The following is a 136,155-nucleotide window of genomic DNA, read 5'->3' as shown; positions in this document are numbered from 1 at the left end:
ATGAACTTTTGAAACAACCCTATCACCGAAAACTCAAGACCGGAGACAAGATTGCACGAATAAGGGCAAATAATTGTCCGGTAGAGACTTCGAACAGTTTTCCGGATACGCATACCCCTATCACCGAAGACTAAGACTGGAGACAAGTATTCCACTAATAAGGGCAAAGAATTGTCCGCTAGAGACTTCGAGCAGACTTCCGGATACAAAATTACAAATATCCCCATCACCGAAGACTAAGACGGGAGGATTGCGCTAATGAGGGCAAATAATTCTCTCGTTATCCGCGTGGAATTTTCAGCGAAGGGGGCCGTTGGCCGGTGGCACTCCTGGCCTCCCATGCTGATCTACCCTTGCCTTGTCATCCTGGTTGACCAACAAGGTTTTGGCTACCGAGTAGTGATTTTTTAACGGGGGACCGGTAAACGCGGTAACCACAAATTTACCGGATGGTTACATGACAAATTTAAATCAAATATTTGAATTCAAATTATTTGTAGGAATATGTTAAATCCGAAACACCTAGCAGACACATCCGCACTCTTATCTCAGTAGCAAGTCTCCCACCGAGTTACTCATATCGCCAGCCCGGATTCGACTCCCCTTGAGTTCATAATTTTTTTGTTAATATTTCAACTTTCGCGAAAGAAAAGCTCGATGGGGAATCGAACCCTCGTCACCTCCCGTGCAGACGGACGACCTTACGCATCACCATTTCGGTACACTATGTGACGCAGATTAATATATTTTTTATTTAGGCTCTTAAATTAAAAAAATTCAAACAAATCTGGTATTTTTTTGCAAGTAAGACCATTTACCGTGGGTAGGCGGTAAACGTGGTTACCGCCCGGTAACCAAAACCTTGGAGACCAACTGGTCATTTTCAATAGAGGCAACTTGTTCCAACCATGAGTTAACGGTCGAACACTACTTGTATTCCTCTGATTCTAAATTGTTGTCGAAATATTACATGTATCTAGACGCTCTTAAAAATAGATACATCCATATTTGGACAAATTTGAGTCAAGAATTTAGGATCAGAGCACACGTTTTGACCTTTCTTTACAAAACACACGTTTTGACCTTTCGGTCGAGAGCTCTCGTGTTGTTCTGTCCTAGACAACAAAGGGAGCAAGACTATAATACACTCCTGGTGGACCGGTGACGATCTGTTGATTTTGAAGAATTAGCATAGCGTGGAGCGTGGACATGGAGAGGGTTGCCAGCAGAGCTCGAGCTATGGTAGTCGCTGCTGTTGCCGTTACGGTGCTCATGCCGTTGCTCCCATCGTCCGGCGCCAGCCATGGCGAGGGATGCACGACCAGCTGCGGCAGCATCAGCATCCCTTACCCGTTCGGCGTGGAGCCCGGCTGCTACCTCCATGGTTTCAACCTCACCTGCAACAACTCGTACGGTCCGCCCAAGCTCTTCCTGGGCGACGGCACCGTGCAGGTGCTCGACATCTCCATCCCCAACTCTAAGGTGCGCATCAACAGCACCAAACTCCAGTTCGAGCTGGACACCGAAAAACGCGCGAACGGCAAATGGCATGCCGCCGGCCCGGGATACCACGGCGGGCCGTACTTTCTAGTGGTTGACCAGAACAACTTAGTAGCGCTCGGGTGTGACATCCAAGTCAACCTCCTGCGACAAAACAACACCCTTGTCAGCTCTTGCGCTAATTTCTGCCCAACCCAAGGCGACACTTATGTTGGTATAGCTGGCAATAAACGCTGAAACGGCGTCGGATGTTGCCAGTCAAGCATAGGTGGCGGTCTCGCGTCCTATGAGCTCCAGCTTCGCACACTTGATTTTGGTTATTCGGAAGGTTCTCCAATGGGGGGCATCCAAGTCTTCATAATGGACTCGGAATTAACTACTAGCATTAGTGTTATCATGGTAATGGATTGTTATTATACGATCCCTGCAGTGCTAGGCTGGAGGATCAGCAGCTCTGATTGTCCTAGCGATGGGTCTTCTTCGCCTTCCTGCCGCAGTAAACACAGCAGTTGTGCCGAGATTAACAATCCATCTGATGTTTATAATTCCCATGGGCATAACTGCTTGTGTTCTGATGGTTACCAAGGCAACCCATACATATCAGATGGCTGCTACGGTAATCCCCTGATCAAAATCATTCTTTGTATCCTATACAGCAGCAGTACTTTGACTATAAACACATTTGTTCTAGCTTCTTCTACAACTTCATATATTCAGAATATTGCCTATATCCTTTCATGTACAGTTGTATAAACTCCTTTGTTCTAGCTTCTTTGACAAAAGCAATAAGGTATTTCTACGGCGTACTGATTGGTTTATTCATATTACATGTGCCTTACTCAGACATTGACGAGTGTATCCACCCCGAAGTACACTCCTGCTATGGGGTCTGCATAAATACACAAGGAAGTTTCCATTGCCAGTGTGGTGATGGAACCAATGGGGACCCCTCGAAAAAAGGGGGTTGTGTCACACCCAAAAGTTCATTCTCAGGTGACAAGCTTCATTTACCTGATTTGTACACATACATAAAAATACCAAAGAAAATTTTATCCCAAAGACTACTCTCTTAAACCATTGCTGATAATCATTTACTGATTAATTCATTGTTCCCAATTAAATTTTGAAGGCTCAAAATTAGTGACTTTGTCTCTTCAAAAATGAACATTACATCTTCTGCAGGTTTAAGCAAAGGCCTGATCGTTAGTGGTGGATCAATTCTTTTGCTTCTAGCGCTTGCTGCTCCTTTCATAACACACAAAATCAAGCTACTGAGAGTGAACAAACTGAAAGAAAGATGTTTCAAGCAAAACCATGGCCTGTTGCTGCAACAATTAATATCACAAAATACAGATTTTGGTGAAAGGATGATCATTCCCTTGTTCGATCTAGAGAAGGCCACAAACAATTTTGATAGAACTCATGAGGCAGGCAGTGGAGGACATGGTCTTGTGTACAAAGGACTTCTGGACCTAAAAGTTGTCGCTATCAAGAAATCAAAGATTGTCGTACAAAGAGAAATTGATGACTTCATAAATGAAGTTGCAATTCTTTCTCAAATCAACCATAGAAATGTCGTGAAGCTAGTTGGATGTTGTCTTGAGACAGAAGTCCCATTGCTTGTTTATGAATTCATTTCAAACGGAACTCTTGATCGGCATCTTCATGTTGACGGACCGATATCATTATCATGGGATGATCGAATAAGGATTGCAGTTGAAGTTGCTAGAGCTATATCCTATCTACATTCAGCTGCTTCAATGCCAATATATCATAGGGATATTAAATCATCAAACATACTTCTTGATGATAATTTCACAGCAAAGGTATCAGATTTTGGTGCTTCGAGGTACATCCCAATCGATCAAACAGGAGTGACTACAGCCGTGCAAGGAACAATTGGTTATCTAGACCCCATGTATTATTACACCGGTCGCCTAACAGCAAGAGTGATGTTTTTAGCTTTGGTGTTCTTCTTGTAGAACTGCTAACTAGAAAGAAACCTTTTGTCTACCGCTGTGGTGGCAATGGTGTTGATCTTGTTTCACATTTCATTTCCTTACTCACAGAAGGAAAGCTAAATGAGATAATAGACCCTCAAGTCCTGGAAGAGGAAAATGGACAAATCCAGGAAGTAGCCACACTGGCAGCAGCATGCACTAAATTGATGGGAGAAGACCGTCCTACAATGAGGGAAGTGGAGATGAAACTTGAAGTTTTTAGAGTTAACAAGAGGCATGTTGCACCTGATACCTCATCAAGGAGATACAATGGGGATCATACTGGGGCTCAATACTTGTCAACTGAAGGAGTTACCAAGGAAGCAAGTAGACAATACACTATGGAAGAGGAAATATTGCTATCTGCAAGCTACCCTCGATGATCTTGCTCCTTCAGTAATAATGTTCTAATGTTCATTTCTGAAGCATCGGAAGCCAAGGGACAATAAAAGCTATTCACTTATTTGTCTTCTGAATTACTTCATAAATCTTTTGGCTACTGCAATTCTTTGACTCTCGATTTCGCATATCAGTTTGTAATGCTAAAACATTGATGTATAATAGAAGTATGATAATTATTGTGATGCAACGAACTGAAGCGAAATACTGGGTGTGCTTTTGTATTCTTTTGATTATGCAGCAATTTTTTCCTCCGGCCTTGTTTGTGTATGTGTTGATGCACAGGATGTAGTGTCTTTTGGAAACTCAAATGCACGCATCGATGTTCATAATGTATGATCAAGAAATAAATGCGGATTTCATAGATAATTAGGCACCCGCACACCTCGGGGGTTGAGAACAAACTGAGAAGGGAGGTAGACACAAGAATCAATCTTAGTTGCTCCTAGAATCATCCAAGAACCCAAACTGAATACTTATATGACGCAAGTAAAATCAAAACGAAGAAAATATTTACACTGTCAAAGATGGTTATCTTAAAAAAAAGACTCAACCTGCAATGGGTAAGCCACTCCCCAGGCATTTGCATTAAGAAGAAGACCTCACACAGGTCGAGAAACCCCCGAACCCCTGCCACACACCCCATACACAGCGGCACCGAAGCCCGTGTGAGACCGGGCAGGCCTTAGGGCTGTGCTTAAGGCGTGGGACGGACGTCGAGATTTTTTAACCACAGCCTGAAATTCGCTCCCACGGGGAGTCGAACTCAGAACCTGAGTGCTAGTAGATTTTTTTTTTGACCGGAAACTGTAGGGGAGGCCCTGACAGCAAGAGTGCTACTAGAGTTGTTCTCTTAACCATTATGCCAAGGGCTCGTTCGCAAGATGGTTCTCTAAGAGTGACTACCATTTATATTATCCCCTTCCTATTCCTCTAATGTGAAGAAACAATTTAAGATCTCGTAGAAAGCATCGATGGAACTAAGTGTTAACATCTTTCGAAGTTCGAACATATGGATATATGTGAACTTAGTGTAATTCGACCAGTCCTTCACTCTTTAACTGATTTGGCTGCAGCCATTTCGACAATTAAAGACCAAGGGGATAACGGAACCAAGAGTGTTGGTAAAGGAAACAACCACCAGGCTTCATCATATCATATCATCATATACCTCAAGGTGCAAGTTAGCTCAAGTCACAACACGGATTATCGATGATGCCAAGCCACAGAACAAGTGTTTTTTTATTGGATTGCATTTTTATAGCTTACCACATTTGCCACGTGGTAAGCCACAAAACAAGTGTAATGTTGAACTGAGTGCAAGAATGCAAAGCACACATTTTGTTTTTGGTAGGGTCCTACAATTTCCATTAGTTTTTTACGAGTCCAAAGAGTTGAGACGACATAATGAATTAGGTATACTTACCGGGGTTCATCAAAATTCTGATGGTTGGGACACCATCTTTCCGCCACAGGAGCCAGTCCTCGCACATGGCAGCACCTGCATCAACATAAACTTTGTGTTGAAGTGTTGAGTTGATGAATCAGTGAAGTAGTAGATAACTTGATCAGAAGATCGGCCGCTAAGATATTTTCTGAACCACTATAATGAACTATTGTGCAGAGATGGGAGAAATATCAGCTGCGTGTAAGATGTTATTACCTCATGAAGAACCCTTGGCTAACACTTGCACATCCCTCTTATCTAAAGTTCTTCATGTGTCGTACTGCTCATCGACAAAGTGATTGGGACATATAGTGAAATTAAAAAAATAATTATTCTGGAAGATAAAGAACTTTAGTAGTCAGACCCAGCCCCAATCAAACACGTTGCAAGTTGCAAATAATAATGCTTATCCTCCAGAGGTTTGTTTTTTCCAAACGTATGCATCATACCAAGTACCAACAAGAGAAAATTGCAAGAGGCCATTTTCCTGGATGTTGGTTACTTGCAGGTGGTAGACACAATGTGAAGTAGTGGCTCCAGATGCAATGGCCACTATATACAACTAGAAACCATAATGGCCCTTTCTTTTAAAGGCCGGGAGGAGTGTAGGATGGATATTCAGCATTGATCTTGGATATGCCTGATCTAGATCAACATTTTAAGCTTAAGTAACCAGCAAGCAGAATCAGTTAAGACCTAAATATGTGCCATGGAATACCTGAGAGGCACGCTTGTTGTAGAGGACATGAGTACATTTGGCGGCACAGAGTAAAAAATAAACTCGTATACATTGGGTTCACACAGAGATCAATGGAGGAACTTAATTATGGATCATCTAATGGGTAAGAAATGCCTGATAGCTTTGCCCAGGAGATTAAAACACAAGAACACAATGTGTTCGCAGAGGCTTTGCAGCACCACACAAACTTGTACCTTTTCTCTTGTTCACTTCTTCACCATGTGTACAAGTATAAATAGCCAGCAAAGGCAGCAACTTACTCCACGCTAAGCTAGCTACCAACTTCAATGATAAAGTTTTTGCTCATGCATACCATACTTAGACGCTACAAGAGAAACATATCGCACTTGTAATAAGAGTTTAAGTAATTTCTGCTCACTGGCAGGTAAAGGAAGGCAATTATCAATAAAAACGCACAAGCTATGTCTATGCATTTCAAGAATAATGATTGTTATATACTCTGCAAAATGGTGAAAAATTTCTCTGCAAAATGAGCATAAAACAACAAATTGAAAACCATGGCCCTGAGACGAATCAACCTCAGAACGTTCGAGAGCTCAGCCATGGACACCCCATCTGCCGCCGATTTCGACTTCGTGTAAACACAATCACCACTATGCTATTGCACCTCGCATATTTGGCTCCACGGCACATCTCAGCGCAAACAGCTGCAGGAAGCAATCAATTACCATCACCTAGCTTATCCATGACATGATGAGCATTGAGCACAAGTGCACAACCACATACCCGTCCACCTTTCCATCCAGAGCGTCGTCCTGGATCGACCGGAAGTTCAAGCCACCTTTGGACACGAACATCGCGGGTCTCTTCCTCCTGACCCCGAAGTACGTGGCGAAGTCCCCAGTGCCAGGCTGCCAGCACCGCTATCAATCACTGCAGCTGCCGGCGCCTAAAGGCTTGCACTCGGATGGAACAGCAACCTCGTGCAGACGACAGCGTGGCCAGGAAGCCCATTTGCCCGCTTCGTCTCTGCTGCTTCGGTGCAGGGTTACGGCCCCGCTCGTAACATAAGACCTCCAGGAGCTCGCGGAGGTAGAGGCCAGAGGTTACCGGCGTAGGAGCTGGCTGAGGGGGTGAGCTCGGTTCCGACCCAGGAGGCCAGGAGAAATTTCTGGAGAAGGCTTGTATCGGCCTGAGACCGCGGCGGCAGATGGAGCGCGCGGCCTGCGCAGGCGATGGCGGCGGCGGAAGCATCGTTTGTGGCGATTGCGCGTAAGGCCTGCTTCGAAGGAGCGAGGATGGATTCATCCGTGCAGCGGCGCAGTTGGCGGCGGGGCGTTGGGCTCAGGTGTGCGGCGGCGGTGATCCCCGGAGGTGGAGGCTGCTGATAAAGGTCCGTTTGGCTAAAAATAAAATAGAACCCCAAGAACAGTAAATGGGCTTTTCTGTTGTACAAGGGCCTCAAGGTGTCGGCCTGTAAGTGGGGAGGCAACGGCCCAACCAGAACGACGTCAGAAGCCCGTCACCGACTGAGAACCTAGCGATTGTTCTGTAGGTCTGGACTCTAGAGACACATTCTGAATCAATGAAGCATGGCACCGACCAAATTTCTGCTGAACCACGTCTTCCACGGGAGCCTCTTCGCGTTGATGAAGCTGTGGACGAAATTCACAAGCGAAGAATAGAAGTCTTGTCATGAGATGCTGTGTGCAAATTGTACCAGCATGAACCATAATCCATCTACGTACATGTGCACCTACACTATGAATCTGATTTATCCTTGGTCAGTTATTGTGGTCAGGTATTCATTCAAAATCTCGATGCTTAATCATTATTTTCCATGGTCGAATTATTCTCAAGTCCTAACAGGCAACAACCGGAACTCTCCGCTCCTTGACCGACGGGGTTAGGAGTTGGGAGATTATATCGATCGAGATAGCTAGACAATGGTTTAACTATACGGGAAATGTAATGAGCAAACGTCCTCGATCTCTGATTAGAATGTGGCATGGTGTTTTGCACTTGTGATTAGAATGCTAGTACATCGAAATATATCTTGGAGAAACATAAATAATTAAGAAGTTTCCACTAAAAAAATCGGGACATTCATTTTTTAACCTAAAAAGTCTTAAAATGAATCTAATAAGTAATTAAAGTTGCAGAATCTACGGTCTAGATTTTGTGAAAGTTATCGTAAGGTCCAGATTTATCGATCTATTATATAATTAAAACAATTATTATTGGAGAGAATTTCATATTTGTCACTGAGAATTTGCTCATATGCCAAAATACCACTGAGAATTTACCTGTTCCAAATATGCCAGTCAAATTTTACATGAGGTACAAATGTGCCACTGCCGTTAGCTGACCGTTAAGTCAATTTCATATTGACTGAAATACCCCTGGTCCACAGGTCAGAAAAAAAAAGAAACAAGAAAACTGAAATACCCTCTCGGTCTCTCTCTCCCTCTCTCTCTCTCCACAAATTATGATGAGTTCTAGTCTATTAATTTGCCGAATCTATTATGACTTTTGTGATGTTAATTAAAATCAAGAGAAGTGCTGTTGAAATTTTCCATTTTTCATGCTAAAATCATTATTGCTGAAACTTACTCCAAAATGGTATTACGGGCATCTTAAAAACCTTGAAAGCTAAGTTTTCTAAAATGAGTAATTTGTTGTAAACGGAACATCAACATACTACATAGGGACAAAATTGTCTTTTCCTCTTCTACTTAACGGTCAACTAGCGGTCAACTAACGGTAGTGGCATATTTATACCCCGTGCAAAATTTGAGTGGCATATTTGGAACAGGAAAATTCTCAGTAGCATTTGGGCATACGGGCAAATTCTCAATGGCAAATATGAAATTCTCTCTTATTATTGACATCAACATACTACATAGGGGCAAAATTGTCTTTTCCTCTTCTACTTAAAGGTCAACTAGCGGTCAACTAACGGTAGTGGCATATTTGTATCCCGTGCAAAATTTGAGTGGCATATTTGGAACAGGAAAATTCTCAGTGGCATTTGAACATGCAGGCAAATATGCATGAGATATACGTACTTACAGAGACTTCAATCGAGCAGACTTCCGGATACACATACGGCATACCCCTATCAACGAGGACTCGAGACTGGTGACAGGACCATTGCCGTAATAATAGAAAAGAATTCTCTCGTTATCCGCGTGGAATTTTCAGCGAAGGGGGCCGGTGGCACTCTTCAGGCCTCCCATGGCCACGTCTGCCCTTGCCGGCCTGGGAGAGCAGCTGGCCATTTACATTTACAGTAGGCAACTTGTTGAAACCATGAGTTAATGGTCGAGCACTACTTGTGACGTAACTAATACGTTTTGACCTTTGGGTCGAGAGCCCTCGTGTTGTTCTGTCCTACACAACAAAGGAAAGGGAAAAGGACTATAATACGCTCCTGGTGGACAGTGGACTGGCTATGATATGTTGATTTGAAGAATTAGCATAGCGTGGAAGTATGGACATGGAGAGGGTAGCCAGGAGAGCTCGAGCTATGATACTGGCTGCTGTTGCCGTTACCGCGCTCATGCCGTTGCTCCCACCGTCGTCTGGCGCCAGCCATGGTGAGGGATGCACGACCACCTGCGGCAACATCAGCATCCCTTACCCGTTCGGCGTGGAGCCCGGCTGCTACCACGAAGGCGGCTTCAAGCTCACCTGCGACCACTCGTACGACCTGCCCAGGCTGTTCCTCGGCGACGGCACCGTGCAAGTGCTCGACATCTCCATCCTCAACGGCACGGTACGCATCAATAGTAACAGCGTCGAATTATTCCGCCTGGGTACCGGAGGTGCAAACGGTACTTGGCGAGCCGGCGGCCTCGGATACGCCGGGCCGTACTTTCTATCAGAAGCACAGAACAAGTTACTAGCCGTCGGATGCGACGTCCAAGTCATCCTCCGGGGAGAGAACAACACCCTTGGAAGCTCCTGCTCTCCGTTCTGCCTGGAAGCAGATGGTGCGGCAAGCATCGATGCGTCCTCCGGCATCGGCCGCTGCCAGGCAACCATACTAAAGGGTGGCGCGTCCTATGGAATCCAGCTTCATCAGCTTGGCTTCGCTTCTTCCGAAGAGACATACACCGGCGTGTTCATAATGGAATGGGACTATTCCTTTAACATTGCAGAATATATCTTTGGCTATCAAACGGTCCCTGCCGTGCTTGGCTGGACGATCAACGACTCGAACTGTCATAGCAATGGGTCTTCGCCTTCCTGCCGCAGTAACCACAGCTTTTGTGAGAACTATGATTCTCACTTTGATTTTCATCCAAGTCATCGTGGGCATAACTGCTGGTGCTCTGATGGTTACCAAGGCAATCCATACATCCCCGATGGCTGCTATGGTAATACAATGCTACTCACAGTAATTCCTTTTGGATCTTAATGCTCAAAGTACTTTTTTATTGAAATCTGAAAGAACTTTATCTACACACATTTTTTTAAACAGATATAAGTAGTGCTCCCTCCGTTCTTTAAATTAGAGTGTATATTGTTTCCTTTGACAGAACGACCAATAATTAGTCTATTACTCCCTCCGATGCTAAATTCTTGTCTCAAATTTGTCCAAATATGGATGTATCTATTCTTAAAAAGCGTCTAGATACATGTAATATTTCGACAACAATTTAGGATCGGAGGGAGTAATATATATTTTTTGTAAAATAAATTTGATATCATTGCATTCGTATTCAAAAGTATTTGTTTATGGTTATGATTTGTATCACATAAGTCACACGTTGATGAATTAATCCTTGATCAAAGACTCGGTCAAATAAAACAAGAGTAAAATACACCACTAGTACATGAACTCGGCAGAAATGAACACTTTTGTCCACGAACTGGGAAAACGCACGCATAAACCCCTAAACTGGGATTACTGCAACACTTTAGTCAAAAACAGAGATTTTGCTGCCGGCCATGTCAACGGAGAGCGGCGGTGACAACTATAGGGGGTAAGGGCACAGCAGGGACGCGCGAGGGAAAGAGAGGGCACGGGCGCCGCGGCAGAGAGAGAAAACTAGGGTTAGGGATTGGTCAGATTTGGGGATATTGCCGCCGATTTGGGGAACTCAGGATGGATTTTAATTAGCCCGGTCATTTTGCAAGAATCGAGTACCATCCCACGGTCCTGACCGAAACTGACGTGGCGTGTTTTAGTTCTGCCGAACCATTTTTGGACTAAAGTGTTACAGTAATCCTAGTTTAGGGGTTTATGTGTGTGTTTTCCCAGTTCATGTATTAAAGTGTTCATTTCTGCTGGGTTCATGGATCAGTGGTGTATTTTACTCATAAAACAATATAGGACTTGATTTAAGTAACGGAATGAGTACAGGCAAAGCAATGGGTGGTGTGCAAAGTTGCATCATGGAGAACAAAATCTTTTTTTTAAGGGTTTGCAGGGAAGCCACAGATGGAGAGAACAGAATCTTCTGCCAGTAGAATCCAAAGCATTCACGCGAAAAAAAGAAGAAAAGAATCCAAAACATTAACATTTTGCTGCTAGGGATCAGCACACAATTTTGTAGTTCTACTATTTTACCGATTGTCTGACTACCTTCCTAGCATTGAGCATATTTGTTCTTATTTTTCTATGGCTTCCTTAGACATTGACGAGTGTGAACACCCAGAAGAACATCAATGTTATGGAATCTGCACAAATATGCCCGGAACTTTTCATTGCCGCTGTCCTGGTGGAACCTACGGGGATTCACAGATAAAACAGGGATGTGTCGCAACAAAAAACTCGTGTACAGGTGACAATATCACCTTTTGTTAATCATAATTAATTCATTGTTCTCTTCTCTTCGTATATGATGGCCTGTCTCACTATTTTACAGGTTTAAGAGTAGGCCTAGGGGTCGGCGGTATTGTGCTTCTGGCACTTTCTGCTCCCTATATAAGAAGCAAAATCAAGTCAAGTAGAGAAAACGAACTGAAACAAAAGTTCTTCAAGCAAAATCATGGGTTACTGTTGCAACAAATCGTATCACAGAAGACCGACTTTGGTGAAAGAATGATCACTCCCTTGTTGGATCTAGAGAAGGCCACAAATTTTTTTGATAGAACTCATGAGGCTGGCGGCGGAGGACATGGTATTGTTTATAAAGGACTTCTAGGGATACATGTTGTGGCCATAAAAAAGTCGAAGATTGTTGTACAAAGAGAAATTGATGACTTCATAAACGAGGTTGCAATTCTTTCTCAGATCAATCATAGGAATGTCGTGAAGCTAATCGGATGTTGCCTTGAGACAGAAGTCCCGTTGCTGGTTTATGAGTTCATTTCAAATGGAACTCTTGATAGCCATCTTCATGTTGAAGGGACAACATCAGTTTCATGGAATGATCGAATCAGGATTGCGCTTGAAGTTGCTAGAGCTATTTCCTATTTACATTCGGCTGCTTCAATGCCAATATATCATAGGGATATTAAATCCTCAAATATACTTCTTGATGATAATTTCACAGCCAAGGTATCTGATTTTGGAGCTTCAAGGTACATCCCAATCGATCAAACAGGAGTGTCTACAGCCGTACAAGGAACAATTGGCTACCTAGATCCCATATACTATTATACTGGTCGTCTAACAGACAAAAGTGATGTTTTCAGTTTTGGTGTTCTTCTTATAGAACTGCTAACTAAGAAGAAACCATGTGTTTTTCGTGGTGGCGATGGTGTTGGTCTGGTTTCACATTTTGTTTCGTTGCTCACGGAAGGAAAGCTGAATGGGATAATAGATCCTCAAGTGATGGAAGAGGAAGATGGAGAAGTCCAGGAACTGGCCACGCTAGCAGCGATGTGCACTAAACTGAAGGGAGAAGATCGTCCTACAATGAGGGAAGTTGAGATGAAGCTTGAAAATTTGAGACCTACTAAGAGGCATGCTGCACCTGATACTGCATCAAGTAGTTCCACTAGGGATCATTTTAGGGCTTCATACATGTCGGTTGAAGTTGTTAGCAAGGAAGCAAGCAGACAATACACCATGGAAGAAGAAGTATTGATGTCTGCAAGGTATCCTCGATGATCTTGCTGTATGTCCTTAACAACTCAATTTTATACATTTATTTCCATAGAATCACAAGCGACACAATGATACAAGCTGTCAGCTCTTTGCCTCCAAAATAATTCACATTTGTTTGACTTCCAATTTTGAATATTCAGATTGTAATAGTTCTGATGCAGGAAGTAAAGCATCATCTTGAATGTATTTCTGTATTGTTGAGATCACACGGCTGATTTATTCTCTGGTGTTGTTTGTATATGTGACCATGTAATGTATAGGATGTATTGTAGTTCGAACACTAAGAATTGATGCCCACAATCTGAATTGGGGCCTAAAACAAGAATCATATTGCTTGAAGAATTAGAACGAGGAACAGAAGCACAAGAAAGCCGACAGTCTCGAGTTGGAAGCCATTGCAAGGGCATTATGTCCTGATGTAAGTGTCAGTCTACTAAGAGGATAACACATGAGTTCTCATCACTCATGGTCTACTAAGAGGTGTAAACGTGTAATCTAGAGTCGTTTGAGCCTGGTCCTTGCATCGCTCCTGCTTCTACTGAAGGGAGAAGACCGTCCTACAATGAGGGAAGTGGAGATGAAACTTGAAATTTTAAGAGTTAACAAGAGGCATGTTGCACCTGATACCTCATCAAGGAGATACAATAGGGATCACACTGGGCCTCAATACTTGTCAACTGAAGGAGTTGCCAAGGAAGCAAGTAGGCAATACACTATGGAAGAGGAAATATTGCTATCTGCAAGGTACCCTCGATGATCTTGCTCCTTAAGAACACAAAGTTCTGACGTTCATTTCTAAAGCATCGCAAGCCAAGGGACAATAAAAGCTATTCACTTCTTTGTCTTCTGAGTTACTCCATAAATCTTTAGGCAACTGCAATTGTTTGGCTCTCAATTTCGCATATCAGTTTGTAATGCTAAAACATTGATATACAATAGAAGTATGTTAATTGATGTGATGCAAGGAACTGGAGTGAAATACTGTGTGTGCTTCTGTATTCTTTAGATCATGCAACTAATTTTTCATCTGGTCTTGTTTGGTGTGTACGTGACGATGCACAGGATGTAGTGTCTTTTGGAAACTCAAATGCATGCACCAATGATCATAATGTGTGCTCAAGAAATACATGCAGATTTCATGGATGATTCCATACCCGCGCATCTTCCTCAGGGATTTAAAACAAACTGAGAAGGGAGGTAGACACAAGAAACAATCTTAGTTGCTCTAAGAGTGGCTACCATTCACATCATCCCCTTCCTATCCCTCTGATGTGAAGAAACAATATAACATCTCATATAAAGCACCGATGGAACCAAGTATTAACATCTTTCAAACATATGGGTACATGGGAACTAAGTGTAATCCGGCCAATCCTTTCCTCTTTAACTGATTGGCTGCAGCCATTTCGACAACTAAAGACCAAGGGAATAACGGAACCCAGAGTGTTGGTAAAGGCAACAACCGGTTGGCTTCATCAAATCATAACATCATACCTGGTAGCAGAGATGTTATTTACTTCAATCAGTAAGCGTTACCTCCATTCCTTGCAGAAAATTGGCAGGGTCCTACAATTTTCATTAGTTTTTAGGATTCCAAAGAGTTGAGACAACATAATGAATTAGGTATACTCACCGGGGTTCATCAAACTTTTGATGGTTGGGACACTATCTTCCTGCCACAGGATCCGGTGCTCGCACAAGGCAGCACATGCATCAACATAAACTTGGTGTTGCAGAAGTGTTAAGTTGATAAATAAGTAAAGTAGTAGAATACATTATTGTGCAGAGATGGAAAAAATATCAGCTGCGTGTAAGATGTTACTACCTCATGAAGAACCCTTGGCTAACGCTTACGCATGCAGAACCTCTTATCTAAAGTTCTTCATGTGTCGTACTGCTCATTGACAAAGTGATTGACAAATATAGTGAAATTAGACAAATATTATTCTGGAATGGGAACACCCTCCTTTACGGAAAAGAAAAAGTAACTTTTGTAGTCAGACGACCCACCCCCAACCAAACAATTTACTTCATTACAGGTTGCAAATAGTAATGCTTATCCTCCAGAGATTTTATTCCCAAAGGTATGCACAATTTTCTCAAATTGCAAGATGCCATTTTCCTGGATGGTGGTTATTTGTAGGTGGTACACACAATGTGAAGTACTGGCGCCAGATGTAATGACCGCTTTATACACCTGCAAACCATGATAGCCCTTCCTTCCAATGGCCTGGAGGAGTGTAGGATGGATATTCAGTATCAATCTTGGATACGCCTGAACTAGATCAACATTTTAAGCAGCAAGTAGAATGAGTTGCGACCTAAATATTGTCATGGGTGGTGGACAAGCATCATCCTTGCCCATGGTCATCGGAAGAAGGCCATCGCATCGCTGGCCATGCTCGTCGCTTGGGAGCTTTGGAAAGAAAGAAACGAGAGAGTTTCCAAAATGTGGCAACCATGCCAACGATTATCATAGACAAAATCAAAATTGAAGCAACAAATTGGACGAGTGCGGGCGCTCATCATTTGGGTAGCGTAATGCTTGGAGATTAGACTCTTATGATAGTGTTGCCGCTTTGCGGCTTTGTAAATACAAATTTCTGTAAAAGTTTCCCTTAATTAATGAGATGAGGCAAAGCTTTTGCCTCCGTTTCAAAAAAAAAAGAATATTGTCATGGAATACAATCTTAACACCTGAGTGTAGAGGTCATCGGTACAATTGGTGGCACAAAGTAAAAAAATAAACTCGTAGTCTCGTATATATTGGGTTCACTCGGAGATCAACGGAGGAACTTAATTGTGTATCATCTAATGGGGAACAAATGGCTCCCCATTTGGAGATCCACTATTTTGAGCCATCCAAACGTCATAGCAATATTTACCACGTAGAGTTTTTGCTCATGCATACAATACTTAGATGCTAGTACAAGACAAACATATCACATTTGTAAGAGTTTTAAGTAACTTTTGCTCACCGGCAGATTCGGATCACGTAAAGGAAGACAATTATCAATAATAACTCACAAGCTATGTCTATGCATTATAATAATAAAGATGGTTTTCTCTGCAAAAAACATAAAACTACAAATTGAAAACCATGGCTCTGAGATGAATCAACAGAACCAACCTCAGAACATTCGAGAGCTCAGCCATAGACACCCCCCTAGGCCGATTTCGACGTCAGAAACACAATCACCGTTATGTCGTTGGACCTCGCATATTCCACTCCGCCGCACATCCCAGTCCAAACAGCTACAGGAAGCAATCAATTATCATCACCTGGCTTATCCGTGATGAGCACAGCCACATCCCCGTTCACCTCCACCCAGAGCATCCTCCTGGATCGACCGGAAGTTCGAGCCCCATCTAGACACGAACACCGCGAGCCTCTTCCTCCTGAGTCCTGACCCCGAAGTCCCCGGTGCCAGCGCCGCTATTAATGACTGCCGGCGCATAAAGGTGAGCACTCGGATGGAATAGCAATCGCGTGCAGACGACGGCGTGGTCAGGAAGCCCATTAGCCCGCTTCGTCTCTGCTGCTTCGGCGCGGGGTTAAGGCCCCTCTTGTAACATAAGACCTCCAGGAGCTCGCGGAGGTAGAGGCCAGAGGTTACCGGCGTAGGAGCTGGCTGAGGGGGTGAGCTTGATTCCGACCCAGGAGAAATTTCTGGAGAAGGCTGGTATCGGCCTGAGAGCGCGGCGGTACATGGAGCGCGCGGCGTGCGCAGGCGGCGGCGGCGGATGCAGCGCTTGTCGCGATTGCCCGTGCAACCTGCTTCGAAGGATAGAGAAGAGAGTCGTCCGGGCAGCGGCGCCGTTGGCGTCGGGCGGCGTAGATTGGGCGCAGGTGTGCGGCGGCGGTGATCCCCGGAGCCCGGAGGTGGAGGCCGCGGCGGCAGCACCGACTCCTCCCTAATTGTTTTTTTCGTCAGGGAATCGTTGCTAGTAATATGGGCCTTGTACACTATCAAAAAGAAGATGTGGGCCTTCTGTGGCGCAAACTTTGCCCAGGCTTCCATCCAATTTTCCTCCTGCGTAGATTCTTGAGGCCCAATATGAGTATTCCTAAGTTATTTGAACCCGTTCGGTTTGTCGAAATAACTAGACGATGACCCGCACGTTGTTGCGGAAATTTTTAGTAAACATAGTAAGTGAAAATCGAGTAGAACGTTAGAGTATTCAAAATTAAAAGCATATAGTGAAATTGTAGATCTTTCACTTAGTGGGGATAGCTTGATGGAAACTAACATGCATGCATGTGCAAAAAATATGAGTTTTTCACTAAATAGTTGTGAACAAATTAACTATTGATGATGTGGCATGTTTGCATGTTGAGAGAAATCATGTAGTGGGTTTCTCCTACTTAGATAGAAGATTCTGTCTCTTTCAACTAGGTGCCGTCGCTGGACTGGTTTTGATGTATCACTCCGTTCCTAAACTTTTGTCGTGGTTTTAGTTTAAATCCCTCAGTTCCTAAAATCTCTTCGCTCCTTGATCGACGGGGTTAGGTCTTAAGGCGTTATATCGAGATATATAGTCGATGTGGCAGGATGTTTTACACTTGGGATTAGAACGAAATATATCTTGAAGAAATATAAATAATTAAGACGTTGCCCACTTATTTATTCAGGACATTGATTTTAACAAGCAAGATATAAAATCCAAAAAATGAATTAAACATACGGTTTTTGTTATTGAGAAGTCGCTTGATTTTTAGTTAGATATCGGCCGACGTGCTTGACCGTACAGATCTTAATCCAACGATGACATATGAGAGATGGGAGTGTGAAAATGATGACTCTCAGATCTTAATCCAACGGTCATGATGTATCAACTGGGATTTAATACTATTTGCTTAAAAATCAGCCGACTGAGAGATAGGCACACCTTTAAACATATGCAGCATAAGAAGAAAAAACATTGTAAAGAACATAAAAAAAGATGCGGCTAAAAAAATGGCTTGTAGAAACAGCCCCATGCAGAACGCTTACTTCGGGGGTATTTCGATTTTGGAAGCCTGCATGGGGCTTGGCCCACACCCGAGCTGCAATTTTCGGTATGATTGGATTCCTGCACCGCATCCGCGCGTTGAAGCCCAGCTGCAAAAAACGATCTTTCGGCCTGCACGCGAGAAGATAAAAATATGATTTTTTGGACCATATCTCGATCTATTACTCAAGAAAACGGTCAAAACTGAGATTCTTTTAACTGGCCTAAAACAGTCTGAAACCCGTGTATCATGAATCACGGTATCAGAAAACGGTGATTTTTTGAGCCGAGCCATATCGAAAAATTGCCTGAACATAAACATGAAAAATTGCCTGAACGGACAATACGATGATATTTCAGACCAGCCCAAAACAGACCAAATATGTGCACGTGGGGTCAGATATTAGAAATTGATCGAAAATCCAAAAATCACGAAAACAATCAAAATAGTGATTTTTTACAAGCCTAAAACAACCTGAAATAGTGTACCGAGGGGTCATAATATGGGAAAAACGGTGATATTTTGGACCGGCCTAAAATTGCGTACCTTGGTTCACGATATCGAAAAATCTTAAAAAAAACAAAAACCGCTGTAGCCCACAAAAACGACAAAAACTGTGATTCTTTTGGACCGGTCCAAAATGGCACTGTTTACCTTGGGTCATGATATCGTAAATCAGCCAAAAATTTAAAAACGTGGACTATAGCATATGAAAACAATTAAAAGAACCAAAACCAAAACAAAAATATCGTCACAAAACCAAAAAATCGTGGACTAGGAACACAAGTGACGTGGTAGCACTTTTTTTTAGGCATCGGCCCTGTGTGGAACATGAACTTTTGAAACAACCTCTTCATAAATAATATTTGAAGCTCCCTTTATCAAAAAAAAAAATTTAGTGATGATGACTGATGTGTATCGATCGATGCAGGAACATGAGGGTACCTCCATCTCTTGTAGAAGAAACCCCCTCCGTCCAATTTTAGGGGGCTACAAAATTTATACCATTTGCATTCATATGAAAAGAATGTATGCGGGGGGTTAATTGGCACACAAAGAGTGAATGAGACTGTTGGGTTATTCAGATCAGCATGCATGGTTTCCTCCAAAATTAATATTCAAGCCATGTTTGCGCTGGGATAAAGGTGCTTGCAGCTTGCTCCTGGTTGCATGGATCGATGGTTTGCATCGGTTTGGTAAAGTGGCCTTGCATTTTGATGCTCCGCCAGAGACTTCGATCGAGCAGACTTCCGGATACACATACCCCTATCAACAAAGACTTAAGACTGGTGACAGGACCATTTTGCCGTAATAATAAGGGAAAGGAATTCTCTCCTTATCCGCGTGGAATTTTCAGCGAAGGGGGCCGGTGGCACTCTTCAGGCCTCCCATGGCCATGCTGCATGCATGGTCGTCTGCCCTTGCCGTCCTGGGAGAGCAACTGGCCATTTACACTTACAATAGGCAACTTATTGAAACCATGAGTTAATGGTCGAACACTACTTGTGAGTTGTGACGTAGTCCCTCCGTTTCTTAATTCTTGTCGAAATCTTACATGTATTTAGACACTTTTTAGAAATAGATACATCCATTTTTGGACAAATTTGAGACAAGAATTATTATGTAACGGAGGGAGTAACTAATACGCTTTGACCTTTGGGTCGAGAGCCCTCGTGTTGTTCTGTCCTACACAAGAAAGGAAAGGGAAAAGGACTATAATACGCTCCTGGTGGACAGTGGACTGGTTATGATATGTTGATTTGAAGAATTAGCATAGCGTGGAGTGTGGACATGGAGAGGGTAGCCAGGAGAGCTCGAGCTATGACAATCGCTGCTGTTGCCGTTACCGCGCTCATGCCGTTGCTCCCGTCATCTGGCACCAGCCATGGTGAGGGATGCACGACCAGCTGCGGCAACATCAGCATCCTGTACCCGTTCGGCGTGGAGTCCGGCTGCTACCACGAAGACGGCTTCAACCTCACCTGCAACAAATCCTACAACCCGCCCAAGCTGTTTCTCGGCGATGGCACCGTGCAAGTGCTCGACATCTCCATCCCCAACGCCACCCTGCGCATCAACACCACCAGACTCCACTTCAAGCTCGATACCAAGAAACGCGCCAACGGAACATGGCATGCCGCCGGCCCGGGATACTACGGGGACGGGGGGGCATACTTTCTCGCGGAAAACAAGAACAACTTAGTAGCGGTCGGGTGTGGCATCCAAGTCAACCTCCTGCAAAATAACACCCTTGTCAGCTCTTGCGCTAATTTCTGCCCAGAGGTAGGCGGCGTTATTGAAATTGGCAATGAGCGCTGCAACGGCATCGGCTGTTGCCAGTCAAGCATAGGTGCCGGTCTCGCGTCGTCCTACGAGCTGCAGCTTCGCACGTTGGAGTTTGATTCTTATGGAAATCATGACTTTGACATCGAAGTGTTCATAATGGACTCGGAATTTACTACTAGCATTACAGCTAGCACGTTTCTAGATGATTCTTTTCTATGGCCTGGAGATAACCATACGATCCCTGCGGTGCTAGGCTGGAGGATCAGCAGCTCTGTATGTCCCAGCGATGCGTCTTCGCCTTCCTGCCGCAGTAACCATAGCAGGTGTGCTGATATTCACAAACCACTTGGTCGTGATATTTCTAGTCAAGGGCATAACTGCTTGTGTTCTGTTGGTTACGAAGGCAACCCATACATATCCGATGGCTGCTACGGTAATCCCCTGATCAAAATCATTCTTGCATCCTATGCTCAACGTACTTTGACTATAACCCTTTCCAAGAAAAAAAATTATAGCCACCTGATTTTTTTTGAAATGAAATAAAATTAGTACATCTGTTCTGAAAGATACTTTGATAGTACTACTATCAATCTACTAGGTCTATAAATATAGTAGGCAAATGGACGTGTAAAGCTGCACTGTGGAGAACAAAAACTTCTCCAAGTATTAAAATATATTATGACATTTCACTGCTACATACAAATATGATTCTACTTGTTTTCTTTCATTACGTACATTTCACTGCTACATACAAGTCTCTGCTTGCGCTGGGATAAAGGTGTAAACGTGTAAGCTAGAGTCGTTTGAGCCTGGCCCCTGCATTGCTCCTGCTTGTATTGTTGCATCGGTTTGGTAAAGTGGCCTTGCATTTTGATGCCCCGGCAGAGACTTCGAGCAGACTTCCGGAGTCCGGACACACATGCCCCTATCACGGAAGACTCAAGACTGGTGACAAGACCATAGCAGAAATAAGGGCAACAAGGAATTTTCTCGTTATCCGCGTGGAACTTTCAGCGAAGGGGGCCGGTGGCACTCTTCAGGCCTCCGATGGTGATTTGTCCTGATGCCGTCCTGGGAGAGCAACTACAACTTGTTGAAACCCTGAGTTAATGGTCCAACACGTTTTGACCTTTGGGTCGAGAGCCGTCGTGTTGTTCTGTCCTACACAGCAAAGGAATGGGAGTAGGACTACAATACCCTCCTGGTTATGATATGTTGATTTGAAGAAGAATTAGCATAGCGTGGAGTAGTGCGCACATGGAGAGGGTAGCAAGGAGAGCTCGAGCGATGATACTCGCTGCTGTTGCCGTTACTGCTGCGCTCATGCCGTTGCTCCCATCGTCCGGCGCCAGCCATGGCGAGGGCTGCACGACGAGCTGCGGCAACATCAGCATCCCTTGCCCGTTCGGCGTGGAGCCCGGCTGCTACCACGACGGCGGCTTCAACCTCACCTGCAACAAATCCTACAACCCGCCCAGGCTCTTCCTCGGCGATGGCACCGTGCAGGTGCTCGACATCTCCATCCCCAACGGCCCAACGGCACCCTGCGCATCAACAACCGCAAGGTCGGCTTCGATGTGGGTAACCACGCAGACGCAAACGGCACATGGCATGCCGGCGGCTGGGTGGGATATGCCACACACGGATCAGGGCCATACTATGTAGCGGGGGAAGGGCGGAACAACTTAATCGCGATCGGCTGCAGCGTCCAAGTCGCCGTCCTGGGAGAGGACGGCTTACTTATCAGCTCTTGCGCTCCTTTCTGCCCGGGATTAGTTCGTGCCATTGAAGTCCTAGGCTGCTTCGGTATCTTCTGTTGCCAGGCACCAGTACTTGAGGGTCACGAGTCCTACATATTAAACATTCGCCAGCTCAATTTCGGTCCTCACAGAGACGGGCGGGTCAGTGTGTACATAGCGGATTCGGGATACAGTTTTGACACTACAGCCTCTGCTAGTAACTGTGATCAAACAGTCCCTGCCGTGCTAGGCTGGATGATCAATAGCTCGGCATGTGATAGCGAAGGGTCTTCGCCTTCCTGCCGCAGTAACCATAGCTTTTGTCAGAACTATAACCCTTACTATGATTTCCATCGAACTGTTTATGGCCATAACTGCTTGTGTTCTGATGGTTACCAAGGCAACCCATATATCTTCAATGGCTGCTATGGTAATATACTGCTCAAGCTACTTTTAACTTCACCTACCTAGATTGTTTTTTTAATGATCCTATAAAAATAATATAAGCAGATTCGTTCTGAAAGATAATTTCATAGTACAATGAATATACAAAGTTATACAATTATATGCAAAGCAATTGTGTCCAAAGTAGAATTTTTGAAGCAGAGATCTGTTGATAGTATCCAAAGTGTAAATGTTTTTACTTCTACATATAAATTTATATATACTTATTTTCTTCCATTGTGTGCATTGACAAAAACTAATATTGTGGTATTTCTAGATATCAATGAATGCAATGCCCCAGACATCTACCCTTGTTACAGTGATTGCAATAACACACAAGGAGGATATCACTGCCAGTGCCCTCCTGGCTTCACAGGGAATGCCTCTATGCAAAATGGATGCAAAGGTACAAAGTAAAAATCAGGTCGATTGCAAATCAGTAACTACAGCTTCATAGATTCAGATTGCATATCCATTCAATTTCAGTATAATTGTATACCCCATATGTTCTAGCTTCTTCCACACAGGTAATAAGGTATTCCTATTGCATACTGATTAGTTCATACCTGGTTTGCTCAGACATTGACGAGTGTATCCACCCTGAAGAACACTCCTGCTATGGACTCTGCATAAATATGCAAGGAACTTTCCGTTGCCTGTGCCGTGATGGAACCTATGGAGACCCATCGAAAAAAGGGGGATGTGTCACACCAAAAAGTTCAATTTCAGGTGACAAGCCTCGATTACCTATTTTATGCACATACATAAAAAATACCAAACAAGATTTTATATTACAGTACTATAAACTCTTAAAACTTTCTTGATAATCATTTACTCAATCATTATTTCCAATTAAATTCTGTAGGCTGAAAATTAATGATTTCGTCTCTTTAAATATGAAAAGAACCTATCTGCTGCAGGTGTAACCATAGGCCTAGTAGTCAGCGGTGGCTCAATTCTTTTGCTTCTGGCGCTTGCTGCTCCGTTCATAACACGCAGAATCAACCTATTGAGAGTAAACAAATTGAAAGAAAGATGTTTCAAGCAAAACCATGGCCTGTTGCTGCAACAATTATATCACAAAATACAGATTTTGGTGAACGGATGATCATTCCCTTGTTCGATCTAGAGAAGGCCACAAACAATTTTGATAGAACTCATGAGGCTGGCGGCGGAGGACATGGTGTTGTGTACAAAGGACTTCTAGACCTACAGGTTGTCGCCATCAAGAAATCAAAGATTGTTGTACAAAGAGAAATTGATGACTTCATAAATGAGGTTGCAATCCTTTCTCAAATCAACCATAGGAATGTCGTGAAGCTAGTCGGATGTTGTCTTGAGACAGAAGTCCCATTGCTTGTTTATGAATTCATTTCAAACGGAACTCTTGATCACCATCTTCATGTTGAAGGACCGATATCATTATCATGGGATGATCGAATAAGGATTGCGCTTGAAGTTGCTAGAGCTATATCCTATCTACATTCAGCTGCTTCAATGCCAATATATCATAGGGATATTAAATCATCCAACATACTTCTTGATGATTTTTCACAGCGAAGGTACCAGATTTTGGTGCTTCAAGGTACATCCCAGTCGATCAAACAGCAGTGACTACGGCCGTCCAAGGAACAATTGGTTATCTAGACCCCATGTATTATTACACTGGTCGCCTAACAGAAAAGAGTGATGTTTTTAGCTTTGGTGTTCTTCTTGTAGAACTGCTAACTAGAAAGAAACCGTTTGTCTACCGCACTGGCGGTGATGGCGTTGGCCTTGTTTCCCATTTTGTTTCGTTACTCACAGAAGGAAATCTAAATGAGATAATAGATCCTCAAGTCATGGAAGAGGGAAATGGGGAGGTCCAGGAAGTAGCCACACTAGCAGCAGCATGCAGTAAATTGATGGGAGAAGACCGTCCTGCAATGAGGGAAGTGGAGATGAAACTTGAAATTTTGAGAGTTAACAAGAGGCATGTTGCACCTGATACCTAACCAAGGAGATACAATAGGGATCAAATTGGGGCTCAATACTTGTCAACTGAAGGAGTTACCAAGGAAGCAAGTAGGCAATACACTATGGAAGAGGAAATATTGCTATCTGCAAGGCACCCTCGATGAACTTGCTCGTTAAGAACACAAAGTTCTAACGTTCATTTCTAAAGCATCGCAAGCCAAGGGACAATAAAAGCTATTCACTTCTTTTTCTTCTGAATCACTCCATTATCTTTTTGGCAACTGCAATTGTTTGACTCTCAATGCAGCATATTACTAGTTTGTAATGCGAAAACATTGATGTATATAGAAGTATGTTAATTGCTGTGATGTAAGGAACTGAAGTGAAATACTGGGTGTGTTTCTGTGTTCTTTAGATCATGCAACTATTTTTTCCTCTGGTCGTGTTTGTTTATGTGATGATGAATAGGATGTAGTGTCGTTTGGAAACTCAAATGCAAGCATCAATGATGATAATGTGCGATCAAGAAACAAATGCAGATTTCATGGATGATTCGGCACCCATTCATCTTCCTTGGGGATTTAAAACAAACTGAGAAGGGAGGTAGACACGAGAATCAATCTTAGTTGCTCAAAGAATCATCTAAGAACCCAAACTGAATACTTATATGTCACAAGTAAAATCAAAATGAATGAAATATTTTACACTGTCCGAGATGGTTCTCTAAGAGTGGCTACCATTCACATCATCCCCTTCCTATCCCTCTGATGTTAAGAAAGAGAAACAATTTAATATCTCATAGAAAGTACCAATGGAACTAAGTGTTAACATCTTTCAAATATATGGATATATGGGAACTAAGTGTAATCCGACCAGTCCTTCCCTCTTTAACTGATTTGTCTGCAGATATTTCGACATCTAAAGACCAAGGGAATAATGAAACCCAGAGTGTTGGTAAAGGCAACAACCGGAAGGCTTCATCAAATCATAACATCATACCTCAAGGTGCAAGTTATGATGTTATGATTTGATGAACTTGAGGTAACTTGCCCTGAAGAAAATTGGCGAGTCCTACAATTTTCATTACTTTTTAGAAGTCCAAACAGTTGAGACAACATAATGAATTAGGTATACTCACCGGGGTTCATCAATGGATATTCAGTACCAATCTTGGATATGCCTGAACTAGATCAACATTTTTATGCTTCATGTAACCAGCAAGTAAACTCCGCCTATGTTGCCTCAACATAGCCGGTCCCAAGCCCGAGTAAAGGAGGAGGGTTGTGATAGGCTTGGCGAGCCAACGTAAAAAACCCAGCCACTCTTATGGAGATGAAACCCAAAAGAATTTCGTTGGGGCGTAACCCTCTTAGCGACGCGCCATACCGGAACCCGGGTGTGGTGTCAAATGGGCAAGGGCCGGGCCGTCACCCCCTAGGTGGCGCGCCGTATCTTGATCTGGATACGGTGACAAGTGAGCAAGGATCGGGTCGTCGCATCCTTAGTGGCGCGCTACATCGATGCCCGGATGTAGTGGAAAATGAGCAAGGGTCTTCGCATTTGACTCGACGAGTGCGAAGGGTAAGGAAGCTAGCCGAGCCTAGGAGGATCCGCTTAGGTAGCTAGAACGTAGGGTCCTTGACAGGTAAGCTTCGGGAGCTAGTTGATACAGCGGTGAGGAGAGGTGTGGATATCCTTTGCGTCCAAGAAACCAAATGGAGGGGACAGAAGGCGAAGGAGGTGGAGGATACTGGCTTCAAGCTATGGTATACGGGGACGGCTACAAACAAAAATGGGGTAGGCATCTTGATCAACAAGAGCCTCAAGTCTGGAGTGGTAAACGTCAAGAGGTGTGGGGACCGGATTATCCTGGTTAAGCTGGTATTTGGGGACTTAGTTCTCAATGTTATCAGTGCATATGCCCCGCAAGTAGGCCACAATGAGAACACCAAGAGGGAGTTCCGGGAAGGCCTCGAGGACTTGGTTAGGAGTGTACCGAGTGGCGAGAAGCTCTTCATAGGAGGAGACCTCAATGGCCACGTGGGTACATCTAACACAGGTTTTGAGGGGGTGCATGGCGGCTTTGGCTATGGCATTACGAACCAAGAAGGAGAAGATGTCTTAAGCTTTGCTCTAGCCTACGACATGATCGTAGCTAACACCCTCTTTAAAAAGAGAGAATCACATCTAGTGACTTTTAGTAGTGGTCAACACTGTAGCCAGATTGATTTCATCCTCTCGAGAAGAGAAGACAGAGGTGCGTGCCTAGATTGCAAGGTGATACCTGGGGAGAGTGTTGTCCATCAGCATAAGCTTGTGGTGGCTGATTTCCGCTTTCGGATTCGTGTCCAGCGGGATAAGCGTGCCAAAGTCGCTAGAACAAAGTGGTGGAAGCTCAATGGGGAGGTTGCTCAGGCGTTTAAGGAGAGGGTTATTAAGGAGGGCCCTTGGGAGGAAGAGGGTGACGCGGACAGTATGTGGATGAAGATGGCGACTTGCATTCGTAAGGTGGCCTCAGAGGAGTTTGGAGTGTCAAGGGGAAGTAGAAGAGAAGTTAAAGACACCTGGTGGTGGAATGATGATGTCCAAAAGGCTATTAAAGAGAAGAAAGATTGTTTCCGACGCCTATACTTGAATAGGAGTGCAGACAACATAGAGAAGTACAGGATGGCGAAGAAGGCCGCAAAGCGAGCTGTGAGTGAAGCAAGGGGTCGGGCGTATGAGGACCTCTACCAACGTTTAGACACGAAGGAAGGCGAAAGGGACATCTATAAGATGGCCAAGATTCGAGAGAGGAAGACGAGGGATGTTGACCAAGTCAAATGCATCAAGGACGGAGCCGGCCAACTCCTGGTGAAGGACGAGGCGATCAAGCATAGATGGCGGGAGTACTTCGACAAGCTATTCAATGGGGAGACAGAGAGCTCTACCATTGAACTCGACGACTCCTTTGATGATGCCAGTAGGCGTTTTGTGCGGCGAATCCAAGAGTCTGAGGTCAAGGAAGCTTTAAAAAGGATGAAAGGAGGAAAGGCAATGGGCTCTGATTGCATCCCCATTGAGGTGTGGAGAGACCTCGGAGACATAGCGATAGTATGGCTAACTAAGCTTTTCAACCTCATTTTTCGGGCAAACAAGATGCCAGAAGAATGGAGACGGAGTATATTAGTACCAATCTTCAAGAACAAGGGGGATGTTCAGAGTTGTACTAATTACCATGGAATTAAGCTGATGAGCCATACAATGAAGCTATGGGAGAGAATCATTGAGCACCGCTTAAGACGAATGACAAGCGTGACCAAAAATCAGTTTGGTTTCATGCCTGGGAGGTCGACCATGGAAGCCATTTTCTTGGTACGACAGCTTATGGAGAGATACAAGGAGCAAAAGAAGGACCTACATATGGTGTTCATTGACTTGGAGAAGGCCTACGATAAGATACCGCGAAATGTCATGTGGTGGGCCTTAGAGAAACACAAAGTCCCAGCAAAGTACATTACCCTCATCAAGGACATGTACGATAATGTTGTGACAAGTGTTCGAACAAGTGATGGCGACACTGATGACTTCCCGATTAAAATAGGACTGCACCAGGGGTCAGCTTTGAGCCCTTATCTTTTTGATTTGGTGATGGATGAGGTCACAAGGGATATACAAGGAGATATCCCATGGTGTATGCTCTTTGCGGATGATGTGGTGCTAGTCGATGATAGTCGGACGGGGGTCAATAGGAAGTTAGAGCTTTGGAGACAAACCTTGGAATCCAAAAGTTTTAGACTTAGTAGAACTAAAACCGAGTACATGAAGTGCGGTTTCAGTACTACTACGCCCGAGGAGGAGGAGGAGGAGGTTAGCCTTGATGGGCAGGTAGTGCCTCAGAAGGACACCTTTCGATATTTGGGGTCCATGCTGCAAAAGGATGGGGACATCGATGAAGATGTGAACCACCGAATCAAAGCCGGATGGATGAAGTCGCGCCAAGCTTCTGGCATTCTTTGTGACAAAAGAGTGCCACAAAAGCTAAAAGGCAAGTTCTATAGGACGGCGATTCGACCCGCAATATTGTATGGCGCTGAGTGTTGGCCGACTAAAAGGCGACATGTTCAACAGTTAGGTGTGGCGGAGATGCGCATGTTGAGGTGGATGTGTGGCCACACAAGGAGGGACCGCGTCCAGAATGATGATATTCGAGACAGAGTTGGGGTAGCACCGATTGCAGAGAAGCTTGTTCAGCATCGTTTAAGATGGTTTGGGCATATCCAGCGCAGGCCTCTAGATGCTCCAGTGCATAGCGGACGGCTAAAGCGTGCTGGAAATGTCAAGAGAGGTCGGGGTAGACCAAACTTGACATGGGAGGAGTCCGTAAAGAGAGATCTGAAGGGCTGGAATATCACCAAAGAACTAGCCATGAACAGGGCTGCATGGAAGCTTGCTATCCATGTGCCAGAACCATGAGTTGGTTGCGAGTTTTTATGGGTTTCACTTCTAGCCTACCCCAACTTGTTTGGGACTAAAGGCTTTGTTGTTGTTGTTGTTGTTGTTGTTGTTGTTGTTGTTGTTGTTGTTGTTGTATGTAACCAGCAAGTAGAATGAGTCAAGGCCTCAATATGTGCCATGGAATAAAATCTTAACACCTGAGAGGCAAGCTTGTTGTAGAGGACATGGGTACATTTGGCGGCAGGAAGTAAAAATAAACTCGTATACATTGGGTTCACTCAGAGATGAGGAACTTAATTATGCATCTAATAATGGGTCCCCCTTTGGCGATCCACCATTTTCAGCCATCCAAACGTCCTAGCAATTTTTACCAAGTTTAAAGATAGAGTTTGTGCTCATGCATACCACACTTAGATACTACAAAACAAACACATCACATTTGTAAGAGTTTTAAGTAATTTCTGCTGACTGACAGATAGATCATTATGTGTGATGTAGAGGAAGGCAATTATCAATAAAAACTCACAAGCTATGTCTGTACATTAATGATTGTTTTCTCTGCAAAATGATGAAATTTGTCTCTGCAAAATGAACATAAAACTACAAAATGAACACCATGGCCTTGAGATGAATCATCAGAACCAACCTCAGAACATTTCGAGAGCTCAGCCATGGACACCCCCTCTGACGCTGATTTCGACTTCGGAAAAACAATCACCGTTGTGTCGTTGCACCTTGCTATTCCGCTCCACCGCACATCCCAGTCCAAACAGCTGCATGAAGCAATCATATATGATCACCTGGCTTATCCGTGATGAGCACAACCACATCCCCATTCACCTTTCCACCCAGAGCATCCTCCTGGATCGACCGGAAGTTCAACCCCCCTCTGGACATGAACACCGCGAGTCTCTTCCTCCTGACCCCGAAATCCCCAGTACCAGCGCCGCTATCAATCACTGCAGCTGCCAGCGCATGAAGGCGAGTACTCGGATGGAACAGCAATCGCGTGCAGACGACAGCGTGGTCAGGAAGCCCACCAGCCCGCTTCGTCTGTGCTGCTTCGGTGCGGGGTTAAGGCCCCGCTCGTCACATAAGACCTCTAGGTCTCTAGGAGCTCACGGAGGTTACCGGCGTAGCCGCGTAGGAGCTGGCTGAGGGGGTGAGCTTGATTCCGACCCAGGAGAAATTTCTGGAGAAGGCTTGTATCGGCCTGACAGTGGGGCGGTACATGGAGCGCGCGGCCTGCGCTTGTCGCGATTGCGCGTGAGGCCTGCTTCGAAGGAGCGAGGATGGAGCCTTTCGGGCAGCGGCGCCGTTAGCGGCGGGGCGGCGTAGAATGGGCGCAGGTGTGCGGCGGCGGTGATCCCCGGAGGTGTAGGCGGCCGCGGCGGCAGCACCGATTCCTCCCTAGATTTTTTTTTTGAGAGGACCCTAGATTTTTGTTTTAAGGAAAAATCATCGCTAGTAATACGGGCCTTTTTGGCTAAAAAAACTCTATCAAAGACAGTACATGGGCCTTCTGTTGTAGGAGTAAGTGGGCCTCAAGAACTCGGCCTGTTTGGCTGCACAATTTTTTCTGAGCCTATTCTCAAAAAAGAAAAATCTGAGCTCCTTCTTAAATATAAGTGAGAAGTCATATCATCTTTGTCATAAATTTCTCTCATTTTTTTCTAATTAAAATATTAAAATTTGATCAACTTTATACAAAAATATACCAATACCTTGAATCGTAGATGTTGATAGATTTTTTATAAACTTGATCAAAATTACGAAGATTTTGTATTAGAAACGGAGAGAGTACTAACCAATGAAGCCGATGCTCACCCGGTCTGAGAATAGTCGCAAACTCTGCCGGGTTATTGGATGGGGTACTCTAATAGTAGATCTCCAAAGGAGTAGTAGATATTATATTAAAAATAAGAAAAAGAAATGATCAGTGTATTTGACCCATCCAATTTAAACCCAATGGCTATTTAAAACACGGTAATTGTCTCACCCAATGTTTGAAAACCTGTCTGGGAACCCACTAACAACATGAGAGACCCAGATGTAATCTGAATCTATAGTTCTAAGGAGAATCTCGATGCAAGAATCACATTTTACATTACTAGAATAAACAGAAAAATGGTACAGTTTGCATTAACTTATAATTTTACATGCCTACAAGAGTTTACACGTAGGCCATATTCACATGCCTGCCCTATACACAGATGTACTGATCAAAACTTTTTAGGCAGTACTACTGTACTGGACACTGTACTAGTATACATAACAGCTCGTTTGGCAACCAAGAATTCATTTCATTTGATCAAAATGAAATGAAATTCAATTTTTGATAGGATTTTATTTGGTTGAATTTGAATTCCGGGTTGAAAAATCATGTTTGTCTACCACATGGAATTGAAGAGTGAGAGACAATTCCAGAGAAATGATGGCTTTTAGAGAGGAATTGAGGCTAATTATAGTGTGATTTCATGAAATTTGAGATTGAATTCATGTGGCTAATTCCGTACCAACCGAACAAGTTGTTTTTTGAAATTCAAAATGAATCCTACAATTCTATACCCAAATGATGGGTACCAAACGAGCCGGAAGTGATCGGACAGGAGCTGGACACGGATCAATCTGCTGCCATCCCCAAAATGATATTTTTCATTTTCACCAGATAAAGTAGTAGGCTCGCTTTGTATCATCCATGTTGGGGAATCACGAGTGCTGGCTCTCTTTTCTAGTAAGCTACAGTATATTTTTTATCCCGGCCGCCGCCTCACACCTGCAACCATGTCATAGAAGTTTGAAGATGACGTATGGTTCGACGAATCCTCCATTGGACAAAATTGATGTATGCATCTATTGTATTATTAAACCATGCTAACTCGATTAATAAGTGCTTAAGGTTTCAGAGCCAGTGTTGGCATTCCACATCAGTGGAAACGGTGGCGTTTTTTATGCTACATCCTAAGCCCTGGATCCGAGCTACAGTTACCGCATTGTTCCTAGATCAGTTTAAGCTCCAAATGTTCCAGTGCATCATCTTTCACATCTGCAGACGGAGGAGTACAGAGTATAATAGCAGTAGGCAGATACTACAATTCAGCAAGAACTCGGAGTACTTACGAGGTTTGCAGCCGCAGACGAGCAGGGCGACGCAGGCCATGATGATGTAGAGCTTCCCCTTCTGCTGCTCCACCGCTCTCTGCATTTTCTCCATCCTCTTCCCCATTGGAGACAGAGCTCAGCTTCTGCTGCCTCACTGACGAGTTCCGGACACCCAGGAGGTCAGTTCTGAACAAGACAGAGAGCAATAGCCAGATACCAGTTATATATATAACCAAGAGAATTTTAGGTACCTCCATCAGATTCATGGAGTGAGAAACGTTTTTCCATCAGTAGTACCACAGTCCACGGCCTTGCACTTTCCAGGGGCTAGAAGGAATGAGTACAACCTGATCTCGATCAAACGACAGTGGAGCTGCTTGTCGGTTGCAGCGAGACGCAGGGGCAGAGCGAGAGGCTGCTCCCGCGTCGACGTTGCGCGCCCAGGGACCGTAGGCGACACAGGAAACGCCGACGTTGCGCGGTTCAGGGCCATACGCCCATACACCAGCACAGGAATCGCCAGTTTTTGCTCTGCACCTGAGACCCCATTGCAGCCGTGTCGATTTTGACGAAACGGACCTCGAACCAAAACTATTTTACAAAATGAACTAGACGCAAAACTATTTCACGGATCTAAACTTTTTGTTCAGCGCCCGACAGCATGGCGTTATCCTCCATAACTCAGCGTCTCTCCGCAAGGCCAACTCAGGGCCCACACACGGTTGTGTAGCGGCTGAGGCTCGGACGCTATACCCACGGGCCTAGCGCTTAGGAGCTGGGAGCTATGGTCATGTTCCATACACTGGCTTTTTTCATCTCTGTCTAGGAAAATTTCACCTAGCGTTCCACGGCACAAAGAAGATCTTGCATCCATGTGTATATCCATACATACTCCCTCCTCCGCACAAAGAAGATCTTGCATGCATGTGTATATCCATACATACTCCCTCCTGCTAAGCATAGGAGCTACGCCGAGTAGCAGCAGAGGCTGCAGGAGCCGCAGCAATGGAATCGTCCAGCTAAACCATCATAGCTAATCAGACCTCTTGTCATGGCGAGTCATGTGTGGAGAGCTCCACACCCTAGCATCATATTAATTATCAAGAGCACACTGTCATGCTAAAAACATGCCTAATCCGTGGATGCTAAACCACACTATTGAAGTTGACTGAATGACTCACTAATATTTTTGGACATAAACGGCTCTATCAATGATTGGCCGATGAGCAGTATCAATGATCGTCCAAATTTATTATCCATATTCAAGTCTTTGATCAATCCATAAAAATACTGTAATTCTACTAAGACATAATATCTCCTTTCAAAATACATCTAGATAGATACAGTTCCGTACGTGTAGACTTGAAGCGTCAAGACGGCAATAGCCAATAGATACAACCACAGTCTGCCTGTCGTTTGGAAAATCTATAATGCTGGCTATTGATTCTATCTACGATCAAACTTCATTAATGCCTACGCTATGGTGGTAAAAAGATGTAATCCTCACCTTGGTATATCGTAGTAACAAAGTACAATGATTTGAGATCTGTATTCCGCGTTACTTACGTAGGTGCTCCGGTTAGTCAGAACAACGTCAGCATCGCTTCAAAGAAGCATCCAAATCGACCGAGGTGGCGGCAGGTGCGGCCTGTACCCGCGGCTGTGGCGGCGGCTTCGGTTAGAGCGGAGTAGAGGCTGAACAGAAAGAGAGAAACCCATGGACTTAGAAAATTTGCTTGCTCTCTCAGGCGAAACGGAAATCCGCCTCAAATTTTAAATAGCATAGCTCCCATATCTCATGCGCGAAGCCTTTGAGTATAGCGCCCGTGCCTTAGGCGCTACACAACTATGTGTGGGCCTGGATTGGCCAGGCTGGCCAGGAGATAGCGCCTCGCGTAGAGGCGATGAGCTATGAAGGATAGCGCCGTGATCTCGGGCGCTGAGCAAATGGGTTAGATTTATGAAATAATTTTGTGCCGAGTTCATCTTGTGAAATAGTTTGGTCTCGAGGTCTGTTTTGTCGAAATAGACTGGAGCCGCAAGCTTTGCTCGCTTGTGTCGTCTTTTCCAGAATTGTGCGTCCTGTTTGCCTATTTGGTCGCGTGCATCTTGAGGCCCACTTACTCCTAGAACAGAAGGCCCACGTACTGTCTTTGATAGAGTTTTATTTTAATCCAAAAGGCCCGGTACGAGTACTCCCTCCGTTTCTTTACATAGGGCGTATATTATTTAGCACTAATATTAACGCGGACTTAACAATCGATCTGAGGAGCGCACGCGCCATCTCGCGGATGGAAACTGCCCAGTTTTATTTTACCTGGCGAGGATTCTAAAAAAAAAAAAGACAAATCTAGGAATCGTCGCCAGCTCCTACGCCTGTAACGGTGTAACCTCTGGCCTCTACTGCCCAGAGAGGAACGAATCGCCAATCCAGGGTTCCAGGGGCACCATGGACACCAACTGGCGTCCCATCCAGGGATCCGACCCGGCCGGCGGCGGCGGCGTAGACCTGAACGCGCCCGGCCCCGCCGGAGGCGACTGGCGCACCCAGCTCCGGCCCCAGGCGCGCACCAGGGTGGTCAATAAGATGTACAAACTCTACTCCGTATTTGATTGTATTTGCTTTCCCCTCCCTCCAATCAGATGAATTCCATCCTTCTTTCCCCCCCTTTGCGGTCTCACGTAGAGAAGATGAATTTCCTCCGTGTTTTAGGGTCATTTTTTTTTCATTGATCCATCTAATGACTTTGATACAGGGTTTAGGGTTTTTAGCGTCTAGGGTTAAGGTCAAAATTTCCTACAGGGTGTTTCACTAATCGATCCCCTTTGCATCTACTTTGAATTCAGCCTAATTTACATCATTTATTTAGTTACAGTTTTACCAGAATAATTTAACGCTAGTCTATTGAAGAGGAGCAAGTCTTTCGTGGAACACACCAACCCAATCAAGAGTATAACACAGATGTCACTGTTTGATCACATAGGGAAAACCACAGTATTAGTAGTGCTCCATAAGACGTGATTCTGTTTTGAAACTGGTGAAGCGATATTCCTCACATGATTACAAGTCTTGACTAGATCAAATATATGATGGAGAATTGGAGATCTACCTCAATATATCGCTGTGCCTACCTGTTCCACCTTAGACCTCAAATGCCGCATATTTTGGTGCAGACAAGCGTTCAAAGATATGCATCTCCCAATTTATTCACATTTTGCACTATACGTGTAGAGCGAAGGTTCTGAAGAAGCATCTGCCAGTACCAGTGCCTGAGGATCTGACCAAAATTCAAAACATCGCTGTGAGATTTGAAGAGAAGGTCTATGCCACAGCGACCAACCAGGTTCATTTAACCTATGTTTGCCACCTTCCGGAGCAGAACGTGAACTGTTAGTTATGGGGGTCAAACAGAGCTTATGGGTTAATTATACATAACTGCTCCCAAATGCTGTAAAAGATTTTTATGTTTGATGTTTAAGTACCCGTAGAATTTTTCATATTTTTTTTGTGAGACCTCTGTTGATTGTTTTCCGCCCTGCTCAAGCTGCCTTTTCTGTTACCTGGTATTGGGAGCATATCTTGATTTTTTTTTCATAATTGGCAACGAATAGCAATTTTTGTGTGGTGCCAGGACTCGAACTGGGGATATGGGTGTTTCAATGCCATCAATCAACCACTTTGAATTTAGTAGTGTTGTACCTCGAGTTGCTCTGTTGTGGACTACCAGAAGGGAATCCAAACATGCAAAGGTCAGGAGTCTTTTAGGAAATAGCACTGTTTTAGTGTTTTAGGAAGTTTAAGGTTGGAAGTATAATACGTTAGTAGTTCTTATTGCATTAGAAAATGTCAAGGACCTAAGCATCCACTACATAAAGATTGCTAGACGGCATGGTTGCTTACTCTGCTGGTTACGGTTTGTATAAGTCAGCCATTTGTCCATGCGTCCAAAATTTCTATAGATGAAATGATACAATCTTCTGTTAAAATTATATCATTTGCCCAAGTCCATGAAATACACGGCATACACAATCTTTCTTTTGAATGGAAAGCAGCAGGCGAGACCGTCATGACACCATTTTATGAGTTATATAAAAAAAAAAGTATTTGTACAGGAAATATATTCAGATCAAACATCAAACATAACTTTGCTCCCTCCCCTTTGTGTTTGAATTTTGAAAGGATTCACCTTATTGCACCCACTCATTCTGATGCATTTTCATATGGATTTATTTGGTTGTTGTAAACTGGTAATATGTGCCACTGTTTCCATTTGGATTCTTGTTTGTCTGGCTTATTTATGGAAAACCACTTACCTTTTGTGTTGGAACGGTCTTCATCATATTGGCCGACTCCACGTTGGTGAATATTTTCATGATTTATTTGGTCCAGGCACAGTAACTCTTTTTATCCGGACCTTTTGTTGGTGTCGCTTATTTGTGCTAAGTGTTTTTGCTGCCTATATGGGCATTTCTCTATGACTGAATGATTCAAATGTTACAAGAGGAAGCTGTTCGTTGTCAGCTGTGCTAACTGCTAATCACACCAAAACTGTCTTGCTGCAAGCCAATATTAGTAATATGAGATAAAACTTAACATGTTTTTTTTTATTACTCAGTCTGATTATCGGCGGAAGATTGCTCTGAAATTGTGCGTTGTGGATGAGAAGATACCACAGGTGCCTGAAAATGCTCAAATCAAGCCCGGTCCAGGTATCGTATGCAAACGAAGTGTTACACATTTTATATGCTATCATCGTCGCCTTTTGGTTATGCGTTACTACATTAGATGTGCAAACCTTGTGGTTCATGGATGATGACTTTTTTATTGCATTTACTAAATTTGCTTAGTAAATGACTCTGGAGGTTGGAAAATTTAGGATGGCATGTGGCAGAATCTCCTCAGAACTAACTATGAAAATCGAAGTATTAATCAATAATCAGTGTGGACAGAGTGCTAGTGATTCTCGTTTCTGGGTTGGGCCGATGCAAGTAAATAACATATTAGCTTCCTAGTAGATTTGCTTCCGAAGAAGGGTATGTCTGTTTCAAGTTTAGGAAATATTTGTGGGAAGGCACTCTATCTATGTTTCCGGAATGCAACAGTCTTGTAGTGAGCTGTATTTGAATGAGGGACCAAAAGATTTTTGTATTCAGCTTTGGTGACTGCTGTTTCCTCTTAGGCATTTTTTGAACTAAAGTTGCCTTTGAAGATTAAGGTATTCATGTGGGTAGTGGGCAGAAATAGCATTCTAACCAGGGATAATTCGATACATAAAGGATGGAATGGATCTAAAGATTTTGTTTCATGTGGTTTAATTGGACGAAACTAGTGGTCACTAGTCATCAGCAAATATACCCAGTTTGATGCAAAAGATGTGCGACTAGATTGATAGTTTCCCTTTCAGTAATAGAAAGTTAATTGCAATCCGTGTAGCAGATTCGTTTTGGATGACCTGGGAAACGAGGAATCTTGCTTGTTTTCAAAGTATCTAAATGGTACATCTAACTTGGTGTTTTCTTATGTGCTACTGGGTGGTATATTGGGCTGGACTCCAGAAGGTTGATGTGAAGGACAGGGTCTACATTGCTGCAATTGGTCGCACGCAGCTGAGTTGCCTCGAACAAAAGACATGGCTGGGGTAGAATGGCTGATACCCTGTTTTCCTGAACTGTCGAAGTTTGGTGGTTTCAGTTGTGTTCTGTTGTTAGTATGGATCTCCCTTTGTCTCTACTTTCATTTGCGATTGACCTCTGAGACTTTGGGCTTGTAAAACTTGATACTAATGAAACCAGGGGTAATGATCCGGAGTTGCATTGATGGGAACGATTAGTCCTGAGCAAAAGACGTGACTCCACACAATCTAGTGCGGCACACCCAGATAATGCTCTTTGGAAAGCTCGATGTGATTTCTCAGGAAAAATCATGATTCCGCACTCACTAGTGCCGGCAAACCTCTATAATATTCGATGGACTACCAACCAGTAATTAACTACTCTGTGCTAATTCATCTGTCTCTGTGACAGACGTCATGACCACTAAGCAGTATAGGAATCATATCTATGCATGTTGCATATGCCTGAGCTGGGGACACACTAACATTAGGGAAAGGTAAAAGAGTGCTTCCTGCTTCCCCTCGCCAAAGAAGTGGCATGGTATACTATAATAACCATCCTTGAGTAATTTACACGTACAAATTTTATATGATTCGTGGATTAGACTGGACATTCCGTTGCTATATATCAGTATTGCTTTAGTAGATGGAGGTGGTAGCAAGGAGGAGGAGGGCTAGATCTGCGATACTCACTATTACTGCTGTTGCTGTTACGGCACTCCAGCCGCTGCTGCTCCCACCGTCCGGCGCCAGCCTGGCAAGGGCTGCACAACCAGCTGCGGCAACATCAGCATCCCTTACCCCTCCGGCGTGGAGCCCGTCCGCTACCACCCGCCCAGGCTCTTCCTCGGCGACGGCACCGTGCAGGTGCTCGACATCTCCATCCCCAACGCCACCATGCGCACCAAAAGCAGAAGCGTCAACTTCGAGCTGGGCCTCCACAAAGGCGCCAACGGCACGAGGCGGGCCCGCGGCCTAGGATTCTCCGCCGACGATGATGGGCCATACTTCCTTGCGGCAGACAGGCAGAACAACCTGGTAGCGCGTCCAGGGTCTCTTGCCGTCTTGCGGGAGAACGACAGCCTGGACTCCTGGTCAGCTCCTGCTCTGCTTTCTGCCTGGACAGAGTCATCAGCGAAATCTGCTCTGGCATCCACTGCTGCCTGGCAGCCATCGTCGATGGCCGCGCCTCCTACACGTTCAGCCGTCACAAGCTCAACTACTTCGACCCTGCTGGGGTCATCTACGACTAACGTGTTCATAGTCGATGCAGACGATTTCTTCATACATAAAGTGTGTACATTGAACAGCCGAAAATTCGATTGGAACGTGGCCCGTGTGATGAAAATCATGATTCTGCACTAACTATTCCGACGCCTAGATAAGATCCCCTCGTGATAATCATGTTCTCTAAAGTCTAAACGATGCTCCGGATAGCTTATATTATATAGAAAGTTATTATTATTAGACCTATGCATTATTGAAGGAAGAGCAAGTCCAGCACTCCCCCCATCCCATCCCCTATATTCAAATTTGAGGTTTTTGATGGAAAAAAAAAGGCCCGTGAGAACTCCTAAATTGAGGAGCCAGATGGGGAATCCCCATCCCAACTATTGCATTGAAATCTTTCTCTCCCCTCCAAAAGATGAAAGAGATGGATAAAATAAAGATGAATAAATTATAAAAGGTGTGATTTAGAAAGTCTGCTGGAGATAAAACAAATTTGAGGAGAAAATCTTTATAAGGACTCCTCGTACAAGGATTTGGGGGCTCAAATTTAAGGGCTCTCTTGGACTTGCTCTAACAAGCTGAGGTTCATCCTGCTTCCCCTAACCTTGCCAAAAAAAAAAGAGACGCGCATGGTAGTGGTTGATTAACAATATCTTCCTACTTACTTTGCATATATTATTCGTGGATTAGACCTTTCAGGCTTCAGTTACTATATATCATTTCTGTTTTGTAGATGGAGAGGGTAGTGAGGCCAACTAGAGTTGCTGCCATACTCGCTGCTGTTGCTGTTCCAGTGCTCCTCCTGATCGATGCCGCGGCAGCGTCGGCGCCAGCCATTGCCAAGAGTTGCACTAGCAGCTGCGGCAACATCAGCATCCAGTACCCGTTCGGCGTGGAGCCCGGATGCTACCACGGCGGCGGTTTCAACCTCACCTGCAACCAATCATACCACCCGCCCAGGCTCTTCCTCGGCGACGGCACCGTGCAGGTGCTCGACATCTCCATCCCCAACGGCACGGTACGTATCAACGGCAGCAGCGTCCACTTGTGGACGGGTACCACCAAAGTCGCAAACGGCGCATGGCGCGCCGGCGGCCCAGGACACACCGCGGCCGCCGGGCCATACTTCCTAGCGGAAATGACGAACGACTTGCTAGCAATCGGCTGCGACGTCCAAGTCGTCCTCCTGCGGGACAATGACACCCTTGCAAGCTCTTGCGGTACTTTCTGCCCAAAAGAGGATGGTACAGTAGGTGGTAATGGCACTATAGTTGCAACCGGGAGCTGCTCCGGCATCGGCTGCTGCCAGTCAACCATACTGGAGGCACGTCCTACGGACTCCCGGTTCACAAGCTTGATAATGATCCCGGTCATTCAGAAGATAGATTCGCCGACGTCTTCATAATGGAATCAGACTATTCTTTTAAAAGGATGGAATTCGATCCTGATGGTCAAACGGTCCCTGCGGTGCTAGGCTGGAGGATCAGCAGCTCTGCATGTCATAGCAATGGGTCTTCGCCTTCCTGCCGCAGTAACCACAGCTATTGTCAGCACTACGACACCATGTTTGGTCCTCAGCAAAGTCATAGTGGGCATAACTGCTACTGTTCTAAAGGTTACCAAGGCAACCCATACATCCCTGATGGCTGCTACGGTAATACACTGCTCAAAGTAATTATTTTTAAATCTTAATGCTCAAAATACTTTGACAGAAGAGGTTCAACTTGAATGACCATACGAAAATAATGTAAGTAGATTTTAATTTGTTAGTGTAGATAATTTTATAGTACAATGCAATTGCGATGTTATAAAAGTATACATGGAAAAGCAATGGGTGTGGAAAGTTGCATTTTGGAGAAGAGAACCTTCTGCCAGTACCCAAACCCAAAACTTTCACATTTTTCCGCTATCTCTCTGAATCTGCCTTTTTTTCCCCATTCCTTACCTGCATGAACCTGCAATTGATTACTTACACTCAGTTTGTCCTGATGTTGCGGTATTACAAGATATCAATGAATGTGATTATCCGGATATCTATCCATGTTACGGCGATTGCAAGAACAAACAAGGAGGATATGACTGTCAATGCCCTCTTGACTTCAAGGGCAATGCTTCTGAACAAAATGGATGTGAAGGTACCAGAATAAAGATCAGATTCATTAGCTTTGTAGAGTTCCATTGCTAACTTCTTCCTTTATAATGTTGTCACTTTTCCGGGATCAGCTGGAAATTTTTGTGGTGGTTCTCATGCTTACAATTAGTCTGACTACATTTTTAAATAGCATATGGCTTGTTCATATTTATATGCGGGCTTGCTCAGACATTGACGAGTGTAAACACCCGGAAGCATATCCATGTTATGGAATCTGCATAAATATGCCAGGAAGTTTCCATTGCCACTGTCCAGATGGAACTTACGGGGATCCATTGATAAAACAGGGATGCGTCACAACAAAGAAGTTGTTTACAGGTAACAGTAACACCTTTTTGGTGATGATCATTAATTTGGTTTTTCTGAAGAATTTTACTCCTCCAAAATGGTTACCTCTTCTTTCATACATGATATCCTATTTTACAGGTTTGAACATAGGCCTAATGATCAGCGGTGGCGCAATTATTTTGTTTCTAGCACTTGTTAGTCCCCTTATAAAACGCAAAATCAAGTCAAGTAGGGCAAACAAACAGAAAGAAAGATTGTTCAAGCAAAATCATGGGCTGTTGTTGCGACAGCTAATATCGCACAAGAGAGATTTTGGTGAAAGGATGATCATTACCCTGCTGGATCTACAGAAGGCCACAAACAACGTGGCGTTGTGTATAAAGGACTTCTAGACCTACAGGTTGTTGCCATCAAGAAATCAAAGATTGTCGTACAAAGAGAAATCAGTGACTTCCTAAATGAGGTTGCAATTCTTTCCCAAATTAACCATAGGAATGTCGTGAAGCTAATTGGATGTTGTCTAGAGACAGAAGTCCCATTACTCGTTTATGAGTTCATTTCAAATGGAACTCTTGATCACCATCTTCATGCTGAAGGACCAACTTCACTTTCCTGGGATGATCGAATAAGGATTGCGCTTGAAGTCGCCAGAGCTATATCCTACCTACATTCGGCTGCTTCAATGCCAGTATATCATAGGGATATTAAATCTGCCAACATACTTCTTGATGATAATTTCACAGCAAAGGTATCAGATTTTGGAGCTTCAAGGCATATCCCAACCGATCAAACAGGAGTCACTACAGCTGTGCAAGGAACAATTGGCTACCTAGACCCCATGTACTATTATACCGGTCGTTTAACAGACAAGAGTGATGTTTTCAGTTTTGGAGTTCTTCTTATAGAACTGCTAACTAAGAAGAAACCATCTGTGTTTCGTTGTGGCGGCGGTGTCAGTCTTGTTTCACACTTCATCTCACTACGCACAGAAGGCAACCTTGATGAGATAATAGATCCTCAAGTCATGGAAGAGCAAGATGGAGAGGTCCAAGAAGTAGCCACACTAGCGACAATGTGCACTAAATTGATGGGGGAAGACAGTCCTACGATGAGGGAAGTGGAGATGACACTTGAATATTTGAGAGCTACCAAGAGGCATGCTCCACATGATAGTGCATCGAAGAGACACGATCAGGATCAAATTGAGACTTGCTATATGTCAATGGAAGGAGTTACTAAGGAAGCAAGTAGACAGTACACTATGGAGGAAGAAATATTGACGTCTGCAAGGTATCCTCGATGATCTTGATGCTTAAAACACAATGTTCTAAGTTTATTTCTACGGATCGCAAGCCAAGGGGCAATAAAAGCAGTTCACTTCTTTTTCTGTTGGCATCTGCAATTGTTTGACTCTCAATTTGGCATTTCAGTATGCAGTGCTAAAAAAATGATGTAAAAAGTTGTATGTTAATTCTTGTGATGTACTACTAAAGCAGAATTTTGGATGCGGATGTGCTTCCGTATTCTTTAGATATGGCAACTGATTTGGCCTCCGATCTTGTTTCTGCATGTGCCATCATAGGATGTAGTGTGGTTTGAAACTCGTGAATGTAGGCATCCATGACTACAATCTGTGATTAGGAGTAACACAGATTGAATGGACGGTTAGCCATTGACCCATCTTCCCCAGGACTTAAAACAAATTGAGAAGGAGGTAGACACAAGAAGCAACCTTACTTGCTCCAAGAATCATCTAACAACCCAAACTCAATACTTAAATGGAGTAACGAAAATCAAAATGAGGAAGACACGGCAAGACCTTGCTATCCGAGAGGGTTCTCTAAGAGTGGCTGCCATTTAAACCATTCCCTTCCTCTGTCCCTCTCGTGTGAAGAAATAATTTAACATCTCAAAGAAAAACATCAACTGAACTAAGTGTTAGCATCTTTAGAACATATGGATATATGGGAGCTCAGAGATCAGATACACATTGAAGGTTGTGTAATCCGACAACTCCTTCCCTCTTTAACTGATTTGGCTGCAGGCTGAAGCCATTGCGGTAAATCAGGACCAAGGGAATAAGCTGCAGGCTGTAGCAATTTTGGTAAATCAAGCCCAAGGGAATAATGGAACCCAGAATCGTGATAGAGTCAGCAACCGGCAGGCTTCATCAAATCATAACATCAAAGTGCAAGTTATATAAAATTAAGACACCAACTAACGTTGAAGTCAAGGCACAGAACAATCGTAAAGTTGAACACTATGAAAAAGATTGCAAGGCACACATTTATTTTGGCTGCAGACATGTTATTTATCCAATCAGTAAGAGTTACCTCCATGCCTTGGAGAAAATTGTCAGGGGTCCTACAAACTTCATTCGTTTTCGGGGAATCCCTGAGAGTTGAGGCAGCCATAATGAATTAGGTATACTCATCGGGGTTTCTCCGGCTTCTGATGATTGGGACACCGTCTTCCCGCCACACGATTCGATTCTCGCAGAAGGCAGCAACTGCATCAACATAAACTTGGTGTTCCTGAAGTTTTGGATTAATAAATCAGCAAAATAATAGATAGCCTGAATGGATGGTTAGTAGCTAAGATTTTTGAAACACTAGGATAAAGTACCGTGTAGCAATGGAACAAATATCAGCTATGTGTAGGATGTTACCTCATGAAGAACCCTTGCTGCCAATTTCTCCGGAGTATCATTGGCTAAAACAGGCACAGCCCGCTGAGCTAAAGTTTTTCCTGTGTCGTACTGCTCATCGACAAAGTGCACAGTTGGCCCTGAGTACCTGTAAGTGATTAGGAAATATAGTGAAATAAAACAAATAAGTTTTCTGGAAGGTGAAGAACTTCAGTAATTTAGGACCCAGTGCCCTCACTAAACAAATAACATTAGTACTGGTTGCAAACAACAATGCCTGTCCCCCGAGGGTTTTCCTTATGTATGCATGACACCAAGTAAAAAAATGAGGAAATTGAAAGATGTCATTTTCCAGGGTAGTGTTTAATTGTTGTAGGTGGTAGACAAACTTTGAAGTACCTGGCTCCAGATGCAATGACCGCTTTATGCACCTTCAAACCGTAGTAACCCTTGCCTCCAAAGGCCGGGAGGAGTGAAGGATGGATATTCAGTATCGATCTTGGATATGCCTGAACTAGCTCAACAGGTATAAGCTTCATGTAACCAGCAAGTAGAATGAGGTCTACCTTGAGATTCCTGATCAACAGTAGACATAAGCATAAGTTAAGACCTAATGTGTGCGATGTGAAATACAATCCTGAGTTCTAGACTCTTGAGAGGCACACATGTGGCCACTTTTGGCAGCACAGAGTAAAAAAATCGGTGTACATTAGGTTTCCTTGAGAGATCAGCAAAGAAACTTAATCATGTATCGCTAGTGGATAGGAAAAACTTCCAGCCATCCAAATGAGATAGCAATATTAACAAAGTTTACAGACAATACAAACAGACATGGCACATTTGTAAGAATTTCAAGTAATGTCAGTCCACTGAATGAATCAAACCATGATATGTGAGGTACAGAAAGGGAATTATCAATAAATAATAAAAAAAATCTCTGCAACATTATTATATGTTTTCTCTGTAAAATGAGCATGAAACTACAAACTGAGAACCATGGCCCAGAGAAGAATCAACAGAACCAACCTAAGAGCATTCAAGAGTTCAGTAAGTGACACCCCCTCAGGTGATGATTTCGACTTCGGAAAAAGGATCACCGGTATGCCATTGCACCTCGCATGCTCTGCACCGCCACAGCCTGCAATAATAAATTCCCCTGCATCAGAACCACCAATCGCCAGCAGAGCACTTCAACTCAAAGAACCAAAGTAGCGCGGAAGCAAGCACATCACCTGGCTTATCAGTGACGAGCGCAACCACAACGCCATTCACCCGTCCACCCAGAGCGGCCTCGTGGATCGACCGGAAGTTCGAGCCCCCGCCAGACACAAACACTGCGAGCCTCTTCCTCCTGACACGGGAATCCCCAGGGCCGTTATCCATCACCGCCGATTTCGATGCCGATGCCGCGACGTAAACGCGAGAGCTCGGACGGAGCAGCAACCCCCTGCAGTTCACGGCACAGGGCGGCCGCTTGGTCGAGAAGCCCACCCGCGCGCTCCGCCTCTCCTGCTTCGGCGCGGGGTTGAGCGAGCAACGCAGTTCGTAGCCGGAGGAGGCGACGGCGGGAGCGGCAGCCGCCTCCATTGGGGGATTCATTCCGCTGCCTCTGCAGAAACACGGGAAGAGAAGTATACCGGGGAAGTGAGCATCCGGAAAGACGGACTGAAATCAGCGGGGAGACCGCGAGATGCTCACGGGTCAAGTGGCGGCGGCGAACCCTAGCGCCGGCTGCCGCCGTCGAGTAGTCGAGCGGGAGAATCTGGTCCTGCTACGCGCAGCGCGGGCGCGACGGCCAGTGGACGTCGTGTCGGCTGCAGAGGGAAGAGTTGGGCCGGTACTGGAATACAACAAGCCCAGCAGGCCAGCATGTTTACTGCCCGCGATGAGGCTATGGCCGCAGGCTTCCAGCCCAAGACACAGGAGGATACCGCTGCCTTCCAGCCCAAGACACAGGAGGATACCGCTGCCTTCCAAAACAGAGAGAGATGCCGGCTTCCTTTCTTCACTACTACTCTTTAAGCTCCCCTCAAAAAGAAAACCTACTCTTTAAACCACACTTACGTGCGTGCGTGCGTCCCTCATACGTCCTCCAACCCCTTGGAGGGACAGGCAAACTCCATCGAATTACGATCGATGCCACCGCATCCGCACGTCTCTTCCCCACCTCCGAAGAAAAAAAAATCTCAGACCCGATACAAACTCATCCTCCTCACCGAGCCGCCGCCGCCCCTCTCAGCCTCCTCCCCCCCTCCTCCGCGTCTTGCCGCCGCCGCCCCTCGTGGAAGCTCGGCCTCCTCTCCCCCTCTTCCGCATCTTGCCGCCGCCCCTCTCTCCCTCTCCACATCCTCCAGCGTCGCCGCCTCTCCCATCCTCCTCGCGCCCCTCTCCGCGGTCCTGGCCGAGCTCGCGGCCACCCACCGCCGCGACGTCATGGAGGCCGAGCCTCCTCCCCCTCTCCTCCGGCGGCTTCTCGGCCGCGACGTGTGCTGAACCCTCTGATCGTGGCCTCCTCTACTTAGACCACGTATGCCTCTTCCCCAATGACGGCCTCCTGCAACCGGCGACCTGCGACCTCTCTGCCGACGCCTCCTCTCCTCCAGCGGCGAGGAGCGCGTGCGAGGGCAGTTCCGCCAACTCGCACGTTGGTCGTGGGAGTTCCTCAGTCTCCGTGGATGGCAACTGCCGAAGATGTTTGAGCGGCTAACTCCTCTTCAAAAAGGCCCAGGTACGAGCACTACTTCTCTTTTCTCGCCGCCTGCTTTTTCCCCTTCCTCTTCTCCTATGCATTGGATGTGTGTTTGATGAAATGGGCAGGTGGTGAATACGGTACGATAATCTAGGGCTATAATATGATTCATAGATAAAATTCTGTTTCAATACTCTGTTTTATTTGGTAAAGGCTGCAGCATACACAATACCTTGTGTTTCATGTTCATGGTTATGTCAGTAAACATTGGTATGCAAGTGTCCAGATATAAACAAGAATTGTTGCATCTTCGCATGCAGGCTATTGGGGTCGGACAATGGGCAGAAGATGCTATCTTTGCAGTCACTATGTGGGCTGACGAGATGCGGGTGCTGCCGGTTGAGCCGCCCTCATCTTTGCAGTCACATTTTTGAAGAAATAAAATAAATACAAGGCACGGTTTTTTAACGAAGACTGGCCTCTTTTAGCGTAGAAATGCACTCTTGGAGAATTCTGTGGCTTCGTTACATTATCCCAATGGTCTTTTTTTTTTACTTTACTATAAGCCAAACTCATTCAAAGTCCTTATAAAAATCATTCTATCCAAAGAAGACAGGATCAAACACATGGATTTATAGGAACTTGAGGAGAGAAGATATATGCAAGACACAAAAACTCATACGGAAACCGACATTTTGCTAGAAAACCTCTGAAGATTTGATGTAGAAATACACTATGAGAGAATTTTGTGGCCCCTTTCCTTTCATTCAAATGGTGAAAAAAAAGCACCCTGAACCAAATTATCTCAAAAAATATTTTGAAACTCCATCCGGAGAAGGCCCGATCATTGAGTCCTTTTTAAATCTCGCAATCATGGAGACCTTAATTCTACGAACTTGCTCTGAACTCCAGAAGGTTCCAAAACTAAAGAAACCCGAAGGCGTCGACTGGGCACCTAACCTAGCCAACTGACATGTGGACCACATGAACCCGAGGAGTTGGGCCCGACGACTAGTCAACTCGACCCCAACCTCTCGCATGGTCGCGCTCTTCCAGCGCCTGGTAGAACGTTCGAGAACCCATCTTCCCAGTATAAATGCGCTCCCCGAGCCCCCGATCTCCCCACCTAGCCTCATTAACGCCGCCAGAAGAGTACCCGCTCGAAAACCCAAACCCTAGCCGTCGTCTTCTCCCCACTGCCCCCGCGTCTTCCAGGGTTCGGGCGCCATGGCCTCGGAGACCGAGACCTTCGCCTTCCAGGCGGAGATCAACCAGCTGCTCTCGCTCATCATCAACACCTTCTACTCCAACAAGGAGATCTTCCTCCGCGAGCTCATCTCCAACTCCTCCGATGTAAGCCCTCTCCACGCGCCCATGTAATTTTGCCTTTGCTGCTCTAGATCCGTGTGCGCTATGTCCCCTTGTCGCATCAAAAATAGATCCGTTTGTTTCATCTGATTCTGACATGTTTTCTCGCTGATTAGTGAAAGGGCGTCTTAATCTGTATAGATGAATGTACAGTTCTGTGCATAAACATAGCGATGATTTTTTTATCTATATGGCCTCTCGCTTGTGAAACTAGCCGTGTTTAGAGAGCTGATTGGAGTCCTGTACTAGCTCTCGAAACAATTACTCTCTGTTGCAAGCAGTTCTGTGCATAAAACATAGCGATGATTTTTTTTTATCAATGTGGCCTCTCGCTTGTGAAACTAGCCGTGTTTAGAGAGCTGATTTGAGTCCTGTACTAGCTCTCGAAACAATTACTCTCTGTTGCAAGCTCAATCATGCCTTGTGTGCTAGGTTTTGATCATAGAAGCTTAAACGTTCACATGACTATTGCCTTTGTGCTGATTATGTTGAATCTATGTTTGATTTAAGATTTTAATAGATTCTGAGAATGATTTGTTTCTTCGCCTTTAAATTTCCAAGGTAGATTTGAATGTTTGGAGTTGGCCATTATCTTTTAAAACTAAACTCAGACCATGAGTTGCTATTATAGGATTGTAATTCAAGAATTAATGTAAATAGGATCTGTAATCTACTTGTGATTTCTAAAGAAAACAGTCCATCAATATAGTACAGAGCAGTTACTTTACGTTGTTGACTCACTGGATGGTGGATGCTGTTTATGAAGTTTTACTAAATTAAATTGGATTCTCTAATCTGCAGGCGTTGGACAAGATCAGATTCGAGAGCCTGACTGACAAAAGCAAGCTGGATGCCCAGCCAGAGCTATTCATCCACATTGTCCCTGACAAGGCCACGAACACACTCACGCTCATCGACAGTGGTATCGGTATGACAAAGTCAGATTTGGTGAACAACCTTGGTACAATTGCAAGGTCTGGGACGAAGGAGTTCATGGAGGCACTGGCTGCTGGTGCTGATGTGTCCATGATTGGTCAGTTTGGTGTTGGCTTCTACTCTGCTTACCTTGTTGCGGAGAGGGTCGTTGTGACTACCAAGCACAACGACGATGAGCAGTATGTGTGGGAGTCTCAGGCGGGTGGGTCCTTCACAGTCACCCGTGATGATGGAGAGCCCCTTGGAAGGGGTACCAAGATCACCCTCTACCTCAAGGATGATCAGGTAAAACAAAATATAGCTCACCGAATAATAATTTACTACCTGTACCTGCTACCTGGGTAATGTTAGGAGAAAATAAATATTTGCTTGCACTAGCTACCTGGCCAATAGCTAAAGTGCTTGCACAATTTACCTGAGCCATGTCCTGTTTGCAGCTTAGTTTGATTTGGATAGTGCTGATTGTTTGTGTGGCTAATTAGAACTTCTCATGAGATATCCTTATCGTGTGCTGCTCATTTCCCTCCCTTGTTGTATTACTGTTGTTGTAATGACCAAATGGTCCCTGGCTTTGTTAGTGATACTCAATTCAATGCTGAAAATGTGAGGGTTAATTGAAGTTGGATGTTCAAATTTGGGTACAAGAATTTCCTGCTTCTTCATATGCTCAATTCACTGTTGGAATGTGAGCTTTAATGGAAGTTGAATGTTGAATTTGGGTTTAAGAATTTCCTGTTGGTTCAGTCCCCTGTTGGTACCTGCTATGGTCTATGTTTTGAATTTATGGCCATCTGTTTGCAATGAAATGGAATATACTTGCTAAGTTAATTTATTGTTTGGCCTTTGGAATGAAATTAATCAGCATTATTGTTTGTTGTTGTATTGAATTGCGATGCAAATGTGATCCTGTTTCGTTCAATTCTTGAATTTCATTTCCCATTCAAATTTCGAATAGGAGATTTGACGATTGAACTAGTAGTGGGCCTTTGCAGGGTCCCGTTTGCATCCCTAGTTTGAAACGGAATTATTTCCTGTTGCTTTGTTGTTGCTGTGAAGTTTTTTTTTTGGAGAATGTTGTTGCTTTCAAGTTGGCTTCACTATTACTATGTAGAATCAGTAAAATTAATCAAAATAATTCATCGAGCAAGTTTTTTCTCAACTTAAGTATCACTGCACATAGGTCAGACTGCAGCAGATTCTTCTTTACTCATATTGTTACTGATAACTTGTGGCGTGTTAATTGTCCCTAACAATTTGCTTCTACTGTGCAGTTGGAGTACCTCGAGGAGCGGCGCCTTAAGGATCTGGTGAAGAAACACTCTGAGTTTATCAGCTACCCTATCTCTCTGTGGACTGAGAAGACAACTGAGAAGGAAATTTCCGATGATGAGGATGAGGAAGAGAAAAAGGATAGTGAGGAGGGCAAGGTTGAGGAAATTGATGAAGAAAAGGAGGAAAAAGAAAAGAAGAAGAAGAAGATCAAGGAGGTTTCTCATGAGTGGTCCCTGATCAACAAGCAGAAGCCTATCTGGATGAGGAAGCCTGAAGAGATCACTAAGGAGGAGTACGCTGCATTCTACAAGAGCTTGACAAACGACTGGGAGGAGCATCTAGCTGTCAAGCACTTCTCTGTGGAAGGGCAGCTTGAGTTCAAGGCTGTTCTCTTTGTCCCCAAGAGGGCCCCCTTCGACCTCTTTGACACCAGGAAGAAGGCCAACAACATCAAGCTCTATGTGCGCCGTGTCTTCATCATGGACAACTGTGAGGAGCTGATTCCTGAGTGGCTGAGCTTTGTCAAGGGAATTGTTGACTCTGAGGACCTTCCCCTCAACATCTCTAGAGAGACGCTCCAGCAGAACAAGATCCTCAAGGTCATCCGGAAGAACCTTGTTAAGAAGTCCATTGAGCTGTTCTTTGAGATTGCTGAGAACAAGGAGGACTACAACAAGTTCTATGAGGCATTCTCCAAGAACCTCAAGCTTGGCGTCCATGAGGACTCCACCAACAGGACCAAGCTTTCTGAGCTCCTGAGGTACCACTCCACCAAGAGTGGTGATGAGCTGACCAGCCTCAAGGACTACGTGACCAGGATGAAGGAGGGCCAGAACGACATCTACTACATCACCGGCGAGAGCAAGAAGGCTGTGGAGAATTCTCCCTTCTTGGAGAGGCTAAAGAAGAAGGGCTATGAAGTCCTGTTCATGGTTGATGCCATTGATGAGTACGCCATTGGCCAGCTCAAGGAGTTCGAGGGAAAGAAGCTTGTGTCTGCCACCAAGGAAGGCCTGAAGCTTGAGGACAGTGAGGATGAGAAGAAGAGGAAGGAGGAGCTCAAGGAGAAGTTTGAGGGCCTCTGCAAGGTGATCAAGGATGTGCTCGGTGACAGGGTGGAGAAGGTCATTGTCTCTGACCGCGTCGTTGACTCGCCGTGCTGTCTTGTCACTGGTGAGTATGGCTGGACTGCCAACATGGAGCGGATCATGAAGGCCCAGGCTCTGAGGGACTCGAGCATGGGAGGCTACATGTCAAGCAAGAAGACAATGGAGATCAACCCGGAGAACGCCATCATGGAGGAGCTGCGCAAGCGGGCGGATGATGACAAGAATGACAAGTCTGTCAAGGACTTGGTGATGCTGCTGTTCGAGACCTCCCTGCTCACCTCTGGCTTCAGCCTGGACGACCCCAACACCTTCGGCACCAGGATCCACCGTATGCTCAAGCTTGGCCTGAGCATCGATGAGGATGAGGCCGCCGATGCTGATGACACCGACATGCCAGCACTGGAGGATGACGCTGGCGAGAGCAAGATGGAGGAGGTCGACTAGGTGTCTGCATTCATTTTTTTTTTCATCAAGTGTTAGGAAGCTTGCCTTGGATTTGCTGTGTTCTGTGGTCGGTTCGGTTTTTTGTGTTACTGTGCTAGCCTACAGGAAGTAGATGGGGATAAGGATATCATATTGTCACTATGGTGGCGGTCTTGAGTTTCGAACTGCGTATGGTAATCGTCTCCTATATATATGTAGTATATCTTAGTATCATCCTGTTAACTTTGCCATTTCACCTGCTGTAGTTTTTTTTTTCTTGCATGCTGTACTTTGATCAGCATTGGCTTAACTTAATCTCTTCTGATCAGAGATTTCTAGAGAAAAGAAAATGAAATAATTATATATATCACATATTTTACGGGTCAGTAGAGTATAAAGACTTGCATTAGTTTGTATAATAATAATTATGAAAAGAAACTGAACAATGTCTATGCATTCTATTTAGTATCCAGGGAAAGAAACCTTAGATGTCTTCTTTGGTGAGTATGGATGGTCATGTTAATCGGTATTTATGCATTTTGCTACTAAAATGTCCAGTTTGGGTCTTTTGGATAGAGTATGTCGAATATTTTGTGTGCATCACCTAGGAGCAATTGAGGATAGTCTAACCCCAATAACCAAAGAATCTCTTTTCGGGCATTATTTGTAACCAGCATATCATGCAGACAATATTTTGTGAATTGTCTTCATGGAAGTCTAGTTTCTGAGGGCTACACAATGGCGATATGGTGGATTTTGTTTACGTAGATGAGGTACAGGATCTGACCATGACACAAATAGCACTTGTTAAGTATGTCCGTAGAAATTTTGAGGAGGGCTTCCATTTTGCCGGTGACACTGAGCATACTATAGCAAGGGGGATTTGAAGATATTCGATCACTTTAAGCATGCATGCAAGGAAATAAACATGGAAAACAAGCTACGCCATCTCTCCGATATGTTCCAAAATTTTCGCATGCATTGTGGAATTCTTTGTATGGCCCAAAGTATCATTTACCTCTTGTGCTTTTTCCCATCAAGTGTGTTGACAAGCTAATCCAGAGACTGGTCCGGTATATGGAGAACTTCCTGTGCTGCTGGAGTCCTGGAAACGGGTAATGACAAAAATGCAACTGTGAATATTTTTGGAGAAAACAAATGTAAACATGGTAACCTGCATGGCTTTGGTGCTGAGCAAATCATATTAGTTGGTGATGATGCTACCGAAAAATAAATTGTTCATCTTATTGGTAAACAGGCTCTTGTGTCCACTATTGTTGAATGTAAGCCTTGAATTCCAGGTATGGGCCTACCCGTTCACCTCATTTGTATTCGTTGTGCAGAATCTTTTATTTGCATAATGAGTTGTTTTTATTTGCGGAACGACTTGTTTCAACGCTACTTTGAGGAAGCTTACTTGTCTTAGAAAAGTACTGTGTAGGACGTGCTGTCATACAATCTTTTCAGTTCGTCGTCTTTAAGTAACAAATGCAGAGTTGTGTATGGCTATATGAAAAATGAAGTTATTTTATGATCATCTGAGGCAGCCTAGATTTGTATGTCCAAAAGAAGGCACACCAGCCCAACACCTATATGTCAGTCTGCAGCACCATACTATTATATTATCAGTCGCTTAAACCAAGGCCATCATCCACTTCAAAACCACCATCGCCTCCTCCTCCAGCTTCACCTTCACTCGCCTTTTGATCTTGGGCTTGAATGCTTGATCATCTTCACTTGTTGAATAATCTGCAAGCTCATCTTTAGTTATTGCTCTTTCACCTGCATGCTTCAATGACTAGCAGAGATTGCATGTGTTTCTGCATCACCATTGTGATTGACATTTACCTTACATCAGGATATTTAAGAATGAGAATTACCTTGCTTTATACTTGAATTGTTTTTGCGATGCGCCTAATTGGTTGTTGTATGATGTATTGAGCAGATACCATTGTGCTATATTCCTGAGCCAGTTTGCAAGATGGCGAGTGATTGGATCAATCAGAGATTTCCCAATGCCCTGGGGGAATTCGTTTTGTGGTGTATGGATAAAATCATTTCTGAGTTGTCAGGTTAAGCAGTGGGACCGGAAAATTCGGAGAAGGTTGTCCAACGAACTCCAAAGCCCAGGTAGCATTCAATCCATGATGACTTTACCTATCACCTGTTCATCATATGTATCGTAGGTTCATGAAGGAAAACACAAACTATATTTTAATCGCAAATGTTATGTTTCAATACTGGACCCTTGTCAACCGATTCTAGCACCATTTTGGTTGCAATGAAGTGCTGATTCAGGTAGAAAGACCTGGTTCTCGAACAACCATCATTCATTTAATAGGTAGGTTCTGCAAATTGTATATTTTATTTGCTGACATTCTGCATTGCATAGAGATCTTGGATATGATAAAATATAGATTGGTAATCGAGTAAATTCTATTTTAAACCTTGTCTTTGTAGAAATGTAGATGGAATCCTGACTTGCAAATCCCTAAAGTTGGCACCCTAAACTTCCAAATCCCGGTCTAAAGATGCTAAAACGGGTTTTCCAAACAGGGGTCCATAAAGTGGCGCCAGCAGCTTATTTTCAGTCCCAGTTTGTGCTTCCGGTCAACATGTGGTCTCTTTGGAATGATTGAACGCTGGATTGATCGGGTCTGTTTTTTCTTCCTGTCAACATGTGCTGTCATAATGTTCAGAAAACTGTGATCTTTTCTTTGCATTATTCAGTTCAGTTTCTGCTGTCAAAATATACAGAAAAGTGTTGTAAAAATACATAGGAAATACACAAGTATGTGCTGTCAAAATTCACATGGAATCTGCCGTTCTTTCACAGCAAAGGCACATACAGATGACTGATTAATTCCTGCCATTCTTCCAGAAATTCCATACACCAATACAACTCAATGCTGAATTCCTGCCACTAAACCAGCAAGAAAAAACAGGACTGCATACACAACAAGTTCATACATCTTCCTGTCCCCTGTCTCATTTCTAGCCCTAATAGCTTCAATCTCTGCATTCTTCTCAACAAGCTCCTGTCTTAGTGCAGCAACAGCCACATTTCTTGCTCTTTGTGCTTCAATTGGCTCCACATTAACTTGAACATCACAAGCCCATACTGTATTGTATTGCATAGATCGAGTAGCAATTGCCGAAGAAACGGCATCATCGGGCCATCATGCCACTCCATATATCCACAACAACCGTGTTGTTCAGAATGAACAGTTAACAACCATGAGACAGAGAAGAGGAGAATTTGCTACGAGTCGCAACCAAATTGAGATGAATGGACACAACTTGAGAGGAAACTGAGCTCAACAGAAGTCAAGATTCCCGGGTTTGGCTCTGCCACGTCAGCGATCCCGGCTTCTAAACGCATTTAAAGCAATTTTAGACCGGGATTAGGGAGGTGAGGGTGGCAACTTCGGGGATTTGCACGTTCAGGGTTTGATTTAGCCAACCTCTACAAAGACAAGGTTCAAAATAGATTTTACTCTTGTATTTTGACCATTAAAAGTCTCTAACTCTTGATTATTGAGCATGTAATTACAATAATGCATGACGTCAGTTTCTTGTTGGTGTTGATGTTTGACTGTCAGTTTGTGACTGAACATTGCTTTTGTCAGGTTGCAATCTTCGTTGTGCTTGCCTTGACTTTAAGAAGGAAGCCAAAGGTGCTACTCCGTAATACACCTTACCGCCCAAATAGTGGGAAACAGTAAATATCTTTTACAGGAAAAGCTTCTGATCTTTGCCTGGGTTATTGCTCAGGTATTATTTTTGTTGACGCCTTCTTGCTTGCCTGAATGATGGTAATTACTTTCAAGGCTGAAATCTGAGTGGTTCCTTATTTCCTTATACATTTTTTAGTGTTATAACTTATATCATAGGCATCTAAAGGTGACTTAGTTTCGGGAATGTTTTGCTGGGCTCATTCCTATTTCCCACAATATGTGGAAGTCAAGTGTGAATCCTCAGTCAAGAGATATAGTTTTACTGTAAACCAATATTGCTTTGTTTTATGTTAGAGAGCATTTTCTGATTATATCTTACAGTTCATAGATGTCATGTGCAGATTTTATTCTCCAACCAAAGCTCAGTTTATCTTATTGAATGGCGCTATTATAAAGGGTCAGCGCCTGATTCTACCAGGTTTCCCCTTCACTTGTTTTTATGTGCAGAAAGTAGATGGGGTCAGTTCATAGATGTCATGTGCAGAAAGTAGATGGGGTTAAGGGTGTCATATGGTGGTGGGGGTCTATGAGTTTCGAACTGCGTATGGTAATCATCTCCTGTATACGTAGTACTAGCAAAAGAACCGTACGTTGGTCCGGAACAACGGAAAATTGAGTACATATGTATATATCGCTTATGATATATTTATTTTCGTGGGCTATACACTAGTTTCTTTTTTTTTTCCACATGTCTTCTACATTTCTCCTTGTGCTCTACTATTACTTCTACTCCGTATTTTATTTCTCAAATATCTTCTCTCAATTTCTCGCTCTCTCTGACTATCCTCTCCATTCACACTGAGTGCAAACTCCTCCTCTCCCCGTCCCGATTCATCCTGCCACCGAACATCACGTCGCCATGCACGGCCGTCCGCTTGTGCGCCCCGCCTCCACCCGTAGATTCCCGCTGCCCGTCCACTCCCATGCGCCGTTTGCTCCCACTTGCCGCCTGTGCGCCGTCCGCCTGCGCCCTCTCGCAGCCTTGTCCGCCCGTTCGCCGCGCCCGCGCGCCGCCACACATCGCGTCCGGCCACTAGTTGCCGCGTGCCACTGCCCGTGCAGAGGGCCACCGATGGCTCGCGCCGACGCAGTCCTTGCTGCCTTGTGCGAAGCGACCGCCATCCCGGCCTCAGGCTCGTCTCATCGCCGTCCAAGTCCCGCGGGGAGCCACCGGCGCGCAAGAGCCGGTGGAGGCGGCGGTTGGAGCACGTGACGGAGCCGCCTTCCGCACACGAACGCCGCCGACACGCACGAGCCGGTGGAGGCAACCAAGAGCGGCGGCGAGATCCGGATCGGGCAGGGGGTGGGGGTGAGATTCGTAGGAGAGGAGGAGGAGGCGCGATGAGGGCTCTGTTAGTTTGTATTTTTTTTTGTGGTACGTGTTTTTTCTGCGCTTGAGGACTGCGGGAGCCGGGATTAAAAGACACGTGGGACAGCGATGGCAGATTCGTAATTTTGGTGAAGTGATGCACCGCGACACTCGTACCATCACCACATACTCCAATTTAATATATTGGTATAGATATCTTAGTATCTTTCTGTTAATTTTTGTTTTTTTTTCCGATAAAGGGAGCTTTATTGAACTGAGAAGTGAAGTGAGAAGTCGCATCACCTGCTGTTACTACCTTAATTTGACCAATTTTGTTGCGGAATTGCTCCCGAAGCACTTCAACCTTTTCATGAACTTCGTTGTATTCTCTGAAACCTGTTCAATACTGCAACTGAACCCACTTTATCCGGAGTCCACCATTCCAAGCGGCCAAGCTCCTATACGCCCTGTTCGTTTTAAGCCAATTGATGTTGTACAACCCTGTTAAAATACTAATGTATGTACTATGTTCAATGTTACCTCCATGCCTAAACCTCGGGTCCGATGTTTCTGTATCGAGTCCTTTTACACAGTCCTCAAATAAATATAAAATGGTTTATAGAAAAGAAAACAAAGCTTTACACTGTCCTCGGATCAATATAAAATGGTCTATAGAAGAAAAGAAACAAAGTTTTCATCCAATCAAGGTGCCGGCATTGTGATTTCCTGTGAACACAACCTGTCTTCAAATCAATATAAAATGGTTTATAGAAAAAGAAAACAAAGCTTTACATCACAATTCGATAATTGTGTCTTCATGCTTTTTATTTGTGCTTAAATTTATTGTTCATGTCTTAAAGCAAGTTTCCCGTTTTCAAGAAATGCTCCTGACGGCAGGGGCGGAGACCGCGGCCCAGGGCGTAGAAGCTTTTTCCTTTGGTAATTTTGATGATTTCACGATTTGGTCTGGGTCTTACTTGCTAATTCTAGCGATTGGGAGCAACTGTCCTGGTCTTGACAAAATCCTGGCTCCGCCACTGACTGATGGTAGCTACTGTGCAGTGATTTTTGTAAATTACTCGTGTATTGAACCTCATGTTGTTAATATTGTTGATCATCACGGCAATCTTCTTCATTCCAAATCGCATAGGATTATTTGGCATATAGTACATCATGATAGTTCAGCTGTGTATTTGATTAGTAAGTGATCCGCATTTCATCCGATCTGGAAAGTCTTTAAGAAGGTTCTTGCTGTTTGTATGTATTTGTGTTGTGATAAACTATTAATGTCAAGCAGTTAGTCAGATGCAACTCATATAAATACCTTTGTGGAAAAACGCGTCCCTCGCGTCGTCCTCCCGAGAGCGACTCGGGGGCGACTAGGTTTCCCTCCGAGCGCCGCCTCCCTCCACCTGCTTCCCCTCGTCGCCATCAGAGTTGGTCGCCGGAAATCGCGCAGCGGACGAGGATGGTGGCGGCGGGGCTGCTGCTGCCGCTTGTCCCATGCGAGCGCCCTGCTCTGCGAGGCTGCGGCCCTAGGTGCTTTCCGGGCCTCGTCCCCCTGCCTGCGGTGGCCGGATTCGGCGAGCAGCGTGCCCGTCCAGATCCGGAATGCTGCGCCGCGGGTCCTCATCTGCGCCGCCCATCACCACCCCTCGCCTCGCCATCGACCCCATCTCCCGTGCAAGGGCCTGCTCTGTGTGGTGCTTTCCTGATCCAGAGCGTTGCGCCGCAGGTTCACGTTCGCACCGCCCCTCATCGTCGTCTCGCCATCGTCCTCAGCCAAGGCCACGTCCGCGCGCCTCCGACTAGCCTAGCTCCCTCGTAGCCTATGCTCGTCGTCGCCGTGATAAAGGTAGATCCGGCGGGCGCGGGCCAGATCCGGCGGACTGCTGACTCGCTGCTCCCTCCTGCCGCTCCTGCCCACCTCGCTGTCGACGGTACCCACCTCCTCCCCTCCCGAGATGGCTTGTCTGACGGCAAGATCAGGCGTCTGCTCGGCCGAGCGCCCGCTGACATCGCCGTCTGGGGCTCCACACCGGCCCAGGTCTCGCCTCCCGCGGGCCGCTCGGCCTAGTCCTGGCCCGTCGCCTCCGCCCGCGTCCCAGGATCCGAAGCTGCCCTCCACGGCTCCTCCAACTCCGATTTTCGCCTCCTCATCGGCCATCTTCAGTGCTGGTATCGCCCCCTTCATTCATTGCTCCCCACTCCACCAACCCGCTGCCACCTCAGATTGCAAATTTTTCCGGATGTTCACCTTGATTAGAGTGATGCTGCTCCTCGTCCCTCCCTCCGTTGCCTGTGGCACTGCCATGCCCTCGGTAACCATGGTTTGCAGGTGGCAGCTGTGGTGGCGGCACCAATAGTTTAACGCCTGGTGTCGTGGCTTATACTTGGAGGTCTCTATACCAACTTGATTGCTGTGCTTCCAAGATCCATGGTTTCGCAGATGGCTGCCATGGAGACGGCTTCCTCCTGCCGGAGATGCCGTGATAGAGTGCGTTGTGCTAACTTTGGTCGATCTGATATCCATCCGCCACCCCATTTCATCCAACTCCATTTAGCTTCTCCAAATCTCGAAACTTCTGTCAGGATTGCCCTTGTTGTCATCATATGTCGTCGTATATGCCCTCCTTTTACACTCCTCAATTGGGTAACTCACCCCCCCTTTGGGGAGACATTTTTACACTAGTGGCACTCTTCGAGAGCATGTCACCACCATATTACTACTTTTCCTTCTCTCGGACAACCCACCCTCCGGTGAAGACTTTGTGCAATCTCTTCATGCTTAATGAGCCAGCGTCATCTTTTGTCATGAGATGACATTGGTGCGTCTTCTTAATGATGATGCTTGTGGTTTCTCTTGCCAGTAGTTTTCATGTTTTGTTTGAGCTATCTGGTTTGATCCTCACTGCACTCTGGTGCTGTCTTGTGGCGTTCTGGCTGCCCATGACAGTCCTCCTTCTGTTGATCGTGTTCCCCAGTTCGGTGGTTACATCATGACCTATGCTGCATCCCTTAGCTTCTACCTAGAAGGTTATTTTGCTCCGGCAAGTGTATTGCCCCTCGGGCCTCCTTTGGGAGAACTCTCAAAAAAACTACCTTTGTGCTTCCGAATTCGTGGATGGTTGTTGTAAACTAAGCTGTTTTCTCAAGCGACATTTTGGGGTCCGAGAGGTGACGTTTGGGATCAGCTCCTCTCAAGTTTATGTCAATGAGCTTATATGTAATTATCGGATAGATTCTATCAAAATAAAATAATTTGACATATTCTTTATAGCTATGTTAAACAGCACTAATTGCTGAACATCCATGTCTTGTTTTCTTCTCGATGGCTAGAACCAAAAGTACGTACGTGTCGTACGAAGATCAGAAGCGGGCAGTGGACGCAATGAGCGCCACACGGTCCATCTCATATCCGCAAACGTTCCTCCACCCATGGCATTCGACGCCGCCGGCAAGCTTCTCCAGCGACCTCGTGGCGATATTCAACAGGAAGGCGCCGCTGGTGGCGTCGTCTCCGTCTTGCTGTCTCAAGGTGAAGAGCACGGTGCCGCTCTTCTCGTTGAACCACCGCAGCTTAACCGCGGTCGTCGCATGGCTCACCTGGACCTGGGGCAGTTTGATCCATTCGCGCGTCTCCCACTGACCCGCCTGCGGCTCTAGGGTCTCGACAAAGATGCTGAGTCCATTGAGAGTCGCGTAGACGAAGCTGAGGCTCCCATCCGGTGACACGCCCAGCACGCGGTAGTCCGGGAAATAGTACAGGCTGGAGGTGCTGTAGGGCACGAAGCTCACGTCCATGGTGGCGCTACTGGACGACTCCGCGGACGGCCACGGCGCGCGGGGCCTACCCGGCGCAGCCTGGCGGCATTCATCTTGGGCCCCGGCTTCCGGCCTTCCGGGCCCCACATGCCGGTGTCCGACGAGAAGGCCAGCAGCGCCGTGAAGCCGCTGCGGCGCCGGCCGTTGTAGACGAGGAGCACCCGGAAGAAGAAGCCCGCGGGCGCCGGTGGTTCGATCGGCGAGGTCGTCGCTCGTGAGCAGGGCGCACACGTAGCACTGCCCCGGGCAGTCGTCGCCCGAGAGCGCGGGGAGCACGGACACGTCCCCGGTCATGGGGTTCAACACGCTGAGCGTCAGCCCGTCGCCGCAGCGCCAGCACGACGCGCCCGTTCCGGGACGCGACCGGGCGGGCGTAGTCGAACAGGCCTGGTGGGCCTGGACCTGGATCGAGATGATGAGAGCCCGGGCCCAGGAGGAGGCGCGAGGCGGACGCTGTGGGCACAAAGCGGGGCTGCGCGGTCGTCGTCCGGCGGCTGGGGAAGACGGCGCGGACGCGTTCGTGTTGCTGGTGGAAGAAACCGAGGGCAAGGCGGGTGTGGTATCGAGAGGGCGGCGGCAGATGAGCGCGGCGTGCGTGTCCGCCACGTCAGCGGCGCCCGACGACGCGCGCGCCAGGATCAGCGAGAGGACGTCGGCCGGCAGGGCCGCGGTCGGACCACGGTGCTCGCTGCTGCCGTTCCGGCCGTGGAGGCGGCGTTTTGACGACGACAGCCAGCCGTTGGGGTATGGGCATGGCCTCGCCGCCGAACGGTGACGTCGAAGCGCCGGCCGGGGGCCGGTTCGAGAGCCTTCGATTTCGGTTTTGATTTCGATCGAGGGCAGGCATGGCAACGGCATATTTGTACCCCGGGCGCCATGCATCACGCGGGGATCAATTTGACTCCGAGTCCGACCAATACACCAACTGCAGCTTCAGTTGATTCCGGTCCGTGCAGAGCTGCAGTTACTGCCATGCCACAGCTAGCACAAGGTTCATAAACAAGGTGTGCGGGAAGTTTTAAATTAGGCTGTAGTCGAGTAGACCACATGACCGACCGAGTAATCCAATAAGTTCACTTAACCCACCGAGTAATCCAATAAGTACTAGGTCGAGAACCAAGCATAGTTTAGGTGGTCAGCTAGCCAGGTATGCTGACAGCCCACCAGAGTTCGATCTTCGAAGGTCGTACTTTGGTGTCTCATTTTGTAGAATTATATATATCTATATACTGTCGGACTGCAATCGCGCAACCCTTACAGTTTAACTTCAAAAATAAATAAGTACTCGGTCGGTTTGAACTTATTATATTACTCGGTCGGTTATTTGGTCTACACGATTACGGTCTACTTTATCATCCCTTTGTGGCAACTGAGCGTAAAATGGATTTCAAATGGTCTCTAATTTATAGTCCATGACCATTCTTGTTGTTGCATTTGTTGAAAATTTGAAATCATAATTAATTACATCCTTAGCCAGAATGCATGATGGATCCTCACTCAAGTTCTTACGACGGGAGTGCATGGAAGATCGAAGATCCAATCCTTGGTACTCCCTCCGTTTCATAATTCCGGTCTCAAATTTATCCAAAAATAAATATATTTATTTTAAAAAATAACTAAATACATGTAATATTTCGACCAGAATTATGAGAGGGGGGAAGTACCATATTTTATTCGAAGGTAGCTCAGCATAACTACATGCAAAACCAATAATAATCCTCTACTAATAGCTAGCATCCATGTCAGCCAGCTGCCTGAAGCTGACAGGAGCCGTGAACTGGGCCGGGCCGTCATAGAAAGCTTCGGCACTGAGCTGGCCGGCCCGCTGGGAAGGGTGGCCGCGGTCCCAGAACACAAACCTATCATGGTCGCCGCACAGCGTGGAATTCGGCAGGCAGTCGCTCTCCGCCCCCAGCCTTCCGCTCCCGCAGCAGGCGCTGTCGACGCTCACGTACCCGGACGCCTGCGGGTTCGCGAAGGTCTCCGTCGACAGGCCGTGGTAGTCGGCGAGGGAGTACGACAGGCCCGGCAGCCCGGCGGCCAGGCTCGCGAGGAGCCGGCCCAGCGCGGCGTCGAAGCCCGAGGCGAGGTCGTTCAGCCCGCCGATGCACGAGCCCGTTGGGCTCAGCGCCCGCGCCATTGGCACGCAGCCCACCAGGCCCACGTTTATCACCGCGAACTTCCTCGCCCCCATCTCGTATAAATCCTGTATGTATATACGTAAATAGTCTAAGAATGCATCTGGTATTGTACGAGTCTGCGTGGATGGATGGATGCTTACGGTAATGGCGGCCGAGTAGTTGGAGACGAGGCTGGCGTAGAACGCGGCCACGTCACCGGCCGCCGGCTGGGTCGCGGCGAAGACGGATACGTCGTTGCTGCCGGTGCCGAGGAGGAAGAAGGAGCCGGACAGCAGGCGGCGCACGGCGCGGGCGCCCACCGTGGCCTCCATCTTGCGCTTCGTGGAAGCCAAGTGGCTCACCTGCTTCGACAGCGGGATGTTGTTCCCAGCGTTCTGCACATGGTGACATAGATGCATCAACCATCGTGATTAACATTGACAACAGTGCTTATAGGCTGAGAAGCAATTAAGCTCGCTTGATTACAGTGGAGTCCAGTATGCCGGATCCAGCCGACGCGTAGCTGACGCCTTCGCTGAGCGCGGCGAGGACCAGACGGATGCTGCTTCGTGGCGCGAGCGACAGATAAGCCGGAGGGCTCTCCTTCAGTCCCAGCGTCCTCGCTGCAAAAATATGTACAGTATGCTGTAATATATAAGTCTCTCACGCCTCATGCGTACGTGCGCATATAAATACAGGATACATATGTACAGTTATACACATGTATATATATGTACGCACCGATAGAGTCGGCGATGTTGTAGCCATTGCTGAACCGTCCGGTGGGCTTGGAGCCTCTGAAATCCACGCCGTACGGTGGCATGTTGGCCCTGGGGACATCGTTACCCGGCAAGTAGTTGTTGTTGCCGACGTCCAGCGTCGAATCCCCGAACACGTACATCGCCGGCACCTGCCGCACGACCTTGCTCAGCCTGCCGTCGTCGTCGCCGGCGACCAGTTGGATGGATATCACGAAAAGGGAAATACCAAGAAAAATCTTCGTGACCATGGCTAAGCAACTATTATTAGCTTGGTCCGGTGATCCAGTACCTCTCTGATGACTTTGCTTCTCTGCAGCCTGGACGGAACCTATATACAGTATGTAGATATCTCATGGCCGGCCCTGGCAAGGAAAAATCTTCTGAAAATTAATGGAAGAGGAATGAACACGTTATGCATCTGTGGGATTTTGCTATAAGACAAAGGGGGGAAAGGCAATCGTGTAGTACTATTGCGCGTGTGATCCAGGATGCATGCATGGGGGGCCTTCAATTTGACGTGCACACCTAACAAACAAATCATGTGCTTGAATAACACTGCAGTGCACGCGTGATTTGATAGGTGTCGGCAGGCATCGATCCGCCAGCGTGTTGCGTTAACGAACAAATCTTGTACGGAGTACTGATTGAACAGCAGTGCATACACGTGATTGGTGTTGTTCTCGATGATCCGCCAAGTTGAGTTTCTGTCTGATCGAAACAAGAGGAAGTATCTGCAGAACGAAAATCGACGACCAAGCCGACGACTTGGACGCCTCCATTCGAAACAATCCACTTTTACATGAATTAAGATCGTTCTGGAAGGAAGGAAGCTGCAATCTGTTCGAGTCAAGAACACTGCGGCTGGAAAAACAGAAGGCAGCTCGATGGCATCGTGTAGTAGTGTTTTTCCGGGAATTTCCTGGTACTGATGCCGCACTTGTGCAGAACACACACCTCGCTTCACCAACAGGGCAACCAGAATGCTGTGCTCTCGACTCGTGCATGCCGCTCATCAGCCACGCCAACTATTTCGAGCGCAAGCAAAATCAAACCAAAACTCAAGAGAAATCCAGAGAAGGTGTGCCGGTATTCCTGGATGCAGGCGCATCAAACGTTTCTGACACGCACGAATTTCCGTAGTTTCTTTGGATCATATAAGTTTTCACTACAGTATTCAACCAAAAATCCATCTTTGCATTGGAATCACAGTCTTGTAATGTTCCTTACAACACCCTTCTGTGTCGCCACTTTGGACAGACATACACTGCCTTGCTCCACTTTGTACAACTCAAAAAAGGATCGTTGGTCCAGTGGTCCTAGTAATGGCCAGAGCGATTCGCTCTGAGCGATGATGTAGATCGCGATCCTGTGAGTCTCCAGTCCATCGTACCTCAGTCTTTCTTTTTATCTGACACTCATTGTACCTCAGTCTTACCTAAGCTTGAGTATTCCCTTCTGGTCCGACTCCCTCTGAATGCAAAGCATGATCTAATGAGTTGTTAGGCCTGGAGACCTGTAAACTCCTGAGATTGACTGAAGAGTTCTTCTTTTGTTGAAAGCTTTATTTCAAGGGAGTTTTTTTTGTTGTTGTTGTTGTTGCTGAAAGCTTTATTTCAAGGGAGTCCCACAAACGATACCTCCCTTGTCTTTTTTTTTTTTTGAAACGGAACGATACCTCCCTTATCAAAGAGTTCTCTGCAAAGAAGCTCTTGTAATTGTGTCTTCTTCTAGTCTTTACAGTTGGAGTTGGATGTACAACCAATCTGGTCCCGGATTCTACTACCCTGCGAAGCAAGGTATCATTCTTTTGCCCTTTTCCTCTTTTGTTTGACTGTATCTCCGTCTGCTGCATGCACGTTCAGAGATAAGTACCGCTCGAAGTCGAAATTTCTTGCTGGTTTTCGTTTACCCTTACCAGCTGTAGTTGCCCGTGTCTTGTTTCCATGGGCCTGGTTGGAGCTTGGAAATGGACCACTGGATTGAATTGAACGCATCTGGAGTACGCATCCGGGTCGTTGGGAGTTTTCGCTGACGAGATGCTCCGCGTCCTCTGAGCCTCCCCTTCTTCCAGAAACTTCTTTGCACGTTTTTTTTTTCTAAATTGGAGGATGCTTCAAATCTTCGAACATGAACAAAAAAACAGAACAAGATATGACAGAGAGGCACAAAAGCTAACGGGAGCATGTGCTCGAGAGATGAACATCAAAGATTATACAATAGTTCAAAGATTTTTTTTTAAGTTACAAATGTAAATGATCGTGTATTCAACACGAGCCTGTTCTATCCTCAATGTATTAAAATAAAAAAGCGTTTTGTACCATGGACATGATAATGAATTGCAGTGCTCTAAATGTGCTAAAACCTAAAGCAATGGACTTGTATTTTAGCTAGGTCACAAAAAAAAGTTTTTTCCATTAAATTTTACAACAATTTCTGAACTTTTTGAGAAACAACATTTTGATTTTTTTACATTTGACAAAAAAAACTCATACTTCCTCCGTCCAACAAAAGATGTCTCAACTTTGACTAAATTTGAATGCATCTATACACTAAGGGTTCGTTTGGTTCCCAGGCAAAAGCTCAATTAGCCTAGCCCAGCAAGGCCCAACGTTTGGATCTGTCAATTTATCCTGACTTTTGGAGGCAAGCTAGCTCAAACGGGCCAGAAATTCCTTGCCCGCAAGGGAGAGCCAGATCGGCTCGCCTCCGACGACAAGAAGCGGTCCCAAGAAGAAAAACTGCCTGATCCTCACGGAAACCACAATCTGGTCAACTCAAAAGCAAACAACCAAATGGCAAGACACAGGAAAACTAGCAATGCCCAGCCATGATAGGTGAGCTAGCTCAGCAACGGGCCAACTGAGCGAAGAAACCAAACGCTCCCTAAGTCATGTCTAGATACATCCAAATTTTGATAAACTTGAGACATCTTTTGTTGTACGGAGGGAGTAGAAGATTTGAAATTCTCAAAAACTATGACCTAACTATAAGAAAAAAAACATGGAGAAAATGAGTTGGTGTTGGTAACCGGGGCGGTTAAGGAGAGGGAGAAAGTGCCATACCAAAGTAGGCTTTCAACATGTTAGGCATTGACTAGCCATGTCACCCCAACAGCAACAGGTGGTACAACATGTCAAAAACCAGGCAAATTGGTTAGATGGGTAAAAACGGACTCATATTTACAAATAGAGGATAAAAATATAGCACAAAATTAAATAACGGGGTAAACATTTGACAATTACCAAACATGGGGCAAAATTTGAATTCGCTCGTTAAAATTTGACCAACGCTATAAAAATACACCAATATCTAAAATATCAAATAAGTATATAAAGATTTATAGGGAATTTAATAACATTAACTTAGAGTTGTAGACATCGGTAGTTTTATATAAATTTGAAGAAGTTTGATTTAAGACAAAATTATAAAATCTTATAGTTTGAACAACGGTAGTACTCCCTCCGATCCTAAATTATTGGCATTGATTTAGCGCAATTTTGAACTTAAACAACATTCTCAATGAATTGTCTCGTAGTATGTTACATGAGAGAGATTTAAATCACGTTGGTTTGCTAAATTGTGAAAATTGTGCATAAGAAATGAATTCATTCCCATTTCATCGTTGACTCATTCATAGACAAAACGTAGAAGCTTCTGGAGAGCAACTTAGACTATCTAACTGACATGTGGGCCACAGGAACTCGGGCCCAACGACTAGTCAACTTGACCCTGACCTCGCGCGTCGTCTCCCCATTGCATCGCGTGGCATAGAACGTTCCAGAACCCCTCCCCTCACTATAAATCCGCTCCCCCACGCATCCCCTCTCTGACCTAGCCTTACAGCAACCCTGGTACCCGCTCAAAAACCCTAGCCGCCGTCTTCTTCCCCTCGGGTTCCGGCGCCATGGCCTCGGAGACGGAGACCTTTGCCTTCCAGGCGGAGATCAACCAGTTGCTCTCGCTCATCATCAACACCTTCTACTCCAACAAGGAGATCTTCCTCCGCGAGCTCATCTCCAACTCCTCCGATGTAAGCTCCCTACCCCGCGGCCCCTGTACCTTTGTTTTTGTTTGCCCTTGCCGCTCTAGATCTGTGGACGTTATGATGCATAAAAAATAGATCGGTGTGATTTTCAATCATACTGTGAATCTGCGATATGTGTACCGTTCTGTGCATAAGGCGTATCATTAAATTATTTTGATCTCTGGACTCCGTGGTATGTCAAATATGAAACTCCCGTGGTTAGTGAGCTGATTTGCCCATTAAACTAGCGTTCAAAACAATTACTCTCTGTTGAAAGCTCAATCGAGCGTATGTGCTATGCTTTAAATCCTTCAATCATATAAGCTTAAATATTAAGACGACTAGATTGCGTTTGTGCTGATTATTAAGATTTATTAATTTCTTAGAATCATTGGTCTCCCACCTTCAAATCTCTAAGGTAGATTTGCATGTAGATAGAATTACTCTTGATTTTGTTCAGTTAAATTCACTACTCCCACAACATTGGAATCCCAAGTAGCCTAGTTTGAGCAAAATTGCGAAAATAGGCTGTATGCTCATTCTAAACAAGCATTGTTTTCTTAGTTTTTGTAAAGCATCAGTCTCCGGTTAATATCCTAGTTGTTTTACATTGTTGATTGGATGCCGTTTGTGAAATTTTCACTAAATTGGATGCTCTGTTCTGCAGGCATTGGATAAGATCAGGTTCGAGAGCCTGACTGACAAGAGCAAGCTTGATGCTCAGCCAGAGCTGTTCATCCACATTGTCCCTGACAAGGCCACAAACACGCTCACGCTTATTGATAGTGGTATTGGTATGACCAAGTCAGATCTGGTGAACAACCTTGGTACGATTGCAAGGTCCGGGACCAAGGAGTTCATGGAGGCATTGGCTGCTGGTGCTGATGTGTCCATGATTGGTCAGTTTGGTGTTGGCTTCTACTCTGCTTACCTTGTTGCTGATAGAGTCGTCGTGACCACCAAGCACAACGATGATGAGCAGTATGTTTGGGAGTCTCAGGCTGGTGGGTCCTTCACTGTTACCCGTGATACTGGAGAGTCCCTCGGAAGGGGTACGAAGATGACTCTCTATCTCAAGGAAGATCAGGTACAACAAAACATAGCCCTCCAAATGATAATATACATGCACTTGCCTGGTGCGCTATTTTAGAAGAATAATATTATTTACATGCACTGGCTGCCTGTGCTACGTTCTGTTTGCAGCTTAGTTTGGTATGTTAGTCTTGATAGTTTGTGTGGCTGGTTTGATCTTTTCATGACACATTCTTGTTGTGTGCTGTTCATGCTCTGTTGCTATTAAAATGAATGAAAGGTGCTGGTTTTGTTATTGGTGATCATTTATTGTTGAACTGGGAGTGTTAACTGAAGTTGGAATTTGGGTATGCAAGTGAATAAGAGTTGTTGATAATTGCTATGGTCTATTAATGAATTTATTGTTGTCTGTTGCAATGAAATTGAGGTACACTTGCTAGTGTTAAGCATTGGATTTATTGTTTTGCACTCCTCCAAATCGTGTCAGTATTACTGTGGGTTGTTGCTATGAAACTAGATCAGTATAGTTGTTGCAACATTGAATTGAATGAATTGGATTTATGTTTGATGCTGCTATGGTATTGAGCCAGCACTATTGTTTGCTATTGTTTTGATATTGTGTGTGCTATTGCTTGAAGTTGAATCAGTAAAGTAATCCAAACAAATGAATTTGGTCATACGGTCTGTTCTTAACTTATCCACACATGTCAAGGTCTATAAATGTTCACTATAATGATATGTTAGTAATGCAATTCTGACTGTTTGCACCATTGCGTAGTTACTTTTAATATGTTCAGACTGCAGCAATTCTTTCCGCTATGCTCAAATTATTGCTGAAATTTGCCATCCTACTCTGCAGTTGGAGTACCTCGAGGAGCGCCGCCTTAAGGATCTGGTGAAGAAACACTCTGAGTTCATCAGCTACCCTATCTCTCTGTGGACTGAGAAGACCACCGAGAAGGAGATCTCTGATGATGAAGACGAGGAAGAAAAGAAGGACACAGAGGAGGGAAAGGTTGAGGAAATTGATGAAGAGAAGGAAGAGAAAGAGAAGAAAAAGAAGACGATCAAGGAGGTTTCTCATGAATGGTCCTTGATCAACAAGCAGAAACCTATCTGGATGAGGAAGCCTGAGGAGATCACCAAGGAGGAGTATGCTGCTTTCTATAAAAGCTTGACAAATGACTGGGAAGAGCATCTGGCTGTCAAGCACTTCTCTGTAGAGGGGCAGCTTGAGTTCAAGGCTGTCCTTTTTGTCCCCAAGAGGGCCCCCTTTGACCTCTTCGACACCAGGAAGAAGGCCAACAACATCAAGCTCTATGTGCGCCGTGTCTTCATCATGGACAACTGTGAGGAGCTGATCCCAGAGTGGCTGGGCTTTGTCAAGGGAATTGTTGACTCCGAGGACCTTCCCCTCAACATCTCCAGAGAGACACTCCAGCAGAACAAGATCCTCAAGGTCATCCGGAAGAACCTTGTTAAGAAGTCCATTGAGCTTTTCTTTGAGATCGCCGAGAACAAGGAGGACTACAACAAGTTCTATGAGTCCTTCTCCAAGAACCTGAAGCTTGGCATCCATGAGGACTCTGCCAACAGGACCAAGATTGCTGAGCTCCTGAGGTACCACTCCACGAAGAGCGGTGATGAGCTGACCAGCCTCAAGGACTATGTGACCAGGATGAAGGAGGGCCAGAATGACATCTACTACATCACTGGCGAGAGCAAGAAGGCTGTGGAGAACTCTCCCTTCCTGGAGAGGCTGAAGAAGAAGGGCTACGAGGTAATATATATGGTTGATGCAATTGATGAGTATGCCATTGGCCAGCTCAAGGAGTTTGAGGGCAAGAAGCTTGTGTCTGCCACTAAGGAAGGCCTGAAGCTTGAGGACAGTGAGGATGAAAAGAAGAAGAAAGAGGAGCTCAAGGAGAAATTTGAGGGCCTCTGCAAGGTGATCAAGGATGTGCTCGGTGACAGGGTGGAGAAGGTCATTGTCTCTGACCGCGTCGTTGACTCGCCGTGCTGTCTTGTCACTGGTGAGTATGGCTGGACTGCCAACATGGAGCGGATCATGAAGGCCCAGGCTCTGAGGGACTCGAGCATGGGAGGCTACATGTCAAGCAAGAAGACAATGGAGATCAACCCGGAGAACGCCATCATGGAGGAGCTGCGCAAGCGGGCGGATGCTGACAAGAATGACAAGTCTGTCAAGGACTTGGTGATGCTGCTATTCGAGACCTCCCTGCTCACCTCTGGCTTCAGCCTGGACGACCCCAACACCTTCGGCACCAGGATCCACCGCATGCTCAAGCTTGGCCTGAGCATTGACGAAGACGAGACCGCCGAGGCCGACGACACTGACATGCCAGCACTGGAGGACGATGCCGGGGAGAGCAAGATGGAAGAGGTCGACTAGTTTTTTTTTAATCAAAGTTTATGTTTAGAGCGAGCCTGTATTGGGTTACTGTGTCCTACTATGTGACTAGAACTGCCTGTCGTTGCCATATTATTATATTATTATTGTAGTATCTTTCGGTTAATCGTGCAATTTTACCTGCTGTTACTTCTATTTGACTTGTGTACAACGTTTACACAAGATACAGCTTTGGAATTTCTGAAACCTCTCAAAAATGGTGAGAAACGCTACTTTTACGTGGACGAAGGTACGGGTTCTTGCTACAATTTCTTTTGAATATATATTTACCTTGCATTTTTCCTCATGTATCTGTAGCTAATGTTCCAAAGCCCCTTACTAATAGTACAGAGGCCCATTTAGAAAATAATCAGTGATTTTCTAACCAAATGTGCGAATTCCTCAAAACTGTGAAAGTTTTCTTCAGCTTCAATCCTGAGAGTCAGCTTGTCATGTTGGCCTTAAATCCTTTTTAGCGTCTTAGACTTAAAGCATTCCAGATGCGTACCTGTTTCTCTAGTTCTGTTGTGCTCTTCAGCCTCTCAATCCTGAGAGTCAGCTTGTCATGTTGGCCCTAAATCCTTTTTAGTGCCTTCGACTTAAAACGTTTCAGATGTCATGTTGGCCCTAAATCCCTTTTAGCGCCTTCGGCTTAAAAATGTTCCAGATGCGTACCTGTTTCTTTAGTTCTGTTGTGCTTGTGCAGGCCTGTCGCCATGAAGTGTATTGCCAAGATCAGGAGTAGATATTCCAGCGCAGAATTCGGAATTGGCATTCCCTTCCTTAAATTCGGTTGTTTGGATGATATGAGAATTAAGTCCTGGAATTGCTCCTCAATTCCGGTCTGATGCCTTCCCCCGATTCCGAAGTCCGAACCATCCCGCTCCATTTGCTCCAGTATTGCTGGAGTTGTGATGGGCGATAAACTCTCTCTACAGATAGCTTAAGATCTCTCCAACTTGCTGCAAGTCTGTAATACCATCTTAATACATGACAGGTCTTTTCAGCAGTACTGTTTCCTTTGAGCCACAGCCTAAGCAGATCATTTGTCTGCACCCAGAAATTTGAAAAACTAATACATTATTATATGCGTTCCGAAGAATCAAAATTTGCCATTGTAAGTTTTATGAAATTCGTGGACAAATTGTGAAGAAAAACACAGCCAAGTTGACAGTTTTATGAAATCGTGCACTAATTGCCCAGGACAACATAAGCAAGTCAACAAAAGCTCTATCAGTGAATTTCGACAACTCTAAGCAAGTGTAGATCAGAGAATTGATTATCTCATGAGGAGAAATACACGTTTTGATTTCCAATTCAGTCCAGAAGGACAACGAGTAGTTGAGCACTCTTTTCAACATAATTTTTAACTGATCTACTCCCATTCTCAATAACTTGTATTCATAAACCACAAAGCACAACATTTTTGCTAAAGAATGTAATCTAGTATGACATTGCCTACGCTTCTGTAAAGAAACTCAAAACCTATTGCATCGATCTGGATGATCCGCGCAACTTACTGATGCCAAACTTCTGCAGAACACCCCTCGCATATAGAGCATCAGCCCATTTGCCAGCAGCAGCGTAAATGTCAGATATCAAAACATGGCAACCAGATTGCTGTGTACTGAGGCCAAGTATTTCATTCTGAACTCGTGCGGCCACATCAACTCTTTTGTGCATCCGACAGGCGCCTAGTAGTGCGCCCAAAATCATTACATCCGGGACCATCGGCATGCTCCGGATCAGCTCCTCTGCCTCTTCAAGAAGCCCTGCCCGGCCTAACATGTCAACCATGCAGCCATAGTGCTTCGCTTCTGGCTGCACTCCACAAGTAGATGCCATGCTCTGAAAGCACCGCCGGCCCTCATCCACCAGCCCACCGTGGGCACAAGCGGTCAGCACACCAACGAATGTTATGCCATTCGGTTTTTCTCCTGACCTTCTCATCTGTTCAAACACATCAATGGAACTCCGAACATCACCATTTACTGCCAACCCAGTGATGAGTGCATTCCAGGCAGAGACATTCTTCTGGTCCAAGGAGTGGAAAATTTTGACGGCCAAGTCGGTTCTCCCACATTTTGAGTACATGTCTATGAGAGCAGCGCCAAGATTGAACTCACTGTCGAGCACCATCTTGTGCTTGTCAATGAAGGCGTGAGCCCACCTCCCTTCTTCCAGAGCTGTTAAATGTGCGCACGCAGACAGCACACTCACCATGGTCACCTCATTAGGAAGGACATTGCTCTCGCTCTGCATTGCCCTGAACAGCTCAAGGGTTTCCGTGTAGCATCTAGCCTGCGCGTACCCGGATATCATGCATGTCCAAGAAACGACATCCTTCTCCGGCATCCTATCAAACAGCTCCCTCGCATCATTCATTTCACCGTTCACTGCATACCCCCGGACCATCGTGTTCCATGATACCAGATTCCTGACCGGCATCTCATCGAACATCTTCCTGGCCAGCGGCAGCAGCCCATGCCGCGCAAATCCCGTTATCATCGAGTTCCAACTCACAACGTTCCTCCCAATGGCCGGCATCTCATCAAACATCTCCCTCGCCACATCCAGCTCCCCTGCACCCGCGTATGCCCCCACCATCGCGCTCCAGGACACCCCATTCCTCTGGGGCATTTGCTCGAACACCCTCCTGGCCTCCCCTATCTCCCCACACTTCACGTAGCCACCGAGCATCGTGTTCCAGGTAACCAGGTCGGCGACCCCCGCGCACGAATCGAACACCTCCCGCATCGACCGAGTGTCCCGGAACGCGGCGTACATGGCAAGGAGCGTGTTGACCACAAAGACGTCGACCAAGAGCCCGCGCCGGACGGCCTGCGCGTGCACCTGCGCGCCCGTGCGCGGGAATGAGGCGAGCCTGGAGGCCGACTTGAGGAGGGAAGGGAAGGTGAACCGATCCGGGGTGTCGCCGGAGCGGAGGATGGAGGAGAATGCCGCGAAGGCGAGGCGAGGGGAAGGGGAGGTCGCGGAGGCGCGGATGAGAAGGTTGTGGAGGAAAGTGCATGATGAGGGGAAGAGCGGGAAGTAGAGGCTGGAGAGTGCGGCGGCGAGGTGGGGGTGGGAGGGGAGGAGGGGCACGAGGCGGCGGAGGTGCGCGGGGCTGCTGCGGAGGTCGCCGGAGACGAGGAGACGGCCGAGGAGGAGCGGCAGCAGGTGAGGCGGAGCCATTCCATTTCTATCACCGGTTTCGCCGCGGAGGGGAGTATTTTGTTCGGAATTTTGAAGCTTCTGATACGTTTGACCGTTCGATAGGCATCGAACGGCCGAGAGAGGGTTTGGATTGGTAGGGAAAACAACGTCCGATGCGGTCGTCCCTGGTTGACACTGGAAACCAAACGAATTTCAAATTCTGAACACCTCTCTCTCTCAAAAAAAAGTTCAGAATTCTGAACGCAAATCAATATACGAAGATTGCTGCAAAAATAATACTCCCACCGTCTCATATTAATTGCCGAAATTGGAGTCATCGGGACCACCGAGGCCGTGAACATCCAATGCCCGTTCTGCAAAACGTAGGATGACAAAATACCCTACGAATTGCCTCTTTGGGGATTGCCTTCACATTCTATCTGCCATCACAAATTTGACGAACAAAAGGGAAGCTGACAAACAACACACACTGTTTGATGCTCTCATTCTCATTATACAATTTGAGCAAATTTCCATTCAGGAAACTCACACTGAAACCAGTTACTATAGGGAATGAAAAACCATGATATACAGGTATACAATCAACAGGGTATACAGATGGAACTATAGATGGAAGTTATCAAGCCATGGATACTTCGAGAGAGGATTTTACAAGCCACAGCAATCCAGGATCGTTCCTTTTCAGTACCAAGTAAGCCTCTGCACGACCAATCTCATCCGAGACGACATCCTCGCAGAAGCCAATCAACTCAAGGACCTCCATCGCAGCTGAGGTTGAGGGGTAAGGAAAGTGACAGTCAGTGTACAGCAGATTATCATTACTAAAGGGGTAGTTAGTTTGCAGAGGTAAGAGATGTACCTTTATAATTCGCCACACTCCTTTGGAAATGCGGATTGGACTACAAGTTCAAAAAAGATGAGCATTAGTAAGAATCTGTTTTAGTAGATCAAGGGCATAGAATGGCATAAAAAAAACCAATCATACCTTACGCAATCTCCGATATCGAATGTCATTTGGGTTTTCTATCACATTCTTGATAATCTTAAAGAGTGTCTGAAGTACTGTAGCTGCCTCTGGAGGTGTTGCTTGCAACCGAAGCATTTCAATAGCCTTTTGGAGACGAGAAAAGAGAGCGGTAACTGGCTCTTCGATCCTTTGCAGCTCATTGCTGCTTAAATCGACAGCATGATCATCAGGATCTGGTTCAGACTTCAAAATTAAGGAGTTACTCGGTCTAATCTCCACTTCGATGTTATTTCCAGATTTCATAACAGCTCCACAGGTACTAGCATCAGGATCAGGTTCTCTCATGTGCTTGTCGCCAATGCTCACCTTCTTGTTCAGAATAGCATTTGAGGAATCATCAGGATCAGGTTCAGACTTCAAAACTGACGTGTTACCTCTCGGCTCCCTCTCCACTTCCATCTTGTTTCCCGAATCCAGGACAAATTCACCAGCACCATCATCAGGATCAGGTTCTTTGCAATGCTTCACATCAATCTTCATCTCCTTGTTAAGAATGCCAACAACAGGGGAATCATCAGGATCAGGTTCTAGGCTACTTAAAGAGTTTTTCTCGCCAGCATCATCAGGATCAGGCTCGGAATAACCTGATGTCCCTGATGTCACAATTGCTACATCCACATGCATGGCATCATTGTCATCTGGGTCAGGCTCCACCTTCACAATTCCGTTAACTAAATCTTTGCCATTGTCATCTGGGTCAGGTTCAACTTGTGTGCCTTGCATATTACCTGATGGCCCTGATGTCACAATTGCTATATCTACATGCATGGCATCATTGTCATCTGGGTCAGGCTCGACCTTCACAATTTCCTGAACTAAATCTTGGTCATCATCATCTGGGTCAGGTTCAACTTGTGTGCCTTGCATATTACCTCTCTTTGTGGCTGTAACAACTCTATTATGGGAACTCCCTAAATCAGTTGAAGCTGCATTCAAGAGACGCTGATAAGCAGCAGCCCCCGACAACACACCAGCACTTGCTGACGAACTTGATCCTCCCCCAAGCTTATGACCAACAACATCAGCATCCGGTTCCAGAACAAACTCATCTTCATAGGAGTCGAAGATTTTGCGACCACTCAGCACATGACCACTTGACTTGGTCCAATCCAAGGAAGCAGCTTCCTCATTCAACTGAATAAATAATAATTACAGCTTCAGGATCGGATTAAAATCTAAGTAAAGAGATGACAACCAAAGACATCAGGGGTATCTAGAAAAATAACCTGCTTATTAAGAGCAAAAAAGTTGGCATCATGCTCAGAGTGCACCATATGTGCCTGAAATAAGAAAATACAAGTACAAAAATATTAAACCCCATAATTATAGCAAAACCGATTTACTGCATAAGAACCAAAAAACCTTACAAGTTCATGAAGTAGAGTCTTCTTGATACTTTCATATTTTCTAAATCCTTTCAAGTCATCAGTTCTTAGACGAAGGGATATCTCCTCTCCCATGTTCTATATGAATAATGCAACACAAAGGTATATTCTCAGAAATCAGAAATTGCTGTATCGTAAATATCTATACACGCACTGCAGGGAAAACAGCTTTTCACCTTATTGAAACCTAAAATGCACTTTGGACTAACACCTACATAGCCTACTGGTGCCATTTCAGTCATGATTCCCACTCGCCATCTATGCTGAAAAAAATAACTGTGTAAGTATGTGTTTGAGAAAAAAAAACTCTGTAAATATGAAAACGCAATGAAAGACTACCTTGTTCATGATCGCAATTATGCCAGGATCACATGCAAGCATGTGCATTCTTTTCAGAGCTTCTGAAGGTGGTGGATTCAGCTGGTACCCAAGAAAAGGTAAATAAGCACAACACAATTTAAGCTGCCATGATTGTCTTATCCATGGATACCACAAACCAGAAAGAAATTTGCTAGTACAAGCATCCATTTATCTAACAGGAAGGGGTAGGAAAGAAGCTAGTGTATCACAGGTAACACCTGATATGATCTAGGAACCAATCATATTTTATGATTTTCATCGCCATAGCAGATTATTGTCATGAAATGCAAAAGGTTTCACGGTTGTTATTTTCGACTGGAGAAATTAGCACACGATATTGTTTAACTTTTGGGTCTTCCTTACACTTGCGAACAGCTATTTGTGCAAAATAAAAAATCTATTTCTTTCATATTATGGAAGCCAATCCTCTATTACTAAATAGTTGCCTCCCACTAAGTAATTTTCCTGCTCCCTTGACGAGCCACATCAGCAGCAATAATTACATCTGATGTCACTAATCATGCATGGCTGGTCCTTCGCACTTTGCAGCTTGAAAAAAGAAAAATGGCCGAGCAGCTTAGGCCCATTCAAGCAACTAATGTTCGCCTTCTTCCAAGCAGCACTTGCCTCACCCTTAACTTTCTATCTGTTACTCTATAAAAAATTTCTCTATTTGTTCCTTTCTCTTCCTCCTCTGTTTTATCAGTAAAATTCTGGAAAGTGCTGAGAGCATCATATCCAACGAGGCAAGCACAAGAGAACTTCAATGAGGAGTCTCCAGCACCAACCAATTCACTCTCATCTTCGTTCTACTCAGGGGCTGCTCTTGCATTCCTCCTGGTCACACAACAAGGGCTCATGGCTGGATGAGATGCAGCGCGGGTAGCCGGGTAGCAGCCGGTGTGAAGGCAAATCAGTGGAGTCCCCCAGCCCCATTGCCCTGTTATCGTCTGTCTCAAAATCCGCCATGTCAGGCAGATGCAGATCAGGTTTATTGCAGCCAAATAATCACCCTGAGCTACCATTTTATCCCATTGTTTCCTCCCCTCATGCATCTGCTAGCCCTGTCCTCACAGGTCCACAAAGTGTTCGGCATGAATCAAACGGTTATCGCTCAATTTGTAGGTACTTTGCTCGAAACTATTAGGGTACAAAAAACTGCTGCCGGTTGACCAGCCTGAATAAGTTTTTGGTTTGTTTCGGCAAGTGGAGTGGCATATCCAACGTTCTATTGCCTCACATATTGACTATTTTACCACCAATTGAAGGGCGGAGATAGTGTTCACATGTTTATTCTACCAGCTCTGGTACCTATCTTTTCATATTGATGCATTGCCTATTAATCCCATCCGCACATCTTTCTAGCAGGTGGATCATTCACTACAAGTTGGAAATACGGACATAGGTGAACTGGCACACAAAGTATTCGCTCAGTAATCCAAACTGCAAGGATCTGTTAGTAGTTGCAAAAGTTGAGACAGAGGTGAAAATTAGCTGATCGGTGTGAGAACTACGCAATTATGCCGTAGCACTTCAATCATTTTATTTTGCTTCCAAATTAACATTATGCTTAATTACATCTCTAGGTGCAATTTTAAGACTTTTGCAGCTTCACATATTTTCATACTTTCTCAAATATTGGACTATGTTGTCTTGCAATAGGTGCTTTTCACAGGTTCTTACGTTTATCAATATCCATCTTTAAAATTTTCCCTAATTGGATTCGCTAGACATATAAAAAGTTCTCCATTTTCTAATCTTCCTTTGATTTTGTATATACTGAAACAGAGAGACATGGAGCGGTGTGGTATGACAATGTCACACATACTTAATGCAAAATTTCCAAGTTGTTGCCAGCTGACACAATTTCATTTTGAATATATTGATGAACTATTCTGCCAAATGACCAATATTTCCTTTTTCTGCTGTTTTTCTTTTGCTGTGCAAGTGATTTCATGTCAGATGATCCATGATACACAAGCTATCACTGAGGTCAATTACACTAAGCTATCACTGATTTCTTATCATTGTCCTTTGATTTTCACGAAAGTGAAGTAATGATATTTGCTCAAAAGAAATCCTTGGCAAGCAATTTTAGCTATATTCACCATGTCGTTCAATTCTAAGTAGTCATCTAGGCTACTAAGATATGTTGAGTTCCAAATCTTTTGTTCTTGTCTTTACAGATCTCAGAGCTACAAGATATCATTCATCTCTAATCTTAAATATATACCGGTCGAATCAGAAAAATGGACTTTACCATGACTTATTAGCTTGCTTGGACGTAGTTATCCCTGATGCTACATTGCATCCACCCATGCTACAAAGCACACTCTAGTCTAAGCAAACTCCAGCAGAAACACGTGGGGTATCATCTGGTATCTATGACACACACTGCCCAAATGCCCCAATGGAAAGTGTGTACACTTGATTCAAGCAGGAAAACCAGTAGCATAAAGGTACAACGGAACATGTGCAGACGCAAGATTTATGATGCCTTGACATATACAAGGTCAGAAAGAAATGACTGATATCAAAGGGTCTGTTTCTTATAAACTAAAAAAAACTTATGAGAGCAGGGTTTGACTGACCTCGATCCCAGGTAAGTGAAGTGTCCGAAAATCACAGAAGATGTATTGCCCCTGTGGAAGTTTGAGTGAAAACTTGGGCCTGCCTGATGATCGTTGCCTCAGCCGTTGTTCTTCCTCATCAAAACCAATTATCCGCATATCAGGTCTTTTGCCATTGTCTGAAACTTCCTCAATTTCATCGTCAAAGACACCCATCATTCTAATAGGCTTACCCTGTTGCAAGAAAACGGAAGAGGTGCATGCCAATGATGTTATTCACCATTGCATTATGAACTAACCTAACAACATTTTGAATTCTTGATTAGTATGTGCAATGCTTGTGCATCTTACCTCACTAACAGCAGCTTCTTTCAGCGTTAAGCCTGAATGGGAATCCGAAAATGGCATGATCAGCTTGGAGCCTTTAGTTGTAGATTGTGGAACTATGAGCTTCAACGTCTCTGGTTTTACGTTAGTCAAATCTTGGAGCAGCTGGCCGAATTCTTTCACGGTACAGTTTGGATCCGCGTCAACATCAAGTTGCCTGCTTCTCCAAGTGACTGACATTCGAGCTACTCTGTTCCCATCCATTTTGTTCCTGACATCAAACAACCTTACGCTGTCAGGTTTACGTATTTGTCTACAGAATATGGTGATCCTGCATTTCTACTATTATGTCCTACCAGAATATCATAGTGTCATCAACCAAATTACCAGTGAGAACTAGAAGGAAAGCTACAAAACTAGCAATGGGAGTAAGCTTAATACATATAATAAATACCAGCAGGTCAACCCTGAACTCAAACTGAAAAGTTCAACTCTTAATCAACGGTGCTACCAGAGTATCAAAGTAATACAACTTCCAATTTCTGGGATTGAATCAGAAGCAAACCAGTGGAGGCTTCATCAATCATACAACCTAATCAAAAGGGGGCGGAACTTTCACAGTTTCATCATTAGTATTTTAGTATTGCTTCCTCAATCAGCGCAAAAAAAAAAGTATTGCTTCCTCAATACCTCCATGTGTTTGTTTTAATCCAATATATATTCTACAGCAACTGGACTCACAGGTTACAGCTGAATACTTATGGGTATGGCTGTAACACCATTGAAACGCATGCACTCATCAATCAGGATGCGTTCCTAGTTGAGAACCTGAGATACTTATCGCCTAAGACACTGCCCCAATTCGCCCCCCAAATTAATTCCCCGCCGAACCGCGAGCATCCGGGCTAAAATCGCCGCAAACAGACAACGATCTAACCAAATGAAATAACAATTGAACAGATCAAGCTTGCGGGTAGAGGCGACTGAGCGACCGCACGTACCTAGATAGACGCCTGTCGCCGAGCCAAGGAGGGCACCGCAGATTGATCGGCCGGCGGAGGGAGGGAGGTTGCTTATGGAAGTGGGGAAATTTACGGGCCGCCTCGCCGCTCTCGTGGGTGGGTTATATGGAGGCGAGTGGAACGTTCGGGAACACGACGACGACGAGGATGCTGTCGGCGGTTAAATCCGGTCGCTCGCGTCACTGCTGACGGGCTGAGAAGAAGAAGACCTGGCTTACGCCACCGTCCCCACGAAAAGGCGCCTTCTCCTTCAGGTTGTGTAACTGGTGCGTTTAGTTGAAGAGCAGAGAGGGATCGGTTAGGTCGTCCATAATTTTACGGGTCGGAAGTGTGATGATCTTTTGAGCGTTTGGGCTGTCAAAAAAAAAACTTTTGAGCGTTTGGTTATGTGAACGGGATTTGAAAGCTTTTTGTTTGGTTTGACGGTTAGGAGTTCGTTAGGATAGGTGTTTGGTTGGATGAATGTGCACGGAAATTGGCTTGTGTCTTCCGACGGTGGCTCGCAATTCTCGGCAATATTCGGAGCTCCGACCTCATCGTTCCTTTGTGATCAGGATGACCAATTCGTGACGACGTTGATATTGTTGCTCAAGGATGCTTCAATGTCGGTCATGTCTTTACGAGGAATGGTGATGTGGGCTGCTCGGCCTAATCAATTCACTCAAATTGTCATTTGTACTTGCAAGCTTGTCAAACCACTGCATGAGGGCTAGCATTCCTTGTCGGTACACCATGTGTCACCCGAACCACATTCTACTTGGTTGTTTTATTTGGATTGTGCATGTTCATGCCGCCATCATCGAGGACACGTCCAATTTAGCTTGCAAGAAGAAGAATTTGATTGTTTTTGTAATGTACTCCGTAGCGTGCAAGATGGAAGCATTAACATGGGTCTATCTGCTTAGACCCTTGGACATGCTCTAAACTAGCTAGCCTAACTCATCATTATCATATGGGCCGTAACAAGGCATAGAGACTCGGACCCAACGATTAGTCAACTTGACTCAACCTATTCCATCACATGATTCAAAATAGCAATGGATTATGTTGGAGTCTGGATACAAGAATGGTGGACATGGACAACAATGTTGCTCCATGAATATTGTAGAAGTATAAATCAATGACATACTTATACGGGGCATAATACTAGACATTTTATATTGTTGCCGATATTATTCTGCTGCTACATTTTATTTTCTTCTATTATGTTTTTTTTTACCAATGCTTCTATTGTGTTGTCTGTTAGAATACCTTTTCTTGTTCCGAGTATTTGCGTTACAAGGTACTTCCACGACAAGTATTTAGGAATAGAGAGAGTACAATTGATGGGACGTTGACGCAGTTTATTGGGCTACTGATGCTTGTTTGCGCCACGAATTCCTGGATATCCGGCGGCTACCAATGAGCGTTCATAGATGAAGTCCCGTGCATACCTTAACGGGCGGGCAACTGGACCGTCGGGCCAGATCCACCCCGTTCCGCCCGGTAGAACGTTCGAGAACCCCCTCTCCGCACTATAAATGCGCGCCCCCACGCCCTCCGGCCCTCCCCTCTCTGACCCAGCTCAAAAACCCTAACCCTAGCCGTCTTCATCTCGGCATCTCCCCTCGCGCGTGCGCCCCCACTCTACTGGTTCCGGCGCCATGGCTTCGGAGACCGAGACTTTCGCCTTCCAGGCCGAGATCAACCAGCTGCTCTCGCTCATCATCAACACCTTCTACTCCAACAAGGAGATCTTCCTCCGCGAGCTCATCTCCAACTCCTCCGATGTAAGCTCCCTCCCCTGCGCCCCTTTACTTTTATTGTTTTTCCTCTCCCGCCATAGATCCATGCCCGCTGCTACCCCTTGTCCCGTCAAAAATAGATCGGTGTTTTCATGTGGTCCTCACACGGTTTTGGCGCTGTTTTGCGAAAGCACGTTTCGATCCGTATAGATGAATCTGAGATATGCATACTGTTCTGTGCGTGAACGTAGCAATAATTTTTTTAGCTCCGCGGTCGGTCAGATGTGAAACTAGCTGTATTTAGAGGGCTAATCTGGGATTATGTTGCAAGATCATTCGTCAAATATGCAAAGCCGTTTTGTTTTTTTAGTTAAATTAGTTGCCCGTCATCCTGTATTCCTGGTACATAACTCCTTGTAACAAGTATCTTGATTGCTGATTGGTGTGTATGCATGCGAAACTTAATTACTCGTCACAAGAGAAATTCCTGAGGATTTGTTGGCTAAACCGAAAAAAACATCCTAGCAACCATTGGTTCCTGTGACAATCCAAGATGGCCTTGTGTTTTTTAATGGAGGGAGTATGCTTTGATCATTGGAACCTGAAATATTCAGACTACAAGAATTCACTTTGATTATTATGGTGAATCTGTGTTTGATGTAAGATTTTAGTAATTTCTGAGAAGTCGTTGTGTCTCACCTATGAATTTTGCTAGAATTACTTGGAACATAAAATCAGGTTAAGCACTCCCACAGCATCAAAATTCCAAGTAGCTTTATTTAAACAAATTGGGAAAACAGGATGTGTGCACATTCTGCAGAACCATTGTTTATGGGATTTTTTCTTAAAAGAATCAGTCTCCGCTAATGTCCTAGTGCTTTACATTGTTGATTACTGTTGTTTATGTACTTTTCACTAAATTGGATGCTCTGATCTGCAGGCTTTGGATAAGATCAGATTTGAGAGCCTCACTGACAAGAGCAAGCTCGATGCTCAGCCAGAGCTGTTCATCCACATTATCCCTGACAAGGCCACAAACACACTCACGCTTATTGATACTGGTATTGGCATGACCAAGTCAGATCTGGTGAACAACCTTGGTACAATTGCAAGGTCCGGTACAAAGGAGTTCATGGAGGCATTGGCTGCTGGTGCTGATGTGTCCATGATTGGCCAGTTTGGTGTTGGCTTCTACTCTGCTTACCTTGTTGCTGATAGGGTCGTCGTGACCACCAAGCACAACGATGACGAGCAGTATGTGTGGGAGTCTCAGGCTGGCGGGTCCTTCACTGTCACCCGTGATACTGGAGAGTCCCTCGGAAGGGGTACTAAGATGACTCTCTACCTCAAGGAAGATCAGGTACACCAAAACATAGCTCACAAAATAATAATTTACTTTTTACTCGCCTCATGTGCTATAGAAGAAAGTTAGTATCTACATGCGCTAGCTACCTGTGCCATGTAACAAAAGCATTTTTTAGTTGCACTAGTTACCTGGGCCATGTTGTCTTCATAATTCATGTGGCTGGTTCTAGATTTTAATGTGATATTCATGTCCTGTGCTGATCATGGCCCCCGTTCGTTGTTGTACTTGGAGGGTTAATTTATTGTTGATGATATTGAAATCTGGGTATAAGAAATCCCTGTCAGTAGAAACTGAAGAGCCAGGAAGAGTTCCCTGTTGATACTTGCTATAGTCTAATTTAGAATTTAGGATTGGTTGTTGCAACTAAATTGAGCACTCTTGCTAGTGTCCAGCTTTGAATTTTTTGTTTGGCATTACTATGAAATTTAGTCAGTTCTTATCATTTCTTGTTACTTTGAAACTGAATCAGAATTTTGGTGTCAGCATTTAATTTATTGTTTGCTGTTGCTATGAAACTGAGCCAATATTATCTGAGCAATGTTATCAATGTTGTTGTTGCTATGGAATTGTGTGTAACAACTATTGATGTGGAATTGTATTATCAAAGATTTTACATTGCCGTTATAATAATCTGTTAGTACTGTGCTGTTACTGTCAGTATTCATGTTCAGACTGCAGCAAATCTGTCTTTTATACTCAAGTTGTTACTGATAACTTATTGTGGATTACTTCTCCCTAACAATTTGCGGTTCTACTCTGCAGTTGGAATACCTTGAGGAGCGTCGCCTTAAGGATCTGGTGAAGAAACACTCTGAGTTCATCAGCTACCCGATCTCTCTCTGGACTGAGAAGACAACAGAGAAGGAAATTTCTGATGATGAAGATGAGGAAGAGAAAAAGGACACTGAGGAGGGCAAGGTTGAGGAAATTGATGAAGAGAAGGAAGAAGAAAAGGAAAAGAAGAAAAAGAAGATCAAGGAGGTTTCACACGAGTGGTCCTTGATTAACAAGCAGAAGCCTATCTGGATGAGGAAGCCTGAGGAAATTACCAAGGAGGAATATGCTGCTTTTTACAAGAGCCTGACCAACGACTGGGAGGAGCATCTTGCTGTCAAGCACTTCTCTGTGGAGGGGCAGCTTGAGTTCAAGGCGGTCCTCTTTGTCCCCAAGAGGGCCCCCTTTGACCTCTTTGACACCAAGAAGAAGGCCAACAACATCAAGCTCTATGTGCGCCGTGTCTTCATCATGGACAACTGTGAGGAGCTGATCCCAGAGTGGCTGGCCTTTGTCAAGGGTATTGTTGACTCTGAGGACCTTCCCCTCAACATCTCACGTGAGACCCTTCAGCAGAACAAGATCCTCAAGGTCATCCGCAAGAACCTTGTCAAGAAGTCCATCGAGCTCTTCTTTGAGATTGCTGAGAACAAGGAGGACTACAACAAGTTCTATGAGTCCTTCTCCAAGAACCTTAAACTTGGTATCCATGAAGACTCTGCCAACAGGACCAAGATTGCTGAGCTGCTGAGGTACCACTCCACTAAGAGTGGTGATGAGCTGACCAGCCTCAAGGACTATGTGACCAGGATGAAGGAGGGACAGAATGACATCTACTACATCACTGGTGAGAGCAAGAAGGCTGTGGAGAACTCCCCCTTCCTGGAGAGGCTGAAGAAGAAGGGCTATGAGGTTATCTATATGGTTGACGCCATTGATGAGTATGCCATTGGCCAGCTCAAGGAGTTTGAGGGCAAGAAACTTGTTTCTGCCACCAAGGAAGGCCTGAAGCTCGAGGACACCGAGGACGAGAAAAAAAAGAAGGAGGAGCTCAAGGAGAAGTTTGAGGGTCTCTGCAAGGTTATCAAGGAGGTGCTCGGCGACAGGGTGGAGAAGGTCATTGTCTCTGACCGTGTTGTTGACTCGCCGTGCTGCCTTGTCACTGGTGAGTATGGATGGACTGCCAACATGGAGAGGATCATGAAGGCCCAGGCCCTGAGGGACTCTAGCATGGCTGGTTACATGTCCAGCAAGAAGACCATGGAGATCAACCCGGAGAATGCCATCATGGAGGAGCTGCGCAAGCGGGCTGATGCTGACAAGAACGACAAGTCAGTCAAGGACCTGGTGATGCTCTTGTTTGAGACCTCCCTGCTCACATCTGGGTTCAGCCTGGACGACCCCAACACCTTCGGCACCAGGATCCACCGCATGCTCAAGCTTGGCCTTAGCATCGATGAGGACGAGACTGCCGAGGCTGATGACACAGATATGCCCGCGCTGGAGGATGATGCCGGCGAGAGCAAGATGGAGGAGGTCGACTAAGTCTATTATCGTTAAGTTTCTGTTTTAGAGTTGCTTGTCTTGGTTACTGTCTTTTATGGTCGGATTATTTTTTGTGGTTACAGTGCCTAGCCTGCCGTCGATGGGGCTAGGTATGTGATACGGTGTTCTAAGAGTTTCGAACTTGGTATGGTAAATCGTTGCCGTATTATCGTAGTAACTTCATTAGTTGTGCTATTTTGCGTGCTGTCAATGATGGTGTCATCTTATTGAAAGGATGCATTGCCAACTAAGCCAACGAACATTTTGCTGACGGGACGTCTGGGAGAGCGCTAGCGGCGGCCTCTTCCTTTCCCTCTCGTCGCCTGTCCGAACTGGCGAGTCGCGACCGAACGAGGAGACGAGGGCAATTTGGTCCAGTAAAAATTTACTTTTTGGCCCAGGTTGTAAATATATACAGAAAAAAATTCGAACAATGCTGCTCGTATTTTGTCAAGATGTGAAAGAAAGAAAGGTTTGCCTAAGGAAATGAAAGGTGTGCGACTGGTACAATGTGAAAAAGTTCGCTTCTGGAATAGCTAAAACTAACTTGTTTTTCTATTAGTGACTACCGTTGTTTGTTAAACAACTTTCTAATTGACATCATGACGACCCAGAGCAGCTTCCCGCCGCAGCTCCATGGGCAATGAATGTGCAAGAGCTGCTTGCACGCCGCCATCAAACTCACAACTTTCGCACAAACACAAAACTACGAAAGTTACTTGCAGCTCAAACTGACCTCCTTTTCTATTCTTACTAGTGTTTTGCACAGCAGATACACTTGTCCCCACTCGGCTGCTTGTTGTTTCTTACAACTAAATGTAAATAGCTACAAAAAAAAAATTACAACAATCACTTCGAACAAAACTGCAATTGCGAATACATTAGACCTCTGAGGACGGGCGCCAGACATAACATCCTTCCTGGCATTCATCATCATAAGTAAAATTAAATCGCCTGCTCAATTCAACAACTACTATCCTTCCTTTTCTTGAAAGGATCATCATCGTTTACTCGCAGTAAAGCCTGATCACCGAGTCAGCACCAGCGGTGAACAACCACGGCTGTCTTGGGTGGAATTTGCAATCCAAGACTCCTGCACGCACAATAAAAAAACTATGGGTCAGATGATGATTCCCAAGAGTATCATTTTGTACTTAGTTTTTTTACTTATCACAAACAAAATACCCCTAAAAAAACTAAGTACTCCCTCCGATCCTAAATTCTTTGAACTAAAACAACAACAAGAATTTAGGATCAGGGGTATTTGACCTAAAACAATAACAAGAATTTAGGATCAGAGAGAGTAACTTATTTTCGGCAAGAAAAAACCAATTTGTCCTAACGACATTACCTCCTTCTATGCATAATTTTTTTATCCTGCCAAAACATTGATATTGCACCTTGCAGAATGCGAGGCTCCAATTGGGTGAATCTACCTTCGTTCTTATAAACAAATGTAGAATTCACAGAATAAACAGATAGAACACAAAACATGGCGCACATATGCTTCTATTCAAAATGGCATCATATGGATCGAGGGACTGCAGAACGTGACGTTCGATGCAGAAAACTTGTTACTGTCCCATCCCTCTACTAAAAATATACTAATGTAACTGAGTTTACAGTCAGTATCATGTAACTGCTTTGGCCTTTGGTGAAGGTTAAAAATGCATGTATGTAATCTACAAAAGGAACAACATATGTTGTAACTCTATTGTTTTAATATAGCAAGCACAGTAGGAGCCTCTCCTGCTGTTTTCCCGGTACCAGTAAAAAAAAGGACAAATTACAGAAGCCAAGGGACGCAAGGATTTATTATACCTCTTCTGTCAAGACTCAAATGCCCACGGAGAATTTCCAATGGTACAATAAGTGGGTTCTGGTTAAGATCAGAATAGACCATTCCATGAAATACATAGGCTGTACAATCCTCGGACGATGAGGCAAAAAGAGGGTATCTCCGGTGGAAAGTAACACTGGTAATATCTTTCTTGTGGGTCCTGCAATTAAGAAAATGAATCACATGGCATAAATTCATCCAGGACAGCAGAACTAGAGGGTACTGTCCAAAAAAGAACCGCATACCAAAGGATTTCAAAATGAGAAGAGGCAATATATCACTAGATCCACGAAAAACATACAAATTGATTTGCTTCAATAGAGATCAATTCTCCGCTTAATGGTTCTTTAGAAAAGGAAAAGTTCAGAATGAATTTGAATGCAGTGTAAAGGAGTACGCAATGGCCAACATCAGGCAGCAAAGCATGTGCCCATATTGTAGATTGCTATTCAAGAAGTATTTAGTGATTGGTACACAGAAACACTTCACGATACGGATTATAACAAACATTGAGTTGGTTGAACAAAAACCGAACAAAGCAACACTAAAACAACAAATAATTATCACAAACAAAAGCATTAGCGATCCATAAAAGGAGATTTGTTGTAAAGAAAACAGTAGAGAGTCAAAACTATGGCCTTGGAAGCATCTAAATTTCCACTTTTCATTACTGTCATATGGGAACCAAAAATTGTCTGCATTCTTACTATGAACAAGAGCAGACTCATTTATCATAAAAAGAAAATAGCAGTGACCAACTGCCTATCAGCCTATGATACTAACCTTCGACATGTATACAGAAATCTGTTTAACATACTACACAGAAAACATAAGGGGGAAAAGGAGACTTCGATTCAAGATAAGAGGAGCCATACTTTAACATCTTGTATGGCTTTGTAGATAGATCGGTATCAAACCAACACAGTTTACCATCTTTGCTTCCCACAATAACATTGTCACCTACATGAAGGAGTTATGAAGTCATTAGTAATCCAATCCAACCAACAGTGTTGCACTTACATTGGTTGCCTCAAGAATCAATTGGTAAATTAGTGTACGGCTGACTTGATGCTTACCACCAGGATGGATGGAGATAGAGGAAATTTCACGGAGACCTGACTCCAGCTTCTTGACTACCTCTGCCTTTTGGAGATCATAAACCTGAACAAACTTCTTGGTGGCAACAAAGAACATCTTTTGGGTTGGATGGAATGTTGCTGCAACAGGGAGGCCTGGCAATTTACGGAAAGGATGATGCGAACGCTTCTTCGAGAGCTGATGCAACAGTACAGCCCTTGACTCACGTACATAGGAATTAAGGTAGACAACCGGAAGAGTATTTTTTATGAACGTGAAGTATTTGTGCAGACGCTACGCTGGTACATGCGTATGTACGTAATACAAATTGAAAAGGCCCAGTCCAATAAAGAAAGAAAAGGCACCCAGCCTCCATGAAACAAGAAAAATAGCCATCATTGATGGGGCTGGAAGAACTACGGAAAATGATTAGACCACCGGCTGCGAGATTGAACTAGAGAAAACTCATTAATAAAACTCTTGGTTATTGTGCTCATGCAGGACTTGGAAAAAACACAAAGCGAACAAGATATGCTTTAAAGGATATCAGTTGGCACAACTGTGGTGAAATAGTCTCCCTTCGAATGCCACTCCACGGTTTTCACAGCCTGAACAAAATAAAGTAAGCATGCAAATAAAAAGGCTAAGAAATTGAAAAGAGAACGTAGGTGGTAACTCAGTATTATACCTTATGATGAATCAACGTGATTCCATCAAATTTTTCATGCTTCACCCACCTCACAGCTGGTTTCTTACCATCTGCAATATAACAAACTATTTAACAACACACTGTATAGGTAGTGAGACATAAGAAGAATTTGTTGGGTCACAACTCAGCTTACCAGCATCATCTTCAGGAGTCGGTTCGTCAACACATAGGAGCTCTTTTGTCCTCATTTTAGTTTCTTCATCCCCCACTTCAGCATCAAGAAGCAGAAGATCATGGCCACTGCATTAAACAAGATGAATGGTAAGAACATGTAAAGCTCACGGAGAGAAAATATATACTTGGGATAGCTAATGCATACACAATAGCAGCCAGAATGGGCCTCTCAGGTGAAGGATTCCATGCAATATCATGGACATCAGCACCAACGTTCAAAACCTTAAGACAGCGACCAGTTTCAACCTCCCAAACACGAATTGTTCCATCAGATGAACCTTCAGAAAAGAAGAGCTGTAATTTAAGACATTGTCATGCGCAAGATGATGAGAACATTTCTGAAGTAGAGGAGCATTTTCAAGGCGTTAGCTTGTCGAGTTAGTCATCCTTCTCAAAATATAACACCACCTTTTTTTTAACAATTCTTGAGATCAAGGCAGTGTTTTGTTTCAGTCGAGTTTTTAACTATTATTTTTACTATTTTAAGTATCATGCATACATCAATGTTAATGATCTTGAAAGTGCAAAAAGGGCCTAATATGATATGGACCGAAAACAAAACATCAGAGCTCATAGTACATTTGCTAACAATAGTTAGTATAACATTTGAACCATCAGAACGTAGTCCGCATATATATTCAGGATGAACACAGAAAAATCAGTATCGACAGTATATACCTGATGCTATCCACTGCCCTGTTGCTTCTACTGAAAGGGACTTCACTGGGCCATTATGGCCCTTGAACTCAAGGTAACAAGTCCTTGGATATGGCCTCAAATCTTTTTTACTAGGTAACTTTGGCTTGAGTGACTCGGGGTCAACGTTAATCTGCGGATTGTCAAATAAATCAATAATCATCATGCATTGCAAAAGATCATCATGAAGAATGACAAAAATTGGTAAAACTGAAACCTCCGAAATAAGAACTGCATATCCTCATTTAAAGAACACAAGTACTCCACTTACACGTTTTTTGCGAGTTCTAGGGCATAGATAAAGATCTAGGCACCGATCAAATCCCTCCCTAAGTGCCTTCTCATAAGCAGGCACACTTCTCAGTGTTTCAAATCTGGCATGATCCACAGCAAAAACAAAACAAAACAAAACAGAGGAACCACAAAATTAAAAATCTTGAGACAAATCAGACCATACATAAGAAAAACCATAACGACAAGTAAATGAAATGTACCGTCGTGGGATGAACTTTGGCCTGTCCTCCTCATACATAAGCTGGTATGAATCTATCTCCTCTTGTGTGGGAATATATTCAACAGAAGGATTGTACGACTCTTCGTGACCTGAATACATGAAATTAATTGCGTTACAAATAATGAATGTAGACTTCAACTATGTTGTAACATGAGTGCAAGCCAGTATCACATTATTTCCATGGAACATAAAGTCATCAGGTCAAATCAATTGCCCTAAAAGTTCTTTATATAAGCGTGACAAACTTTGCAAAATGATGGCACGGTACCTGGTAAATTTGGTTTAGGTGCGGGGATGTAGCTCAAACCTTCCCGCTTATTGTCTGCTGTATCAGTTTCATCTCCCCACAAGAGATAATAATTAGGCTCCTCCTTTGGCTTATCAAACTTGATCCATCCATTACGGATGGCCCTAACAAGTTTAACAACCTGCCAGAAAAACACATGAGCTATAAGATAGACTAAATGGCTATGCCAACTAATTATTAGTTGAATAAAATTCTAAAGCAGTTTCACATAGAAATAAGAAAATACAGAAATTAAGTGCCATGGCTATTGAGTCTGTTTGACTAGAACCGTGCACGCGATCTCTTTGATTCTTACGACACAGAAAGGAGCATGCGACAGAATCCAAAGCAGTTTCAGAGAGTAACTAGGAAATTAGTCCAATAGCTATTGAGTCTATTTAAACAGTACTGACAGCATGCAGTCTTATCAATGGCTACAAAAAAAAGCTATGCAACAGAAAAATAGTGGAAATTATCTTCCGTACTGCATATGATAAATTAGTACAGTGAAATCTGAAAGACTAGAAAGTAAACGGTTCAATGAAGAACAAATATGAAAATCAGAAACACCTCAAGTCCATGCATATATGAATTACTGAAGCAGGAACCTGTGCCCTGCCAACATCCATGGCTTCACAAAGGCACAATTTAACAAATTTCTATATCAATTATGTTTATTAAGTAAGATACTTTCAATCTCGAATGAATTTAGTAATAATATACCCTTGTAATTATTTTAATATTGGAAGAAAAGAAGAGAATATAAGTAATGCAATGGCCTAACATAGCAGAAAAGGAACAAAATTGAGAGCATACCTTCTTCTGCTCCCATTTTGAGGGCACAAATCGCCTCTTTGGCTCAGGAGCATTAGAAAGTGGATGACCTTTACCATCATATTCAAACCAATCAACATAATCCTGAAAGAAAAGTTTACTCGGTCGATGTCCATGTCTAGCAAGATGCACTATAATTATGTGCAGAGAAAAGGAAAGGAATGTATCAATTTTAAAAGAATAACTTCAATCAGTATGCATGAACATAACCACCTCTGGCATTTAACTACTGAATGTAAATTAATATTCGTATACAGGCACACATCGGTGAGGCCCGACATGGATACTCTTATAAGAGTTAGGCTACTGAGCTAGTGATGAATGCAAATACACAAGTATAGTGATTGCAGCACACGTAACCACTAAGCTGGACAGCAGGGTAATCTTTAACATAGTAATTACAAACTGTGCACCTCAAATCAATACATGATAGATACACATACTGGATATGGATCAACATTGGCGTGTGGAGTCTTCCCCTTCAACAATCTACTGATTATCTTAGCTTCATCCTTGGTAATCTGCACCTCCTCGTCATTATACACGTCATAGATCTTTCTCCTATACTTGGCAACAACAGAAAGCAAGGACGGAACATTTAATTAGTAGGAAACACCAGAGCAATCTAAGATAACATCAGACAACGCAAGGAGAAAAGCAATGGTGGAGCAAAATGCATCTGCTGATAGGCCTTTTTTTTGTATGTTGCAAAAGCATGCAATCTGGGGCACTATATCATGATGAGCAACCGGATGGTCCAGCAGGATTTTTGGCATGATATAGGTTCAATGCACAAATGATGAAGCTAGGACTGAGCGTAAGGTAGCTAGTTTTGGAGCATGACAAGATTAAGTTGATAAGAAATTCTTCAATTGGTGATGCGATATCAGTTACGCATATGGACCATGATTTAATCCAGTCCAATGTGGATCGAGCGCAAAGTCAGTTGGTACCAGTTTTTAGCATCATCGGCATTCCTGAGGTATTGCTCGATCCGCCCCTCCCTGTCCCGCTTCTTGATCTTCCTCCCATCGATGTCATAGCCGATATGCTCTTCGTCCTTGTACCACTCTAGCGGAACTTGCCCGACAGTGTTGCGTGGCCCGACCTGCAGCTTTCAAGTTAAGCCCCCAACCAAACACAAGGCAAAAGCTGCCAGAGCTCGTTGGAGCAGTTAAATCACCTCATCCTCGGAGGAGTCGCTCTCTCCCGCCACCGCTTCGTCCTCGTCCGAGTCGTCGGAGCCGCTGTCATCGAACGAGAGCGATCCCTGCAGGTTGAGCAATCCATGATGTAAGGATAGAAATCGTAGGAGGGAGGAAGCAGAGAGTAGCGAACCTCGTCGTCGTCTTGTTCACTCCAGGGCTCGTTGTCGGAAGAGAGGCCGTCGTTGTTGTCTGGTCGGAGGTCTTCGTTGGCGTGCCCCATTCCCAGCGAGGCGGAGGGGTTCAAGTGCGGTGGCCGTGGGCTGAGCTGAGGAGGAAAGGCTCTGGTCTGGGGGCGGAGCGGAGAGACGGAGGCCGCCGCCTGGTTTAGGGTTTTAGGAGGTCAAGTACCGATGTCGATTCGCCCTCTGCTCATCTGCTGTTGGGCTATGCTATTGATGCTGGGCGGATCGGCTGATGGGCCTGGCAAATTGGTGGTCTATGTGCAGTTCAAATCCATACCGGACCGGGCCGGGTTTATTTAGGCCCGCAAAATAAAGCCGATACCTGCCGAAAACTGTAGCGGGCTTCAAATTGAGGCTCAAACCCAGCCCGACCCGGTTTTTTCGGACCGGGCGCAACAGCTGCCCATGGCCAGTTATGCATTCATCCCATAATTGTATTCGATTAACAAATCACACATCATATACTAAGAAAACAATTAAGAGTGACTATAGTTGACTATGTATTTTAGTGAACATTAAAGAGTTGAAGGATTTGAGTCTATTCAAACATTAAAAGCTACTTGGTTTGGGTGCATATAGATAAGGATGGCCTCAGACTTCCATTTCTGCCCTAAAAAGTATAATTTGTACCAAAATTTCCAGCACGTTGTCCTACGAGACTCCCTAACAAATGGACCCGACATTCCGATACAAAGAAGCGGACCCACATGTCAGTGAATATTGGTAATAGTTAGTACCGTAGGAAACATACTTGTGCAAGCCATGGGCTCCTTAGAACGATCTTTCTACTTACAACCCTTTCCACCACTCTATATAAGGAGAGTTCAACCTCATATTTCTTTGTGAAAACACATCCATGTCTCATATTGATCTCTTAGTTAGCCAATGGTAGTGGTAAATCCGTAACTTTCATAGACTCCTCTAGCTAGCAATTTGTAGTAGACACTCGCCACTTTCCATTTGATTATGCCGAGGAGAAGGTGGTCGGGTGTTGTGTACATTGAGAATGACATAGAGCGCAATGTCACCTTCTTCAGGCGACGCTTTGGTCTGTTCAAGGGTCTTGCTGACCTCTCTGCTATCACAGGTGCAAGGGCTGCTGTCATCCTGGCGGCAGCCGATGGGAAAATGCACTCATTCGGAACCCCATCAGCTAACGCTATTGTTGATGCCTTCCTGTTAGGAGGTCCACCAGTAAAGTCGTTTGCTGATGAGGCGACGAATACCAGGATTGCATGGCTGCAGAGCGAGATGGATCATTTGGACAGAGAAAATCACATGGAGGAAAAGAGAAAAAAAATCTCCATCCAGCGTATTAAGGAGATCCAAGATGAGAACCTAGGCATGGTGGCAAACCATCTCTTCTCCAAGAAAGAAGATCTCAATCTCGAAGATCTCAACAAGATCTTCAATGGACTCTTGTGTGTTCAGCAAGATATGGTGCATCGTCTACCTCCGCTTCATGATGGTCATGAACAAATGACTTGTGTTCAGGCGTGTCATTAAACCTCGTACCACCAAGAGTTCAATCACGGGGGGGCAATGGGAATCCTCCTTCATTGATGCATCCATTGGGGTCTCACATGCTTCCACATCAACCATCATTGATTCAACCACAACCAGTGCCGCATGAAACTTTGGCTCAACCTTTTCCTATGCAGGCACAAAAAATGTTGCAGCACACTGAATTGGCTTCATCATCACTAACTCCTGGTCAAGAGCATGAGTCACCTTCATTGTTGCAGTTGCCTCTTCGTAACTCTGCAAGTCCTTACAACACAATGGAGCCACCTCAAAACAATTCCAGCCCTTTCTCAACCTTTGAGCATAACATCCAGGACCCGCCATTGTTGGTTAACTGTTGAAGATCCATTTAGCTATGACCAATGGGCATATGTCAGCCATACTACAAGAGATTCCTAGAGGCAGAAACTTACTCGGGCTATGATGGTACTGATGTAGGGCAAGGTCACATGGGAAATGATGGATCAACTCATGCACCAACACAATTTTCTTGTTGTGGGAAAGATGATGATGGCACATCTTAAGAGGGACTTTTATTAGGTTCAAAATAAGGCTTCCATTGTAATGCCATGTTGACATAGATAGCTAGTTATCTTTTCCATTAGTTAAAATATTTGTCAATTAGGCTATTTTGCTTAACCTCTTTGAGACAACAACATGCATGTTAATTTGGATATTTTTAGTCTTTGAGTCATGAAGTTTGCATTAAAAGTATGACTGTTACATATAGCCATGCATTGCTCATGTTTTTTTTTTCTCTAAAAGCCTTTGATTTGTGTGTTGATGATGAAAAGAGGAACATGTATTTACAAAATGTATGGTGTGCGATCAAACATTATTACTTCAACCAACAATTTGAGGAATGCTTGTCAAATTGAATAAAAGCCAACTCTGGGTACCATAAGATCCAATTGAGAGAAAAGTATACGTGACTCACACAAGCTTCATCACACCCGTTGGCGTGCATGTTTTGTTATAAGACGATGCGCCCTTCGAGTTGAGGAACACGGGTTGCACATACCCAGGAAGCTTTACGTCGATGGTGTGGTGGTTAAGTTGAAGAGACATGAAGAACTGACCACAGGCCTTCACAAAACTGTGCGATAAACCCAGAAGATCCGCACATACAAGATCGTGCTATACAAGATCATGCTAAACTTGAAACCTATGCCTAAGACATCTCGGCAGGCTTCATAGTGTGTACAAAAGGGACGCTGTCTACAACGAGGAGCTCCTTGAGTCTGATAATGGTCTCGATGCCCATCAGAAAAGTTTGACTAAAGTTTGGCACGAAAAGGACACAATTGAACAAAACTGACAAGATCCTTCTTTACTGGTGTGTCTATTACGATGGTGCCATAGACCGAGGGGCAGAGACAGGGCCCGGGCAGCTCAGGCCACAGCCTAGGGCTCGGTAATTTAAAGATTTAGCTTAGGTCTTGCTTTGTAAATTTTGTGATTTGAAGCAATGGCTCTAGGCTTAACAGAAAGCTACTCTGCCCCTGCATAGACCTGATTATGGAGTATTATGTTTTGCTTTGTATGGATTTTTTTTTTGACCCGATTGCTTTGTATGGATTATAAGCAGCTGGTTTCCTTTGGACGAAAGAATATCCTCTGCTCTTTGCCTTCACGAGGTTGACATAAAAAAACTTCTGAAAAGATTCATGTTGGGCCAAATTTGCGGTTTGCAAGTAACTTCCGAAACAAAACCAAGTGACAAGAAGATTGTTTATAGAAGGACATAACCCAAAGAAGCAGTGGATGGATACTTAACTTGGTGTTGTTCACAACAATGCAGAGACCACAACATGTGTATATAAGAAAAGGGGTGTATAAAGGACAGAGGATTGACTGACTCGAGGCGCATGTATGCTTGCTACCGTACAAACTTGAACTTGAGCCGTTATCAAAGCTATATAATGAATGATACTCGAGCTAGCAATTTAAAGTTGGTGATCATCGATTGATCAATCATGGGTCGATTGCTTGATGGAGGCGAGTAGAGCAGAGCAGAGCAGAGCATTATTGCAGGAGCAGAACGGAATGCAAGAATCGAACATCACTCGGAGCGCGCTGCGAATCGCTGACCTTGGTGTTGGAAGCACCTCCGGTTCAGCAAGGCACGCACCCGACCGGTCCTCTCAACCACCTAGACCGAGTATAGACTCCGGCCTCGCGTCATGGGCGTGGTGATCGCTATCTCCACTCACGTATGCGTGCCCCTCTCGGCCACGCTTTCCTATTATGTTGTACGTAACTCAATCGTGCCGTCGTACATGTATGAATATAAATACTCTTCACCCATGATGAATACAATCAGTTCGGTGAATCTATTTGTCCAACTCTTGGGGTCGGAGAGGTTGATGCCGACCATGGCCTACACGAGGACAAGGACAAAGCCATAATACTAATCTTCTAGACAATGACATCTTCACGTCAAGATGCCACCTCCAAAAGCACATAAATTAAAAGATAAAAATAGCTATCAATGTTAGATTGTCGATGACTAGGGAACCGCCCGAGATTGAATCTTTCTCAAAACAGACGGTTAGTATTTGGTTTTCTCCACTATCAACTATACATTGACAACAACGTATGCAAATTTTTTTCCCTAAGAATCATCAACAAATGTAGATTTTTTTTTTTGAGAATAACAGACGTAGAGTAAATAGGAAGGGAAAATAAATATCCCAAAGGCCCAACAAACCCAACCAATCTGAACTATCCAATACTCCACAAACGAAGCCCAAATAAAACACCAAACAAGCCCAACGGTATTCTCCTCGGCCGAAACCTCCCCGAGCCCCGATGCTCCGTCGCATCGCCGCGCTCCGGCCGCCGCCGCCAACGACGACGCGCGCGGCAGCGCCCGTGGGTGAGGCCGGCGCCGGGGCCAGCTACTCCTCCAAATCCACCTCTCTTCCCCAGAAGCAGCAGCGCGTCCGCGACCATGCCTTCGACGGCATCATGGAGGTCCAGAAGCGCGTCCGCCGCTTCCTCGCGCTCAACGCCTTGCTCCTCTACGCCGCATCCCCCACCGCCTTCTCCTCCTCCCCAGGAGGGGAGAGCGGCGCCGGCGCGGTGTCCGTGCCCTTCTCCCGCCTCGGAGCCCTCTCGCGCCGCCAGCTCCGCCTCAAGCCGCTCGACGCCGGCCACTTCATGCTGCGCCACCCGCACGCCTTCCACCTCTTCCTCCACCCCGTCCACCGCATCCTCCACGCCCGCCTCACCCCGCGCGCCGCCGCGGCGCTGCGCCTCGAGGCCGACGCCATCGCCTCCTCGCGCCCCGCCGCCGTCCTCCGCCTCCGCAAGCTGCTTCTCCTCGCGCCCCCGCACCACCGTCTCCGCCTCGAGCACATCCGCCTCCTCCGCCGCGACTTCGGCCTCCCCGACGACTTCGCCGACTCCATCATCCTGTCCAACCCCGCCCTTTTCCGGCTCACCCCTGACCAGTTCGTCGAGTTTGTCCCCTCCCCCACCACCGACCCACCCGACCTCACCGTCGCCGCCGTCGAGCGCTCCCGGGAGCGGCACTATCGCGAGCACCGCTCTCCTGGCGCCGGCGAGGAGGACGCGCGCTTCGCGTTCCCCACCCGGTTCCCCCCGGGATTTAAGATCGGCAAGTATTTCCGCATTGCTGTCTGGAAATGGCAGCGCCTCCCCTACGCGTCCCCGTACGCCGATGTCTCTGGCCACGACCTGCGCTCGCTCGAGGCGAAACGCCGCATGGAGAAGCGTGCCGTCGCGGCTGTCCATGAGCTGCTCTCTCTCACTGTTGAGAAGCGTACCACCCTGGAGCGTCTTGCACTCTTCCGCGACGCCCTTGGTGTGCCCAAGAAGATTAAGGAGTTCTTGCTCAAGTACCAGGGCATATTTTACATATCCACGAGGGGAAACCAAGGAAAGCTGCACACGGTGTTTCTCCGGGAGGCGTACTACAAAGGGGAGCTCGTTGAGGCCAATGAGATATCTGCTGCAAGGCGGAAGCTGGAGGAGTTGCTCTTGATGAGCCGAGAGAAGGCGAATCTGGACAGGATGTTCACCAGCATGGGTCGTGGATGGGACGAGCTTGGCGGTGGTCGTCGTGGAGGAGAAGAATTAAGGGAGAAGTTTCTTGGGGATGCAAGTGGCCGAAAAAGGAAAATTGGTGCTGAAGATGACGACGATGATGCCGACAGTGGGGAGGACTCAGGAGTTGAGTCGCTCTACATTGAATGAGGAACACAATCATATGATGTCACTGAATGTCATCTTAGGAAGCTTGGCTTCTGAAACTGGCATGGGTACCGTTTGGGAAGATTGATTTCTCATACCAGATTCAACATCATGGCTTAGTGATCTTGATTGATGAGAAAATGCTACATTGTGAGGTCAAAATTGGAGTGTGGAATCTCACGGTAAAACTGATGAGACTGTGAAATATGAATTGCGGACTGATGACCCGGATTACTACCATTCATCTGCACCAAACTGGCTGATTGCCGCGATGGAGCAAAGACATAGGCAGAACAGCTCCTTTCTGCTCCCAAGCTAATTTGGTCAGCGTGTTTTGACTTGCGAGTACTCGTTTATTCATTTGGCCCATGGAAAACCGTTTGTGTTTATGGATTGAATATCACCATTCTGTTACTTATATTCTTTTTTGAGCTATTGTAACCAAACAATTGAAACGTGATAGGATAGACCTGCAAATAAACTTGTTGTTTGCACCCTTTTTTTAGTATGGAAAAGTGAAACAATTTAGTTGAGGTAAATAATGAAGAATAGGCACATGGATTGTAACAAAAAATTTGTTGCAGCGTAAAATGCACCATTAGTCATTTAGTTGAGGTAAATAATGATCCAGTATTATCAATGTTTGACATTGCTATTAAATTGTGTAAACAACTATTGCTGTGAAATTGAATTAGTCGATACAATGCATTATCCACATACATATTGTCAAAGCCTTTCCGTTGTTTAGTTGACCATTATAATCATCTGTTAGTTCTGTGTTGTTACTTTCAGTATTCATGTTCAGACTGCAGTAAATCTGACTTTTGTACTCAAGCTATCTCTGATAACTTATGGCGTGTTACTTGCCACTGACAATTTGCTTTCTACTCTGCAGTTGGAGTACCGTGAGGAGCGTCGCCTTAAGGATCTGGTGAAGGAACACCGGATCGTAGTATCTTCTGCTACTTGTGCCATTTTGCGTGCTATTACCTCTATTCGACTTTTGTTGTGAGCAAGTACAACATTTGCACAAACTTGGTTGGGTTCTGTAAATGTAAAAGCACAGTACAACGGACATACTTGGTTGCGTGAGCGCAAAAGTAGTTACGAGCTATGGTTTGTGACTATTACTTTTGAACATATATATATGTATACACCTTATATTCTTTCGAATATATTAATGGCAATGTTGCTCGAAAGAAATCCAGTGATTTTGGTGACAAAGATTTCTCCAACTTACTGTGACACTATCTTAAGAAATCCATGACACATGTTTTTGTAGCAGTACAAGTTGCTTTTGAGCTCCAGCCTCATTTATCCGCACTTAGAATTCAGCCGGCAGGAACTCAAAAGCTTTGGCCCTGTTTTCGTCAGGGCTCCTTCAGCAGAGCGACTCATTTGAAGACGTTCCTTGCTAAACGAATTCAGAACCTTGAACACAAGTCCAAGTTGATTCCGCTGAATCATCCTAGTGTGATAAATACAGATTACAGAGTGGTTCGCTACTGTTCCACAGATGGCAAACTCTAGATCAGCTGCAGTGTTTTGTGAAAACAGAACTAGAAGTTGACCAACCCGATGAATCCAGTTCAAAAAGCAAAGTAAATTTAAGCTAATTTGACTAAAATACATGGTTTCTTCTGCTCTTCTGCGTCAGTACAAAGATGGAAACATGACCAATGAAAAGTTGGTATTGAGATTATACAAGGATTTCAACATTTCTATGCAGTCACTTTTTCCATATTGGGATGGGATGGGCCAGAGCCTTTCCTCGGATTGAGATTTCCCTGAAGCTGTTGAACTCCACTGGGTTGGAGGACAACGCCGCTGGCAAAGGGTCTTATAACTCATAATCCTCCTGTGAGTGGTCTCATTATTCATTACACTAGAACTTTTCTCAGGCACAACAATTGTGGATACCAACAGGTCTGTCCATTGCTTGCTAATAATCACGATTCATACATCAGTCAACAATAAAGAGCAAATTATGCCATCTGGAAGAACCTAAACAGAGATCAAAACAATAACAGGTGTCAGAACAATCAACATAGGCATGAAAGGTTGACCATAAAGTTCCTACACACTGTCCATATGTGAGGATCACAATTTAGCACGATCTGATAATGTAAAAGCACAGTACAACAGACATACTGCAGAGAAGTACACATTGGTATTAGAACTGCATCCGGCAGTCACTTCAACATAGTATTACATTCGACAATCTGATGATCACAACTATGTAATAATGGAAAAGGAAAAACCAACTAAAAGACATTTGGCGTACAGAAACAAATATGTACAGAATATTTCTCAGCCAAAGCATCCACAATACAAGACTAAAGATCCTTCATGTATCATACATACTTTGCTGAAGAACTTTTGCAGCACAGCTACACTAAGATAGCACAGAAGGTGTGTCTTATGCGGACAACAAAAAGACAAAACATATCCGCATAAACACCATTTTCAGCAAGTGTTCATATCGCAGTAGGGGAGCAGTACCAGTTCAGCCAGCAAAAGAAATGCCTAATCATCTTGTTTTGTATCCCAATCCTTCATCTTCTTACTTCCCTTTGGTTTAGCAATAGGCCCATTCATGCCTGCCATTTTTGCATTATACTTTGCTCGCAAGGGCCCATTTGTAGACCATCTGAAATTCAACAAGAAATAAGTAAGGGCCATGTTTTCCTTGTCATCAGATCAAAACATAACCATGCAAACATGAGAAATTAATTAATTGATAAATAACATCCGATAGGCTTTGATGAAATTGGGGAAATCAGCTACCATTGTCTACAAAAAGCTACAGCAAGTATGTCAAATAAATGAATTAGAAACGGGTCGTTAGTCTCCTATTGAAAATCGTACTTCCTCCGTCCAACAAAGGATGTCTCAACTTTGACTAAATTTGAATGCATCTATACACTAAGTCATGTCTAGATAACATCCAAATTTTGACAAACTTGAGACATCTTTTGTTGGACGGAGGGAGTATGACTTTAGGCCAGCATTGTACCAACTACCAACCATAGTAGCTATATAGCACAATTTTATTGAAAAGCAATAGGAAGAAAATTAAACAAGCCAACTGAATAGTTTCAAGTAGAAAACCATAATGCAACAGAAATGAGTACTTACGGTGCATTCCAATCAGTAGTGTCCTCATTAACAAGATGTGTCCACTTCGTTCTGCCACTCCGTCCGAAATGCTTGACTTGCATGACCTTGGGCAGGATGCTCTTGTCCATCTTATCTTCTCCAGTAGGTGCAGAGAAATCACGGGTGTAGATATCATCCCTGCCAACTGATTGACTCACGTCATCAGCGCCTTCCTGGAAGAAGGCACCCTTGTGGTAATACTTCTGCATAAAGTTCCACTTCTGTTTGGACTGACGAAGTGGTTTTGGGTTTTTCCGCTCCCATTCCCGGCGCTCCTCCTCGGTCATATTCCTCACCTTGTCGATCTCCTCCTTCTCCTTCAACCGTGCATCTCTTTCCTCCCTATCCCTCTTGATTCTTGCTATCTCACGGTTCTTCCATGACTCATACTCCTCTGCTTCGTTCAACTCATCATCCGTATCGATATCCTCAATGCTAGCCTCCTCATTTAGTGTCTTGTGAATCTGTTCCTCCTTCCTAATCTCTTCCACCACAATCTGCCTAGTCTCTATCTTCCTAGCCTGCAGCCTCTTCTTGACTAGCTCCTCAAGCTGCCGCTCCTCCTCCTCCAGTCGCTCGCGCTCAGCAATAGTGTCCCGCTGCGACTTTGGTATGAAGACAGGCTTCACCATGGCCATGCCCATCTGCTCGTCCTCCGAGTCAGTCTCGTACTCAGACTCTTCTCCATCCTCCTCCTGCTCCTCCTCTACCGGCTCCTCCTCCTGCGGAAGCAGCTCTTCCTCCTGCTGCCTCAAGAGCTGCCTGGCCCTAATCCTCCTCCTCCTCTCCTCCTGGGCCTCCTCATCCCCCTCCTCCTCCAACTCAGCCTCCTGCCTATCCCTCTCCTCCTCCGCAGTCGACACGATCTCAGCCTGCCGTATGCGGCGGTGATCGGCCCTTAGCTCCTCCTTGCTCTCCCCGCGGGCCTCCGCAAGGCGGCGGAGCCTGCGGTCATCCTTGGCGGGGCGGCCCCCGTCGTCGTCCTTGGGGAACGCCTTGTCGAGCGAAACCCTAGCCGTCCGGATATCGATGTCGTCATCGGCGTCTTCCCCGCCCCACTCGGGCGCCTTTCCCGGCCAGTAGCGCTTCACCTTGGTCTGGCCGATCTTGCCGCGGAGCTTGTCGCGCACCGCGATGGCGGCATCGCTGACCCCAGCCGCCACGGACATGGTGCTTGGTCAGGGGCGGATCTAGAGATGGTGCGCCGGGAGCGCCTCCACCGGAACACCCGGAATCTGTGGACACGGCGAGGACGGCGGCCGCCGCGAAGAGGGAGGGCAGAGCGAGCGAGGGTTAGCCGGTTAGGGCTGGTTGCCTTGGCTAGGGATATTTTAGGGAGGGATGCGAATCGATGGTCTCACGAGTGGACGACCGTACCGTACGCCTGGAAGAAAGAAGACGAACGAACGAGATATTATTACAAAGAGGTCTATTACGAAAACGGAACGGATACGGACTTCGTCCTGTATTCTGAATTGTGGTCTTCGGAGTGGAATTTATGTACTCCTAGATTGTTGTAAAGGTTAAATATGGAGTCGGACAATATTGATCAGGAATATTTAGTCAAACATTGCATCAGAACATTGATCGTATAATACTACTATATCGTAATACAAAATGCAACTACTGAAGATATTTTCCACGCAATTGCAATAGACACCATGTTAATTTGGTTTATACACGTGTGACCCTTCAGCCTGCCAATGTCAAGATCAGAAGACAAGTAGAACAGACATATCGATCCAGTTTGCATCACACGCCCTGAGACTGACATCGCCAAGATTTATCTGACACTTGAACTGCCCCATTACACTCATCCTTAAAAAAGATTCCAAGTGAAAAAGTGAGTTCTATATACATGGGAAATGAATAAAAGTTGCATTTTAGGAGCAACTCCGTATATAACAAGTAAATCAAATTAAGGCAGCTCGACTATGTCGACAACACTTGTCGAGAAAACAAGAAGAGATAATGACAAATTGATAACCTTCCACGCATGAGAACTCTTCTGATAAACCATACCACGGCACAAGCAACAACTGTTACAAATTCCTCTTGATCATATGATACCTCTTCCTTGAGTTTTTTGCATTATACTTTGCTCGCAAGGGCCCATTTGTAGACTGATTGGCCAGAATCAGCTGCTGCAGGACCTCCTCGAGCCATACATCTAAACTGCAATTTACAACGAATACCTACAGCTACATCATCTTCCATAGAATACCATACAACTAAACTGCAATTACAACAAATACCTATAATAAATTCATGAATTCATTTGAGCAGGTTGCCATTAGTACTACACTGTTACCTGTCAACAATCATCCAATTTGTTGTAATTGCTGGAGTTAGTGCTGTCTAGCTTGCCGCTCAAGGGAGTTAAGGGTGATTGTATCCGCTCAAGGGAGTCAGTGCTGTCTAACTTGCAAGTTTGCACTAAAACAGCGACAGGTATTTAGGAACGGAGGGAGAAGTAGAGTTCCAGGTCATTTTCATTCAGAAAAATCTAAACATAGCATCTTTATTGGTGCTTTTAATAATTAAAATAGAGATAAAATATGAACCAGTCGATATATTTAGTTACCCTTAAAGTAGAGATCATAGAAAATTTACAGAGATTTGTTTGCTGCTTTCACCTTTTATGAGCATATGGTGCATATAAAGCAAATAACCTATAGCATACCACATCAGGAGCCTCTCAATCACTGTAAAACAGAAGATCAAAATGGGACCACCCAAACACTCAAGGTTCATCGGCAAATTAGTGCTCGAGCTAGATGGATTGTTGGTCATGAGTCAGGACCTCAGTTGCACCAGCAAATTAGTCCCAGAACTGCAGTCACACAATAAGGAGTTATGAAATGTAAGCTCTGCTAAAAGTCGACGTGAACAGTAAAGTAAATAATGACAACACTGCAATCTCAACAGATGATTTCAGCAGCTAGATCTCAGAACGTAATTATTTTCAAAAACAAATCTCAGAATCGTAACCACGGTGCAATTAAAAGAGTGAAGGGAACAGTTCTAGGAAATAAAAACAAGTCAACAATGTCCTCTGAATTTATACATTTAAAATAAGGTTGGCATTGAAGCTCACCGAATCTGAAACTTGGATAAGGAACATTTTTTAACTGCAACAGGTTTCCCATCATCACTGCGTTGAGTCTTCTTTGATCCAAGTTTTAGAAGGCAACTTTTCTGGTGCCTACATCTTGTAGTGGAACAAAGAGAAAAGTGTCTGTTGATTTTTTTTTAATCTATGTTGCATCTGAAATATTTCTTGTTGACATCAAAACATCCTTCTGCCCAATTCAGTTTACAAATAACCCATCCAGTAAGAACACAACCACTTAAACTAAAATCGACGTCTTCAGTGCTATTTTCAATCATCTGCCTGCTTTTTTAGTTCCAAAGCATTGTTCACATTTTCTTGCTGCACTTTTTAGATCGGTTCCTTTATATTAATCACCACTACCATGATTATTACTCCCTCTGATCCTAAATTCTTGACTCAAATTTGCCCAATGTGGATGTATCTATTCTTAAAAAGTGTCTAGATACATGTAATATTTCGACAACAATTTAGGATCGGAGGGAGTAGTTAAGGAGCACCCAAACTTTCAGCACAGGGAACGCAGAACATAGTTGTGAAAGATCAACATAAGCCATAATTTCTTTCACCAAAATATAGACTTACTATTGTGTTTGCGGAATTCTTGTTTCCTTTAGAATAAAGAAACATCACGTTGCATTCCACATGGTGTGTGGAAATACCAAAAGAGGTGTCGGGTTATCCCAAGCAATTGGAAATAATAACCCCGAATGCAAATCAAAATACAGTGTAATATTTAGATGTTGAATCAATTGAGATTTGAGAACCAACTACGTAGCTAGCAGATAGTACTGTGATGCCTGCTGCTGTATTAGAACATATAAATTAAGGTGGCTGAATATGACCTGGTGCATATAGTTATAGCTTAATTTCTATCAAAGATGAACAACGATGGATGCGCAAACTCTAGTAACTGTGTCACCTGAGCACTGAAATTCACTTACAAAATAAAGTTTTGGATAATATTGCTCTACTCTGATAGCAAAGATCAATATCGAGAATGAGCTGAATCATTGAAGGATCCAAACCTTACCAGATAGAAAGAAAAGCCAATCAGAATCCCAACCTTTGTAGAGGCATCGTACCACACTGCAAGCACGGAATATCTGCATCTATACATCCCAGTCAAGAGCCTGCATCGATCCAGAACCATTCAACGTCTCCTAGCAGCGCTGTGCTCATCTATTATGTACTTGTTCACTCTCAGATTCTTGTGCTACAATGTCTAGTTTGTTCATTGCAAAAATCATGCAAAATCATATGCTTGTACGCGAGGACAACAAGCGGATCTATATTATATATCGGAGGAAACCATCACTACAAGATCAGCACCATGGACTCATATTGCGCTGAGATTCTAAGCTTTGCTCATCTCCTGCCATTGAAGTGAAGCAGCAGCATGGCACTCAAGTCTAGCAACACACAGACAAAACTAACAATTGAGGTCTAATCAATCAAGGCAAAGCATGGAATAGAACTCTCAAGGAAACTGCAGGCCTTTATCTAAAAAAAAAGGAAACTGCAGGCCCTGCTTACCTCCACCTCAAGAAGCGCCTTCAAATTCTCCACCTGCAAAGCACACAGGGGGCACGCACTACAGTCCAATCACAGATATACCAGCAAATGATCCGCCACATAAACAACATAAGAAACTACACCGGCCATACCTTTCCGATCGACCAAAGCAGGGGCAGCCGCCAGCGACAAAAAAGAAAGCCAGGTCAGGGCGCAGCGGCGCAATCCAGGAACAACAGAAGACGAAGCACCAACAGGCAAAGAAAAACAGCCCACGGCGAACGGCGGCCAATCGATACAACAATCGAAATCGAGATGCCGAAACCCGATAGCTCAAGCTGTTTATATAGCCAGGGCCACGCAGGAGCCAGCACACAGCAGATTGACGCGTAGCCAGGACACCTAAGTGCCGAGAAGAACCCAGATCACTGCCGACGCGCCAGCGTGACGCGCAGGAAGAACGCCAGGACACCTAAGCGCCGAGAAGAACCCTGGGCGACAACGCGTCGCACGACAAGAACGATCCAAGAACTCACGATGCCAGACCACCACCGCCTAGAGGAGACCGCAGTCACTGACAGCCCGATCAACATGCATCCGCAGCCACTGACACCAGGGCCATGCCCGCACGCGGAAACGCAAAAAGGAAACTGGCGGAGAACAGGCGCACTACCGTGGACGAAGGAGGAAGCGCAAAACTATTCCCCTTTGGGATTGAGACTTATACTATCTGAATAAAGTGATGCACAAGTACGCAACTTATATCATAAACACCCCAACCACAGGCAGTATATATTTGGCACCAAAATGTGCAACCCATACGAGACTGGCAATAATGCTCTAAATACCCCCGAACCTGAACCTGAACCTACAACACACAGCTTAGTATCTGACGCCCGAGTCTCATTCCGTCAAGGAGCACTAAACCCAGGAAGCTTAATTCTTTACAAGAAAAAAACCCTCTACATGACCACTAAGAGATTAGTGCTTTTCTGCAGGTTTCAGCTCGACGTAATCGCATCAGAGGTATGGTGCTTACCTGAATTTTTGAACAATGCAAGTTAAAATACAGTGGAGTTTCATCAACCATTTTCTGGAGCGAAAAGAGATCCTAATTAACAATTTCAGACATCTGTTCAACTAAAGAGAAAGCGGCTTTACCTCGAGATCATGGCACCGCCGACTCACCAGAGACGCTTTGTCGTGTCCATGGCGCCCGCTAAAGAAATAGCCTCGTTCTCCGCCAACCCTTCCTCCACCTTCCATGTCCAACCCTTCCTCCTCCTCCTTCCCTCCATACTTGGTACTGCATTAAGACAATGGAACTGAATTAAAACAACAAAACTTCATTTCAATATGCAAAATGTGAACATCAAGTAAGACAAGAATAATGCTTTTCACACTAGCTCACTACACAATCCTTTTATAGTTTGTGGGGAGAAATTCTCTCAAGCAATTGGTCAAAAACCCAACCACAATAATTGGTCAAAAGGTATTTATAAGTTAAATAAACTTTATGGGCTGGACCATCTTCATTTAGCAAGCCTATGTTTCGAATACATGGAAACGTAAGCTTTTCTAAGATGATGCTTGGTACAACGTAGGCATATTCATTACCTAGTATTCCCTTGTGAGCCTGCCATTGGAATATCTCTCCCTTAACAGTTATTCTTTACAAAAGAACGTACCCATGGGCAAATCGGACCAGATGTAAGATTAGAAAAAAGGAAAGATCGGCATAGCATAATGATGTGCATTGACCTAAAAGCTGCCGAATGGTTCTGCATTTCACCCGTGATACTATGGAATGATATATACACTTTGCTAGCAACTATCACAATAATAAGTGGTCTGTAGCACTCGACTTCGAAACATTGTTATTCATGTACTTGTACCTGTGGAAGGGAAATTGGAAGGTTCGTCAGCACATATTTCTACACACCTAACTACTATTAAGAAATCAAAGAGAAGCAACTTTTCCACACTTACTACGCATCAGAAATTCAACAATACGCAAAAGAAGAAAAAAGAAGGGTGGATTTCTCGAGGAACCAAGTAGTGAATTAGCTCATATATTTCCTTTTATCTAGTATAAGTACAAAGTACTTAATAGGTCGTTGCGCGTATATTGCGCAGCCTTTGTTTTAGGGCTGCTGTGCAACCCCATTTCTATCCTCATCATCACTAGAACAATAGTAATAGTTAAAGATGATCTGTATTGTTCGAATTCTACAAGTTGCGGAAAAATGAAAATACTCCCTCCATCCCGAAATAAGTGACGTGGATTTGTATAAGAAGCTATATAAACCCACGTCACTTATTTCGTGACGAAGGGAGTACTAAATGAGAAGTTGAAATGGAGATGATACTGAATTGGAAACATAGAAAAAAAACTCAGTGGTTGGAAAATGGAATTAAGTCCAGACATTCTACTGACTATTCTCTGTGAACAAGCTCACAACAAGAAAATGTCTTCCAGAACGTGTATAATGGCATAAAAGTTCCCTTGGAAACTACTAGGAAGTGAGACCTGTCTGCTTTACACACTTCACCTACAGAAATGTTGCTTACATATCCAGGCTTCATCCTCTGGCGTTGCAGAGAAAGCGACGATTACACTTATTTACTATGTCAGCTAGATGCTAAAACGTTCCTGTCCCCAGCTCCCCATTTCTATGTTCAGATCTCCTTGTTTGTTGATTGCAAGCTTCAAAGCCTGATTGCCTTCACCTTTACATTTTCCATGCTAGCAAGCACACTCGGTGACCCCGAACCAACCATGCTTGGTTTGTTGACAGGGTCCACAAGGTCAAGCCCCCTGTGCAGCTTCCTCCTTGTGTATGTATAAGGGAACTGGTGGTCTTCAACTTTTGTAACAGAGTCCATGGCAGGAGGAGCCTTCATCTTCGGTCCATCTTGATATTCAGTCTGCTCTGAGAAGTTGGTGTAAGATGGGTTTGTGCTTGTACCAAGGGTCAACATCTCAGAAATAATTTCAGCATTTGTTGGACTGTCTAAGTATCTCGTTTGATGATCAACAATGGTTGTTGGGAACATGCCAAAAGAGCTTCCAGGAATTATGGCATTCTGTGGACCAAAGTTCTTCAAGAGGTTCTTCTCATGGGGGGATTCTCTTGTGTCATTTTCTTCATTGGAATAACTTAAGGTATGTTTAGCTGCCGTATGATACCCAGAGCGGCTGCCTCTTCCAAGCTCCTGTAGAACAGTAGCTTGGATTCCAAGTGGAGTTTTGACCAAGACAGGATAAGTTTCTGATGCATCCTGCCACTGCAATGGATTTGAGCCTGAATTGCCCCAAGTACTGCTGCTTGTGTTTATGTGACAAGGATAAGATGAATTCCCAGCAAAACTATGTACATCCTGTGCAGAAGCATAAGGAGAAAAGCTAGAGACCTGCATTTGCAGCTGATCGAGTGGTATCAATCCTGCTGCATGATGAATTCTTGCATTGCCATAAGCAAGGGACTCACATTCAGTCCTTATTTTCAGCACACCTTTTGGCAGTTTACTACATTTTTCACTGGGCTCGTTCGGAAGGTGAAACATGTGACTTTTTGATGAGCTCATTTCCATTGATTCTGCTCTATGGACTATTTCCTTGTGTTTGGCTGAATAATTAGTAGTCACTGTCACATCCATAAGTTTAGCTCGCTTCAATAGTGAAGAACCGGCAGCTTCAGCCTTGCCAACGATTGACAGATTTGCATTGACAGGAGAACTGTTTGGATCTGCAAATGTGAGAAGCTTCTGATGTATCCAGCTGTGCCAAATGTGAACTTTCTCCTCGAGACTGGTACTCGTACCACTTTTTCTCCACAGCTTGTCCATGTAAGCAAACTTCCAGATCATGCCATCATGATACATTTTCAGAAAATGATAATGCTTTCGTCTTTGAAACATCATCAGCAATTCTCTTGCCTGAGAAACTTCTGGGGAATAAAACCCACCATTTAGTCTGTCAAAAAACCCTCTAAGTGGACTCCCAAAGAACATATCACTACCACTGAACAGCTCATTCATTGTTGTAAAGAAGTCATGTTGGTTCATGTCCGGGAGGTAGGCTGCTAGACGGAATCTATCATCTTCTGTTAGACATAAGTTCCATGTCTCCAGAGAAAGTATGTCCTTCAATTCAGGCAGATCATACAGCTCATAAGGAACATTGCACATTAGACCTCCAGACATCGCAAGCTCGCAACCGACCTCTGTATGTTCACGGTCATCAGATTCATGACCAGGAAAGGTCTGAAGCAGCGATCTCTCCTCTGGCGTAAGGTCCTCATTTCCACAGCTGTAAACGCTCTTCGTTACCAGCATACTATCTGCCACCTTCACGATGCCCATTGGAGAAGGAGGAGTCCAATACACCTATCAGTATCGGAGATAATCATAGAAGAGGAGAAGCAAAAGTTACTACAGCAGTATGCCACACTATTTCTTGGAAGATCCCTGTGGAGAGAGAAGTTAGGAAAACAATTCACATATTAGCACCCAAAAATGCTTCAGCTAGGGGAGCACACTTCATGAACAGGCACACCAACAAACAATGTATACCAGAACCAAAACCACTGAAAACAACCACATACATTAGTTTTCATTGTAGAACTATGTCATAACTCATAAGCAACATTGCCTCTGGTAATCGAACTAATTATGTGTTCCATAAAAAGAAATCATGCATTGAACTGACAAATCCATCAAGGCCTTCTCTAAAACCAGATAAACATATCATGACTACTCTACCATTCCATTCAGCTAAATTGCACAGTGGCCGAGAACGCTTGTACAATCACCTAGACCAATCGAACAACCTCACAAAAACCGACCTACATTCGCAACTTGCTAGAATCAGATCACACATTCCACGAACTGGAAATAACAGCCTACACTGACTGTATGGTAACAGCACTATCTATGCCATAGCGACATTGCATCCACTAATCGAACTACAGTACTGAGTCCATGAAAATTCATGCATTGGACAAGTAAATCCATCTAACCCTCTCTAAGGAACGAACCGAAACAGATAAAAACATATCACAACTTCATCATGACCCATTTTGTCGGGCAACAGTCAACCTAGAACAATTCTAGAATCACCTAGACCAATACCCACACGAAGGGTAGACCTAAATTCGCACCTTCCTAGAATCGGATCGCGCATTCGACGAACTGGCACTACAAAGGGAACAACCGCACCGGAGGCCAACCACACACAGCCAAGCAAAATCCCACAAAGCGCCTCACATCACTCACTCACGCCGTCACGCGGATATCACCGAATCGCAAGCACGCACCCATCTACGATCACCGAAGCAAACAAGCCGCCAGTTATCCCCACAAATCCGAGCGAGCTGTACGTATGTATATATACCCACCTAATCGGGGCAAGGATCGGGCGTTGCGGGGCGCGGAATCGAAGGCCGGAAGGGAACTACTCACCGTGTGGAGGGGGCCGGGGATCCAGGGCAGCGCGGCGCCGAGGCAGGGGAAGGAAGGGAGGGGAGGGGAAAGGTGAGGAGGAGGAGCAGGAGAGGGGAATGGGGATACTGCTGTGCTGTGCGGTGCCGCAGTAGTGTTTCCGCCGCATGCACTGCTTTGCCCATTTTTGTGCGTCGGAGTGATCACTGCTGCTGACCTTGCTTTGCTCACCTGCTGACCCTCCCTGGTTTTCCGTTCCTTTTCATTCCTTTCCGACCCGGATCCACTCAATTTCGTTTTGTCAGATTTTTTGTTGTTGTTTATAAGCCCAGAAGCACAAAATTAAACTTAACCAAACAAGGCCTAAACAAGACTTTCAGCTTGAAAACTCTCATTGTAAACTTATCTTAGTATTGATTTCCTCTTAGCTTGTTTGTCACTCGTAGTTTGGTCTAGAATTTTGGAATTCATTTTGAATTTTAGAATTTTGAAATTCATTTTGAATTTCAGAAATAAGTTTGTTTGGTTGGCTCGAAATTGACCGCAGGAATTTAGTATCAAATTTAATGGAATCACACTATAATTAACCCTAATTCCTCTTTACAAGTGATCATTTCTTTGGAATTGTCTCTCACTCTACAAATTCATGTGATAGACAAACATGATTTTTGAACCCGGAATTCAAATTCAACCAAATGAAATCCTGTCAAAAGAAGGGTTGGCAAACGAGCTGTCATGTAAACTATTCCTCCGTCCAACAAAAGATATCTCAAATTTGCCAAAATTTGGATGTGTCTAGATATGACTGAGTGTATAGATGCATTCAAATTTCAAAGCTGAGACATCTTTTGTTGGACGGCGGGAGTATCTTGGTATTAAATCTACTCCCTCCGTACAACAAAAGATGTCTCAAGTTTGTCAAAATTTGGACGTTTCTAGACATGGCTTAGTGTATAGATGCATTCAAATTTAGTCAAAGTTGAGACATCCTTTGTTGGACGGAGGAAGTATGTGGTTTTCTCTTAGCTCGTTTGGCACCCATCATTTGGCCTTTTGGAATTCATTTTAAATTTCAAAAACAGTCTTGTTTGGTTGGCACGGAATTGACCACAAGAATTCAATCTCGAATTTCATGGAATCACACTATAATTAAAATCAATTCCCCTCTAGAAGTAATCATTTTCCTTGAATTGACTCTCGCTCTACAAATCCATGTGATAGACAAACATAATTTTTGAAACCGGAATTCAAATTCAATCAAATGAAATCCTATTAAAAATTAGATTTCATTTCATTCCTTTCAAATGAAATGAAAAGATGGATGCCAAACGAGATGTTAGAGACCAGACGTATCCATACGAACGTTTATAACATTTTTCTCCACTTTCTGTAGCCTGGTCCAGTCCGTTGTGAGGTAAGTTCGAACTTGACAACATCGTTGAATGATGATGATATGGAACCAGCACCGACAAACAGACCCGGCCTTATCGTATCGGTATACGAGTCGAGAACTTATTGTTTTGCAAACTTGGGAATCACATAACTGTGGAAAGAGAAGAAATGGACAGGTATAATAGTGAAAAGGTAAAGGAAATAACAACCAATGAGCATTGGAGTAATGTTATATTCCCCGTCCCATATCAAGTGACTCAATTTTCTCAAATATGTATGTACCTATACCTAAAAAACGTCTAGATACATGTAATATTTCATCACTTAATACGAAACGAAGGGAGTAGTTTTCTATCTGCTCTTGTGAATTATAGTCACAAAGATAGAAATATGTAGCTACTCGTTAATTAGACAATGGCTTGTCATAAATGATACATGCTCCTAAAAACTGAGAAATGGGCATGTTTTTGAGCTTCCAAAAATTAAAGGCAATAAATAGCAAAACTTATGTTGTTTCTTCAAAGAAAAATGGATAAGACAAATTTCTTTTTCGAGGAAAATTCCTCATCCACAGATTCAGACAGTCATATTTTTAATTGCTAACCACATTTGGCATGCGGTAATATGTCAGGCATCAAGGCTAAACAGACTTAGCTTAAAACAGAGCTCTTTTCCATTACCCTAAGAATGGCGAGGACCGTCCATTGTCCTTCATTAAACTAATAAGGTCTGAAAATTACGCTTAGATCCCTACTTTTGCAAGGTGTTTATTTTCGTGTTTGGCCCTCCGTAATAATTTATAATGTGGCCCCCATTATAATAATTTTCCTGCCTCCGTCCCGGTACCACCCCAATCACTAAGAAATACGATTACCTGAGGGATGAATCCTTAACTGTGGAGGCAATTAGCAGCTGGTTATACACGACCAAAATCAGTTGTTAATTGATTTGTAATCTAGGCTGTCCATTGTTGACGACGACGAGTCCAACATGACGAAGTCATAATCAAAGGAGCAACATGCTTTTTCCAATTCACCGGCTCTGTGACCTCTGTCGAAGAATGTTCATCACGGGGACCTAGCGCACAATCTGAACAGAATGGTCAAGGGAGTCAGATCTTCATTCGCTACGTCGATGAGCTTGCAAACCTTGCCGTGGTATTGAAATGCGAATGATCAGCGTCGCTTCTTCTACTTCTTTTATTTTTGGAGTGAGCGGCGGTATGATATTCTCTCCTCGTGCTATTGAAACGCGGAAGAGAGTGGCCCCGCGCCAGAAACGTGTAGTTGAATGTTCAGTAAGACTCAGAGTCCTTGTCAAGGAAGATGCTCTGTTGAATTTTATGGCAATGCAAGTGTGACTATTAGAGGAGCCACAAGTCCAGTCCACCCCAACATAGGGTAAGGGATCAGATCAATCCACCAAGTCTCCCTGCGTTGTGTCTCTTTCAGACTCGTTCGTTAGCTGCTAGTAATACAGGCAAAGCCCAACAAGTTGCAAGTCAGCAGAGTAGTATGATATTTGAGCAGCAGATTGCTGCATGCCTGCATCTGGACCGTCGTGTTGCCGCGTCAGATGAGGCCTGCGCCTTTTCGAATATTTTCGCCGCTTCTCATCTGATTTCTTTCAGTTGGCGTGCTCCGGCCGATCCAGCTCCGTGTGTGAGAAAGAAAATCGGCAAGAATTCCATGCATCCTCATTTTAAACCCAGGCCCAGCCTGCTGCAACCCCCCCTCCCTCCCTCCCTTTTCGATAGCACAAAACGGATCTTGGCTACAGTAGAAAGATAGACGCAGTACGGAAGCATGAGATCTTGCGCAGATCCTTTGCCGTCTTCGCACACTCAGGCACCGCTGTCGGCTTTGTTTGTCCACCATACGGTCTCAGGTATAGTACTACACTCATCAGGGGGCTGCTTTGGATTGCTGCATTTTTACGGGTGGTCATCGAGTAATTCCTGTCACCATCGGCTTCTTAAATCCGGCGACCGATCTCGGCGGCGATCGTCGCCGGCCGCATTAACTGCTGGGATTGGGATAGGCGGTGCTGTTGGGTTTGGTCGCTTGCCATTCAATATCCGTGACAAGAACTTTTCACCGCTTTTTGTTTAATTTTCCTTCGGAATGCAGCATTCCCCGTACCGACCTGAGGGACGGAGCCGGCAGCTTGTTTCTTGGCTCTCTCCGGCGTGTCCACATCTACTGGTCAGCGCGAGCCAACCTTTTTCTCAACAAAGACAATAAAAAAGAGGGGTTTTAAATCTAGAGCAATTATGTTCAATGAGGCAAAAAAATAATCTAAAGTAAAGGTAATTGTGTGGGTATGATTCCGTCAAAAGTGCTTTCGGAACTGTGACGAACCTTTACTACCCTTACATTAAACTAGCAAATCTCTGGTGGCTAGAATCGGGACATAAGCGGGATCCTTTTCATCACTGCCAACTGAAGCTGTGTAAATTGTGCCGGTCAGCAATACTGTTTTTCTACATACTGAGAAAAGAAAGACATCTCTAAGGATCGCTGGTCACAAGAGATATATTACTGCTGGCGGTGATGTCCGGAGGCGAGTGATCGAGCGGCCGGCAACTGAACTGTTGGTGCCCCCCCTGAATGGCTTTGTTGGCCCATCCGTCGATGATAATGCATACAACACTGCCATCAACTCCACCACCCTGGGTCCGGAGTGGGACCAAACATTCGTCCATGTGCCTATAACAATGCATGCAACAGATGAGTGAGATCGACCAAGCTTTGGCTGCTGCGGACGGTGGATCATCCATCGGTTCTGTCTGGCCCTGGCCAAACGGGACTTACAGCAACGGGTCACTGTTGGAGATCAGGCTTCGTGTTTTCCCTTTTCCCGGTCTTTGCCAGCGTAGCTATCCCTTGCATGTCTGCGTGCATCGCGTTAAGATAAGTAGCAACCAACCTCTGATATCATGTTAAGATAATCATCTATTCTAAAAAACCGATCTGCTAGAAAAAAAGATACATATACTGTCAAATTTTATTTTATTTTGGTATTAGACTGCTCTCTCGATAATTGAACAAGGCGAGGATACGACGGTTCGTTAGCTTTTCGGCGCCCTTCCCTCCAATAAACCACAACTATCCATCCAGGCCTGCTAATGTCTGCATTAATCCAATCTTTCGGGTTAAACATTTTGATCCCCAACCAATCCTTGATCATGTTCTAAATTCGAACCGTGTACCATCGTTTCCGAACGGTTCTTCCATAAGGATCAACCATATGTAGTTTGGCCAGCCATGGTGCTCTGGTTGATCGGCCGTCCACGCTCTGCTAAATTAAGTGTTTCCTTGTTTGAGCTAAACAAAATAGAGGCCGGTCAATGATCTGGTGCAATATGTTGCCATTTTAAATGAGTTTATAGTACATATATTGCGTTCAACCTAACCAAATAATTCTAAGTTGTTGACAGCACTCCCTTAGAAGAGATTGCGAGCTTGCAGTCGAAGTCCTGCAGGATCAGACTGATCGGACTTGTTTATTACTAGCGCTAAGCTCCAAGGGCAACAGTATCTTCTGGTCCAACCATAAGATATGTACTTTGTTAGAATCTTAATTACAAAATCACTGTCATAAAATGTTGTTCATTGTACCACAACAAATGGCTAATTAGTCAACTCAATCTACAAACGACTTATTTCGATCCTCTGTGTAACAGTCCAAGTCTGAAAAAAACTTATCTGACCGTTGAACACGCCCACAGGTTCAACACCGGCTAAAGCAGCACCCAGCATTGACTTGCATTTCCGTTAGCAAAAGGTATAATAAAGATAATACTGTAGTACATCTTTCTCACTCTCAAAAAATAAAAGAGAGGAAATATATGCGCATGGATATACACAACTGTGTCACTGTCAATACAACTGTTTGCTATCTTTGCATCACTGTACATTAGGCAAAAAATAGTGGCTTAATATTAAAATCTTATGACAGGGACACTATGTATTAATTAGTAGTCCCATTGTCAGTACTTGTGCTAATGAGGACAAAGAACAACCTACAAGATAGTCGCCTTTTTCCTATGCACACAAAAAGACTATGCCAAAAGAGAAATCTTCATGTCTATAGTGGGAGAAGAAAACACAATCTGGAAACCAAGAAAAGGCATGCCAAAAGGTCGCTCCTTGCTGAAAAAGGAGTTCATTTCTGTTGAAAGGGTGCTCAAAAGAAGTTTGAAAGGAAGACCGGTCTGCAACGATGCTGTTGCTATCTTCATGCAGTTGCTTAAGAGAAATCTGATTCACCTCCAAAATTGATTAAGAGGTGTCGATTATTATTGGATAGTTATTCAAGCTAGTACATTTTTCTCTAAGCTCTGTCTGCATACTATTGCTTATTCTGATCCACCAAAAAGACACCAGTGATGCTACAAAAAGGAATATGTATGTATATCATGTGGCATGTTGGGAAGTGCTGGATCTGGTTATTAAAAAATTTATAATTACATATCAGTTTCTAAGATTAGTCGACCTCTGCAAATGCAAAATATAATACTACTAAAATTTTGTACTGCTTGCGCCCATCAATGTGCTAAGAAGACAGAGCCACATGCTTGCTGTGCCCTCCCTTGGACCTTGGATCCATGCTACTGTATGTACTTGGATTTGCTTTTGTTTACTGTTCATGTCAATACCACCGGTACTTGGATTTGATTTTCCTTACTACTGCGCCAATGCTAGCGGTACATGGCTTCGATGTTCCTGATTTTCTACTGTCATTATAATTCTATGTACCATCTGTCTGAATTTATAAATCATCAAAACAATAGCTTAAATTAGAAGTATTGCAAGTGCTACTGCCTAGCAATTCTCAAATAAATTTATTGTTATAAAAAATATGGCATGTGAAAAAAATGATTAAATGTGCCATGCAAAAAACACACACATAAAATTCAGCTTATATTTTAAGGAGTGTAGCTAGAACCATTTGTGTTGGCATGATCAGACTAGTCACTGGACAAAATATGAAAATAATTGGCAAGAGTTGGAGAAGATTTTATCTTGGAGTAGCAATTTCCTCATCCTAGGATACCTTCATTCCTCCACCCAAAAGGTGAAACACCATGGCTACTTCATGATAAACATAATCAATTGCACAACCCCCAACCTAACCCCACTTAAAAATCATGACAGTTTTTTAATTTATTTTTTGAGCCCAAATCTCCATGTAAGAAGACCATGCAAACCAAATGACACAGAAAGGGTAATAAAGCTCAAAGGCTACAAGATGAGGAAACATCAAGCATCTCAAAAACCTACAACCACCATAGGCATAGCGCTGCCGCAGCAGTTACTGTGCTGCCCCCTCCAACTCTGTGCTCCGCCGTGTTGCCGCGCTCCCATTGGCCGCCCATGGGCTCCTGCCTCTCCACCCAGCCCGGCGACGGGGCGGCGTGGCCGCAGCGGTGGCGCAAGAGGCGCGGCGACGAGCGGGAGGGCGCCGCGGCTGCCGGCGGCGGCGGCTTCGGCTTCTTCTCCAGCGGCGGTGGCGGTGGAGGCGGCAAGAAGCTCCCTGGCGGCGGGGAGATGACGGAGGAGGAGCTCGCGCGGGTCGCCGGGAGGACGTGCGCGAACGGCGCGAGCGCGGTGGCGTGCCTCCACACGCAGCAGGGGCGGAAGGGCACCAACCAGGACGCCATGGTCGTGTGGGAGGTGAGCTACTACAAACCGCTATTCGTTATTTTCTCTCGTTTCCCGGTGGATTCGGAGCACCGATCAGCGGCGGCGCTCGTTCCATTAGCGATTCTGAGCACCAACAGAGCCGCCTCACTAAGTCAACTCCTTGCGTTTACTCTTCGAAGTCTTCTTCGTGTTAATGTCTTGGTTCGTGCCTGTGATTATCGATTTGGATTTCGATGTTGTATGGTTCAAGGGGAGAAACTACTTTATGTAACGGATTGTTTTATTCGAAATGCGAGGGATTTTGCTCCAGCATGGTGATTAACGTCCGGTTGCTATCGATTAAGTTCAGATAGGTCTGGATTTGTAGTTGGGTTGGAGTCGGGGCATTTCTTGATCTGGTTCCAAAGGATGCACCTTTTTGCTGTGCTGGATAGTTTGAGCTTCGGTAAGAAAACGAGCAGAACACCAATTTTCGGTGTGTTGCTGTGTGCTCTTCAAAGTTTTTGATAATTTTTTAGAAGTGCTGTATGATAGATGGGACATGAATTAGTTGTGATATTGAAGGACTACGGCTGTCTTTGCATTGGTTCAAGACATTGTCTATGTTGCAAGCAAGATCCTTAGCAAATGTTTATACCTTTCTTTGTTTTGTTCTCTTTTATTTAAAGAATGATATATTCTTGTCCCTTTCTTGACATTGATGTGATTGAGAGGTCAAGTGAAGCGGGGGCAACTGATAGCTGGCTTGCTCCATCTAGGCTCCATCCTAATCAATTACCAGTGCAGCTTAGGTTTGACGAATAAGTGCTATGTTGGTTCCTTAAACAGTAGGTTTTGATAATAACAGGAGGTTAACTAAAGAGATGGGTGAAGTGCAATATGTTTATTTTTTCTCTTTTTTAAAGACCTAGGGCCAGCCAAAATGTATGTAGGTTTGAAAATGTATTTTGTGCGTCATTTTAGCAAGTCCACATGAAGTAAAGCCATTCACTTCTAAGATGCATGAAGGATCATGTACTTAAGATGACAATGAAGAGAGTTTATACCTGTAGATTCTCAGGATAGTGCTGTGGATCGATAATATTCAAAGCAAAAAGGTACTTCCTTTATTGGAGTGGGAGATACTCCCTTGACACATATTTTTTTCGTTTATGTTGGAATCAAGTTGAATCAGCCTTTAGCTCTATCTTCCAGTTTTTATTTCGTCTCCTTGATTATTTTGTGTCATGTTCCTCTTCCTTTGAGATGTTAAGTTATACAGGAAGTCTTCCTACTCGTCTTTCCACATTGTCTTTGAGTATTAGAAACTTCTTTGATGTAGGAATATTCTCATATGTGAGTTTATTGTGACTAGGTGTTGAGTTTCTCCATGGTTTCTTGGCACTATTTGAAGTCCTATTATCTGATTTTATCTGATTCCATCGTAGGAACATTTCATACATTTATCCATTCAAAATCCTTTATGCACTTCCCCTCACTTGCCCGCTCACAAATACTACTCCCTCCGTCCCATATTAAGTGTCTTTCTATTACATGTATCTAGATGCTTTTTAGGGATAGATACATTCATATTTGGACAAATTTGAGTCACTTAATATGGGACGGAGGGAGTATATTCTTAACTCTATGGTGAAAAGATGAGCATTGTGCAGTTTACCGTAACTCGTTCCATCTCTTCAGTATATTTTGTGGAAATAGTAAGTGCATTGCTGCATTTGCTTTTAAGAAATTAATTAACAATAGTCACTTCTAGCTGATCGGATCACTGGATACTGACTTAGTGATGGAAAAGAAGACACTTGTATTCCATTAAACTCTAACTAACAACTATGTGATGTCCCCTTGCTTTTACTGCAGAATTTCAATTCAAGTGATAGTGTCTTCTGTGGCGTCTTTGATGGTCATGGGCCATATGGTCATTTTGTGGCCAAGAAAGTTAGAGATTCTCTCCCTGTCAAGTTACTCACACAATGGAAAACCAGTGGTAATGGGGGTACTAGTCCTCAACTAAACGGAAGCATTTCCGCAAGTTTGAACTCTGAAGAAACGGCATCTGCTATTGATGATGAATGGGGTGAGTCTGTTGATGTTGATGGGAGTGATATGCTTCCTGAGATGTTCGTTCCACTTAAGCAGTCTTATTTGAAGGCATTCAAATTAATGGACAAGGAGCTCAAGCTGCATCCTACAATTGATTGCTTTTGCAGTGGCAGTACGGCAGTCACGTTGGTCAAACAGGTGATCGATACTTCTAAACAAGCCCTTGGTGTTTGTAGATAAATTACTGAATGAAGCTCTTGAAAAAAAGTTGTCGCAATAGAATTTAAATTGATGGATAAACTGGACATGGTTTATTCTCCAGGGATGGGATCTTGTAGTTGGAAATCTTGGGGACTCGAGAGCAATAATGGCGACACGGGATGCTTCTAACCATCTAACTGCTGTTCAACTCACTGTTGATTTGAAGCCTAACCTTCCCAGTATGTTCATTTCTCTCTGATAATTTCATTTGGTTTCTTGGGTTTTGGGAGTTGTTGATTTTTGCATTTATGAGTTTTTTCTTCCATTTCGTCCCTCAATATGCCTTGTTCAAAGTATCATTTACTATACTGGATCATTTTCTTTTGGTTAATTTAGACTTTAATGTTTGTTTCTTTTTCTTCAGAGGAAGCTGCGAGGATCCAGCAATGTAGAGGAAGAGTTTTTGCTCTTCAGGATGAACCAGAAGTTTCCAGGGTATGGTTGCCAAATAATGATTCTCCTGGATTGGCAATGGCAAGAGCTTTTGGAGACTTCTGCCTTAAAGATTATGGTTTAATATCTGTTCCGGAGATATCATATCGCCGTCTGACTGAAAAGGATGAGTTTATAATATTAGCCACTGATGGGGTATGCTTCTTATCATCTTTAAATGATCCTCCAAATTATTATTTTTACTTGTCAACTGCATGCATCTGAGTTCTCCAACCAGCTAATTTACGAGGGATAAATAAATTGTAACTTCATTCTATGTACGTATGAGAGTTCTCACGGATAGCAAATATGCTTGGAAATTCAGCATACACTTCTAGCTTTCACATCCTAGGATTAGGGCTTTTGCTTCTAGGCTTCCTGTTATACTTTTCAGTTAAACTGACATATTTTGCTCTGAAGTCTGAACCTTGGTAGCATCACTCTGAGGACCAGGCATAGATCTACATAATTTGTGCTTTGAGGAAGCAACATGGAACAAGTTATTGGTATAGTTACATGGCTTCAGTCTTGAGAATGAGGGCGTATCAGGTGAAAACCTTTATTCAGTGAAAATCTGAAAACTTCCAATCCTAGCCATTAGATCTCAAATAAACGGATCGGATGAAAGGTGGAACCTCTAATCACTTAAACGTATTTTATATGAAGAAAAAACTCATCATTAAACGTATTTTATGAAGAAAAAAAACCCTGGACATCTAGTGATGAGTTTTTTTCTTCATATAAAATACGTTTAAGTGATTAGAGGTTCCACCTTTCATCCGATCCGTTTATGAGATCCAGTCGTTAGGATCAGAAGTTTTCACCGAACTGAGGTTTCACTTGATACGTCGCCCTTGAGGATATCAGAAACAAGAAGTTAACTCAAAAATAACTAAAACCAGAAAATGATGGACACTGACTTTAATCCTCTGGTTTAGATAATCGAGCTTTGAGTCTGTACAGCATGTTCACATTGTCATTGTGACAAACTGGGGGCTTATTTTGTAAGCAGGGACTAGACCGATCCCTTTGGGTGGATGCTGGTATTAGTTGATTTTCCCTGCCTATCCCCTTCCTTCCAAATAATCCGTTAATGTGATAAAAGGTGATATGGTCTCCTGTCCATTTGTTGTTCCAGGTGCACACAAAATCTAGCAATTTACCTTGTACTGTAATTCTGCAATGATTGGCGGATGCGAATCAATCCTTAGGATAGGGAGTACTTTATTTTTCATATGCTTGCATATAAACGCGTTACATCCTTCACCTGCTTGAACCCTGTTATATTCGGAAAAATTCAATGACTGTAGGTTTGGGACGTTCTCTCAAACAAGGAGGCTGTTGATGTTGTAGCTGCAGCCCCATCTCGAGCAACGGCCGCCAGGGCTCTTGTTGATTGTGCTGTCAGATCATGGAGATTGAAGTTCCCAACATCCAAGAGTGATGACTGCGCTGCTGTTTGCTTATTCCTGGACCATGGAAACTCACCTGACTCGGTTGAAGAGAATGAAGCCAAGAATGGAGAAGAACCTGCCGTGGAGGCTTCGATCCCAGATGCTAGTGTTTATGAAAACACTGCAGACGTAAATGTACATTCCTCCAGTCAAGAGCAAATCCCCGAGCCCACATTGGAACACTCATCCACGCTTAGAAACGTTGATGAGATTATGCCAGTGGACGAACCTCCTGTCTTGAAGGAACCTGAAAGGTGCGCCTCTGCACGTAGCCTGGCTGACTGCATATCCACTAACGAGGAGGAGGAATGGTCTGCGCTTGAAGGCGTGACACGGGTAAATTCCCTCTTGAACCTCCCTAGAAAACTGTCAGGTGACAAGAGATCGACCAGCTGGAGGAAACGGCGTTGAATGAACACCAAGAAAAAAACCATCTGCTCCGGTGAAAGTCGTTCAGGGTACTCACATAGGCGCATCTCAGCCGATACAAGCATTTTCAGCCGAGTGCAAAATTCTTCGGTCTGGGGACTTGTTCTAGCCAATTTTAGGCCCCTTCCCCAGATTGTTCCGGACTGGCAGGGCTTGTACATTCAAGAAGATTGTTTATTCATTCTTGTGCTCTTTGTCAGGAGGTGTTCCATGCTTGGGCTTCTTTACTTGTTTGTGTATAACAAAGTTTTTGTTCTGTGAGAAGCTTTTTTCTGTAAATCATCTAAGGTCTCCCTTTGTAACGGTAGATGGGTTGATGTTCGCTTACCGTTGTTGTACCAGAACAAGGATTCAACCCTACATGTGTAGTATGTATGTCATATGGATATTCTCCTCGAAAGTCTGTAAAAGCTGCTTTTATTCCTACCGATTCTTCACAAGATTATCATTTTCAATGTCCATAATTCCTTAACTTGACAGGAACCTGCGCACCGTGATACGAAGGCAGGAACTTGGCGTGTTGAATGTAAAATCATACTGATATTTCTTCATAATAAGTGCAAATTCAGATGCTTAACCTTCTTGTTTTTGGAACTCAAAACATGTAAACAAAGACACAGATTATTTATTTTTGTGTACAAATCTAGTCATATGATATGGATAAACATGTCGTTCAAAACGACGGCCCGCCGTAAGAGAACGCACCCTCCGGAGCATTATTCGGGACACGGAGTACATCTTCCTGTCTGTAATGTGACGAACGAAATGTTGTTGCGGAGCCTTTAACCTCTCTCCATTTTGATCTAGAAGGTGGCTGCTCCTGAACGAAGCAATTTACCTTGTGCTGTAATTGTGCAATGTTTGAAGGATGCGACACAATCCCAAGGAAAGGGAGTACTTTATTTTCACATGCTTGCATATAAACGCTTGTACATTCAAGAAGATTGTTTGTTCTTTCTTGTGCTCTTTGTCAGGAGGTGTTCCATGCTTGGGGAACTTACATAACGCGATACGAAGGCGCGTGTTAAATGTAAAATAATTATTAATAATTCTTCATAATTGCTGTAAAATCACATGTTTAAACTTTGTTTTTGGAGACATTTAACCAAAGGCAAAAATATTTTTGTTGTGCAATCTAGTCATGTGATACAGATAACATGCCATTCATATCCGGCCCGCCATACGAGAACGCACCCACGGGACTCATCGGGGACAAGGAGTATATCTTCTCGTCTGTCATGTATGGAACAAAATGCTGCGAAGATCTTATCCTCTGTCCATTTTGATCCAGAAGGTAGCAGCTTCTGAATGACGCAGCTTGCGGATTGCCAGGACGAACCCCGCTTCCCATTGGCACCAGACGACGACTTTTCAAACTAGACACAAATCCACTTAACTGTATCTCGGTTGCTTTCTCAAGCAAGGACTTTGGAAAGCTTCCAATCAAATGTGGCTTTGCATAATCCAATCCACCATGGATTAGCCAATCTCCGGTTGCTTCACGGCGTGTACAATGAGATGATGTCAGCCTTCTCTCAGTGATGCCACATAGGATAAAATCTGATGTGGAAGAGAGAGAAATGAAGAAAACGCACAAACCTTCTCTTAATTAAGAGATGATCTCTTCACAAGAATGATAAGGTAAAAATAAGTCAAATTTACCATTGTACTAGATTTCACCTTTTCTTAGCATTTATTTAGTTAATTTTATTCATCTAAACATTAATTCTAAGATAGAACACTAAGAGATAACCCATTGTACAACATGTTTATTATCTTTTCTAATTAACGTGGAATGACTAAGATAAGACAGTCTTATCAACCATTATACATGCCCTTATCCTATATATAAAAGACAAAAAGAAATGAGTATGGAACAAAATCAATACTAGATAGTAGTAATATGGATGAGAATGATTAGTATTAGAATAGAAAATAACCTTAAGAACTCTCAAGGTAATGGTACGCTTGACTCCGTAAGGGTGAGAAACTAATTGCAGTCTACTTCCCGGAAGTATAGTCGCGCCTTTGTCAACCACAAAACCTGGACAGTCTAAATTGAAGCAGCCCGTCTTTCCATATCGATCCCACTGTAGTGTAATTACAAAAGTATAAAACACAAGACTTTGGTAACATGTAGAAAACTGATATAGTGTACTTACTGTCCAAAAAACGAAAAAATGTGTCCCCAAATCACCGTTGTACAACCCTGGAGGAGCCTGTATATAAAGTTAGGGAACAACATGTTATTAACTAAAGAGCTGACAACACTACAGAATATGATTTTCGTAGGAAACTAAAATTTAATTAAAACTTACATGCCATCCAACAGAAAAATAATTGAAACCTTGTCTATTCTTCAAAATCAACGCAGCTCCACTATTTTCTGTTACATCTAATGTAAAACCATCTACTTCTATCGTAGATTTCGATCCCGTAGTATTCCTGCTCCTGATCTGTTCCATATAACACAACCTGTCAAATAAAATGTGCAAGTATTTTTAAGTTGGTATACACCACTAGTTATGGTTCTACTTGTATGGCAGTAGGTTTAAAAAAATCCTTTAAAAACAACATTACAAAACCAACATATTTGATCAAATGGTCATTTCCATCTATTTTGAGAAATATGCATGATATCAGTCTCTTCGAGGTTCAAACCCCTAGCTTGCTAGCACAGAGAAAAAGGTTTAAGCCCCTAAGAACATGTACAATGGTTGATAAGACTGTCTTATCTTAGTCATTCCACGTCAATTTGAAAAGACAAAAAAACATGTTGTACAATGGGTTATCTCTTAGTGTTCTATCTTAAAATTAATGTTTAGATGAATAAATATAACTAAATAAATGCTAAGAAAACGTGAAATATAGTACAATGGTAAATTTGCCTTATTTTTGCCTTATCATTCTTGTGAAGAGATCATCTCTTAATTAAGAAAAGGCTTATGTCTTTTCTTCATTTCTCTCTCTTCTACGTCAGATTTTATCTTATGTGGCATCGCTAAGAGAAGGCTGACGTCACTCCATTGTACATGCCCTAAGCCACCATCGTAGTCCCCACCTTAGGCATAATTAATTAGTCAACTTGCCACTATTCATATATGCCTAAATTTTGGTGATTGATTTCTTTCTCAATTCTTGTGATATATATCCACTTCAAGTCCTCAACTTGGTGCCAACAGAACCTTTAGATTTTTTGACTCTTGAACTATGCCTTATTTGGTATATAAACAACATACTACTTACATAAGAGGAGGCGGCAGGGGCAGCATTCAGTGTTACCAAAGTTTGATTGTCTGGCTCTTGAACTGTGCCTAAACCATTCATGATCATGTTGAATAGTAGACCTGCAGAAGAAGATGCCAAACCATCGGTCGTTAGGTTGCTTGGATTTAACTTGCCCAATGGTGCTTCTCCTGCATTTGAGCTGCCGAGTTTCTCCTACAATAAAAAAGAAGAGAAACATTTGTAAGTGGAGAAACAAGTTTATATTATAGACCACATGCACACCAAGTCAAGATAGAACAAATTAACATGGTACCGCAGATTGCAGATTTCATACGCACCTGATTTGCAGCATAAATTCTACCTCCAACTATGTCACCACCGGTCAGAAGAAGACTACACAAAACCACAATAGAAAGATTAAAGTTATCCATGCGGAACACCATTGGCCGAGTAATACCAGAGTTTTAGGGACAAGTCGCCTTTACATAACGATGAAACTCGAAATAGAAAGGTATTGAATATAATTAGCAGTGTACAAGATTTCTATGGATGATTATTAATGTCGTGCATTGGATAAGGATTAACACAAAGATATGAGCTGCACAATTAATTCTTCCCTATGTTTGGTACTACTTCTGTCTTATATTAAGTGACTTTTTATTACATGTATCTAAACGTTTTTTAGACATAGATACATTCTTATTTGGGCAAATTTGAGTCATTTAATATGAGGCGGAGGAAGTACAATAATTGATAATTATTGAATACTATATTTTCTTATGTGCCAGACAATATACGACAAGTGGATGAGGCAGGTTTGGCAAGAGACCTAAAAAAATCAAATGCTATAGGAATCGTCTATTTCTAAACTGTTTGAAGTTTCTTTCAAATCTGAGTAATGACATGTGTACCTTAACCCTTTGCTAAAATGGCACACCTTAAATAAAGAAATTTTAGGCCAAATGACGTGCAAATTTAGTGGCGGGGATATATAAAACTATCAAGGAACTGATTTTTTTTTGAGCGATTTTCAAGCAACTGATGATTAGCAAAACAATTGCCACGGCGTAGGGAAACGGTGCCCATCGGGCCCAGTCTCAGGCCCATCATGTAGAGTCATGTGCTTCCGCCCAGACTCAGCCCAAATAAGCCAGACTGCACATCTTGTGGGCCTGTTGGGTCCAATACATCTCGATGGGCCTCCACAAACCAACTCTTTTTCCAACTGGAATACGCCTTCCTCAATTGGAAGCGGAGAAATTTGCTTAGCGTTTAATTAGTCGCTGGCGCTGAAGCGGCGGCTACCTCCTTCCTGATCTCTCTCTCGTTTCGAAGCAGACGCGGAGGGGGCGAAGCAGCGAAGAGGAGCGAGAGGCCGAGAGAAGGGGGAAGAGGCGCGCTCGCGGCAGCAGGGGGCGGAGGAAGAGGAGAGGGTTGCCCACCATGGGGATGAAATTTCTGAACAAGAAGGGGTGGCACACGGGGAGCCTCCGCAACGTGGAGAAGGTGTGGGTGGCCGAGCAGAAGGAGAAGGACGAGCAGCGCAAGATCGAGGAGTACAAGAAGCAGCTCAAGGAGGAGAGGGAGAAGGCCGAGTTCCGCGCCATCCAGGAGAAGGCCGGATTCAAGCCGTAAGCAACTCGTACCATCCATCTGTGTTCGTTTTTTTTTGCTAGGGTTTCGTGCGTGCGGCTCCGGTGTGGGGGAGTCGAGTTTCGGTAGAGATTTTCCGCCGGATCGATGAGTTCCCGGGCGGCTCCGGTGTAGGGTTTGGATTGGTGATTTTTGGGGCTGCTTCGATTTGCCTGTGATGATTCGTGTGTGATTTGGGCGAAAATTTGCGGGATTTTGAAGTCATGTTCGATTGTTTGTAAAATTTAGGTGATCCGATATATTTTGTTTCACGGGCTAAGCATTTGGTTGGATCTGTTCATTTTGATTTGTTCGCACGAACTGTCAGGAAATCCCCATATCCGCTTGTGGGAAATTGGGCTGCCGCTTGCTTATGTGATGTCAGTTTTTTGCAGGAGGCAAGAGAGATTGGAATTCCTCTACGAGTCAGGGTTGGGCGTCGGCAAGGGTAGCTCCGATGGATTCCAAGCACTGCAGCAACCTGGCCCAGCAGCAGCAGCAGCTTCCTCTTCTGCTCAAGCGAGTGCTGGTTCTTCCAAGGTACTGCAGTTGTTTCTTATCTCTGGTGATTCTAGTCCAGTGATCTTTGTGGATTTGCACCTTTTTTGGCCTAAACAAGTGTCAAAGAGAAAGAAAATAGCTATATTACTTCTGTAAATCTTGTGTTTGTTATTTACTTACAAAACATTATACAGTTCATTAGGATCATTCCAACTTAGTGAACCAGCCAGATCGCTAGTTGCCAGATCAGTAACAAGCATCGATAGCTCATCAAGTCACTGCAGGAAGCCACAAGTCTAGTTATGTTCTGAACTTGGCAAGTTTATGAGCAATTACATCACTGCCTCTTGGCAATACGACAGATCAACCCTTCAAAATCAAAGGAGAAAGAACTTTGGAACTCACCAATTAAGGCATAATTAGGACCCTCATCTAACTCCTTGGACAACAGAGCGTAACGCAGGTTGATGCCATCAGTGTCTATAACAAGTAACAACTCATCCAAGCATCTTGCATGTTGTTTAGCCTCCCAGCCCATGCCATGATCGCTGCACCTGTAAAATCTCCGAGAATTGCTCCCCCAGCCTCCCTGAGGTGATTGCTCCCGTATCGACCCATCAAAGTTCAGTTTGAGTTCATGGGCATGAGGCCGGAATTTGATTTCCGTCCCAGCTCTGCTCCACGCTGGTGGCTTGCCAAACACATCCAAAAGTTCTGCCTCACACTACAACAACAGCTTTTATATCTGCGTGTTCCTCATTTTCATTAACATTATTTCACAAAGACCACAAGTCCCACAAAAGCACTGGGCACAACAGTTGGTTTTAAGGTTCTTGTTTCCAAATCTGTTGCAGGATTTCTTTTGGTGATATACACTGCAAGAGCCCAACATTTGACATTTCAAATCGATATTCTTCTTTAGTAGTTGTATTGAATTACTCAAGGAAGCGGTTCACTTGTTTCATGTGCTTTAGTAGTTCTGTAGCCAAAATACTTCAGGGCCCTTAACAGTTGCACTAAATTATACCAGCTATATGTCTAGGCTATATAGAGATGGAAAACTTGAGTTGAGGATTTAGAAAGATACCTATTTAACACATCACTATTAATATTGAAGTGATTTTGTAGTTACAATGCTTATTTGTGTGTTTGGATGATTCAGGAAGCTTCACTGGGAGCTTTATTTGAGGAGAAGCCCCAGTCTGCAAATGACACATGGAGAAAACTTCACTCTGATCCTCTGCTGCTAATAAGGCAGCGTGAACAGGATGCCATTGCAAGGATTAAGAACAATCCAGTCAAGATGGCCGAGATAAAGAAATCAGTAAGTCATTTTTCTTTCTTTGATATGGAATCATGGCTTCTGTGTAGTTTAATTATAAACGCATCTACACATAGCAGCACACTGATGGTTTGTAGTCGATTTTCATCTGAACACACCCCTGACAAATCTGTCTATTGTGTAGGTGGAAGCAGAGAAAATGCAGAAGGAAGAAAAGAAAGAGAAGAGGAAGCACAAAAGGCATCGCCATCATAAATCAAAGAGTAAAAGGCGTCACACAACTGAAAATTCCGATTCAGATGAAAGTGATGACAAGGACGAAGGGAGAAAGAGAGTTCACTCTGCTGTAGAGCATAAGAGGGAAGTGAAAAGGTCAAGGCAGGTGAAGAAAGACAGCAGGGAAGATTCCTCAGATACAGATGACAATGAACCAAGGAAGAGAAGGCAGGAGAGGCCAGAAGATGATGCACCGAGGAGAAGAAGGCAAGACACTCCAGAAGATGATGCACCACGGAGAAGAAGGCAAGACACTCCAGAAGATGATGCACCGAGGAGAAGAAGGCAAGACACTCCAGAAGATGATGCACTGCGAAGACGACAAGGCACACCAGAAGATGATGCTCCGAGGAAACGACGGCAGGACACACCAGAAGATGATGCGCCGAGGAGAAGACAGCAAGACAGACCAGAAGATGACGCGCCAAGGAGAAGACAGCAGAACACACCAGAAGATGGCGAGCCCAGGAGACGAGAGCAGGAAATGGCACTGGATGATGAGCCAAGGAGAAGATATCAGGAGATAGCAGAAGATGATGAGCCAAGGAAAAGGCGGCAGGAGATATCCAAGCATGATGAGCGTTCACGACGCGATCGTTCTGATGCTGATGATAGGAGGAGACATTATTCAGCATCAGACCGCCACCGTACTTATCCAAAGCATGACAACTCAGACTCAAAGCAAAGAAGTATTGGAGATGTCCGGAAGAATATCAAATCCACTTCTGATCACCGCCCCTGCTCTGAAGGTGGTTCAGAAGAGCAACAAAGACAAGAAAGCCAGCATGGAAGAGAACTTGGTTCAGCAGACCGGCAAAGACAAGAAAGCCAACAGGGCAAGAGCAACGGCCCTACGCTCAACCGTCGTCGAGGAGGCGTGCACCATATGTCTGAAGAGGAGAGGGAAGCACGTCTGCGCCAAATGCAGGCTGATGCCGAGGTCCACGAAGAGCAGAGGTGGAAGAGACTCAAGAAGGCTGCAGATGACGACGCCAAAGAGGCGGCCACTGTAAATGCAAACCAGTTCAGAGGGAAGAACTTCTTAGAGGATGAAAAGAAGAGCATATTTGGTGCCGAGAAAGGTGGCAGTGCCACCATCGAGGAGAGCATCCGGCGCCGCGCATATTATTCCCAAGGTGGCCGTGATACGCATGAGCGCAATGCGTTCAGGCGGTGAAGTCCCTGGCACTGCAACTCAGGCAGTCAGTATCATGTTTTGTTTACACTATGTTTGTATGATGTATTTTACCTGAAGAAAGTTTAATATTTTATGTACAATACATGATCATCATTTTTTAATCAAGTAATTTATGCCAATATATTATCATCATTTTATTACTGTACAGGATAAATTGGCTATCTTTATTACTGTTGTGTGTGGAAGGCATTTCAGTCGTTTAGAGCCTGGCAGCCCAGTTGAGAGAGGCATGCAAGTGGGCCAAAGACAAATAGCTGGAGCCTGGGGGAAATGCACTGCAAATACTCAGAAGATGTGCTTAGCAAAATAGTTAGTTAGTCTAAAAAAAGCAAAATAGTTAGTTTTATTAATATATTTTTCATTAAGCAACGTGCCTATGACTTGCGCTTATACATATAAAACCGATTAATAGATAATAAAATCATCTAATTTGGTGAGTAAACCTTGTACACTGGTTTGCTCGGCACGCCCTATTATTAGGCAGAAAGCTATTTTGTACTCCCTCCGATCCTAAATTGTTGTCGAAATATTACACGTATCTAGACGTTTTTTAAGAATAGATACATCATTCATATTTGAGCAAATTTGAATCAAGAATTTAGGATGTACTTATTATTGCATTAGCAGTATAGAAATCTTGTTGTACAGTACACGAAAATTTTACATTTTATGAGACCCCTCTTTTATTCTTCTGTGCCTCCTGTATAGAGATTACAGAATTACATATGTTGTCTCCCGGTTGCAACATTTTTCCTCCATGGAATTTCACATCTAAAAAATGGGTGCTAATCTGACTTTCTATACACTCAACATCTTGGTAAAGCAATGACCAACAATTTGCACTAGTTTTTCCTTCCCATTCCAGAATATGCAGCCAAAAAGCCATCCCATGTTGCTAGCCCTCTGCTTCCCCTTCACGATAAGGATCTGATGAGCAAGCGCTAATATCTAATGCTGGGACTCAGAGAGGAAACTCTTTCTGCAGGACATCAAGGTTGCGGGAATCGCATGCGGCAGTCATATCACTTCGCGAAGCATTACTGATATGGAAAGAGAGAGAAAACATGTGTTAGTAAATTAAAACCATCATCTTTTGTCGTCAAGGTTCACACTTAGATAAAGCAAATGACCAAGACATACCCAAGAGAAATTCTCAAGTACTGCCAGGCATTGTCAGCTTTTGGGTTCATGGAAACCGCCCTCACATAGTATCGAATAGAATCTTCGTACAGACCCTGCATAAGCAGGCGCAGAAAACATCATCACAAGACAGGTTATATGTGGACAATTACAATCTGTTATTATAATGAAAATTTGTGGTCAGTTATCACGGATAAAAAATAAATTTCAGTGTTCAGCCATTCATAAGGTAGGTAGTCACTAGATGACATTCATTGCATGAAAAATACCCAGAGTTTTCATGATACTGAGGATAAAGCTAGATAGCAGAACACAACCATTTCAACACTAGAAGTCAAAACACAGACTCACTTATATAATGATGGCAAGCATGTCAGTCAGTTAGTGTACTAGTGGGGTAATGTTCAGAGTCGCTTATGTAATGATGGCAGACATCAATATATGGTTTCTTATTTCACATCAGAAGGTATTTATGAAAAATGAAATTGCATGTCCAATAAGATAGCGGGCTGCACGAAAAGAATTACCTGGTTGGCATAGCTAATTCCCATGTTAGCCCATGCACGGACATAGTTGGGCTTCAAGTCTAGAGCCTGAAATAAAACGCAACAAAATGGGATTAGTTCCATGCTTGCATTCCTCAAGTGCTAGGACATCTGAATGGGACAATCAACAATGATGATAATAAGCTAAAGGCCTCTCCAAGGGCACCCCCCAAACTCTCCCCATTTGTCCATTTGGGGTTCTTGGACAAATATACAAACCAATGGGAACCCCTCATTTCTTCCCCAAATTTGGGGAGAGAATAGGGAGTCCCGATTTGTTCAAAACTTGTCCACTTGGCCCACATGTCAAACACTCATGAGAAGGACAAATGGGGGTTCCCATTGGACAACTTGATATTTTTTCCACCCTCATTTGTCCAAACACCCTCCAAATGGACAAATGGGAAGGACAAATGGGGGCTCACCCTTGGAGATGCCCTAAAAGACCTGATATCCATGGTCTACAGCATTTTCTGTACTGTACGCTAAGATGGTTTTGATCAGACATATACTTCCAGAATAAAACAAGTTTATATATTGGAAAAAGAGTGTTACTCCGTAGTATGATTTGATGTCAAATCAATGGCAATTCATTGTATTGGAATAATTTGATGACATGTAATGGAATGCAGCACATTAGCATGTTATTTGAACTCTTCACGCAAACACAATCTTGCTGCCAATCAGGGAATTATACAGAAACTTAATCCACATCAAAGAGCGATGCCCCAAAGTTTTGTGACATGCAAGATGCAACCTTATATTATTAAATAGATTTTCAAACAAGTTTAACATGTAGAAACATCATAGGGGACATTATATTATTAAATAGATTTTCTGTCAGACAAGAATCAGTTTCCACCCAAGTAGCAACTACTAGAGCTCGACAAAAAGTGATCAAGTGACTATTCTAACCATCAACTGTTATAGCGACAATGTGCTGCACTTATTTGAACCAACATATAAATATACTTATGCACAAAACTTTCACCAAAGTTGCAAGTTGAAGGATGTTGCCGAGTTACCTGTTGATATGCCAGTACCGCATCAGCACTCTGGATGCTGTTTGCTTGGGTCGCACCAAGCTTGTTCCAGAGAGAATAGTCATGGGGCTTCAACTGTAGTGCCGTCTTAAATGAAGCTATAGCTTTATCATATTCTCTTGATAGGTTGTATAAGACACCCAGAACTATATGGACATCGGCATCCTCAGGTGACATCTTGGCAGCTTCATTAAACAATCTAATAACCTGTTGAGAGATAAGTTTTCAGAAAACATATTGCACATGACCACAGCTACAATAAAATTAAAACAGATGCATGATATATTTGGAAGCTGGAGATGCCAGGATTTAACAACGAGTAAGTTGAAATATATGTATTATGAAAATATATAGTCACTGACATCTGGACCATAAAATGAATCTGTTGGCTGTGGAGGGGCGAGACCCCCATATTTTGGATGATTCTGAAGCCACCTCGAAAGATATCTTAATGCCTCTCCCTGTTCCAATTCTGCAAGAATAAATAAATCCTCTCAGGGTAATAATACACCTAAATATCCATGCTCCAATAAAACTTCAGAATATTGAATAAAAAGATGTTGTGGGCATAACTATTATTGACACTCAGGGAGGAAGCTTGGACCATGGGAGAACTATTTTTAACTATAAAAGAAAACAAAAATTTCCCTGGAACAAGGACTAATTGAGTTTAGTTGTTTACAATTCCTGGCAAAAAAAAATAGCTTGCATAATGCAGAAACCTGTTTACTTCCAATGACAATTTAACTTCATTTCATTGAAGAGCACCTCAGCAGATTGAGCATGGCACTGAATTGCCCTCATAATAAGAACTCACCGTTTGTGTGACTGACACCAAGAGCGAGAAGGACTTCCAGATTTGTTGGATTAGCTTCCT

At 44.2% G+C, this 136,155-nt stretch overlaps 18 protein-coding genes, 2 long non-coding RNA genes and 5 pseudogenes across 38 annotated transcripts in view; 14 read left to right on the top strand and 11 right to left on the bottom strand.

The window, feature by feature from the left end:
* Positions 1–880: 880 nt before the first annotated feature.
* On the bottom strand, positions 881–7,438 carry LOC112271484. Its single transcript, XR_002964552.1, has 4 exons — positions 6,833–7,438; positions 5,563–6,753; positions 5,326–5,400; positions 881–1,644 (listed from the first exon to the last, which is right to left on the bottom strand). It is a non-coding gene; the product is annotated as an uncharacterized LOC112271484 (long non-coding RNA).
* On the top strand, positions 1,178–4,037 carry LOC100830640 (annotated as a pseudogene).
* A 2,094-nt stretch (positions 7,439–9,532) lies between the features above and the next one.
* On the top strand, positions 9,533–13,542 carry LOC100830029 (wall-associated receptor kinase 2). The gene is made up of 4 exons (XM_014900553.2): positions 9,533–10,428; positions 11,689–11,838; positions 11,923–13,099; positions 13,450–13,542. Exons 1-4 carry the CDS (start codon positions 9,540–9,542, stop codon positions 13,529–13,531), a joined length of 2,298 nt encoding a protein of 765 aa, XP_014756039.2. The 5' UTR covers positions 9,533–9,539; the 3' UTR covers positions 13,532–13,542.
* A 6,211-nt stretch (positions 13,543–19,753) lies between these two features.
* LOC106865441 lies at positions 19,754–24,941 on the top strand (annotated as a pseudogene).
* An 823-nt stretch (positions 24,942–25,764) lies between these two features.
* On the top strand, positions 25,765–27,615 carry LOC112271692 (annotated as a pseudogene).
* LOC112271483 lies at positions 27,577–29,032 on the top strand. Its single transcript, XM_024460646.1, has 2 exons — positions 27,577–28,198; positions 28,346–29,032. Exons 1-2 carry the CDS (start codon positions 27,666–27,668, stop codon positions 28,980–28,982), a joined length of 1,170 nt encoding a protein of 389 aa, XP_024316414.1. The 5' UTR covers positions 27,577–27,665; the 3' UTR covers positions 28,983–29,032.
* A 422-nt stretch (positions 29,033–29,454) lies between these two features.
* LOC112271485 lies at positions 29,455–38,828 on the bottom strand. Of its 3 annotated transcripts, none has more exons than XR_002964554.1 (3): positions 38,372–38,828; positions 32,085–32,252; positions 29,455–32,010 (listed from the first exon to the last, which is right to left on the bottom strand). It is a non-coding gene; the product is annotated as an uncharacterized LOC112271485 (long non-coding RNA). The 3 variants fall into 3 exon arrangements; XR_002964555.1 differs by lacking the exon at positions 38,372–38,828 and adding an exon at positions 32,318–33,603 and having other exon boundaries at positions 32,085–32,220; XR_002964553.1 differs by lacking the exons at positions 29,455–32,010; positions 32,085–32,252 and adding an exon at positions 34,785–35,344.
* LOC100829109 (mediator of RNA polymerase II transcription subunit 15a) lies at positions 34,371–37,890 on the top strand. 2 transcript variants are annotated; one of them, XM_010236985.3, is made up of 4 exons: positions 34,371–34,655; positions 35,299–35,410; positions 36,683–36,776; positions 37,626–37,890. In XM_010236985.3, exons 1-4 carry the CDS (start codon positions 34,516–34,518, stop codon positions 37,628–37,630), a joined length of 351 nt encoding a protein of 116 aa, XP_010235287.1. In that variant the 5' UTR covers positions 34,371–34,515; the 3' UTR covers positions 37,631–37,890. The 2 variants fall into 2 exon arrangements, with proteins under 2 accessions (XP_010235287.1, XP_003572349.1); XM_003572301.4 differs by having other exon boundaries at positions 34,384–34,655; positions 37,623–37,890.
* Positions 38,829–39,423: 595 nt separating the features above from the next.
* On the top strand, positions 39,424–42,882 carry LOC100828806 (annotated as a pseudogene).
* On the bottom strand, positions 40,633–45,848 carry LOC100841354 (phosphoribosylglycinamide formyltransferase, chloroplastic). Of its 3 annotated transcripts, XR_731679.3 has the most exons (7): positions 45,694–45,848; positions 45,228–45,604; positions 45,022–45,133; positions 44,395–44,571; positions 44,017–44,143; positions 43,682–43,882; positions 40,633–40,863 (listed from the first exon to the last, which is right to left on the bottom strand). XR_731679.3 is itself a non-coding variant. In XM_003574682.4 (6 exons), exons 2-6 carry the CDS (start codon positions 45,592–45,594, stop codon positions 43,769–43,771), a joined length of 897 nt encoding a protein of 298 aa, XP_003574730.2. In that variant the 5' UTR covers positions 45,595–45,604; positions 45,694–45,848; the 3' UTR covers positions 43,496–43,768. The 3 variants fall into 3 exon arrangements, 1 of the variants encoding a protein (XP_003574730.2); XR_002964551.1 differs by lacking the exon at positions 45,694–45,848 and having other exon boundaries at positions 45,228–45,670; XM_003574682.4 differs by lacking the exon at positions 40,633–40,863 and having other exon boundaries at positions 43,496–43,882.
* A 1,936-nt stretch (positions 45,849–47,784) lies between these two features.
* Positions 47,785–52,043, top strand: LOC100840543 (heat shock protein 81-1). The gene is made up of 3 exons (XM_003574679.4): positions 47,785–48,037; positions 48,854–49,273; positions 50,260–52,043. The coding sequence occupies exons 1-3, from the start codon at positions 47,912–47,914 to the stop codon at positions 51,811–51,813; spliced, it is 2,100 nt and encodes a 699-aa protein (XP_003574727.1). The 5' UTR covers positions 47,785–47,911; the 3' UTR covers positions 51,814–52,043.
* Positions 52,044–59,485: 7,442 nt separating this feature from the next.
* On the bottom strand, positions 59,486–61,541 carry LOC112271691 (annotated as a pseudogene).
* Positions 61,542–62,091: 550 nt separating this feature from the next.
* On the bottom strand, positions 62,092–63,932 carry LOC100841054 (GDSL esterase/lipase At5g55050). Its single transcript, XM_003574681.4, has 4 exons — positions 63,525–63,932; positions 63,270–63,406; positions 62,945–63,178; positions 62,092–62,869 (listed from the first exon to the last, which is right to left on the bottom strand). Exons 1-4 carry the CDS (start codon positions 63,790–63,792, stop codon positions 62,387–62,389), a joined length of 1,122 nt encoding a protein of 373 aa, XP_003574729.1. The 5' UTR covers positions 63,793–63,932; the 3' UTR covers positions 62,092–62,386.
* Positions 63,933–67,360: 3,428 nt separating this feature from the next.
* Positions 67,361–71,166, top strand: LOC100840035 (heat shock protein 81-1). The gene is made up of 3 exons (XM_010236984.3): positions 67,361–67,574; positions 68,236–68,655; positions 69,460–71,166. Exons 1-3 carry the CDS (start codon positions 67,449–67,451, stop codon positions 71,011–71,013), a joined length of 2,100 nt encoding a protein of 699 aa, XP_010235286.1. The 5' UTR covers positions 67,361–67,448; the 3' UTR covers positions 71,014–71,166.
* Positions 71,167–72,052: 886 nt separating this feature from the next.
* Positions 72,053–74,210, bottom strand: LOC100828505 (pentatricopeptide repeat-containing protein At2g45350, chloroplastic). The gene is made up of 3 exons (XM_024461451.1): positions 74,116–74,210; positions 72,531–74,068; positions 72,053–72,060 (listed from the first exon to the last, which is right to left on the bottom strand). The coding sequence occupies exons 1-3, from the start codon at positions 74,208–74,210 to the stop codon at positions 72,053–72,055; spliced, it is 1,641 nt and encodes a 546-aa protein (XP_024317219.1).
* Positions 74,211–74,632: 422 nt separating this feature from the next.
* Positions 74,633–81,063, bottom strand: LOC100839730. The gene is made up of 10 exons (XM_010236980.3): positions 80,858–81,063; positions 79,881–80,127; positions 79,551–79,763; positions 76,939–77,019; positions 76,776–76,862; positions 76,582–76,677; positions 76,441–76,494; positions 75,173–76,348; positions 75,047–75,086; positions 74,633–74,955 (listed from the first exon to the last, which is right to left on the bottom strand). The coding sequence occupies exons 2-10, from the start codon at positions 80,118–80,120 to the stop codon at positions 74,807–74,809; spliced, it is 2,136 nt and encodes a 711-aa protein (XP_010235282.1). The 5' UTR covers positions 80,121–80,127; positions 80,858–81,063; the 3' UTR covers positions 74,633–74,806.
* Positions 81,064–82,409: 1,346 nt separating this feature from the next.
* Positions 82,410–86,482, top strand: LOC100838713 (heat shock protein 81-1). Its single transcript, XM_010236979.2, has 3 exons — positions 82,410–82,647; positions 83,543–83,962; positions 84,731–86,482. Exons 1-3 carry the CDS (start codon positions 82,522–82,524, stop codon positions 86,285–86,287), a joined length of 2,103 nt encoding a protein of 700 aa, XP_010235281.1. The 5' UTR covers positions 82,410–82,521; the 3' UTR covers positions 86,288–86,482.
* A 520-nt stretch (positions 86,483–87,002) lies between these two features.
* LOC100839231 (ribosome biogenesis protein BOP1 homolog) lies at positions 87,003–93,984 on the bottom strand. Its single transcript, XM_003574674.3, has 17 exons — positions 93,756–93,984; positions 93,601–93,687; positions 93,371–93,525; positions 92,861–92,978; positions 92,400–92,501; positions 91,566–91,725; positions 91,278–91,386; positions 91,055–91,157; positions 90,766–90,916; positions 90,233–90,365; positions 90,047–90,153; positions 89,893–89,963; positions 89,752–89,812; positions 89,204–89,431; positions 89,003–89,087; positions 88,109–88,287; positions 87,003–87,380 (listed from the first exon to the last, which is right to left on the bottom strand). Exons 1-17 carry the CDS (start codon positions 93,843–93,845, stop codon positions 87,295–87,297), a joined length of 2,025 nt encoding a protein of 674 aa, XP_003574722.1. The 5' UTR covers positions 93,846–93,984; the 3' UTR covers positions 87,003–87,294.
* Positions 93,985–94,773: 789 nt separating this feature from the next.
* LOC104581323 (agamous-like MADS-box protein AGL28) lies at positions 94,774–95,966 on the top strand. The gene is given in 4 exon segments (XM_024460644.1): positions 94,774–95,290; positions 95,293–95,662; positions 95,664–95,701; positions 95,704–95,966. Coding segments are annotated over 4 exon segments (1,077 nt in total). The 3' UTR covers positions 95,856–95,966.
* Positions 95,967–97,873: 1,907 nt separating this feature from the next.
* Positions 97,874–100,752, top strand: LOC100828204 (protein ROOT PRIMORDIUM DEFECTIVE 1-like). Its single transcript, XM_024460643.1, has 2 exons — positions 97,874–99,872; positions 100,445–100,752. The coding sequence occupies exon 1, from the start codon at positions 98,143–98,145 to the stop codon at positions 99,550–99,552; it is 1,410 nt and encodes a 469-aa protein (XP_024316411.1). The 5' UTR covers positions 97,874–98,142; the 3' UTR covers positions 99,553–99,872; positions 100,445–100,752.
* Positions 100,753–101,070: 318 nt separating this feature from the next.
* Positions 101,071–104,082, bottom strand: LOC100838204 (microfibrillar-associated protein 1). Of its 2 annotated transcripts, XM_003574671.4 has the most exons (3): positions 102,688–104,082; positions 102,052–102,199; positions 101,071–101,553 (listed from the first exon to the last, which is right to left on the bottom strand). In XM_003574671.4, the coding sequence occupies exons 1-2, from the start codon at positions 103,875–103,877 to the stop codon at positions 102,076–102,078; spliced, it is 1,314 nt and encodes a 437-aa protein (XP_003574719.1). In that variant the 5' UTR covers positions 103,878–104,082; the 3' UTR covers positions 101,071–101,553; positions 102,052–102,075. The 2 variants fall into 2 exon arrangements, with proteins under 2 accessions (XP_003574719.1, XP_014756403.1); XM_014900917.2 differs by lacking the exon at positions 101,071–101,553 and having other exon boundaries at positions 101,698–102,199.
* Positions 104,083–104,496: 414 nt separating this feature from the next.
* Positions 104,497–113,010, bottom strand: LOC100837593. Of its 11 annotated transcripts, none has more exons than XR_001406933.2 (5): positions 112,799–113,010; positions 109,907–111,805; positions 108,953–109,230; positions 105,806–108,641; positions 104,497–105,541 (listed from the first exon to the last, which is right to left on the bottom strand). XR_001406933.2 is itself a non-coding variant. In XM_024460642.1 (4 exons), the coding sequence occupies exons 1-4, from the start codon at positions 112,960–112,962 to the stop codon at positions 107,227–107,229; spliced, it is 348 nt and encodes a 115-aa protein (XP_024316410.1). In that variant the 5' UTR covers positions 112,963–112,998; the 3' UTR covers positions 104,497–107,226. The 11 variants fall into 11 exon arrangements, 3 of the variants coding, with proteins under 3 accessions (XP_024316410.1, XP_014756402.1, XP_003574716.1); XR_001406937.2 differs by having other exon boundaries at positions 106,854–108,641; XR_731677.3 differs by having other exon boundaries at positions 104,497–108,374; positions 108,497–108,641.
* A 6,412-nt stretch (positions 113,011–119,422) lies between these two features.
* LOC100837289 (probable protein phosphatase 2C 66) lies at positions 119,423–124,878 on the top strand. Of its 2 annotated transcripts, XR_731674.3 has the most exons (6): positions 119,423–119,847; positions 121,675–122,055; positions 122,180–122,297; positions 122,483–122,706; positions 123,563–123,688; positions 123,861–124,003. XR_731674.3 is itself a non-coding variant. In XM_003574667.4 (5 exons), exons 1-5 carry the CDS (start codon positions 119,548–119,550, stop codon positions 124,413–124,415), a joined length of 1,578 nt encoding a protein of 525 aa, XP_003574715.1. In that variant the 5' UTR covers positions 119,429–119,547; the 3' UTR covers positions 124,416–124,878. The 2 variants fall into 2 exon arrangements, 1 of the variants encoding a protein (XP_003574715.1); XM_003574667.4 differs by lacking the exon at positions 123,563–123,688 and having other exon boundaries at positions 119,429–119,847; positions 123,861–124,878.
* Positions 124,879–128,965: 4,087 nt separating this feature from the next.
* Positions 128,966–132,682, top strand: LOC100836983 (pre-mRNA-splicing factor CWC25 homolog). The gene is made up of 4 exons (XM_003574666.4): positions 128,966–129,292; positions 129,689–129,833; positions 130,957–131,118; positions 131,261–132,682. The coding sequence occupies exons 1-4, from the start codon at positions 129,105–129,107 to the stop codon at positions 132,527–132,529; spliced, it is 1,764 nt and encodes a 587-aa protein (XP_003574714.1). The 5' UTR covers positions 128,966–129,104; the 3' UTR covers positions 132,530–132,682.
* Positions 132,683–133,134: 452 nt separating this feature from the next.
* LOC100836670 (peroxisome biogenesis protein 5) overlaps positions 133,135–136,155 on the bottom strand; it is a 9,910-nt gene continuing 6,889 nt past the window's right edge. For both annotated transcript variants that reach the window (XM_014901180.2, XM_003574665.4), the window contains 6 exons: positions 136,096–136,155; positions 135,641–135,750; positions 135,261–135,485; positions 134,218–134,283; positions 133,691–133,785; positions 133,135–133,590 (listed from right to left, as the gene is read on the bottom strand). The exon at positions 136,096–136,155 is cut by the window's right edge and continues 25 nt beyond it. In XM_014901180.2, coding sequence (XP_014756666.1) covers positions 133,512–133,590; positions 133,691–133,785; positions 134,218–134,283; positions 135,261–135,485; positions 135,641–135,750; positions 136,096–136,155 — 635 coding nt within the window. In that variant the 3' untranslated portion in view covers positions 133,135–133,511. The remainder of the gene's footprint in view (positions 133,591–133,690; positions 133,786–134,217; positions 134,284–135,260; positions 135,486–135,640; positions 135,751–136,095) is intronic.

This window comes from Brachypodium distachyon, chromosome 3 (assembly GCF_000005505.3).
Source record: "Brachypodium distachyon strain Bd21 chromosome 3, Brachypodium_distachyon_v3.0, whole genome shotgun sequence".
Lineage (NCBI taxonomy): Eukaryota > Viridiplantae > Streptophyta > Magnoliopsida > Poales > Poaceae > Brachypodium > Brachypodium distachyon.
This window is presented reverse-complemented; position numbering and strand designations above follow the sequence as displayed.

Bases quoted from the DNA above. Each gene is read 5' to 3' on its own strand.
- LOC100841054 (XM_003574681.4), bottom strand. From the start codon at position 63,792: ATGGTCACGAAGATTTTTCTTGGTATTTCCCTTTTCGTGATATCCATC. The intron at 63,179-63,269 runs GTAATCAAGCGA...CACCATGTGCAG, and splicing joins CCGGCATACTGGACTCCACT to AACGCTGGGAACAACATCCC. The intron at 62,870-62,944 runs GTAAGCATCCAT...ATATACATACAG, and splicing joins ACTACTCGGCCGCCATTACC to GATTTATACGAGATGGGGGC.
- LOC100839231 (XM_003574674.3), bottom strand. From the start codon at position 93,845: ATGGGGCACGCCAACGAAGACCTCCGACCAGACAACAACGACGGCCTC. The intron at 90,366-90,765 runs GTATATACTGTC...TCTTTTCTGAAG, and splicing joins AGGGCAGTGGATAGCATCAG to GTTCATCTGATGGAACAATT. The intron at 88,288-89,002 runs GTATGGCTCCTC...TCTTAATTGCAG, and splicing joins AAGCCATACAAGATGTTAAA to GACCCACAAGAAAGATATTA.
- LOC100828505 (XM_024461451.1), bottom strand. From the start codon at position 74,210: ATGGAATGGCTCCGCCTCACCTGCTGCCGCTCCTCCTCGGCCGTCTCC. The intron at 74,069-74,115 runs GTGCCCCTCCTC...CGCACTCTCCAG, and splicing joins CCGCGCACCTCCGCCGCCTC to CCTCTACTTCCCGCTCTTCC.
- LOC100841354 (XM_003574682.4), bottom strand. From the start codon at position 45,594: ATGAATCCCCCAATGGAGGCGGCTGCCGCTCCCGCCGTCGCCTCCTCC. The intron at 44,572-45,021 runs GTTGGTTCTGTT...ACTGTTGATCAG, and splicing joins GAACTCTTGAATGCTCTTAG to GAATCTCAAGGTAGACCTCA. The intron at 43,883-44,016 runs GTAACATCCTAC...CCAAAACTTCAG, and splicing joins CAGCAAGGGTTCTTCATGAG to GAACACCAAGTTTATGTTGA.
- LOC100830029 (XM_014900553.2), top strand. From the start codon at position 9,540: ATGGACATGGAGAGGGTAGCCAGGAGAGCTCGAGCTATGATACTGGCT. The intron at 10,429-11,688 runs GTAATACAATGC...TGGCTTCCTTAG, and splicing joins CATCCCCGATGGCTGCTATG to ACATTGACGAGTGTGAACAC. The intron at 11,839-11,922 runs GTGACAATATCA...ACTATTTTACAG, and splicing joins AACAAAAAACTCGTGTACAG to GTTTAAGAGTAGGCCTAGGG.
- LOC100840035 (XM_010236984.3), top strand. From the start codon at position 67,449: ATGGCCTCGGAGACGGAGACCTTTGCCTTCCAGGCGGAGATCAACCAG. The intron at 67,575-68,235 runs GTAAGCTCCCTA...TCTGTTCTGCAG, and splicing joins TCATCTCCAACTCCTCCGAT to GCATTGGATAAGATCAGGTT. The intron at 68,656-69,459 runs GTACAACAAAAC...CCTACTCTGCAG, and splicing joins TCTATCTCAAGGAAGATCAG to TTGGAGTACCTCGAGGAGCG.
- LOC100837593 (XM_003574668.3), bottom strand. From the start codon at position 111,700: ATGGGCATCGTGAAGGTGGCAGATAGTATGCTGGTAACGAAGAGCGTT.
- LOC100838204 (XM_003574671.4), bottom strand. From the start codon at position 103,877: ATGTCCGTGGCGGCTGGGGTCAGCGATGCCGCCATCGCGGTGCGCGAC. The intron at 102,200-102,687 runs GTAAGTACTCAT...GTTGAATTTCAG, and splicing joins ACTACTGATTGGAATGCACC to ATGGTCTACAAATGGGCCCT.
- LOC100839730 (XM_010236980.3), bottom strand. From the start codon at position 80,120: ATGGATGGGAACAGAGTAGCTCGAATGTCAGTCACTTGGAGAAGCAGG. The intron at 77,020-79,550 runs GTCAGTCAAACC...CTTGGGTACCAG, and splicing joins TTCACTTACCTGGGATCGAG to CTGAATCCACCACCTTCAGA. The intron at 75,087-75,172 runs GTATGATTGGTT...TTGAACTTGTAG, and splicing joins GATATCGGAGATTGCGTAAG to TCCAATCCGCATTTCCAAAG.
- LOC100828204 (XM_024460643.1), top strand. From the start codon at position 98,143: ATGCTCCGTCGCATCGCCGCGCTCCGGCCGCCGCCGCCAACGACGACG.
- LOC112271483 (XM_024460646.1), top strand. From the start codon at position 27,666: ATGCCAGAAGAATGGAGACGGAGTATATTAGTACCAATCTTCAAGAAC. The intron at 28,199-28,345 runs GTGTATGCTCTT...GTGCGGTTTCAG, and splicing joins ATACAAGGAGATATCCCATG to TACTACTACGCCCGAGGAGG.
- LOC100837289 (XM_003574667.4), top strand. From the start codon at position 119,548: ATGGGCTCCTGCCTCTCCACCCAGCCCGGCGACGGGGCGGCGTGGCCG. The intron at 119,848-121,674 runs GTGAGCTACTAC...CTTTTACTGCAG, and splicing joins ACGCCATGGTCGTGTGGGAG to AATTTCAATTCAAGTGATAG. The intron at 122,298-122,482 runs GTATGTTCATTT...CTTTTTCTTCAG, and splicing joins TTTGAAGCCTAACCTTCCCA to AGGAAGCTGCGAGGATCCAG.
- LOC100829109 (XM_003572301.4), top strand. From the start codon at position 34,516: ATGGACACCAACTGGCGTCCCATCCAGGGATCCGACCCGGCCGGCGGC. The intron at 34,656-35,298 runs GTACAAACTCTA...CTATACGTGTAG, and splicing joins ACCAGGGTGGTCAATAAGAT to AGCGAAGGTTCTGAAGAAGC. The intron at 35,411-36,682 runs GTTCATTTAACC...TTTATTACTCAG, and splicing joins ATGCCACAGCGACCAACCAG to TCTGATTATCGGCGGAAGAT.
- LOC100840543 (XM_003574679.4), top strand. From the start codon at position 47,912: ATGGCCTCGGAGACCGAGACCTTCGCCTTCCAGGCGGAGATCAACCAG. The intron at 48,038-48,853 runs GTAAGCCCTCTC...TCTAATCTGCAG, and splicing joins TCATCTCCAACTCCTCCGAT to GCGTTGGACAAGATCAGATT. The intron at 49,274-50,259 runs GTAAAACAAAAT...TCTACTGTGCAG, and splicing joins TCTACCTCAAGGATGATCAG to TTGGAGTACCTCGAGGAGCG.
- LOC100836983 (XM_003574666.4), top strand. From the start codon at position 129,105: ATGGGGATGAAATTTCTGAACAAGAAGGGGTGGCACACGGGGAGCCTC. The intron at 129,293-129,688 runs GTAAGCAACTCG...AGTTTTTTGCAG, and splicing joins GAGAAGGCCGGATTCAAGCC to GAGGCAAGAGAGATTGGAAT. The intron at 131,119-131,260 runs GTAAGTCATTTT...TCTATTGTGTAG, and splicing joins TGGCCGAGATAAAGAAATCA to GTGGAAGCAGAGAAAATGCA.
- LOC100838713 (XM_010236979.2), top strand. From the start codon at position 82,522: ATGGCTTCGGAGACCGAGACTTTCGCCTTCCAGGCCGAGATCAACCAG. The intron at 82,648-83,542 runs GTAAGCTCCCTC...TCTGATCTGCAG, and splicing joins TCATCTCCAACTCCTCCGAT to GCTTTGGATAAGATCAGATT. The intron at 83,963-84,730 runs GTACACCAAAAC...TCTACTCTGCAG, and splicing joins TCTACCTCAAGGAAGATCAG to TTGGAATACCTTGAGGAGCG.